General features: G+C 34.1%; 4 protein-coding genes and 1 long non-coding RNA gene across 5 annotated transcripts; 4 read left to right on the top strand and 1 right to left on the bottom strand.

Moving 5' to 3' along the window:
- Positions 1–33514: 33514 nt before the first annotated feature.
- On the top strand, positions 33515–76180 carry LOC133329862 (prolyl 4-hydroxylase subunit alpha-1). Its single transcript, XM_061538324.1, has 8 exons — positions 33515–33717; positions 57109–57417; positions 57488–57675; positions 70761–70930; positions 71028–71510; positions 75671–75736; positions 75814–75979; positions 76055–76180. Exons 1-8 carry the CDS (start codon positions 33515–33517, stop codon positions 76138–76140), a joined length of 1671 nt encoding a protein of 556 aa, XP_061394308.1. The 3' UTR covers positions 76141–76180.
- On the top strand, positions 51648–53751 carry LOC133329864 (uncharacterized). Its single transcript, XM_061538325.1, has 4 exons — positions 51648–51991; positions 52085–52176; positions 52252–53336; positions 53403–53751. The coding sequence occupies exons 1-4, from the start codon at positions 51648–51650 to the stop codon at positions 53736–53738; spliced, it is 1857 nt and encodes a 618-aa protein (XP_061394309.1). The 3' UTR covers positions 53739–53751.
- A 3908-nt stretch (positions 76181–80088) lies between the features above and the next one.
- On the top strand, positions 80089–80480 carry LOC133329861 (uncharacterized). The gene is made up of 3 exons (XR_009754327.1): positions 80089–80188; positions 80244–80309; positions 80388–80480. It is a non-coding gene; the product is annotated as an uncharacterized LOC133329861 (long non-coding RNA).
- A 4373-nt stretch (positions 80481–84853) lies between these two features.
- On the top strand, positions 84854–99596 carry LOC133329872 (prolyl 4-hydroxylase subunit alpha-1). Its single transcript, XM_061538333.1, has 7 exons — positions 84854–85080; positions 90965–91119; positions 95740–95884; positions 98318–99065; positions 99150–99206; positions 99285–99450; positions 99520–99596. Exons 1-7 carry the CDS (start codon positions 84854–84856, stop codon positions 99594–99596), a joined length of 1575 nt encoding a protein of 524 aa, XP_061394317.1.
- Positions 99597–110485: 10889 nt separating this feature from the next.
- LOC133329871 (prolyl 4-hydroxylase subunit alpha-2-like) lies at positions 110486–142909 on the bottom strand. The gene is made up of 14 exons (XM_061538332.1): positions 142888–142909; positions 142527–142681; positions 140517–140667; positions 140113–140420; positions 139870–140035; positions 129050–129278; positions 118629–118783; positions 114611–114767; positions 114285–114469; positions 114056–114216; positions 111007–111462; positions 110891–110947; positions 110666–110831; positions 110486–110589 (listed from the first exon to the last, which is right to left on the bottom strand). The coding sequence occupies exons 1-14, from the start codon at positions 142907–142909 to the stop codon at positions 110486–110488; spliced, it is 2472 nt and encodes an 823-aa protein (XP_061394316.1).
- Positions 142910–144179: the final 1270 nt, after the last annotated feature.

The raw sequence follows: 144179 nt of genomic DNA, 5'->3' as shown, positions 1-144179 counted from the left end.
CCACAGTATACAACAGCCAAAGTTGAACTTGTGCATCATAAGGGTAGTATAACTATAATTGTAGTTTGTTCTATACCTTATTTATGTAAGCGTATTATCGGTGGAGTTCATACATGCATAAGTACTTGTATTTATGTGGGTTCCTCCTATTTTAACCTGTCTCAGTGCTCTTCATCGAGTGTTGTTGTGGCCCAGTAAAATTACTTTGAACAGATTAGAGTGCTTAATGCAGGCTCCATATGGCTGAATATTTTGTGCATGGAATTATGAAGTAAGACCAAGAGGTAATGATTAATAGAAACACTTTGGGCGCATTAGTATTACGACGTGAGAGGTGAAATATTTGGACGAAACGAAAGCATTTGCCAAAGATTTTTCAATAATCTTCTTGATTATTGAAAAATCTTTGATCGAAAGTTAGATGTTCGAAGGCGATCAGATACCGCTCTAGTTCTAATTATATGTGATGCCAGCTAGCAAGTGGGGGTAGCTACTTTAATTGCTCTTTCAGTAGCTTCCCGGGAAACCAAAGCTCCGGTGGTAATATGATTGCAAAGCTGAAACTTAAATAAATTGACGTAAGGACACCACCAGGAGTGGAGCCAGCAGTTTAATTTGACTCAATACAGGAAAACTTACAAGGTCCAAACGTAGGTGTGTAAGACAGATTGATATCTCTTTCTCGAAAATTTATCATTCTACGAACTTCGCTCTTTGAAATGAAAACAGAAGCGGCATTTGCCCTGCGAATTAACTTACGGACGAGACTTCCTTTAGTCATATGGTCAAAAATCCGAATGCATGTCCTGTCTCTTCTCTGCTCAACATATATCTAACGAAATTTCCCACTCCTCCATCACTGAAAAGTCAATCTAAATCGTGGGATTTGTGTCGAAGACTGACGTATTCCTACATTATTTACTTACACTCTTGGTTCGAGACAGAACATTTGTTCCATAAGTTGAGTTTAAAACCAGATTTCCAAGCTCGTCGGTATTGTGCCCAACTTTTCCAATTTGAAAGACCATGTTTCGATATGATGATACTCATGTCGGTACCGTGGTATATAAAATTGTTTACTACCTCAAAGCAGTTGTTCCGAGACTACTGGACGTCTTGCGGGTTGATACCATCAGCTTGGTCTTCTCGCCATTTACTGGCAGTCCCACTTCAAAATTGGCTGTTATCACTCACAATGTGCGTCGATGACATCGGCGTAAGCGGGTAACATGTGTTGTTTAGTGTACAGAGTGTCATTTCTGTTCGCCTTTGCATCTCGTATTATCTTTTCCAGTAGGATGTTTAAAAGGTCACACGACAAACAGTCAACTTCTCTAAATCCTCGTTAGGTATTGAAGGGCTCCGAATGGTACTTTCCGACTTAAACTGCTGACCTTGTGTCAGTTAAAGTTATCGTTAGGTATTGAAGGGCCCGAGAGGTACTTTCCGACTTTAACTGCTGACCTTGTGGCAGTTAAAGTTATCCTGCATTTTGCAGGAATGTCGAACGCAGACATGGCTTTAAACACCATTGAGCGAATATTCCTTCCAAGCTTAGATCAGTTCGAAAATAGAGACTATGGGTAAATTCAGTGTACTATAATGGTACATCCCTCACAAAATGCTGAAGATGGGAACAATTATTCGACTTGATCTAAACTTAGTATTTTTACGAAACCAAATATGGAGAATATATCTGATATCCAATTGTGAAGATGGTCCTTTCGATCTTTCTGAAACCTCCACAACTAAGGACCAACATTTTCAAAAATTATAAAATTGTTATGAAGTGCATTGAGTAACTGACATAAGGTCTGACGATGCCCATATCGACCCACTGCTTCTGGCACATCCACCTACATTTAAATAACAGTCACAATTTCAGATATTTGGAATCTGAGAATATTGAGAATATTGAAATAAATTTAATACACCATATGGTAATTTGACAAAATTTAAACTTGAGAAAAGGCATCTTTGGGGAAAGGTATTAATAGTTACACTTGAGTGTTTAATTGGTTTGGTGTAGAATGTCAATGAAGATCTCAATTTGATTTATTACTTTTTTGGTTGACCAATTAAAATTAAAATTTATTGCAATTTAATGGACCGCATTACGTCCAATGATTTATTTCAGTACTCGAGCATTTTCCCGCCATTAATACTTTGGCATCTTATATCTATGGTAATTAAGCTCTCTTCATTTTTTTTTTCAAAATTCTAGACCAAATCTACTTTGAACACCTCTCTCTTCTTGTGGTAATCTGAGTCATCTTAAATTAGAGAAAGGAATAGATGTTAATAGTTACACTTTAAATGAAGTCTCTGAACCCATTCTCTGATTTATACCTGGTGATAACATCTTCACTATTGTCTTTAAATGCTTTTGGGTCGATTGACAATAAAGATCTCAATTTGATTGATTTATTACTTGCCCTTTTTTTGATGAACTGTTAAATATTTAAATTGATTTCAATTAAAATTCAAACACTAAAGAGGTGCAATAAATGTCTATCATGACAAAAAGGTGTGTGTGTGACTTTTATTTCATTCATAAAACAAATCGTAATTAGTTTTTTGCTGTTCTTCTTTCCTTACTTTTATTGTTTTACTTTTTTGTGTAATGTCTGCCTTAAATATATTTTTATTTAAATTTATGTTGTGTTCTAGTCACTTCCATCATCATCAGCAGCAGCCTTTTTGACGGTTGTCGTCATCATCCCAGCTTAGAATAAAAAATTATATGGGATGTTTGTTGTTTGTTGGTGTCGATGATGGAGGCTGTGATAATCTCTGAATTGTCTTAAACAGAACACACACACGCACTCACTCGTTCACTAACCCACATACAATTGATCTGAATAAAATGACTTGTTGGGTTTATTGTTCTCAAACGATTTAAACTATGATTTCTTATCGCATTTAATGAACTCTGTTTATTGTTGTTGTTGTTCTTCCAAGCCTTATTTTCTCCTTTTTTCCAATTCCTATTAAATTCACCCATTTCATTATATTGTTGTTGGCGTTGTGTGTATTCTATTTTTAACCTAGACTGTATTGTTTGCTTTATGGTCACGTAGCCAGTCAGCCAGCCATTGAGCAGTTCATTGAATACGTCTCATGTGACAAGTGCAGTGGAAGCGAAGAAGGCCTAAAAGGAGGAATAGGCGTTAGTTACTGAGCGTGTTGTATGCGTGCAATGTCTCGGTGAAATACGAGCTCGCCGAGCATAGCAGTTAATGTCAATTGCAACAATGCAACAAGAACAATGTTTAGAATGGGTTTTTTTATTTATGTAATGGGTATGGGAATTTTCTTTTTATTTTTCGTTTTTTTGTTATCAACTAAAAGGGATTTAAAAACCATTTTAAGAAGGACCATATTTAAAGTGAATAAGGATAATACAAGACAAGTATCTATCTTCTTACCGAGAGATGATGAAAAGTGCCCTTTTAGAGGTACTGAAGTTTAAAAATAGATCTAATACACACAAAATATTTGCATAGAGACTAAAAGAAAGTACAGAATCACTTCGAACCACTATTATCCTGAAAAAAGTCAGGTTCATGACAAAATTCGAATAAAAAAAATTATTTATACCAAACTTTAATGTGGGATTTATATCAAAACTTGGAACTATGTAGACAATTTTCCGCACAAATTTTTCCGCACAATGTGGCGCCAGCTATATTGATTATTTTCTATCTTTATGTCAGACTTCCAGAATTTTTTATACCACATGCGGCTTAAGCTTTAAAAATTAAAATAAAATCAAATTAGAGCGAATTCCTTTGAAAAACATGTAAAAAACCGAATAATAAAAATGTAATGGTACGACATGGGGCTACCCCAAAAAGAGGACCCATATTGATCATTTATACCCTGCAACTTATAAAGACTACTTTTTTTTTAAACAAAATTACCGAGGATTCGAACAGCGCTTTTAAGTTCTAGGAATATGTAAATATTCACCATAGACCCTAATAGGAGCTTGGTCTACCGGTAATTCATCGTCTCACTGAATCAGTCTAAATATATGCGCCCGCAGTTATTGATATGATATTTTATATGAAGTTCGGATTCCGACGAAAGACCACACCTTCGGCAATGATCGCTTAATATTTGGTTGGAGAAAAAGAAATTCATTATTTTAATATGAACTATAGGACTTTATTTAAAATGCTTCGGAATGATCAAATATGCACCGTTTTCTTGCCATTTTAAAGCTAACTTTATAATGCCTCTCTCATAGAAGTCCTGCTCTCTATTTGCAAAAAAACTCTATTAGTCGATTTTAACAATGCTCCCTAGGTACCAAGCCCGGACTGTATGGCGGATGCATTAGAACTTCCCAACCAAGCTCCCGATGTTTCTGGCTAGTCACTGTAGATGTGTGTGGCCTAGCGTTGTCCTAGTGGAACACGACAGTTCTTCTGTTGACCTTTTCTGGTCAATCGTAAATGTTGATTTTCAGCAGGGTGCGAAGAATTATTAAAATACGCTCTTTCTAAGAAATGCTCACGGGAGAGAATTCGAATGTTTTCAATTTATGGCGAATGATAAAGTTATAATGAATGAACAAGCATTTGCAATCTCTCGCGAATGTTCGTATTGTACGAAAAATTCACGAACGAAAAAATTTCGCTGCAAGCGTTGTCGATTCTTTCTTTCGCGAGCATGTTTTGCTGAAGAACATTCTTTTGAAAAACTCAAAAAACAAATGTTCGCGAATGCTCGAGCACTGTTAAAAACAACAACAAACAATATATCATATAGAAGTAAACACACAAACAACGAAAGAATGTGTGTAGCAGAAAGTGTGTGGAATAACAAAACACATGTCCAACAATTTTTGAGTTCACGAACGTTTGTTGTTGCCGTTTGGAGCATTCGCAAGAATTTGGGAATGTTTGTTTTCATTCGTGAGAGAATGTCAGAAAGAATTTCAACCAAACGAAACGAACGAACGTTGTTGTGTGTTCTCACTCGTTGGTTTTGTGTTTGCGAACATTCTTTGGCGAATGTCGTTTGGTAAAGAATTTATCGCCATAAATTCATTCGTAAAATGAGCACAAAACGAAAATAATGTATTTTGAATTATTCGCAAGCGAATTTTTCGCGCCCTGATTTTTAGCTTCTGGGCGATGTTACTACTGCTAACATGCCGGTCAACTTCGATCATTTCTCCGATTTTATCGAAATTTTCGACGACGACCTACCTGAGTGAGGTGCATCCTTAACATCAAAAATTCCTGAACGGAATCTACGAAACCAAAATTGCACATAATTGGCTGTTTCAGTATCGGAACCATAAACACCATTCACAATTTTATCCGCTTGGCTTACATTTTCGCTTTTGTCACCCTTCCAACGAGCATAAATCTGAAATTGTTTGATCGATACTTTACGATAAATCTATCAGTACGGCCATCTGATTTCAAAACTTTGCACAACCAACTATTTTAACTATGACTGTATAATGTTCTAATTACTGTCCACTACTTCTAGTAGTGGACAACACAAAGATTCGACATTTTGAAAATTTTTAAATCTCATATGGAGCAAAGAGAGTGTCTTATTTAATCGAAACTTTGCATGTCGTAATATTTTTGCAATACTTAGATTATGTCCGAAGATGTAATCCGTAGGTCTACCCCTTTTAGTACCTCACCCACAAGGTCAACATTTTTAAATTTGTTAATCAAACGAATTGATAGTCCGATTTTATCCAAACTTTACAAATCGAAATATTTTTCCAAACCTACCTTAAATTTGGAGATCTCTTCTGCTACTTCCACACATATAGTCAACCATTTCATAAAAACATATACCTAATATAAAGCGAATAATAAATTCCGTATAAATCCACAAACCATAGGCTGAGGGTACATATCTGTCGGAAACACCGACTGACACTTTTATACTTCTTTTTTATTTCTATCTATTTTTAATTTTACTAATGTATATTTCAATATTTACATACTACATACGTAGATAAGCAAAAATCATTTTCAATGCAAAATGTTATTGCATTTGCAATTTTTTTATATGTTTGCTTGTTGTATGCATATTGGTGTCATATTAATCAAGTGCTGCCTGTACTGAGTATCTGTGTTATTTTTTTATCCCCTTTGGTTTGTGCGACTGTGTTTAATAGTCATTTTTCCTGTTGTTTGTTTTGTTTAGTTCTTTCGTCAACATATTAAGTCATCGAAAAGAAAAAAAGAGAGAGAGACACACATGTGCTGCACAAGAAATAAAATAAGGCAAAATAGAAAAGAAAGTAAGAGAGGTTAGAAGAGAGAGAAAGATAAAAATAATCATCCCCTAAAAATGTAATGGTAGCATCATATGGGAAAAAGAATGTCAGAAATACTTGTAGATAAAGATACAGAAAATGAGATGCCATATTTTTTTGTTATGGGTTCTAATTGGAATACATGTGAATTTCAATTGATGAAAATTTGTAACGGAAATTCCAATGCAAGGGGTAGTTTTTTTCTAGTTGGAATAAAATATGATGTCTTAAAAGATCTTAGGATTGTTTTTGGATCTTTATATTATTATTTTAATATAGGCTTATATTTTGTTCATTTCGGGTTTCTCAAAAGATAAATAACCTCCGGTCAGAACTTTTTCAGTGTAAGTTAATGATTTGACATTATCGCGCCTATATAAGGCATTGGCCGGATTTAAGGTATATTAACTCTGGTCCTGGCTTCATTTTTCAAACGATGTGACTGTAATTTGGCAGTACGGGTTCTCAGAGGATCAAATACCTATTTACATTGTCCCATAAAAAGACTTAGATATGTTTCAGGCGCTTTGAACATCCTAACTTCATTTTCCAAACGAAATGGGAACTCCACGTAACTCCTCCCACCAATACATAGAACTATGATAATTTATAATTTTATTCGTTTTTAGACTTTAGGATGGTCCTAGGCGCTATTTTGCAACTACTGTGGCTGCAATGTAGCCTCTCGGGTTTTTGGATTGACAATCAGGGGTTTTCAAAGGACCAACCATTTTATGTAAAATACTTCAAATAGGATGGATGTCTATATGAAGGTCATGTATCTCCACTCATTAGAATAGTACCTGCCACCGAAAAGACATTCAAAAAATATATATTTTTTCAAATTTGTAACTTCGAGTATTTTTAAAAAATCCATTCTTTAACAAATTTGCTAACACCACAATATGTATGGGTTTTCATTTTGAGGGTAGTGCAATTATCTAATTTATCTAGTTATCATGAAATAACCTTGACTTTTTTCAACTTATATAACCACCTCATTAAAAACTGTTTTTTTTTGACAAATTCATATTTTATCTATCCCCCCATTTCAAAAAGTCTCCACGAATCTAAAAACTTTTATTTTCAAATCAATTGCAATTAAAATAGCATCCATATTAAACTCTAATCACATCCCCACAAGTTTTGGCAATGTTTTGTTTGTTTGTCTGTCTGTTTTCATCTCTCGCTATCTTCGAGGTGTTATTTGAACAGAGAGTCAACCAAAGATCTTGATATGAACAGTCAACCTGTTAGTTTTTTTTTCTTTGTAAAAAAACGTGCAACTAACAGTGTTTCCCTAATGACATACTGACTGACTGCCTGGCATACCGGCTTTGCTGCTGCCCGTTTACATATTCATCATGAAAAAAATTTGCTGAAATTACCACACGACTCTGATGCCGATGGTCATTATCACGTCTCTCTGACTATAAATAGTTATGGAAAAAAATTACTAAAATTGTTAATAGTAAATACAAAACAATTGTTAAGTTTTTGTTGTTCATTTCTTTGAAATGAAAAAAAACGCTATTGTAAATGAACATCACCTTTTGAAGATGAGCATCGCACGGATGCAATTGTAAATTACCTTGAATATTTTTTTGCTTGTCTGTTTGTTTGCTGGTAATGTAATGAACATAAATTAAATTTATACTAGTTTGTACATTGGGATATATCGTTAAATGTTAATATATATACACATGATAGTCCTTAAAAAATATTAAAGAAAATCTAGACTTTAATCGTCCAATATTTAAAAGAAATATACTACTATAAAAATAAATTTCAAAAATAATTGGTAAGAAATCTATGGCTTTGTTAGCCCATCAAAAATTATTTTTAAAAATTCTAGGGCTCTAAGATACCCTTAAAAGTAATATAGGTCTCTGATAGCCCCTTCAAAATAATCTAGGGCTTTGATAGCCCCTTAAAAATAATCTAAGGCTCTGATAGTCCCTTAAAAATAATATAGAGCTTTGATAGCCCCTTAAAAATAATCTAGGGCCCTGATAGCCCCTTAAAAATAATCTAGGGCTTTGATAGATCTTTAAAAATAATCTAGGGCTCTGATGGCCCATTAAAAATAATCTAAGGCTCTGATGTCCCTAAAAAATATAGGGCTTTGATAGCCCCTTAATAATAATCTAGGGCTCTGATAGCCCCTTAACAATAATCTAAGGCTCTGATAGTCCCTTAAAAATAATATAGGCCTTTGATAACTCCTTAAAAATAATCTATGGCTCTGATATCCCCTTAAAAATAATCTTAAGCTCTGATATCCCCTTAAAAATAATCTTAAGCTCTGATATCCCCTTAAAAATAATATAGGGCTTTGATAGCTCCTTAAAAATAATCTAGAGCCCTGATAGCCCCTTAAAAATAATCTTGGCATCTGATATCCCCCTAAAAATAATCTAGGGCTTTGATAGGCCCTTAAAAATAATCTAGGGCTCTTATGGCCCCTTAAAAATAATCTTGGGCTCTGATATTCCCCTAAAAATAATATAGAGCTTTGATAGTCCCTTAAAAATAATCTAGGGCCCTGATAGCCCCTTAAAAATAATCTAAGGCTCTGATGTCCCCCTAAAAATAATCTAGGGCTTTGATAGCTCTTTAAAAATTATCTAGGGCTCTGATGGCCCCTTAAAAATAATCTAAGGCTCTGATGTCCCTAAAAAATATAGGGCTTTGATAGCCCCTTAAAAATAATCTAGGGCTCTGGTAGCCCCTTACAAATAATCTAGGGCTCTGATAGCCCCTTAAAAATAATCTAGGGCTCTGATAGCCCCTTAAAAATAATTTAAGGCTCTGATGTCCCTTAAAAAATAATATAGGGCTCTGATAGCCCCTTAAAATAATCTTGGGCTCTGATATCCCCCTAAAAATAATTTTGGGCTCTGATAGCCCCTTAAAAATAATATAGGGATTTGATATCCCCTGTTAAATAATGTAGGACTCTGATATCCCCTTACAAATAATCTAGGGCTCTGATAGTCCCTTCCGAAAAATATTATTAAAAAATCCAAAAATATTTCCTTAAAAAATATTTGTAATGTTTTGAAAACGTCATCATATTATTAAAAGAATCTATGATATGACCTATTATACACCCAGCCATAATATGTACTTAGGTATGTATGTATATATTTCAACAAATTTGTTTTTGTACATATGTATAAGCAACTGGTTTTCCTTATAACAAAGGTGGGCAACAGACACTTTAACGAGAGATTGTAATCAATAAATAATAATATTGAATACAAAACAACAACTTTGATCGATTATCAGCCGCAACAATCTTAAACTTTTTCCTCATCTTGATGATGTACCCTATATTTGGCTTTATTCGGAATATTCAATAAAGGCAACATTTTGTAGGCATTTGTGGATAGATGTCAAGTTTTACTTTCATTGTTTTCAAAACTCCAAATAGGAAATGGAAACTTATGAGATGGTTATTAAAGGAATGGGAGGAGAAGACAGATTGCTGGTCGAGGAGGTTAATGGATTAGATGAACTTTCCGGAAAAAAACTCAGAATCCTATCTATCCTCCTATGAATTCCTCCGAATTTTGATAACCATTTCTGGTATTCAAATTTTCTTCTTGTCCCACAAATTCCTTGTGAACCTGTTTATTTGCCAAATTAATTCCCACCCCTTCAGTTTTAATTTATATGAATAAAATAAAATATGATGATGACAATCTGAAAGATTTACCGGTTTATGTTTTTTTTGGCACATACACTGATAGTTACTAAGCCACGCTTGAGGCATTGGTCATCAACACCATAATCATGGTCATCATCATTATCATGTTCGCCAAACTTTATACCAATAATTATGTTTATAGCTAAGAGCTTCTCATCTTTCGGTGGTCGTGTCTTGTTCAAAGCCGGGTGGATCAAAACAAGCAGAAGGTTCAGCAAAAAATAAAATAAAAAGACACGCGATTTCGTTCAACGGCTGGGAATTTGTAGCAACCGGACGGGTAGATATCGTGTACAACGCATCTTTGTTGTCATCCACACCAAACAACAACTTGTTTGACGTTTCCAATTCAATTGTCACAAGTGAATGAAAGCCACATGGTGCTGTTGTTGTTGACCATCTCAATATATTGGCCTTCAAGTTAGGCGTAAAGTGCAAAAAACCAAAACAAAACACTTTCATTTCAAGTCAAGATAATTTGTCTACGGCAACTATTGCGAACATACGCGCTTATATGTACGTATGTTTGCTTTTTTGCTGTTTTCCAGATTTAATAAAAAAAACATAAATAAAATCCAATAATTATGTTGCTTATCCGTGTTATAAATTACTCTTAAAATTTTTGCCAAAATGTCACTTTATTTTGATTTGATGGTAAATGGAGTTGCGAGATTTTTTTTGCCGCTAATTGGATTACCGGATAAGCGGGTTGATATTAAAGCAAATTTTTATAGGACATAAATGATTTTAGGAATTTATGTTGTCAAACGTCTACTGAATAATTTAAAACAGGTCCAATATAAATGCTTTCCGAAAACAGCTTTTAAAATGTGATTCCGAAGTTTGGAACTTTTTTTCTACATCCCCTCTAAATTCTTCTCAGGAAATTATGATTTTATGAATAATTCTAGATGGATTCTGTATCTTCATTATTACACATTTTCTTTTCTACACAGGAAAAGATAATAATGATTATTTCAATAAATTCATTCATTAACTATATTTTCCATATTGTACATTCTTAAAATCACAAGAAAGTCGCAATTTTTACGAAAAATGTAAATATTTCATTAATATGAAAACTATTTTCATACTTCGCTCTACCTTTCCACTAATGCGCTCATTTCTTGCTCTCTCTCTCTTGATAAATACAAATGCATTCTTTCCAAGAAAAAAACGACCACCATTCATAGTTCGTATTTTATTTTGGTATCGTCCTCTGTCGCACCCCTCTTTTGTTAGCTGTTAGTTTTGCAACTTTTTGTTTGTTTACTGTTTCTCTTGTTTACAATCGCGGTATCTTTACTCACTCTACTGTGGCTAATTTTGCATTCTATTGTTTCTGTATTTCGGACACTTTTACCGACCTCTGCATTGGTGATACAAAATTCGCATATGTATTTTCCAAATTATTTCGATATAAATGCCAATACAATATAACTAATAAATGTTTATACGAACAACAAACTTAACCGAAAGTTTAACATTGTATAGGATTGTTAGTTTACCAAACTGAGAGTCTATAATTTGACATTCTGTGTTCTTAGAGGGTATAGAATTTATTTGCTGCAATTTTAAAATTGGGCCATGTTTTTACATAGATCCTAGGTGTATATTTCAACTGAAATTCCGGGTTATTGGTGGGTGCTAGTCGAATTTTCCAACCAGGCTAAGCAGATACATGTATGATAAAAATCTAATTAGAATGTTGGGCCATGTTTGGACATTGCTCGCCTCTTGCTGAAGGGTATAACATGTTCGGACCGGTCAAAGGTAAATAAGTTTTCACTTCTCTTATTCAAGAATTACAGTTGGTTCACCTTTGGAATAGAAGAAAATCTTCCTTTAACTAAATAAAATCGAGTTAGGAAACAGTGGTAATAAAAAATATCAGAAATATCCTCTTCTATAAAGAAGGAAATGAAAAACGAACTCTACAGGACACACCTCTAATACCCATTAGATATTATTAAAAAGAAAACATACATTATGGACAACTATGTTAAAACTCGTGCTTACAACTTTCATATCCATTGGCCCTTTGCTAATATGGCTTAAGACTGCGAGGATCCTTGGAAATTTATATTTAAATGCTTCTGATTTAAACCTTCAGGATCCTTAAAATTCTTCAGAAAAGCATCCTTCGAATACATATTCAAAAAATTATGTCAAAAAATCCACGCTTAAGGCCCTGATAGTCCTAGATTTTTTTTAATCCACGCCAATGGCTCTGTAAGTACCTTGATTTTTTTTTAATACACGATTATTGATCCTTAATTTTTTTAAATCCACGATGGTGGATCCTTGACAAATATTCTCTAAGAAATCCACGCTTACAGATCCTTAATAAAATAAACCACGTTTTTGAATCTGATAGTTTTAGAAATAATATTCTTTAAAAAATCCACGCTTATAACTCCCATAGTTCTTGAAAAATATTTTTCCAAAAAATCTATGCTTACAACTCAGATAGTCCTTTGAGCATCATTAAAAAAGTCGGCATTTATGTCTCTGATAGTCCTTCAAAATTATTATTTGAATAATCCAAACTTATATCTCTGATAGTCCCTGAAAAATAATATTTATAAAAATCCACGCTCATAGCTTAAACGCTTTAGCTCTGATAGTTAAAAAAATATATAATTTTTTAAACAAATTCACGCTTATAGCTTTGATAATCTTTGAACAATATTTTTTAGAAGATCCACGCTTTTAGCTCTGATAGTCCGTAAAAAATATACCTTAAAAATCCACGCATATGACTCTGATAGTCCTTGAAAATATACCATAACAATTCATGCTTATGGCACTGATAGTCCTTGAAAAATATTTTATAAAAAATCTACGCTTATAGCTCTGATAGTCTTTCACAAAATATCTTTCAAAACCCACGCATATGTCACTTAATGTTCCTGCAAAAATATTCTTTAAAAATCCACGCTTTTAGCTCTGATAGTCCTAAAAAGGTATTCTTTAAAAAATTCTCGCATAAAGCTCTGATGGTCCTTAAAAAATCGGATAATTCTTAAAAAAATATATATTTAGAAAATCCACGCATATGTTTCTAAAAATGTTTCTAAAAAATCCACTCTGATCTGATAGTCCTTGAAAAAATAATTTTTAAAAATCCACACGTATTGCTCTAATAGTCCTTGAAAAAATATTATTAAAAATCACGCTTATAACTCTGATAGTCCTCAAAAAATATTCTTAAAAAATCCCTCCTATAGTGCTGATAGTCCTTGAAAAATATTCTTAAAAAATTCACATAATAATCATTGAAAATATTCTTGAAAAAAATATGTATATTAAAAATCGACCTTTTTGACTCTGATAGTCCTTCTAAAACAGTCTTTCAACAATCCAAGCTTATCCACGTTTGTAGATCTTATAGTCCATAAAAAAGTTCATAAAAAAATCACCTTGAAAAACACTTTTTTAAAAAACTCCAAAATTATGGCGCTGAAAGGTCTTTAAAAATTTACACTTAAGGCCCTGATAGTCCTTCAAAAATATTTTTGAATAATTCAAGCTAATCGCTCTCGTAATACTTCATAATATATTCTTTAAGCTCCGAAAGGCTATCGGAATAAATAAACTTTAAAAAATCCACACGTATGCCACTGATAGTCCTCAAAAGAATTTTGTTAAAAAATCCACGCATATGACTCTGATATTATCATAAAAATCTTCTTATTTAAATTATATTACTTCTGCTTTATATCTACTCCACCTAAAATACCTAATTACCTCTTATTTGTGGAAAATAATTTAATTACATTTAACTAGAAGTAATTTATGTTGCAAAGTGCAAATCTGCAACTGTGCTAATCATTTGCCAAACCTATGCTTGTTTGCTTGTTGTTGTTGCTGCTGTTTCTTCAAGAGCTATTCAAGTAAAACGTTGACATTTAAAGATCACTAAAAAATAAACCTGAAAGAAACAACGCTTCAAGGGGTAGAGACAAAAATAACCTTTGCGGTGCTTGCACCCAGCTGTTTAACTTAAGCGGCTTAAACATGTTGTCGTTTGGTTTTCTTTTGTTTTGTGTCACAGTTGGGTTTTGTCTTTTAAATATTATATGTCATTTTTGATAATTAATATTTTTTATTTTGTATTTTAAATATAATTTGTTAGCTGTAGCGTAACTAATGGGTCATTATTGTTTGCATGTTAAAAAATGCAAACAAATATAAAAATAATTATGAGAAAAATGAAGATGAGTATTAACATAAATAATGTCATTTGCTTTTAAAATTAACAAAAAACTAATGAATAAAATATTTAATTAAATAGTTAATAATTTGTGAAAATGTGTCATTAGTGTCAATTGTTTGCAGTGAATAGAGCAATTCATTTGATTAATTTAATAAATTATTGTGTAAAAGTGTTAATTTTAAAATATAAGCGGATTTTTTCTTTCAAGAGTCACTATGGGATATATGGATATTTATTATCGGAAAATCAGAATCGGACAATTAAAATAATAAATAATTGCCATAACTACTTGAACTCAGAATTTTCCACATGTGGACTTAGTCACTTTGCCCAAGTTATGTTTGTAAATTCTGCGGAATTGTTTTATTCTTTCCTTTAAATTGAATGATTTCTGCAACGTTTGTGGCATCCACATACATATGTATATAGTTTTTGGTACTTGGCTTCCTTGTTATTGTTTTTTGTTTTTCGTTTGACACATATCTCACTGTTGACATTTAACAATAGTTAACAGCATGCTAATGTTAACCTTTCATTACCGATAAATATGAATATTTTTACATTTGATTGGTTGACTGTTGCATCAACAACAGAAGTGGCTGTTGCTGCTGCAGAAGCAGCTGGTAGCTACAAAAACGAAATAAACAAAACTTATTTTTTTCTATCTCCTAGTTAAAGTCTGTACTATGATGACATACGGCAAAGGTATTGTGGGTATGCATGTGTCTTTAAAAAATACATTTGAGGTACATGAAATATTTACAAAAAAAAAAAAAAAAAAAAAAACAAAAAAACACAATATTAAATTATTCTTTAACTTATGGTTATGACATGACAATAACAATATGTTAAATATATTTTTAAACTTATATTTATATTTTAGAACCTACTGAAATTCCAAAGTCTGACTCTAGGGCAACCGTAAGGGTATCTCCATAGCCTTAAGCGTCTCTATAGACAGCCTTAACGGCGTCTGTATAGACAACCTTAAAGCATCTCTATAGACAGCCTTAACACTAGATTGCCGAAGGCAGTCATTTTGACCGTTTTTCAATTTCAAGTATAAAAACAATTGTGTATATTATGACCCAGCTTTTTAAAATTTTGTGATTTTTTGTACCACATAGAACTACGTTTATTAATCATAGTAGCTGCTTCCTCCCCTCTTTCATTCCCCGTATTCACATGTGCTATACCTATATTGCCTAAAAGCGGTCATTTTGACCTTTTGTGAAATATTAAATAATCAAACTACTTTTATTATTGTATAAAGTAAATTTCTTATATGACCAGATCAGTACAACAACATCGAAACCCGTTTGCTACTCTAGAAACACAAACGAACATACAAATCGGGAAAAATAAATTTTATATTTGCAGTCGATTTCACTCTTCGAGTAAAGACTTCCTCTTTTTCGAACATTTTGTCCGCGCTCTTATTTTTCAAAAGGGGAAACTCGTGAGCCCTACCACCGAAAACAAATAATAACAACTTTTTATATGATTGTAAATAATGTGAAAAATGATAAAAATTAAGTTTAAAAAAATTTCTTTACATAATAAAAATTCTTTCAGAATGAAGTCATTTTGACCGCTTTTCGGCAATATAGGTATATACAGAATTCCAGTCTTTCTAGTGTTAAAGGCGTCTCTATAGACAGCCTTAAAGGCGTCTCTATATAGACAGCCTTAAAGGCGTCTCTATATAGACAGCCTTAAAAGCGTCTCTATATAGACAGCCTTAAAGGCGTCTCTATATAGACAGCGTCTCTATATAGACAGCCTTAAAGGCGTCTCTATATAGACAGCCTTAAAGGCGTCTCTATATAGACAGCCTTAAAGGCGTCTCTATATAGACAGCCTTAAAGGCGTCTCTATAGACAGCATCAAAAGGCGTCTCTACAGACAGTCTCAAAAGTCGTCTCTATTGAAAAAAACCCACGCCTTGAGCTTTATAGCTAAGTTATTGGTTTAATATATATTCGCATACTAATTTTTAATTCTGACCCAAAATTTGTATAGCCTTTTTAAATAAAATTTGCATATGTTTTGTATTTCCCCCTCAGATTACGTTTTTCAAGGCTAACGTAAAAGTTTCCCTTAATTTTCGATTTTTGCAATTAGTTTTAATTATTTGTTGACGTTTCGACTAATTTAAAATGAATTTTGCTGCGATAAACAGCGAAAACAAAATTACGTTAAACCTTTTAAACGTTATTTTAATTACACGTGTTGGCCTCACCCAATGTTAAAAATCGAATTATAGTAGATGTGTTTAATAGAGATATTAATAATATTGGATTTGGAAAATTATTTAAATATTGAAGGTTGGGCTATTATTGTATGGAAAAGTTATTTTGTATTGATTTCTAATGTCTCTGCTTACTTTAGATTTTCTATTGAAAAAGGTGTTTAATAGTCAATGACCCTTTGAATTTCTTACCAATACAGCAATGGTTTTGTATCTGTTATTTTCCAAATATCGTTAAATGTCATCGTGAATCTATTGTCTTAAAACGGTGTTTGATGAAGTAACAAAAGAAAAAAACAAAACTGTTTTTTTATTCGCCAAATTTCATGATTGCGAAAACGATAGAAAAATACGTTTGATTTCTTGGGATGATAAGAATTTTAGTATGGTTCTACGGAAGCTTATTCGGAATTATCAGGATCCAAATAATTATATCATCAAATGTGTAAAAGCCTTTCAATTATATTTTTATATTTCAGTAGTAGTTTTTTATAGAAGACATAAAACTCGAAACCATGAAGTTAGTAGTACCATTACATCGTGCCATGCCAAACTGTGCGGGCCTTTAATAATTGAGGAACAACAAACTAACATTTAATTGGCCATTGCATGGTGGCTGTCTGTCTGTATATCTACTTGTATTCTTCCTTCTTCCCTTTTCATGATTATGATATTTTTTTTTTTTTCGAAGAAATCCATCCAACCGATTCACATTATATAATAGCAGACCGAGACTATATACATGCTAACTTGCTGTAATGAATTATTTTCTATGTGTTTTAATTGAAGCCATTTTAGTTTTAGAAGATATCAAAAAGTGTTACACAAAAAAAAAATAATAATAATAATAACTAAATTCAAGAGCCAATTTATAAAGTAATAATGTAGGAAAAAATATGTAATATAGCATAACTGAAGTCATTACTGGTATAATTAAAAACCAGGGTTTATTTATCAAATATGAAGATATTTGGATTCTAAGGCGTTGTTTAAAAAAATACATTTTAGGGTTATTATATGAGTCGTTTGTTTTAAAAGTAGCTTATGTCTATTTTATGTTCTGATACAAATCATGTTTTTCTGTCATGGGACAGGTAGCAACATTTTTTAAAGAAATCAAACCCAAGTCATTAGATATCTCAATAGAAGAAAAAATGGACTTAAACCACTTTCAAAAATAAACGACTCAAATATCAGTGGATTTTGTTCTTCTTTTGTGTTTCAAATATTTTTTGAGGACTTTGCTGGAGGCTTGGCTTTTTTATACCCGTATTATGACTTTGTGCATATGTTTGTAACAGGCAAAGGGAAAGGAGATAGAGACATGGTTCCTTTTGAGAATATGCATAGAATTACTTTCTAAGTCGATTTATGCATGTCTGTTTGTCCATGTTAAATTGTAAACAAAGTACAGGTCGCATTTATGATCCGAATTGGATGAAATTTGGCACAGCTCGTCTATTTGGCCCAATAGACGAGCCCTATTGAAATTGGGAAAAATCGTTTCAGTTTAAGATATAGCTCCCATATATATATTCGTCCGATTTAATGTGAATGGTGCACCAAAGTCACTATATATTATTCGATTTGCACAAAATTTGGCGTAGCGTACTGAATTAAGTGCAAAATGATGTGTGTGAAGTTTCCTGAAAATCGGTTCAGATTTAGATATAACTCCCATATATATTTTCGTCCGATTTAATGTAAATGGTGCACCAATATCCCTATATATCTTTCGATTTGCACGAAATTTAGCACAGCGTAAAGAATTAGGTCTAGAATGATGTGTGGTCAGTTTCGTGAAAATCGGTTCAGATTTAAGGTAAATGGTGTACCAAAGTCCCTTAATATCATTCGGTTTGCACAAAATTTAGTACAGCGTAATGAACTAGGTCTAGAATGGTGTGTGTTAACATTTCTCATATCGTTGAAATCGGTTCAGATTTAGATATAGCTTCTATATCTGACCAAATGAAAAATTTAGTATAGGTTGCAGAGTGATATGTTTATAGATCCAATTTCATTTAACTGGTCCTTTAAAAATGCGACGTCTGACTTTACTGCTTTCCTTACTGGTTTATTATATGTCGTTGCTTTGATTCATTTTCAAACTACGATTTTTCCAAACCAGAAATCCATAGTTTGACGTAACCCCCATATAAGGTATTTTTCATCGCATATTAGGTTGGGGAAAAAGAAATCCATTATTTTTATATGAACTATAGGACTTTATTTAACATGCTTCTGAATGTCCGATTTGGTCCAAATATTCGCCTTTTTTGCCATTTTCAAGGTGGTTCTGCTCTCTATTTGCAAAAAACACTAGTAGTTGAGGATCCACCCTAGACACCAATTTTTATCATTAAAGACATTTTGCAATGCAAAAAAATATGATAATCGCTTGGTACCAAGCCTGGACAGTATGGCGGATGCAGTAAAACTTCCCAAACAAGCTCCCGAAGTTTCAGGCGACTCACTGTAGATGTGTGTGGCATAGTTGTCCTGGTGTGGCCTAGCGTTGTCCTCTCCTGTTGGCCAATACTGGCCGTTTCAGGTAAATTTCTATCTTCAAACCGTCCAGTTGTTGACAGTATAGATTAGAATTTTGCGTTTGGCCAACTGATAATAAGTAATCACCGTTTGAGTTGCTTCACCACTCTTTGACCACGATTGTTTTCTCACATGGTTATCGTATGCGATCTATTACTCATCTCCAGCCATCATCCGTTTATGTAATGGGCCTATCTCATGCCGTTTGGCCAAGGCTTCGCAGATGGAAATTCGATCCATCCTATATATTCTGTTAATTGGGTTGGCGCACAAACATCGAGCTTATTTAGCTTTGGGTAAATGGTTTAAAACAGTTTTATGGTCGATTTTTAGCTTCTGGACGATGCTACGACTGCTAATATGCCGGTCAACTTCAATCATTTCTCCGATTTTATCGACATTTTTATAATAAATTTCTTTTCCCCCAACCTAATATTTTCAATGGGAGTTTTATTGTATACGGTATCATATGACCAACCTTTCCTATAACATTCGTATACTATTATTATTTTTGACTATTATTGCAAGTTTTCAATACTACATTTTCAAGTGTCATTCTTTGAGGTTTTCCAAGTGATAACCGATTGTTTTGTATTCCATATTCTCATTCATTCATGTGTGGACTATTCAAATGGACTATTTTTTTATTGTTTGTTGTTGAGTTGCAGTCAGTCAATTGAACTAGAATTTCACTTCGTGAGCTGTGAACGATTGAGTGAGCGAGCGAAGCTTAGTCAGCATAATTATTGTTTTATTTATGTAGTTCTGTTATGGTTTTTTATTGTTGCTGTTTTTATTTTTTGTGAAGTTTTCGATTACATATATTCTGTGGTTCCCAACAAACCAAAAAAAAAAAAAAAAAAAAACAGAAAACTTGATCTGTTTATAGACAAGCAAACAACTACTGCGGTTTGTTGCCGATTGCCTGTTTGTTGTTGTTGTCCAGACTGGAGAGTTTGTTAAGTGTTTTGTTTTTGTTGGTTATGGCTGGCTCATCATTCATAATAATGGCCATAACGCCATCATCAGCACCGTTACCAGCCCAAACTTCTATCTATGGCTCGATGCGGATATATTGTCTACGTAATATAAACCGAAAATTAAAAATAAAAATTAAAAACAAAAATCTAACGTTAAAATAACCACAACAATACCTAGGAACAATGCAGTAGCCATGCGTAATAAAGGTGCCAACTCGAATGACGTTTTCAGTTAGTTTTATGCTATTCAATGATTTTGAGTGTTATATGAGCAAGCGTTTTATTTTAGCAAGCGGCAAACAAACACATGCAGTCATACAAAAATTTAAAGCTATTATGATATTTTTGAAGTGTAATTATAATTTCATCTAACATGCAATATAACACACTTTTCGCTTTTTTGTTGTGTCTGTTTTTCGTTAGCAACAGACAATGCGGCTACTTGCACACCAGTTACCTAGCTCCTCTCTTTACCTTTCTCGTTATGTCTATATATGCTATTCATTTAGCGAGTCCATTGTGTTGCCAATAATATGTTGCAGCAGTAGGTTGTTGGCAATACTGCACATCAGCCGTTTGCCACTCGCTATTCACTAAAAATCACTAAAACGCCGATCATCATCATCGGAGTGCATTGCAATATCAGCACTATTATGACCTGTGCCACTTCATCACCATCACGCTCATCAACAACAACATCTCTGAGTGCGATCATTTAACATTATTTATGCAATAAATTTACTTACTGTTGCAGTATATTTTTATTTGGTTGATTGAGTGTGTGTGCTATATGACACGTAGCGAACGACGATTACACAGGACTACAGTATTTTTTTAAGGTCCACCATAAAGTGAAATTTGCCATAAAAAAATACGCTCAAACCAATTTTTCTACTTCGTTTGACATACCTCAAAAAATATAAGTTTTGAACGTTATATCATCATCTTTTTTGTCGACCAAAATCCTTGATTGCTAAGGCTTGTGGCTAATTGATACGACATGTTCATTTAATGTGCATCATCGAAATATTGGAAATATTGCACCAAATCCGTTTTAGACAGTTTATAGTCGATTAAGAAATATCCACCCGCCTGTCTGGCAACTGGTGCGCACAATAACTCTCGAAGGGAATAATCAATAATAATCCAAACTTAACTTAATATTTCTTCGGAAATTATTTCATGTTCGAAGATGGATGATCCACTTGTCCTGGTAACACTCCCACAAAATGGTCAAAATTGTAAAAAAACAATTTTATAATATCATGCGATAGAAGTTTCCGCTTTGAACCAAACATTGTACAATCTATTATTTTACCAAGCCTAGATCGCGTTCGAAAATTGTACGTATTTGCCCACTCCTTCTGGTACCTTCTCCTCAAAGGGTCAACATTTTTCAATATTTATAAATTCAATATCGGCAAATGGAATAACCGATTTGAATCAAACTTTGCACAACCTCTGATCTGTACCAAGCCTAGATTAAGTCCGAATATGGGACCCATTGGTCGAATTCTTCTATATGCTGAGGGTATATATTTGCTGGCAATACTGGCTGATATATGCATATACTTGTTTTTCTTGAAGTACGATCAATTTCACGTTTTGATCGGCCAAAAAAGCGCTCGTTTCTTAATTTATCGAATTATACCGAAGAAACTGGCAAGCATATTCTTCGAAGTGTTTCTTTCGAAGAAAGTTGTCTTCTTCGAGCATGGAAATCGGCCTTTAAAAACATTGGATGACAGGGTAGATTCTGAATAATGGAAAAGTGGTCCACAGACTTTACAACATATCTCATGGGCTAATGGCACACACTCTTGGCTAGCAAGGAGACTTGTCTGAGAATTATTATTGAAGAATCGGGGACTGAAATTTAACATAGCCTGTCATTTCACAGGGCAATCCTTTAGTCGGAATTTCGACCTAGAAGTGAAGCCGTGGGTTAAATAGACCCACATGAAGGGAGTCCCAAATGAAGATAAAACAAGTAAAAATGTTGTTTAGTTCGACCGGGGCAAAGTTTTTATATCCTCCACCATGAGGTGGGCATCCAAAATAGGGTCTTTCCGGAGAAAACGAAATACCAAATTACAGCCAATTCCAAAGAAAAATACCGAAAACCGTTATAAGGGGACTAGTTCGAAAGACGGATCAATATAAATAATTTTTAGTAGGTAGTTTTTGCTATACATTTAGAAACCAACTACCAAATTACAACCAATTCGGGTTAAAAACGAGTCCAACATCCCCAAAATGCGAATATTGGAGGTACACTTACATGCTATACTAAAACGTGGACCGATATACCCCATTTGAAATATCAAAACCCTAGAAGTACTATCTATGTCTATGCAAAATTTCAGATTTGTATCTAAATTATTGCGATCTCTATCGTGATTTCAACAAAACGTGGACCGATATACCCCCTTTGCAATGTCAAACATCCCAGAAATACTATCATTGTCTACGCAAAATTTGAGAGATCCATCTAAATTATTGTTATTTTAACAGACGACATAAATGCGGGGAAGGAAACTCACCCCGGTTCCATTACACTGCCCGACCGTTTATAGTCATATTAATGAACCTAGAAGCAATTTCTAATCGAAATTGGTATTCGCGGAAAATTGCCAAAGCTTCCATATGAAGGTTACTTCTCATTCTATGTATTTTCATGGTAATGGGCACATTTCAACCGAAGTGGCTGGGAATAATCCTTTTTTGAAATAGACTCAATTTAAAAGCATTTACCGATCTTAAGTATTTTGAATGCCTACCTGGTGGAACTTAATGCTATTCTATGTTGTTTAATTTTTAAATATCTGATTGACTTCTTATTTCCTAAATGTTTTTTGAGAAGGTCTATTGGTGAAATAGATGGCCAAGTAGTCCTCTTAAAGCAGACCAATTAGTTTTCTTATAGGAAACAAAATGGTCTTCTCGTGATAACTCAATTATCATTTTAATAGCAATCCGATAGGTTGATAATAAAACCAGGAGGTCTTCTTAAAGATTAAGAGAATCCGTTTCATGTAAGACCATTAGCACATTTCATTGCTGACCAATAAGTCTCATCGAATTCCAATTGGTCTTCTAATAATATATCGATGAGTCTTTTCATGAAAGGTAAATGGGTATAATCAAAGGACAAACAATAGTTTTTCTAATAAAAGGTCTTCTTATGGAAGACCAGAGGGTTTACTGATAAAAGACCATAGAATATTAGGTCTTCTTATATAAAACGAGCAGGTGGTCTTCCTATAGATAACCATAATGTCTTCTTATAGAATACCTGTACAAATTTTTATCCACAAGGGCTTCTTATAGGAAATTATAGGGCCTTTACATAGAGGATATGCAGATCTTCTAGTAGACAAGTGGAATTTCTTTGAACAAGGTCAGTAGAAGACCTTATATGGTCTAGTATAGTAGGTCTTCTTATAGAAGACAAAAAAATTTATAATTGAAGGCCAAAAGTTTATTTACAGAAGATCAATAAGTTTTCTTATGGAGCACCAATAATTTTTCTTATTGAAGAGCCGAAGGTCTTCGGAGTATAGTTCTTCTTCTTGTAGAAGATCCATCGGCGTTCTTACAGAATGCTAGTAGGTCTTCCTAAATATGATCGGAAATCTTATAGAATACCAATAGGTCTTTCTTTTAGAAAAACAGCAAATTTTATAGAGGACCCACTGGTAACCTATTAGAATATTTAATGTTCTTTCTTGAGCATTCACATTAGTTTTTTGAGGATGTTTATTTCACCCATTCCTCCTAGAACAGTGTAGTTTTTGCATCTTACAATTTTTGCAATTGTTGTTATTTTTGTTGCAATTACTTTTGTTATTGTAACACTGCATCGACTTGGCATTTGCATTTTTATGGAAATCAATCAATAATCTTCAGCTTTATTATTTTTTGTGATATTACAATTTAAAATCCATCAATTGAAGTATTGATCCATCTATCCATTCAGTCATCCAGACAGCCATCTGTTGAAATGTGTACTCGTATATAAAAATAATTGTTTGCCGGATACATTTAATTTGCAAAACCGATGACTCTATCGATACTTTTTTTGTTGTATATGCAGATTGATTTAATAAATTGATTTGCCTCTTAGGGGGGGACTCGAAATGTGGTTTTGTTCAGCTACATTTATAAGCAGGAAAAATTAAGTGTAACTATAATTATTTGTGGTATTGGGGAATTGTATAAAAGCAAATGTTTTTCTTTGTTGTCTTTTAATTATAGGGATCGAAGGGTTAGGAAATACATTTAATTAAAAGGAACTGACGAATAATAAATTTAACAATAAAAAAATAAAATTTGCAATAATGTTAAGGGAAATTTGAAGGTATGTTTTTAATTTTTCCAAAAGCAAACCCCGGTTCTATGTCTCTGTTTTCTCTATAGACAACCTGCAGGTTTTTATTTAGCCATCAAATTTTATAATTGCTTTTAAAATTGTATGTATGTTGTTAATGCATTGTTTCTTTAGAAATCTGACATATTACCTCACTCACATTAAATTCAGAATGAAAGTGAAATTGAATCCAGCAAACTTGTTCATTAATTAGATCGTTCTGAGAAATATCGGAACCCAAAATTAGCAGCTTCTTATGGGCCATAAAATATTCAAGAAAACAATAAATAAATGCTATAGCCGGATACCACCGACCATGTGATACCCTATATAACTGCAACTGGATACATATGAGTAATACATAGGGATAAAAAATGGCATGTAAATACACACATGACATAAGTCAATTAGAGACCACATCAAAATCTCGCTTCATTTACCTGCTGAATTTTGACCGATTATTATTAAAACATACTTTGTTATTTATTGTGAATATCACCAATTTAAGCTGAATGGACCATTATTGTGGCCAGTAGAAAAACCCTATGAATATGTAATCATAAACGATTGTAGGTTTAATTTTTGGTCTGAAATCGAACTCCATTCAAAAGTGCATGTACCAAATCCATTTGAGACAATTTAAATACAATTTTTCGGTCCTCTTCTCCACAAAATGGTCAACAATTTGGAGTATACAATGCCAAAGAAACTTTGGACAACCTAACATTTTAAGATGCGAACGGAATATACGATTTGATCAAAACTATGCATATATCGTAATATTTGTCGAAGTACGAAGATAGGAACCAAGTTCGAAGATTGCAATATCAAGTGAAGCTATTTGATTCATTCATTTTACATCGCAATATCTTTACCAAATCTATATTGAATCAAAAGATTGGGTCTATAGGATAACTTTCCTGGTACCTCCCCACAGATGTTCAAATCATTGATAAACCAGTAAGGAAAGTGGGTATATTGTACAGATGTATTCTTACAATTGTATGCAACATATGATGAATTTAATTTCATTCGTGCAGATATAGAGTCGTCTGCGTACCAAGGGACAAATTTATGGAAAACGATTTATTGCAAAATTGATACACGCTATACGGTACGTCGCACAGTTCAAAATTTAATTTCAACCAGACACCCGTTCAAAATATACATGGAAGCTATGGCTGCATCTGCACCAATTTCAACAAAACCCAATAACGTCATTCAAGTCTCAATTTGATACGTTGTGCAAAATTTCATGATAATCGGACAAATATTAGGAGTTTGGTGCAGCATTTATGTAATATCGGACGAAATCGGAGGAGCTATATCTTAATCTAAACGGATCTTCACTAAACTTAGCACGCATCTTTCTAGACTCAATTCAGTACGATATGCCAAATTTCGTGCAAATCGAAGAATATATGGGGTCTTTTGTGTACCATTTACCTTAAATCGGACGAAAATATATATGGGAGCTATTTCTAAATCTGAACCTATTTTCACGAAATTTAATACACATATTTCGGGACTTAATTCATTATGCTATGCCAAATTGCGTGGAAATCGAAGTATATATAGGGAATTTGGTGCATTATTCATCTAAAATCGGACGAAAATATATATGGGAGCTATATCTAAATCTGAAACGATTTTCAAGAAATTTTACACACATCATTCTAGACTCAGTTCAGTACGCTATGCCAAATTTCGTGCAAATATAGGGACTTTGGTACACCATTTACATTAAATCGAACGAAAATATATATGGGAGCTATATCTAAATCTGGACCGATTTTCCCAATTTCAAAGGGGTTCGTCCTTGGGCCAAATAGACAAGCTGTGCCAAATTTCATCCAATTCGGATCATAAATGCGATCTGTACGTTGTTTACAATTTAACATGGACAGACAGACGGACGGACGGACATGCATAAATCGACTTAAAAAGTGATTCTATGCATATTCTCAAAAGGAACCATGTGTCTATCTCGTTTCCTTTTGTCCGTTACAAACATATGCACAAATACATAATACCCTGTACCACAGTGTGGTGAAGGGTATAAAAACATTATATTATAGTAAGGTTTACACATGATGGACATATAGATATTTACACTCACCATAGAATTGTGTAACTATGCTATATATTCTTCCATCATCTCTTGGAAAATTAAAAAAAAGATCCACCTAGGCAGAGGATCCGTAGACCCGAGAAACCCAAAATAATATATAAAAGTCAGAATAAGTGCACACATGTCGGCAATATATAGATATCTTAGAATAAACATTTGAGTAATTAATATCTGTATATTTGTGTATGTGCCCAGAAAACTTGCCTCTGCAATTATAACATATTGTTAATGATAATTAATATTAATTTACATGTTTAAACTATTTTTACTAATAATTGTTTTTTTGTATTTATATTTTCAGCGAAATATTTAAATCCCAATTAAAATAGGTATGTATTTTTGTTTATAAAAATATTTTATATATAAAATAAAAACAATTTACTTGGTCTCAAAAAGTTTTTGGTTTCACGTTATATATTTTGATACATATTTATTTTAAATTTTTTAAAAAATTCTAAAAATCCCTAAAATGTTTCATTGAAATATATTATTCCCTATTCACAAAAAATCTAATATTCAATCAGTGAAATTGAATTTATTTCTATTTTAGATGATATTTACACGTTTGAATAATTAATTAGGGCAATAAAAAATTTAAACTAGTTAATAGGCAAAATCATAAAAAAGGCAAACTGGTAATAAGAACTATAAAACTCTATGAGCTGTTTTCGTACATTTTTTAATTTAATTATATTGATATACATATCATTTTTTGTTATGTTAGGCAAACTATGTGTTCTAATGATGACGTCAATTGAATTCTATAAACACGAGCATTATTTTTTTTCTTTCTTTTGTATAAATATTGTGACACGTTTTCATTAAAAAACATAACATATTATATTCTTAAATGCATAAAGAAAAAATAATAAATTAATTGCCCAAGTTGCTGTTGTGGAATACAAGTCTTATTTTCATTAAAAAAAAAATCTTCCAATCGAGCATTATCTTGATATTGAGGAAATTAAATAGTCGACGTGGTTTGATCTGAAAAGTGAGATAACAATTCGATGTCCATCATGAAGTTTTGCCATAGCTTCCCCAGATATAATGCACGGCACATTGTCTTAAAAATTATCTCTTTATTTTCTTCCGAATGATGGCGCTGTCCGCGATAACACATTTAACACATTTATGGACGTGAGTGCTATAGCATCCATTTATATGCTGAAGCTTAATGATGGGAATCCATTTGCGTCCGTCAATGTGTTAAGGATCGATATATCGAATTTTGAATACCAAACATCCTAGTAGTATACATATGTTCAAACTCCGAAAATTTTTAATAACTATTGCAAGCTCTATAATGATTTCAACCAACATACAGATGTACATGACAGGATGTCACATTATACTCTAAATGGGGTATCCTGAAAATTTTTCGAAGTTGTGCAACTATAAAACTTTATGGTTTTAATTCTAGTTGGGCCATCTATATGTCAAGTCGTGTCTAGATCGATTCAGCTGGTCGAGATATGACGATCGGTATACTTAAAGGAACAATATTTCGCGGCGTTACAAAATATTGGGGCTGCACAAAGCTATAATACCCTGACAACATAGTTGTGTAGGGTATAATAATAAATAATATTTGTTGTTAAATTTTTCAATATTTCATTTGCCATCACCTAGCTATTTATTTCATTCATTTGTCCATATAAAAAAAACATTTTACCCATTATACAAATTTGTATTGCAAATTATTGAGAATGATATTCAAATAACGAATACATTGTTTATTAATTATAACGGTGATTAAAAATACATTTACATTTGTAGTGGCATATACATACATAAGGCTTTTGCATAAATACATACATAATATAACTGAACTGAGATGTTGTATTAAATAAATTTATTTTTTATTGTTAATCAAAATAAAGAAATGCAAATAAACGAGATGACATGTACGGTAATAAAAAACAAATATTTTAATAATTTGTATAAAAAAATCATTTGGTTATATAAAATTATTTTTTTTTTAATAATCTTTTAAAGAATGTTGTATAGAAAATGACACATTTTCCCTATTTATATTTAAATTTTTGTTTCGGAACACTGTTGTTGCCCACATTTAACCTTTAATATGGTCATTCATATGCAAATCAGGAATAAAATGCGCCCAGATGATTCTGTTCTGGTTGTTTTGTTGGTATTGTTATTGTTTTGTAGGGCAAGTTAACAGAACTTTTGCCAAATAAAAAATCCAACAATTCACATTGAAATGTGAATTTTATGCAAAAGAAAAAACAAAAAAAGAATAATCCGTTGGAATAAAAAAGAAAAACAACCAAAAAGCCACGATTACTCACATGTTGCACAATGCTCTTTTTTTTCGTTTCTAAAAAAAATTTAATATGTCTATTTGTGTGCGTCTCTTCGTATGCCTATTGTTTTGTTAATTTTATTGCAAAATAATCATGGTTTTTGGTTTGAAAATTTGTACCGTAGGTTTAACAACAAATTACAGATAGCTTTAATGGTTAGCGTGTTAGAGATTGTTTTGTTTTCTTTTAAAATCGCTCGTCACCAGTGAGCTTGCATAAATTTTTCGGACGCCCTGAACGAATTGTAACTGTCAGTTCTATTGTGCGAAATTAATCGCTTGTGTTTAAAGTTCATTGAACTGATCGTAGAAACCAAATAAAGTTAAATCTTTATATTTGCCTATTAGAGCGTGTGTTTTTAGTTTTAGATTTCAAAGAATGATTGGAGAGTTCGATAAATAGATTATTTAACATTTTTTATTGGGCTAAAGTAAATTAGTAAATCATTTTAGAAAAGCTATTACATTTACGAGACTACTATTCTTTAGAAAGGTGCGCCGTGTTTACGTCAAAGCGAAATGTGATAGCATTCTTCGAAATGTTATAATATATGTAGATGCGAATATTTATATTAATTTATTTTATGTTACATTTTAGATTTTAGATTCCTCGCCTTTAGAAATAAATTATGTAATCAAAATCCAAACATGTTTACAATAAGAGGAGTTTGACGTACATTATATTAGGTTTTGGGAAAAAGAAATCAATTTTTTTGGTGTAAAAGATTTAAAACAGTTATAGTCGATTTTTAGCTCCTGGGTGTTACGACTGTTAACATGCCGGTCAACTTAGATCATTTCCCCGATTTTATCGACATTTTCGACGAGCGGCCTACCTGTGCGAGGTGTATCTTTAACATTAACAATTCCTGAACGGAATCTACGAAATCAAAATTGCACATAATTGGCTGTTACAGTATCGGAACTTGGCTTGCATTTTCGCCTTTGTCTTTGTTCACTCAATTTTAATACCCTGTAACTCATAACTAAATGCCCCATGATCGATACTTAACGAGAAATCTATTAGCCAATTGCCGAAAAAATAATGGATTTCTTTTTTCCCCATCCTAATATTTGCCGAACTGATAGAGTAAGAACTCTTAAATTTGGAATAAGGATCACAAATGTACAATTTTTTTTTTGGGAATTCGAACTATAAATATCCGAAAAGTACTAACATATACTAAATTTGTTACAATTTCGTAGTATTGCATATCAAGGTTGAGAAGTAGGATCAATATAAGGAGATGTTTTTTGAAGTGTGAACTCATGTATACGAAAAGTACTAAGCAGTACTTAATTTGGTACAATGGAATTGGGAGGAACGGATGGAGCTGGAATCCTGAAATTTTAAATTAACATTACCGCCGGTAATTTGTACTTAGGTGTACGAAAAGTACTAAATTGAATTACAATATTGGTGACCCAGAGCTGGAACCCTTAAATTTGGTATTTAAGTTACTGCTGGAGTGTAGAATTGGATGTAGTTTTGGAAATATGTACTTATCGGTAGGTGTAGATATGTAAAAAGTTTGAATATTCGTGCTTATACTAAATGGTACCAAATTTGGTACAATTTGGATTTGGTGAACCGGACGGTCTGGAATCCAGAAATTTATTTTCTATTGGATTGTATGATTTATGTAGTAATCGAAATTTGTACCTATGTGTACTAAATTGGATACAATTTGGATTTAGTTGATGTGATAGAGCTATAATTCGGAAATTTGGAATTTATATTACGGTTGGAGCATATGATTGCGGTATGTAGGAAGTTTTGAAAATTCGTACTTATGGGTACTAAATGGTACTAAATATATGTTATTTATGATCGATACTAAAGAGATCCTCATAGGAATCTGATCTATAACATATATATACTCTCGCTTCCAACAAATTGTTATTCCCGCTATATGAAATCGAGAACAAATTTTGAGATTTTTGATATGAATTTGACAAAGAAACATTTCTACTCAATAATAATCCCAAATAAAATATAGGGATGTACGAAGGGCGGTGCCGAGTCCAGGGACTCTACTGGAATGATTTTTTACAATAAGATTATGATTAAAAAAGAGAATATGTCAAGTCGAACCAAGGAAGAGAGGACAAGGGGTTTACGAAGGGGGTAAGCGTTCCCGGGACCCTTCCGAAATGATATTTTAAGAATACAAATACAGTGCAAAGGATTTTGCATAAATATTTGGGCCGTAAGACTTATTAAGAACTGAAGTCGGTCGATCATCTACAACATCGTGCCTTTGCAGATTCGGTCCTAGAGGCTCATTTTCATTTTGTTGGCTAAATTGTCGTATCTGGGAGCTCGAAAAATCCTAGAGTTATTGTTGAGAAACCCTCTTTATCCTCATCGTGTGTCTATTTGTATTTTCGGTTCGTGTTATCTCACGAGAGGTAGTCACAATTCCCCATCGTGATTTTGGGATTTAAAACCTTGCGAAGTCATACTTCGAAGCCTCATGAATAATAAGCGTCAATTCAAGACCTCAAAGATGGAAAAGTGTGTGGTCATGTTGGCCATTTCGATGTTATTGTTATACCCTTCACCACACCGTGGTACAGGGAATTATGTCTTCGTGCATATGTTTGTAACAGGCAAAAGGAAACGAGATAGACACATGGCTCCTGTTGAGAATATGCATAAAATCACTTTCTGAGTCGATTTACGCATGTCCGTCTGTCCGTCCGTCCATGTATTTTTGTGAACAAAGTACAGGTCGCATTTATGATCAGATTTGGACGAAATTTGGCCCAAGGACGAACCCTATTGAAATTGAGCAAATCGGTTCAGATTTAGATATAGCTCCCATATATATTTTCGTCTGATTTAATGTAAATGGTCCACCAAGTCCCTATATATCTTTCGATTTGCACTAAATTTGGCACAGCGTAATGAATAAAGTCTAGAATGATGTGTGTTAAGTTTCGGGGAAATCGGTTCAGATTTAGATATAGCTCCGATATATATGTTCGTCCCATTTAATGTGAATGGTGCACCAAAGTCCCTATATATCTCCCGATTTGCAAGAAATTTGGCACAGCGTAATGAATTAGGTCTACAATGATGTGTGTTAAGTTTTCTGAAAATCGGTTCAGATTTAGATATAGCTCTCATATATATTTTTGTCCGATTTAATGTAAATGGTCCACCAAAGTCCCTATATATCTTTCGATTTGCACGGAATTTGGCACAGTGTAATGAATTAGGTCTAAAATCATGTGTGTTAAGTTAGATATAATTTAGTATCGGTTTCAGAATGACATGTTGTTTGATCCAATTTCATTTTACTGGTCCTTTAAAAATGCGACGTCTGTTAGGATTCATCTGTTGAATATACCCAACGTGGTGAAGGGTATCATATAGTCGGCCCCGTCCGACTTTACTACTTTCCTTACTGGTTTTTTATTAATAATGGGCATTATCAAAAATTACATTTTTCGTTGTAAAATTAAAAAAGCCACTCTTATTGGAAAACCCCATGTCTCAGGAAGTGAGGATTCTTTTCTAAAGAATGTTATATTTAGGTACTTCTATACAAATGAAGTTCTTTATACCATTATTTTCTATATAGAAAAATAGTCCTCATCGAAATAACAGCAAGTTTTAAACCTAGTGCGAAAAATTATGAAAAAGCTACCCTTAAACTCCTTTTCGGTTTTCTCCCAGCTCCTCTTTCTTACCCGGGAAAAATTCTGGATCTGGAAATATGAAAATTTGGCAGTTCAGCTTGGGTTAATTTGACCCGCTAATCAATATCAAAAATTAGTTAGTCAGATCCCCCACTCCTGCTTATAATTGTGTCCTTTAGAGCGACTTGAAAAAACTCATAAAAACAAAGATTTAAGTTCATTTTATCCCCTAAATATAGTCTGATTACTACCGAAAATTATAAGTGTTCTCTTTGCCCATAATTGTAACCATTGGATGCAAATTTTTGAATTTGACCCGCTAAATATTGGCCGATTCTTGTGAAAAGTGTCATGCTCATACCTTGGCTAGCCCATTCTTCGTATAAAAGTTCGTGATGCTTGAGTCATAATTGTGGCCTCCAGAGCGACCAGAAAAACCGATAAAAACTAAGTTTTTGGTCCCCTTAATATTAATCAAAAACAACAACGGACTTACAGGCAAAATTGCGTGACGATTGGTCCATAATTGTGGTCTGTACTGTGTTTACAAATTATATTGCACACGCATGTCTACATCGACGCAGTTAGTTGAGATATGACGATCGGTATACCTAAGTGTGGGTCTGGGACCAATATTTCACGGCGTTAAAAACTCTTGGAACCAAAGCTTATTACAGCTTTGGTTCCAACATAACATAATTGTGTATGATATTATTAGTCCTCTGGTCTCCAGGATTTTTTTTTAAAGGAGTAACCATTAGGCCCTGATGCTCTGAGGATTTTTTCTAACGAAATAAAATAAGTCCTATTGCATTTAATGTTACTATCTGTTGGAAAAAGGCAAATGTAGTCCTCAACACCTTCTAATAATAGAAAAATTTATTCCTCAACATTTGAGAAAATTGTTTAATTAAATTTATATATAAAAAATTAAAAAAAATAATCTTTTTTATTTATTTTTTTCAGATAATTATCTCGGGACTTCTATAGGAAATTTCTTACAAAATTATTAACACAATACAACAACAAAATGCTGCAACAACGAAAACAAATCTCCCTACTGCAACTGCTAATGGGGCTATATTTTGTGATATGTTCCATACAACTATGTCGAAGCGAGGTCTACACATCCCTGGCCGACATGGAGGAGCTATTAGAGACTGAAACTGTATTAATAAGTAATTTAGAGGGTTTTATTAAGGTCGAACAAGAGAAGCTGGATTATTTGAAAACGTAAGTACAAAATAAAATTGATCAATAAATGAATATATTTTTTTATATTTTAAGAAATTATGTAAGATTGTAATTTAAATTCCATTCCCTCACTAAAAATTAAAATACGCATATGTATGTTCATGTTTATATAATAAAAAACATATCGATTTCAAGATAATTACCTAGCCTATCAAATTTCATATGAATGCAATTAAACTGTTCATTATTGGTATTTTCAAAGTGCGCCAAATTACCCTACATACATATGTATGTAGAGTATGAGTGCTGCAACACCATTCCAATAACATTGGCATTCGCCAATTTGTAATTACAGAACGGAGTTCCTTTTTGTATTACATTCTACATTTTTTGGGGGACGATAACACCCCTTTTTCCTAGTTTCCATTCGATTTTGACAGCTGTGTTCATAGGAAACCACAACAAAACAAAACGACAATACATCCTATCTAAAGGACAAAAGGTGTTCAAATAGAAACTATAGCCATCATAGCACGTGTTCCACACAATTTCCACGTGTAACGTGGATTGAACAATCGTTAGACGTAAAGGTAAATGTGTGAGTGTGTGTGTGTGTGCCGGTCAGGATGCCCATCGTCTACCTAATGATATCGACAGCGATAATTATTATCAGTTGTTTTGTAATATCCGTTTATAATTATCTATGGGGATCGATCGACATATGGCATGTGTTTGGGTTTGGTTTTTATACCGATAACCTGTTGTTGTAAGGGAAGTGATACAAAAACAAAAAATAAATTTTGTATACTAAAAGGACTACAAAGAAAAATTGAAGTCCTTGAAGGTATTTTGAATCAGGTGTTGGTGATGGGACATACTCAAAATTTGTAAAATAAGAAACTTATAAAATGTTTTTAAATAACAATTAACAATAGCCTACACCATGAGACATTCAAGGTACCTAAAATCGATTGGGACTTTTATTTAAGGGTTATGTCATGGATATATGGGAACTATACCCAAGCTTAATGAAATTGGAAAAGAACCGAAATCTGCATAATAGTTTTACATGTTATTTCAAACAAGTTAAAACAATGTTAAGTTGGTCCCTTTCGAACTTTTTATATCCTCCACCATAAGGAGAAAACGCATGTTATGATAGGAACTTGAATATACCGAAAAAGACATATCTAATATTGCGATCTCTATCGTTATATAAACAGATGGACACGAATAAATCGAAATAGAATTATATTCTGATCAGGAATTTATGGGGTCTCCGGTGCTGCAAACGGATTGACAAATTTAATATACACTCCACCTTTAGAGGGTATAAATATAAAAATCTGGTTCCAGGGGTAGTGACAGGGATATATCTACATCAGTTATCTTAAAAATGGTTATAATTATCACCGGAACATTTCACGCAGAATGGATCTGGACAAAAAAACAGGCATGATTCTTTTCATGATAATCGATCAATATTTAGCAGGTCAAATGGATCCAAAAAATACAATATGGTGTATAAATTTACCCCAGAAGGGCAGAAATGAGAATTTGTGACAGAATATGGTGACTGAATATCCAAGAGGAGTTGTTGACCTCTAAATTGATACCAAATATATTGTTGTATGTTCTCAGAAGTGGGAGCTCTTTGAAATTTTACTCGAATTTCTGATTATGTTCAAGGACCTATAATTTTCGGTGATGATCAGATGGTATTAAGGAAATGAAATGGACCTAAAATCTTATTTTTTGTCGCTTTAGACCTCAATTATAAGCCGAACATCACAAATTTTCTACGTGAAAGGGAATCTGACAACTAATTAGTATGGATGTTCCGATAATGATCAGTCAATATTTAGCAGGTCATATGAGCCACGACAATTGGGTGTTAAACAACAAAATTTGTATCTTATCCGGAAAGCATGATTCGGAAAAGAGGGTGCAAATATTGCCTAGGCTCGGAATATAGATCCGCCGAAAGATAGAGAGAGACTATACTGCTCCGCTCACTGCCTTCAAAGTGGATTTATTTTTTTTTTTACAATAGAAAACATACTTTACTCAATTCATAAACTAGTAATCACAGCAATAATCACGATTAAATTATAATAGCCCTGGTTTTTAAATAGACGATGCAATCTTGTGGTTGTGTATGCAACACAACACGAGTTAGTATGTTAAATTGTTCTCATAGACTTCCTAAAAATATGATTTATGAATATGCACTTAAAAGACTGCCTAAAAATATGCCTTAAAAATCTACGCTTATAACTCTGATAGACCTCCTTAAAAGTCCGATAAATCAATAAAAGTATGCTTTACAAATGAACAATAAGACCTCTGATATACCATCTAAAAATATGCCTTCAGAATTCGCGCTTAAAAGTATGACAGACCTTCCAAAACTATGACACTGCTAGTCCTTCTGAAAATATTCTTTACAAATCCACGCCTAGGCTTAAGACTCTGATAACCCCCTTAAAAGATTATTTAAAAATCCACGACTATAGCTGTGATCTATCAAAAATCTCAAAAATATTCGCTTATGACTCCGATAGACCTCCTAAAAATCCACACTCATAACTTTGATAACCCTGCTAAAAATATTATTTAAAATTCAACTTCATTTCTCTGGATAGTCCTTCTGAAAAAAATCTTTAAAAATCCACGCCTATGACTGTGATAGTCCCTCTGAAATATTCTTTAATAATTCACGCCTATGGTTGTGATAGTTCTTCTGTAAATATTCTTTAAAAATCTGTGAATATGGCAGTGATAGTCCTTCTGAAATTTGTCTTTAAAAATCCAATTCTATTGGTCTGATAGTCCTTAAAAATATTCTTTAAAAATCCCCGCCTATTATTGTGAAAATAGATAATGCATAATTGTTAAACCTCCACACTTATGACTCTGATAGTCCTTCTGAAAATATTCTTTAAAAAACCACGCCTATAGTTGTGATAGTCCTTCTAAAAATATTCTTTTAAAATCCACGCCTATCAGTGATATAGTACTTCAAAAGATATTCTTTACACATCCATCATCATTTGTCTGGATTGTCCTTCTAAAAATATTATTTAAAAATCCAAATCTATTGGTCTGATAGTCTTTCAAAAATATTCTTTAAAAGTTCCCGCCTATTTCGGTGATAGTCCTTAAAAATATACTTTAAAAATTCACGCTTATGGCTGTGATAGTCCTTCTAAAAATATTCTTTAAAAATCTACATCTATGGCCCTGATAATCCTTCAAAAGCATTTTTTCTTTAAAAATAATTTTTTCTTGATATGCCGGTATTTAGTCATGCCTCTTATTCATATTTACTATTTGATTACAATTAAAAACATCTTTAAGGCGATATAAATTTCTTATATTTCATTATAACACACATGGATTAATATAGCCCAGACAACAGAGAAATGTAAAGAGCAAAGAACAATTCCCTAATACGATTTTGCTTAAAATGTCAACAAAATAAAATTATTAATCATAGAAATCATATATCAAAGGATCAACTAAAAACCAGGGGCATTGTATTGTCGCTGCTGCTGTTCTGTCATTGTCTGCAAATTATCTCCAGCACATGTCAAATGTGGCCAAAATGATGTGATGTGTTTTCAGCTTTAGGCTTGATGCACGTAAGACAGACAGACGGCTTAAAAACAGAAAAAGCGACATATCTTAGGGTCCTATTCGAAATTGTAGCAATTCAGCATACAAATGCCACTCATGGCATCATCTTCATCTCTTTTCCGTTTTACACCTTTTCCTGTTGGAAATGAAATACAAAAAAAGAGAAAAGCAAGGTAAGGCAAGGAATATGGAACCAGGTATTTATTATTCTCCAGGACAACAACAGCACACACATCTGAATGACAGACAAACTGCCACAACAATTAAGACAATTAAATGAAACAAATGTTGTTGGCCCGTATGGCGGCGCTTATAGGCAGGCAGGCTGGTTGTGTGACGAGGACGATGATGCCGGTTTACTACGCTGTTGTTGTTTTTGCATGGATGCCAATACAAATTTGCTGGCATGTGGCACGAGCCATACATTATAACCACTACCATTACCACCACCACACAGAAAACACTGTAGACAATATCAGCAGCATCAACAACAACGTCATCAGGCAACGGACCGCCAACATTTGATGTCAGGAAGAGCCGTCATGGAGAAAGGAAACAAATGTAGGCTGTTCCACATACTCCAAAAACCCCTGGGTGTACCTTTTGTTCCATTGAGAGAGCGGGAGAGAAAAGGAATATGAGGGAGAGTATGCGAGAGAGTAAAATAAGTAAGGAATTCAATATAAATTTCAAACAGCTGACAGCTGTTTAGTTGGATCCTGTCGGTTTTCTGTTGGTCCTTTTCGTTGTTGTTGTTATTATTGTCTCAAGGATGTTGCACTTTAAAGGAGCATCGGTACACAACAGCCAACACAATTTCAAAAAAGCAGTTAGGAAATAAAAATAATTTAAATCTTTATTAAGAGATCCTTTGTTTCGCAAAGGAGGGTGGAATGATAATGGTGGTGTATGGGGGTGAAAGAACATTCATTGAAGGAACACCGAAGTCGACTCAACCGTAGAAGAGTCCTTCTAAAACTATTCTTTAGAAATCCCCGAATATGGCTGGCATAGTTCTTCTGAAAATATTCTTTAAAAATCCCCGAATATGGCTGGGATAGTTCTTCTGAAAATATTCTTTAAAAATATGACTCGGATAGTCTTTCAGAAAATTTTCTTTAAAAATATGACACGGATAGTCCTTCAGAAAATATTCTTTAAAAATCCACGCCTATGACTCGGATAGTCCTTCTGAAAATATTCTTTAAAAATCCACTCCTATGACTTGGATAGTCTTTCAGAAAATATTCCTTAAAAATCCACGCCTATGGCGCTGATAGTCCTTCAGAAAATATTCTTTAAAAATCCACGCCTATGACTCGGATAGTCCTTCTGAAAATATTCTTTAAAAATCCCCGAATATGGCTGGCATAGTTCTTCTGAAAATATTCTTCAAAAATCCACGCCTATGACTCAGATAGTCCTTCAGAAAATATTCTTTAAAAATCCACTCCTATGACTTGGATAGTCTTTCAGAAAATATTCCTTAAAAATCCACGCCTATGGCGCTGATAGTCTTTCAGAAAATATTTTTTAAACATCCACGCCTATGACTCAGATAGTCCTTCAGAAAATATTCTTTAAAAATTCACGCCTATGTCAGTGATTGTCCTTCTGAAAATATCATTAAAAATCCACGCTTATGTCAGTGATTGTCCTTCTTAAAATATTCTTTAAAAATCCACGCCTATGTCAGTGATTGTCCTTTTGAAAATATTTTTGTCAGTAATAGTCCTTCTTAAAATATTCTTTAAAAATCCACGCCTTTGACTCTAATAGTCCGTCTAAAAATATTCTTTAAAAATCCACGCCTTTGACTCTAATAGTCCGTCTAAAAATATTCTTTAAAAATTCACGCCTATGACTCTGATAGTCCTTCAGAAAATATTCTTTAAAAATCCACGCCTATGACTCAGATAGTCCTTCAGAAAATATTTGTTAAAAATCCACGCCTATGACTCGGATAGTCCTTCTACAAATATTCTTTCCCCAGAAATGAACATACCCACTTCCTTAAAAATAAAATTTATTTTTTTCTTGATATGCTGGTATTTATTTTATTGTTGTTGTAGCTTTGAAGGATCCTCATTTAATACGGCATTTCATAAAAGATGTTTATTTTAGTTTTTAGTAAAGAAATAGAAGGATCATAATCAACAAATGGAATGCGCTCCAACATTTCCATCACAACATTTGTACAATTTCCAATAGTTGTTGCTGTTGTTGTTTTGTCTGTTTCCTACCACATCCGTTGCCTGTGTGTCCTTCGTAGCAAAGGATATTCATTGTGTGTTATGAGTGCATTTGAGTTTCTGTTTTTTAGTTTGGTTTTTTTATTCGTATCTTTGGATTTGATGATGGTTCATCATGATGATACTAGTTGTATCATTGAGCCTTGTGCTGCCTCATCATCATCATCATTGGTTTCATACGAAAGTTGTTTATAGTTGTATATCCTGTTTCCTTTTATTGTTTGAAATTTGTTCGGGGAGAGAGAGGTAGGGGAAAACTGAAGATGTTTAGATGTTCTTTCTTTTTGGGTTTCAACAAGTTATTTTTGTTGTCATTCGGGTGTATTAAGGTGGGGAGGAGAATAAGAATCTAAAAAATAATTTCCTACTATTTTTCCTTATGTTGTTTTTTTGCTTTAATGGAACTGTGGACCCATGTTCTAATGGAGGCTTAAATTGGGAGTCATTACATAAATAAAAGATGGTTTTATCCTTACGGAACAATGATCTGATAATAACACGTTTTGCTTTTTATTTAGATATAGATATATTTTTCCTTCACCTTAAAGAAATGTCGTTCATATTAATTTTCCATATTCATATATATTTTTTCTTCATATTTTTTTATATGAATTATAGTAAAAACTAAAAAATATCGTTCATAGTTTTTTTTTTAAATCCCCATTTTCTATTTTTACCCTGTCTAATATCTCCAAGTTTTTATCATCACTTCTTTGCTTCTCTTCTGATAAAACATGAACAATATTTTAATTGTTGAAATAAAGCAGGAATACATACTTTGCTGAAATGAAAATAAGGAGCGAAGAAGAAAAACAAGACATGATATCCTTGAACACCTTTTCAATAGGAAACAACAAAACAAGTTTTATGACTTTTTTTGGAAAACACACGCTCCATTTTTTATTATTTTAAAGAACGTGTATTCAAATCCAACATATGTTGCTCAATAAAGATAAATATTTTTGTACGTATGTTTGTAGCTATGATAATGAAGTATTTTCTGAATATTTTCGTTTATCGGTCATATAATTTGTTTTTAATCAGCGTTCGAAAATAAACATTATGGTACCGTTCCATAGTGTTCTGTACCGTACCAAGGTGGATAGGTACACTAAAATAACGTACTGTACCGGTACACAAACACTAAAAATATTTTTAGCGTTACTGTTCCGGAGCACAACGAAAATCTTAGCGTACCTGCTGCGGTACACTAAAAAATCGTAGTGTACCGACAGCGGTACACTAAAAAATCGTAGTGTACCGACAGCGGTACACTAAAAATCGTAGTGTACCGACTGCGGTACATTAAAAATCGTTGTGTTCCTCTGGACGGAACACTAAAAATGTTAGTGTTCCGCTTATCGGAACACTAAAAATCTTAGTGTTCCACTTGCCGGAACACTAAAAATCGTAGTGTTCCGGCAGTGGTACACCAAAAATCGTAGTGTTCCACTGGTCGGAACAATACAAATCGTAGCGTAACAATACAAATCGTAAGTTTACTTGCAATTAAAAAAGTGAAAATGTCCATTTGAAATAGGTATTTTGGCCTGTTTTTGTGACAAAATTATACAGCTTAGGATAAAATTTTCATTAATTTACACAACGAACATATTTTCCATAATATTGGGAGATCTCCTTGTAAAATTCTAGTACGAAAATTTTTTTCTTAAAACAATTATACCTGTATCCATCTATGATTCATACTTTTAGGAAATTTTAGCAAAAATATTCAAAATTTGGTGATTGTCACACAATCAACATAATTATTACCTGCTTATTCATTAAAAGAAGTGTACAAATTACGCGGGTATGAAAAAAATATTTTTATGATTTTGGGATAAATGTTACAAAACCACATATTCTTTATGATTTTTGCACAGGTAGTCTTATGCAATACATTTTTCCGATCAGCGCAATCGATTATCAGCGAAAATGTAATCCAATGGAATTTTCAGTTGCGAGTTGGCATCAGATTGAATTTTCACTCGACGACCTTTTTTAGTTATAAAATATTTATTATTTAAAACTGTAGATGCTAATAAAATATTACTAATTTTTAATAAAATATAAACAAATACAAATTTAACAAGTTTTCTATTTATTAAATCTATTGAAAAAAATATATAAATTTTATTCATACAAAAAATAAAATATAATTAATACATCTTTTTGTGTTCCGACAAATGGAACACTACGATTTTAAGTGTTCCGCCAAGTGGAACACTACGATTTTTAGTGTTCCGCCAAATGGAACACTACGATTTTTAGTGTTCCGGCCAGTGGAACACTACGATTTTTAGTGTTCCGGCAAGTGGAACACTACGATTTTTAGTGTTCCGACCGCGGTACGCTACGGTTTTTTAGTGTTCCGACAGCGGTACACTACGATTTTTAGTGCTCCGACCGCGGTACACTACGAATTTCGTTGTGCTCCGGAACAGTAACACTAAAATATTTTTTAATGTTTGTGTACCGGAACACTAACGCTAAAATTTTTTTAGTGTTTGTGTTCCTGGTACGGTACACTACGATAGTGTACCGTTTTTTTGCGAACACTGTTTTTAATAATATCAACAGTTATTGTTGGGATAACTATTTTATTTTTTTTTTTTCTAATTGTCCTCGAAAGAATATTTTAAAACATCCACGCTTGTAGTTCTTTGCCAAATATTTCTTAAAAAAATACGGTTTTTATTATGAAAGTCCTTCAGAAAATATTCCGCTTGAGACGGGGATAGTCCTGAGAACGCGTTTCTTAAAATTCAAGCTTATACAGAGATATTTGATGGTCTTTACAAAAATATATTCTTAAAAAATTCACGCTTATATCTATGATAGTTCTTGAGAAAATAGTTTCCAAAAATTTTCACTTAAAGCTGTGGAAAATATTCTTCAAAAAGAATATCATAGCCACGCTTATGAAGATAATGGAAAAAATATTCTTAAAAAATCTCTGCCTACATTCGATTCTTTAAAAATCCACGCTTAAAGCGTGAGCAAATATTTGTTTAAAAATCTATCCCTGAGAATATATTCTTAAAAATTCAACGATTAACAATGGTCTTTAACAATCTACTCTTAACAATGGGATAGTCACTGAGAAAATATTCTTTAAAAATCCACGCTTATAGCTATGATAGCCATTACACGCTTATAGCTATGATAGCCACTGAGAAAATATTTTTTAAAAATCCACGCTTATAGCTATGGTAGCCACTGACAAAATATTCTTTAAAATACCACGCTTATAGCTATGATAGCCACTGAGAAAATATTCTTTAAAAATCCACGCTTATAGCTCTGAAGGACATTGAAAAAATATTCTTTTAAAATCCACGCTTATAGCAATGAAGGACCTTGAGAAAATATTCTTTAAAAAGTCACGCTTATAGCAATGAATGACCTTGGAAAAATTATCTTCAAAAAAACTACCCTTATAGCTATGAAGACCTTGAAAAAATATTCTTTAAAAATCCACGATTTATCGATGCTCCTTGAATCCTCGCCAAAGCTGTGATAGCCTGCGAGAAAATATTCTTTAAAAAACATGTTTTTTCGAAAGTACTTGAGCCAAAGTTATCACCTTGAGAATATATTTTTAAAAATTCGATAGACCTTGAGAATAATTTGTTTTGAAATCCACTCTTATATATTCTATGGTCCATGAGCTGTGATGATACTTAGAAGACATTTTTTTAAATGCACGGTTATTGGTCCGTTGGTCCTTAAAAATATTATTTAATAGTTTACCTGATAGTTTGGATGGTCCTTAAAAATGTTCTTTTAAAATGGATGGTTATAGCTTCGGTGGTTCTTGAGAAGACATTCTTCAATGGTCCTTGACAAAAATTGCCCTACAGTCCTTGAAAATTATTTTTAAGAAATCCTCGCTTATGAATCAGACTGTTTAAAAAAAAAATATTTATTAGAAATCCACGCTTATGGCTTCGACAGTTGTTCAAAAAATATTATACAAAAATAATCGTATGGCTCTTATCAACAAATATAATACATCAGAGAGCTGAAATGGCCACGAGACTCTAATTTTCTGCCTCAGAATCTGGGCAATATTTTTACATATATGCCCCTTTTTTAGATGAGAGGTCAACAGCTCCCCTTTTTGGCATATGTTCCGAATCATTTTTTTTTTTCAAGGTGGCATATTTTCCGAATCATGTTTCCCGGAATGAACATTTATCACCACAAAAAACTATAGCTGTCGTCCTTGGCCATAACCGGAACTGCACGTACAATTTCATAGCGTCCATTTTGTACACAAAACTCAAATATTAACCGACTATCATAAAAAGAGCCACACATGTTTCTTAGTAAGTTCTCTTCTTGTAAAATTTCGTATTGTTCGGGTCATAATTGTAGCCTCAAGAGCATTCAGATCCCCTAAATATTAAAGTCTTGCTTTATGAGTTGATAACCGTTCAACAATCAAATTTATGCTATAACCCTGAAGGTTATTAAAAAATCTAAGCATGAAATTCATTAAACAATTTTTAAATCCCACCATCAGACCATCAGGATATTTTTAATCCAAACTTGTTGCTCCTTAGAAATTTAATAATTAAACAGATTTATTTTAATTTAAATATATTAAAATATAAATTAAAAAATCATTTCTGACCTCTAAATAGACATACCCAGTTTTCTTTATTTCCCACGTTGTGCCCTCCATTTCCCTCCGTATTACCCCTACAATTAATTGTTTTTTCATTATCTAATCCAAATAGACGACTAGACATGTCTTGAAAATTTCCTTAACTAAAATGTGGTTGTTTTATTTGTTGTTTCTATAATTTCTCCCCCACAGAAAATCAATGCCATTTAAAACATATCAATTGTCCTCTTGGGATCCCCTTAACAAATATGCATGTATATCGTCTGACAGCATCACCACTACGTGATTTATTTATTTACATCGATTTTATTTGAGACAAAAAATTCATTGAAATCTTCCCACACCCCATTCCACCAAGCATAGTTCTTCACCAAAAATCTCTGGTGGCTATTGTGACAATTAAATATTGTACTATGCTACTCTCCCCCTCATTCATAGCTTCTATGAACAGCTTCTGTATTTTTGGCTACTGCCTTTTCGATAAATCGAATAAAATGAAATTTCATTTGAAATCGAATACCATTGACACATTTCTCTCTCTGTATTGAATGACAAACAGATTTTATTTTGAGGTGGCTGATGTTGTTCTTGTTGGTATTTAGGGGGTGTTGGAGTATTTGTTTAAATGTTTGAATTTTCGTAGTAAAATTTTTACTAAATTATTGTGGGAAATTTGAATTTTCCTGTGTGATTTTGTGGAAATTTGACCATGATGCTTTTCATTTATCACCACACATGGGCGTAACTTGTCGCCGTTAGGGAATGGGGGGTTGATGGTTTTAATATTTCATTCAAAGTTGAAACATGATATAAATTTTAAATTATTTTAAAAACAAAACGAAAAAAAAATAAAAATCCAATCTTAGACTTCTGTTAGTCCTAAAAAAAAATAATTTTTAAAAATCTAGGATTTTTGCTCTTACAGTTCTTAAAATAATTTATTTAAAAAATCCACAATTTTTTGGCTGTTGTAGTTCTTGAAAAAATTATTTAAAAAATCCAACTTTATGGAATTTGTAGTCCTTGAAGTAAAGACATAAATTTCCGCTTATGGTAGTCTGAGAAAAATATTTTTAAAACATCTACTCTTACTGGTCTTTTGGTCCTAGAAAAAAGATCACGCTTCTGGCCCTCGAAGTCCGTGGAGAAATAAATTTAACAAACCCACGCTTATGACCCTCATAGCCCTTGGAGAAATATATTTAAAAAATCCACGCTTATGGCCCTCGAAGTCCTTGGAGAAATATATTTAAAAAATCCACGCTTATGGCCCTCGAAGTCCTTGGAGAAATATATTTAAAAATCCACGCTTATGGCCTTCGAAGTCCTTGGAGAAATATATGTAAAAAATCCACGCTTATGGCCCTCGAAGTCCTTGGAGAAATATATTTAAAAAATCCACGCTTATGGCCCTCGAAGTCCTTGGAGAAATATATTTAAAAAATCCACGCTTATGGCCCTCGAAGTCCTTGGAGAAATATATTTAAAAAAAATCACGCTTATGGCCCTCGAAGTCCTTGGAGAAATATATTTAAAAAATCCACGCTTAGGGCCCTCGAAATCCTTGGAGAAATATATTTAAAAAATCCACGCTTAGGACCCTCGAAGACCTTGGAGAAATATATTTAAAAAAATCCACGCTTATGGCCCTCAAAGTCCAAGTATTCCTTGAAAAAATATGTTTAATAAATCCAAGCTTATGCTTCTTGCAAATCAGAAACATATGATTTAAAATCCACATCTATTGCCTTATAGTCCTGTTAAAGTAATCAAAATTTGGAAAAATATGCGCATACAAATCTACGCTCATTGCCTGATAGTCAGTCGAATACCTTCGTTTCCTTTCAACTTTACAAAATCAAGCTGTTTATTTACAATTGACCCACATTCTTACATATTCCAGTCACCATAATTTTCTGTTCACCTCCATATCCACGCCAAATATAATAATCAATAATAAGGATCAGCATCAAACTTCATTAAGGATTTAAAAATCCAGACACACCAAACACTATTTTATTTTACGTATTTACCTAACACTAGGTGTGGGGGTTTAAACACGAATATCCTATTCAATACTGAAAAAACACACTCATATTCCACCTCCTCCTCTTCCGGGATTTCCAACAAAGCAAAAATATTACCATTAGCAAAAGGGTGTTTTATATTTCCGAAAAAATCGATTGATATCAAAATATATAGAGAAAAAAGTAACGGTCGTTTCGCCCATGGTGTCCTTAAATTGACACACAACTACAATGGCAGAGAGAGAAGGGGGAAATTGTTATTTTTCATTATCAAAGAAGGAACAGCAGCACACCAATATCTGTTGTTTGTTTAAGTATAAAATAATTTTGGTTATGAACACACAACAGCAACAACAACAAAGCCATGCCATAGGAAAAGTAAAATTTTTTTAATAAAAGCCGGCTGCGTTTGCGTTTTTGTTGAACAGCCACGCATAATTCCGAATTCATCCCTCATTTGGCTGATAATGGTGCTGCTACCATTTACCATGTGTGTGTGTGTCTCTCTTGTGTTTGCTGTGCGTAGTGTTGTGGCTGTTTGTCACAGCTAGAGTGTACTCACTTTTTGTGTTATTTGTTCGTTCGATCACTTTGGCGCATATAACACGAGTCAATAAGTTTACATATGAATATGCACATTGGGATGGGGGGAAAAATTGTGGGTAAAATAAAAAATAGAAATATTAAAAAATCTACCTATATAGACCAGAGAGTCATTGAGAAAATATATTTATAAATCCACGTATATAGACCTGAGAGTCCTTGAAAAAATATATTTAAAAATATATTTGGATTAAATAAATTTATAAATATATTTGGATTAAATAAATTTATAAATATGTATATTTAATCCACGCTTATGGTCTGAGAGTCCTTGAAAAAATATATTTATAAATCCACGTATGTAGACCTGAGAGTCCTTGAAAAAATATATTTATAAATCTACGTATGTAGACCTGAGAGTCCTTGAAAAAATGTATTTAAAAATCCACGCTTATGACCTGAGAGTCAAAAAATCCAAGCCTCATGAGACCTAGAGAAAAAAATATTTAAATATATCACGAATTCCATGTCACGCACTGTTACAGCGTGCGAAATATAATCGTTTGTTTAGTTAAGAAAAATTTGTTTCCGAAATTTCTTTCGCAATTTTTATTAAATAGTTTTACGCCTTTTACAATACCTGCTAATTTGTTTATGAATATGTTTGTAAATGTCGGAGATATTAAGAAAAAATTAGCGTACGCACGCGCTACAAAATTTTCCCTTTAAAAATTGGATATCAGTTTCGATATGAAATTTCTGCGAATTGGCTGGAGATAAAATTGCGGATTTTTTTTACAGCTATAATGGGTTATTCAAGATTATATTGACATTCAATTTTTTTGAGAAAAAAATTTCTAAGATATACTTTTTTAACTTTGAACACCGTCACGCACATGTTACACTCGTAACGCACTGTTACACACACATGTACTAAAAAAATTAAATTCAAAACAGAATGTTTTAAAAATGCTAGTTCTTATACCCCACACAACCATGTTGTCAGGATATTATAGCTTTGTGTGGCCCCAAGAACTTTGGTAAATCATTATGCAGTTATGGACGACATTTTTGCCTGTAAATTCGGTTCTAAAGCAACTTGTTGAGGAAGAATGTAACATGTGCGTGACGGATACAAATTTGTTCGATGGAGATAGAAGACAAACTTTGTTTTATTTGAATTTGTCATCTCAAGATCCACACATAACAGCATTATCAAAAAAAAATTCTCATATTAGAGTCTGTATAGAAACATATGCTAATTTTGTCACGCACGCGTTACATATTTTCTTACACTATTTAACTGCACTTACCACGGGATTCTCTTGGTATATGTATAGGTTTATATATATGTAATTCTTAGTAAGATAATACTTTATTTGAATTTAATATTTATTATTGATATTGTTTTAGCTAACAGCGTTCACACTTACGACAACTGACACTCTAAAACTAATAAAAATATGCCCAAGTTACTCTCCACGCGAAAATGGTACAACGAAAAGAAAAACTACGGTTATTTTTCAAAATTCAACTAAAAATATATTGTCCGGATTGCAAAGAATATTTCCTATATAATTTCATATCTCTCTTAACGAATTGATTTTTCACCTGTGTGGTTGACCTTTTTGTGGAATTCGTGATATATATATATATATATATATATTTAAAAAAAGCACCCCAGTAGGCCTGAGAGTCCTTGCAAAAAATATATTTAAAAAATCCACGCCAATGGTCCTGAGAGTCCTTGAAAAATATATATAAAAAAATCCACGCCAATGGTTCTGAGAGTCCTTGAAAAAATATATTTAAAAAAAATCCACGGCTATGGCCCTGAGAGTCCTTGAAAAATATTCTTTAAAAAATGAACGCCTATAGTTCGGAGAGTCCTTGAAAAATATTCTTTAAAAAAATCCACGCCTATAGTTTGGAGAGTCCTAAAAAATTATTCTTAAAAAATATTCTTGAAAAAGCAACGCCTTTGGTCCTGAGAGTCCTTTAAAACATATATTTAAAATGTTCACGCCTATGTCCCTGAGAGTCCTTGAAAAAATATATTTAAAAAATACAAGCCTATAGCACTGAGAGTCCTTGAAAACATATATTTAAAAAATACACGCCTATGACAAATAATTATTTTAAAATTCACGCCTACGGCTCTAAGAGTCCTTGAAAACATATATTTAAAAATACACGCCTATGACAAATAATTATTTTAAAATTCACGCCTACGGCTCTAAGAGTCCTTGAAAAATAATTATTTGAAAATTCACGCCTAAGGCTCTAAGAGTTCTTGAAAAATAATTATTTGAAAATTCACGCCTAAGGCTCTAAGAGTCCTTGAACAAATATGTCTAAAAAATCCACGCCTAGACGCATGTCCTTGAACAAATATGTTTAAAAAATCCACGCCTAGACGCATGTCCTTGAACAAATATGTTTAAAAAATCCACGCCTAGACGCATGTCCTTGAATAAATATGTTTAAAAAATCCACGCCTAGACGCATGTCCTTGAACAAATACGTTTAAAAAATTCTACGGCCAGACGCATGTCCTTGAATAAATATTTTTAAAAAAATCTACGCCTTATGTGGATGCTTGAAAAAAAATATTTTTAAAAATCAATGCCATATGTGGAGCATATTTTTTTTTAATCTACGCTTTTTGGCCCTTTGAAAAATATTTTTAAAAAATGTAGGTCTTATATGGTCCCTTGACGATTAAATTTATACTTAAACAAGTAAAAAAGTGTCAGTCGGCGTTGTCGGCAGATATATACCCTCACCCTATGGTTTGCGGAAGTCTTCGGAGTTACACATAATGTTGATAAATAAAATTAAATAAAAATTTTAAATAAAATTTACAGGTACCAGAGGAGAGGGCAGACGGGTCCCAACTTCGGACTCGATCTAAGCTTCTTAAAGATAACGGATTGTGCAAAGTTGGGTTCAAATCGGACATTCCAGTAGCTTGATATTGGATTTATAAATATTGACAATTTTGATCCTCTGTGGTGAAGTTACAGGAAGGAGTGGACCAATGGGTCCCATCTTCCTACTTCATCTAAGCTTGTTAAAGATAATTGGTTGTACAAAGTTCCGCTAAAATCGAATAATCCTTTTACGGGAGCACGGAGGATGAGGCAGAACGTTCCAATCCAACTGCAATAATTTGTGTCTCACGACCATAGGTGAATCTTTCAAATCCATAAGCGAAATAAAAACGCACACAGATAAATATTTTCCAAGTAAGACTCAATAATTTTGGAAAGAGATCTTAATGGGGCTTCCTGAGAGATGGAAGAATGTTATAGAACAGAACGGTTCATATATAACACAATAAATCAACCTCAAAAAAAGGGAAGAAACTTATGGGACAACCTAAAAAATTCACGATTAATGCAGATCGTTAACAAACATGTTTTAAATCAGCACTTGTTGTGGATCCTTGAAAATACTTTTTAACAATTCCAAATTTAAGGTAGGTCCCTGATTTTTTTTAATTCACAATTTATGTAGATTTTTTTTTCAAAAAAATACACGTCCTTAAAGAAATATTTTCTTGAAGGCCTTTAAAAACTTTTTTTAAAAAGTCAACGTTCCAGACCCATTTAAATTTTTTTCATAATAAATAATTATTTGTCACCACTGTGCCTCCACACCACATTTCCTCAGCTCAACATACCAAAATTGAGTTGGTTGAGCTATCCCCTTTTGCAACTGTTTGGTTTGCTTCCTTTAATACGTTTATTATCGTGCAGCAGGAGCAGATGTTTCCTTAAAAACGGAACGCGCCAACCTTATTGTACACGTGTACTTAGTGTTGGTTGTGTGTATGTGTAGCCAATTGCGCATGTGTGTTGGTTAGTTGGTCGGCTGGCGTACACACAACCATAAATTGGGATATCTGTCTTAGGAAATTTTGTTCTGTTTAGGGGAGCGTTTCAACCAAGCTGCTCTGAGCTATGTGCACTTGGAATTATTATGTGCCATGATGTTGATATACATCAATGAAAAAAATTTAACGTATTTTTTGTTGTTCATTACCTTTTTGGTGGTATGTCATAGCTGTTCTTGCTGTTTTAGTTACCCCCGTGTCAGTCTGTTATGCTTCGCTGCTTTGGCTGCAAAGCAACTGAGCCTCGAAACTGCAGTAGTTTAAGTCAGTCTTCAAGAATCGTTCGGAGTGGAAAGTTGTCCTTTCTTTCATTCTTTCGTTATTAAGAGAGAAATTGTTTAAATTGAAGAGAGGAACAATTTTAAAGAAAAAAGGATAATTGTTAACAAATTTTAATTGTTATTTGAAAATTAAAAATTGGATTTGAAAATTATTTAAAAAAAATATTAAAATCGATAATACTTACGATCGATGATCGAGTGAAAAAAGTGTAAAAACATGATCGTGAACCTGAAATAGAAAATAAAGAAAAAATTAATTATTTAGGAATTAAAAACAATGTTTATAAATAATAATACATCCAAAAAACAATTAAACAAATTAAGAAGAAAATAATTCATAAATCGTTCCTTAATGATTGAAAATCTACAAATACAAACTTCCTAAGCCTTCAGAGTTTTTGAACGGAATTTCGGCGGAAAAAAGTTTCTGAAAGTGCAGAGAGATCTTCAAAAAATATTTTCATCCAATTTTGACAAAAAAATAAAAAAAATCAAAACCTGCATTTGAAATAAGAAAAATATTCGGCTCGGAGTCTCAATGTGGAATTAATATAATACAACTTCTGGAAGGAGATCTAGAGGACCCTACATTTAATAATTAAAAAAATCAAACTGCACTAAGAAAACGCGTTAAACTATCCACCACCTTCATGCCCCATTCCTGCTAAAAAACGACGAAAATAAAACTCATCCACCATGTCGACCAAGCACAACTATACCAATCCGGCTTTCTGTCAGAATAGTGAATTCTATCCGGTACCATCGGCCACAGCGGAACGCACGGCCAATAAGGAAAATGTAGAGTCAATTTACAATCGTAGCTTACAGATAAATTTTAATGCTAATGCGACACGGTATGATGCACGCGATAGTGCGGGACCCTTGCGTATGCAGCGAAGCATGTCAACAAGATCGGTGGCTATAAAGAAAACGAAAACAAGCGAAGTAACGACACCAACTATACACCAGCAATTGCATCGGCAGCAGCAACAACATTATGAAAGACAGCAGCACCACCAGCAACAACAACAATATCAACAAACACCGCCACCACCACCACAACAACACCAGCAGCTGCAACAAAAAACTTTACGTCCGGCTAACTTAAATCGTACAGCTGAACCCTTCGAAATGCGTTCAGGTTCAGGGCGTTATGCTTTAGTGCCCGTCGAAGAATTATCCGCAGACATGAATAATCGTTATGCCATAGTTCCAGGGCCACCAGCCACCACCATGCACAGCAACAACAACACCGGCAACCACATGACGAATGGCAATCAGCCATCACCATTGGTTACCACGCGACGTTATGCCAAATCGCAGGATGATTTGGATCGTTATAGCTCGCAGATCCAATTGGATCAGGATGAGCCCCATTCCTTTCATGAAGATCCCACAGGAGGTGGTGCTGGGCCCTATGCCAGTTTGCCTCCTGTCCTGGAGACGGGAAAATTACATCCCAAGCGTCGTATTTCCTTACAAAATCGTCAAAGTTCTCAACAAAATCTGCAGGCACCAAAAATCAAACATGCCTTCTCAAGTGATTTCGGCAGCAAGACATTCCTAATTGTGGATAAAAATTCCAATCAACGTTATCAAATGGTACCCACAGCGGAGGATGAAGAGCTCGTGGATGATAATCAGGAGATCATACAAATGCATAATGGCAAGGCCCATCGTTATGCAGTTATTCCAGCCGAAGATGATGATGATGAATATGAGAATAACAATGAAGAAGAAACCTGCCTCAGTAATCCCGATTTAAATCAAAGTCAAAATTTCCTACCCTTGGGCTATGAGACCACACGTACACCCATGAGGACATCCACACCCCAGAAGGGCATGTCAATGGGAAATTTGGCCTCCTACCCAAGTACTCCGTTGAAAAATCCTCAGGCCACAAAAATGTTACATGAATTGCTTTCGACGCCAAGGAAAACTCCTGTGCAAAATAGCCGATCAAATACACCGCGTAATATGTATGCCTCACAACGCGAGCTAAGGATACAATATGCCCAACAGGGACAACAGATAAATTTCTCATCATCCGGAGGACAATCTTCTCAGAATCAGGGACCTCCGTTATTGCCACGTAAAAATTCCCATCTTTCACCACAGCGATTGCATTATGAAACGGTCAAGCCTGTGGTTACACCACCCCATCAGAATGATCGCACCATGGCCGTAATACAACCACGAGTGGCTGGGACCACATATCCTCAAATTGAGGAGGAGGATTGTAGCAGTATTCAAGGTAAGGCGGGCAACAATCAATCATACCCCCAAAAAATTGTTAGTGCCACCATTACCTTGGCCATCGTTTCGCTGATGTTGGTTCTGGGTAGTTCCATGAATTCGGCCCTGATTGTCTATATGATAGCCCATGTAAGTTTGAAAAAAAATTCTTCAAAAATTGGACTCGTTATTAAATTTTTTCTCTTCTCCTTACAGTTGGGTCGTTCATTTTACCTACAATTCAGTTTGGTGGCTGCCATCAGCGGTGTCGGATTGGGATTCCTTGGCTTTCGTTCAAGGCACTGTGAATGGCTCCCCAATCGCAGTTATACTTCGGGCTATATTTTGGTAACAGTATTTTGTCTACTAAAATGTTGTTGCCTTTTGGTAATACTGGTATTGGACCCATTTCCCGGATTACCTCTACATGATGTTACCACCGGTATTATTTTGGGTCTATCCACATTTACTATGTTTTTTATAGGTTTGGGTGTGATTGGTACACTGTGGTGTTATCGTCCACCACCAGATAATCGAGTTAATGTTGTTTAAGAAAATAATTTTTTATAAATAATATTTATGTAAATTAATTTTTATTTTTTGTTGTAATTATATTTAATTTTTTTCATTTTTTTCCATTTCACATATTTATTCCAAACACATGCATACACACACAAAACGGCTAAAATACCAAAAAATTCAAATGTTTTTTTTTAGATAAACTATAGTTAATGTTCGCCACTCCAAACGATTCCATTTACTAGAGGCTGTAAATAATGTAGTATACCAAAATATAAAAATATACTTTATATATAAAAATATTATATTTATTAAATTAGGAATGTTATATTAAAATTAAAATTTAGCATATAATTGTTGTATATTTTTTCTCATTGAAACTGAGATATCAAGGGTTGTAGTATTATGAAAATTATTTTAAGGAAGAATATTTAAAAATAATATAAGTAATTGAAGTTTTTATATAAGTATTGTTATAAGATAATATTATGTTAAGAATGAACATTATGTATAAGCACAATAAATATTTTTTAATATGAATTTGTTTATTTTTGTATTTTTAACACAAGTTTAATCTTCCGCGATATTATTTGAAGAAAAAGTTTTTGATTAACAATAGGAGTCTAAGATAGTCCCATAAGTTATAATACAGCATTGCGAAAATAGGAAATTTGCATCAAAACCAAATCGACTCATCCAACATTGTTGGTTCACAGGAAGGTCTAGATGAAAATAAAATAAACTTTATGGACGAGAAAAATAGCAACGATTGGAGCAAAATGAACTATATGAAGATAATATCTGATCTAGTAATATCTGATACCGATCGTTCCGAAAATGAACCATGTAGTTCAAATTTGAATGAAAAATTAAATTTTGGCATTCAATTTAATGAAAACAACTTCGACTGGACATCGCTCAGAATAGGGATAAGTAAATTGACTTTCGACTAATCGATCAATGGACTTTTTGTAATGAAAAGTCTAAAAGTCGACTTTTCTAGATAGTCTTACAATTTTCTTCATAAATACGTGGTTTATTATCATATAGCCAAATTTGCCCCAAAATTACGCATTCCAAAATGTTATTTTATCTTTTTGCAGCAATTCATATAAAATCAGCGAAATTTGTACTTTCCAGGTCATTAAGAAGGTCGCTCTTTTTTGTTCAGCTCTCATGAGTGAACTAAGTTTAGGTCAATACAAACGTTGTGATTGAACAAACTATGTAATAGTTCGGGTAGCTGAAACATAACAAACGATCTTTTAAGAACGACTTTGACTGAACTAGTTTATTTGCTCTTTCAACTGAATCGTTCATCTGAACTAGTTCGTTCGCGAACTATACATCTTTAGGACAGAACTCTAACTATCTGCAGATTTATAATCCTATTATGGACAATATATTTCTATATTTCCACTTCCTTTTCCTCTTCCCCAAACTGAATACACCAAAGATAGAAGAAATGTCGAAACATGAGCTATTGGATATATCGAAAAGTGCGTTTCAGAAATGTTTGGAGGATGTTTTGATCAGACCTATGTCCATTCTAATTGGACATGGTTTCATATACTGGGTACGCCCCGTTTCAGGTATTTTGAAGTTTATAGCCGCACATTATTTTTGATGTGCGGGAATACAAATAAGTAATTTCACATTTGACTCGGTCAAATAGTCTATGGTTTTAAGCCGATATGTTAGAGCTCTCATTGTCATGATACGCAATACAAAGTCTTTGCTAACAGAGGCTTCGAATTACTCATCCACACTGAGACTTCGGTTTATTGTTCCACCCAGATTGTTCGGCATACTGTCGTATAAAGAGACATTGTCCTACTGTACTAACAATACGATTCAACTCACTGTTCCCCACAGAGTCGTCGGCTTTATGTTTTCCACAGATTCTTCGTCTTACTGAAAAACTTCTGACTTTTTCGCTGACTTTTTCACACAGAGACTTTCTTTTTTCGTATCAGCACTTATTTTTGATGTATTGTATTTAGTATTTATATCGAAATAATTTGGAAAATACATATGCGAATTTTGTAACACCAATGCAGAGGTCAGTATGAGCGTCTGAAATAAAGAAACAATGAAATGCAAAAGTGTTCACAATCGAGATAGTAGAAAGTCAAATAAAGGGTAGTAAAAAACAATCACCGAGTAAGAGAAGAGGCGGAGAACTATACCAAAACAAAGAGAGAGATAGAGCACAAATATTGTTAAGGTAGAGGAAGTAGGAAATAGTTGTGATATTAATGAAATGTTTATTTTATGAAATCTATTTTTAAGCACCACGATGCTATTTTTTTCAAAATTTCAATACAAGTGACAGAAATGTCCTATGAAACTTCTATCTCGCTGTATGTCACTTGCATTAGCTGTTTTGAAATCTCATTTCGAACAATGGTCGTCCTCTACCCTGAATTACAGTGCATGTAAAATGTGTTATTACGTTTGCAGCACCTCTATATATTCATCGAGGACCCCATAAAGTATACATTTTTTTGTTCATAATTCTCTATGTCTAGTAACCCATACACGTTTGTCTATCTGTTGAACTCGTGATAGAGTTCGCAATATTTAGGTTATGGCTTTGCAATTTTGCGCAGATATTTCCATTGCACTTACGGTGTTTGGTATTGGAGTTCACCAGCAGTAATAGCGGTACCCTAATATACCATTTTCGGCATTTTGAAGTTTTTTTCGAAGAGGGTGAAATTTGGTATTTGGGGCTTTTGGATGAACATTTTTGCATACAATTTCAGATATAGATAATTGTTTAGACAAAGCTATAAACATACCGCCCCATTTCCGGTTATATGGAGGATAAAAAAATAATTGCAGATAATTTTTGATATGTTCTGACATAGCGCCCATACAAAAACCCCCAATACAGTGGATAATTTCAAGGTTTTCGCCGCACTTTTCCACCGGAGTGGGTGTAATTTCGCAAGTCGGGTTTTAGAGTGTGATAAACATATTTGCAGACAGTTCTTAAATTAGGCTCATATTCGATATTTTGAAGACTTTGTCATTCCGCTTTGGTAGAAATTTGTTGATATAGATCCAATTAAACCTTTTTAATTTCATGGTTCCTGGTGGTTTAAAAACGTCTTCCTGCATATTACAGTTCTTAGTTTTCATTTCATGTGTCAATAATTTTTCAGAGTATAGTCAAGTGGCTAGCAGGCAATTTACAAATACCGATTTACGGATTTTTTGAAAACATTTCACTTGCTGGAGTGTAAAAAAATTTCGACCTGGTCATACTTAGCGATGTTTTTATTGTTTTAATTTTAATAAAAGTCTTTCTTTATAAAATGTTGGTGTTTGTTTTGTTTGCATGTTTATAAAAATGTCCAGAAAATTTAATTATAATCTCTCTCTTTCTCATTTACAGAAAGATGCAAGAATACCAAAGAGAACATGCCGAGGCTGCCATGGATGTTTCGGCATATGTATCGAATCCTATCAATGCATATTTATTAACAAAACGTCTAACGACCGATTGGAAACAAGTAGAAAACTTAATGGCCCATGATGTGGGTGCAGAATTCCTTAGTAACATATCCAATTATCGCAGCATTCTGAAATTCCCCTCAGAAGAAGATTTAAATGGAGCTGCTGTGGCATTAATGCGTCTGCAAGACACCTATAATTTGGATACATCAAGTTTGGCTCGGGGTGAATTGAATGGAGTGCAATATAGGTAAGAAATGAAGATTATTTAAATAATTTAATTTATATTAAATGTGTGATTTTATTTTCTTTTATTTTAGTACTGAAATGTCCTCCGACGATTGTTTCGAATTGGGTCGCCAGTCATATGTGAATCATGATTATTATCATACTGTCTTGTGGATGAATGAGGCCATGACCCGTATGTCATATGAGCCACGTAACCGTTCATTGGCTTTCTCCAAAGCTGATATTTTGGAATATTTGGCCTTCTCGACTTACAAACAAGGTAAGTGAAAGTTCATATGCAACTTAGTCTCTTGACATTGCCTATGAAGTCTGAGGCACCTTGAAATTTAATTGAATTTGTTACTGTTTATGTGGTATGTTTTTATTGAATTACAACCACTATGTCACAATGTAATTTTTATTATATTGCAGTACCTTTTATAAGTAACACATTTCCTTATACAATATAGTAAAATGAATATTTCTTACTCTTCTACGTTCTGCATAAAAACACGCATCTGGGTTTTCACGCTCTCTCTCTCTCCTCGCCTCCTTTCAACTATAATCTGCTTGACATGAATAATGTTATCGTTTGTGTTACATTGCAATGTCATTCATTCTCGTCGTCGTCGTTCGCATTTGCCCAAGAGGGCCAGAGCGAGCAAATGTCGGAAAAAAGGGTTTATGGTGCGACATAATTAAATTTGGTACACATTCAATGTCACATTTTTCACAATTTAATCACTTATCGTAAACAAGGTCTGATAAATCATTATACGAAAAAAATGTGGAAAGATAGAGCTTGTTACTTACATACTTAAGGATTGTAGCTAAAGTGATAGTAGCTAGGTGTTAACTAAGCTAGTAAGGTGACATTGAAAAGTGATGATTCAATAACAAGGTAGATAAACTGATTTTGTATGAATATTGGGAAGGTGTAAGTACTAGTAAGGTACTTAGTTTTCCTTAGAATTTTTTATCGGTATAGCAAGTCAGCAAAAAAAAAAAAATAACAAGTAAAAAATAGTTTTTATAACATCTACCAAGTGGTTTGTGCATTAAAAATTCTTTAAATACGTCAGGACCTTTATATCGGACTTTGTTGTTCCATTTCATCTAAATTACAGGCACTGATGTTGAAAAACTTATAATTAAAAGGGGGATAGAAAATAAGTTATTTATTCACTAAGAATCCTAAATTATAGCCCCTTCGATGAGAAAATTAGATTAAAACCTTGATTATATCGAACCTTTATGTGGAGGTTATATCAAACCTACTAAGTTTGGATAAGCTTGAACTTTACCAAAGGAACCACACTCCTCTCAGTGAAGTGGCAGAAGACATCTCTCCTACCGCCATCAAATTCTGCACAATGAAGTACTTGGAGTTTGGTGATTTAGTCAACAGTGACAACGCCCAACCACACGCACACACATCAAAAATGTACATGAATGGGAAGGAGTAGATACCTTAACATAACCCAAAGCTGTATACCGTAAACGTGCATTATAAAATTAAAAAAAAAACAGCCTTGAATACTGTTTCTCTCTGTATCCAATGGAAAAACACACACATCAATAAAAATTTATATGTTGCATTTAGGATGGGTTCTGGCTAAGGAAGACCCCGATTGTTTTGGGTAATGGTCTGTTATTATTTTGGGGGTGAGGTGGACCAAAAACTTTATTATGGCCTTCGCCACACTGTGGTACAGGGTATTATGTCTTTGTGCATATGTTTGTAACAGGCAAAAGGAATCGAGATAGATATATGGGTCATTTTGAGAATATGAATCGATTTATGCATGCCCGTCCATGTATTTTTGTGAACAAAGTGCAGGTCGCATTTATGATCCGATTTGGATGAAATTTAGCACAGGTCACTTATTTGACCCAAAGATGAACCCTATTGAACTTGAAGAAAATCGGTTCAGATTTAGATATATCGGCCATATATAGTTTCATCCAATACTGGCCCGATTGAGACAAACTTTTGCAATTCGTTATTAATTAGTTACAGATGGATTTATGCGAATTATTGTTGGAATAGGTTCAGATTTAGATATAAGTTCCATATATAGTTTCGTCCGATTTTATGTAAATAGAACACCATACTGCCAATATTTGTCCGATTGAGACAAAATTTTGCACAGTATTAAGTCCAGTACGTAGGTTTCGATTCAGGTTTAGATATAGCTCCCACATGTAACTTCGACCGATTTTATGAAAATGGGACACCACACTACCAATGTTTGTCTGATTGGGTATTGATGATACTACAGGTTGATATTCGTGAAGTTTTGTTGAAATAGGTTCAGATTTAGATACAGATCCCATATATATTTTCGTTCGATTTTATGTAAACGGTGCACCGAGGAGGCTATTTTCTATATTCATGAAATTTATAATTTGCTGTTATAATCGGTTCAGATGTAGATATAGATATATTTTAGTCCGATCTTATGCAAATGGTGCAAATGAAGGAGCCTTTACATAAAATTGAAGTCGATTCAGGTCTAGATATGCTTTCCATGCTTAACTCTAGTAAAAACGATCAGATTTTTCTGAATTTTCTTCTAGTGGTAGGTATTTTTACCCTAATCATGGGGATATCTTTTTTCTTGGGGGACGTACGCGGTTACCCGGTTATTTGACCCGGAAGTTCGGGTACCCGTACCCGGTTATTCCCGGTTCTACGGATCCGTTTAAAAAATGGGTATCATTTTAAAGCTTAAAAATACCTTTCCATTGAAGATACAGTCAAAAAACTGGGTTTTGAGCCTCGATTTTTTGAATAACTCCTTAAATGTCGAACTTGGGTCCATAATGGACCCTCTCCAATCGTGTCTCAAACGAGCGACGAAAAGTTGCCCTTCACAATAACAAGGAAATTCTGCCGCATAGCCGGTGTTGGTATCTGTCCATAGAAGTAAGTCTTAAATACCCGGCCGAAGTCCAGCCTCCCACAAAACTATTATTTAAGGGAACCCCTCCCATTCTCGATTTTAATTATTCAAGATTTTCAATGGGCTGGTATATCAATACCAATGCTTGTTAAGGTTTGTAACTTTGCACATATATATTTGAAGATTTAAAAGATAAGAAAAATAATGTACAAACAAATTTTGTTATTGCTTTGTTGTTGTTTTTTATAATTAAAGAAAAGTCCTCATTTTTGATGACGGTCATGATAACATCGGTCATGGAACATCGGAATCCGAAAATTCCAACGGTGTTAGAAAGAGTACATGTCTGGCTCTCGTATGAACTAGGATTATTGATCTCGCTCTAAAATTAACAAAATGGCGGACCTTTGAAAAAATATTTTTGGAAAATCGCCGATTTTTAACCAAAAACAAGCTAAAAATAAGGAAGATCTTCACCGATTGGCTTTGTCCTAGTTCATACAATAGCTATACACTCACAGAGAAACCTGTAAAAAATTGGAATCGATTGGGTTATTAGTTTTTGAGTTATCGTGCCCCCCATTCACAAATGAGAAAAACGCGTTTAAAGTTTGAGAAGCCCTTTAGTCGTCACTTGATCCTGTCACAATAAATCGGCTATATCTTCAAGAGTTCATGAGATTTTCAATTGAAATTTTGTAGGGACATTCTTGAATTAGTGTAGATTCGAATTAAATCATAAAAATTTTTGACCCCAAGAATGTGGGGGGTCCCCTTAAGAGGAGATTCTGTCGCGTACACGGTGTTGGTATCTGTTCATAGGAGAAAGTCTTAAATCCCCGGCCGAAGGCCAAATGAGTGTCTGTCGCGTAGACGGTGTCTGTCTGCACTCTTGTACGTACCCAAAGTGGTGAAGGGTATCATATAGTCGGCCCCGTCCGAGTTTTGAACTTACCTTACTGGTTTTTGTGTGTTTTTCTGGTCGTTCTAGAGGCTACAACTATGCCCCAAACACCAAGAAATTGTACACCAAGAAGGGAATCGGGCCAATGAATAAGTCAATTATGATGCTGTATGGATGTATGTGGGACTTATACATAAATATTTAAATGTGCCTTTGTGTTATGATATTGTTTAGTATTACTATTACCTCACTAAAGGGCGGAAATTTCGCGGTGATCACTTTGACATTTTCCGTGATGTAGAGATGATATTTAGAGGGTGTAATGAACCGAAAACTTTATTTTTGTCAGATTTTCTAGACGCTCTAGAGGCCATTATTATATGAAGAACATAACATATTTTACACGGTAAAGAGGATCTGACCAAATATTTAAAACGGCCAAATTTTTATTTTATGACGTAAATATTCACCTCGCGATTTAAAAAATATTCCAGGGTTAGAAAGTGGAGCTGTTTACCTATAATCGGTCAAGAGAGTGCAAATATAGCGAAATATTGCCCAGGCTCAAAATATAGAACCGCAGAAAGTGTGAGTTCCGTGGTATTTGTGTAGGGTATCATAAGATCGGTTATACTGCTCCGCCCGGTTATACCGTTCCGCTCACTGGTTTTTTTCACGTATATTTTTTTAGTAAATAATTCGACGAATCCGATTTCCATGCGAGGATGAAAAATCACATCTTGTGTTAATTGAAGTCAGGTTCAATAAACTAAGGACGAAAAGGAGTTAAAAAGACAAAATATTCTACAAAAAATTTCCTCATTCGATTTTTCTGAGGAAATGTAATCTCAAAAATACATTAGCTAGAAATTAAGATATGATTCTATCTCTTTACATAAAATAGGGTCGTCTGGAAAAAATTATCATGGCGATTGTTTCCTTCTGGTATACTCGCCAAGGTCTTTCATCCCCAATAGGCCTTTTTCCACCTCTAGACCATGACCTCGATTTTGCCACACTTTTCATCCAAATTTACTTCAAAATTAATATTTCTGCTTAATTAATATAGGCATACCTCTCGGTATAGACCCATTTTTCAGATATTCTTTTTCCTACTTAAATCAACTTTAAATGTTTATAAGAAAACGACATACGTATCACTCCTTTCTTCCTTCATTACATTAAGTAAATTACATCAAGTAATTAAAAACAATAAACCTTTATAACATTCATTCATCATATATGTATGTAAAACCTCTTAAGATATGTTCTCGTGACACCATCACCAATAAGAATAATTGTAATATGAACTTCTCGATGTACCTGAACTATGGCAATAACAAAGTCCTTACTTGTTATTGTTTTTACTCTATAAACTGAAAACCATTAAATGGTATTTTACCATGAAATACCACCTCGCTCTTACCATCGTTTATGCATTACAACTACAATAACAACGACAACTTCAGCAACATTACATTGCTATTCCAACGAAAACAACAGCAACATTACACTGCAATTTAAAGTGAAATTTTTAACCGATATTTTAACATAAAATGTTTGCCACAAAAACTTAACATCCTCCTCCTCTTCCTTGTGTAAGAAGATGCTGTTGACAGTACAGGGAATGGTTGCGGTTAGTTGGTGGCCGATGGATGGATGGTAGTGCGTAAGGCGTATGGCGAATGTAAGTCATATTGCCGTGGGCAAGGACGTTGTCGTAGTTTTCTTAAGCAATTCTATTAAAGGGAAACCAAATGTTTTTGTTTAAAGAATTAAAGTTTCGCCCAAGTGCGGAGGAAACTTATTTTTCAAGACAGACAAAACTTAGTTGGAAGAATAAGCAAAGATGGCAGGCAGAGGGAAACCTAAAGACATTCGATGAAAGTGAACAGCAACCGAGCCACCCACCCACATAACTATGAACAACAACAAGAAGAACAAGAAAAATCTGCATTCGCTCTAGAAACTTGGATTTTATTTGCCATATCAAGTGTTCGTAATTCATTCGTTCGCTCGGTTGCCAGTTCGCTTCGTTATATCCTATGCACACAAGTAAAACATCTGTACATAAACATATACACATACATATATATCTGTACATATATCCCTGGGAATTTATGCTGCAACCAGGACAACAGAAATATCAATGCCTACGCAATGAATGCACCCACTCTGTAGTAGCATTGGCGTAGATGACAATTTTTGACCAGGATAATTTAATTTTAAGTAAGTTTCACTTTTTTGTTGTTTGGTGACCATATCAATCATGAACTGAAAATAAAATCATAATATTTGAGGGGGAATGTACAGAGTGGAACGCAATTTATTTTGGCATATTTGCACGTCAGTGTTTAACCGAAATTTGATGTAACAAAAATATCTCCATTATTATAATATGCTATGTTTTGGGAAATTCGTCCTGTGGGTAGTTATATTTGTATACACAAATACATCTAAATTTATTACATACTCACACATATACCTTTATGCATACTAGTGGAGAAAATTAAACCCTGTTTAAGTGCCCAGATTTTCTGGAAAGAAAAGTTTTGTGTTTAAACGAAAATAAAAATTCCTGTGTAGTTGTTTCAAGGACTTCGAATATTAAGTTCAGCGTTTTTTTGGAAAAAATTAAGTGTTGCCGAGAATAGCGAACGGAGATCAAGCAACCACTATAAAAAAAACTTCTTGTAAAGTTCTTCAAGGAATTTTAAAAACATTTTTGTTACTAATTATGAATTTACATTAAGTTGTGTGTTAAATAATTACTAAAAATTGCTCTACCATAAATAATGATTTCTCCTTATTAAAAATGTATAAGAAGATTCTTTTTCAAAGGAATAAAATTGTTGAAACAATCAATTGGTTTGATTTACGGACACTATCTTTAATATATTTTATTGAAGAGTAAACGGTGTTCGTATAGAACACCAAAGGGACTTCTTATAGAAGACCAAAATAACACCTATATGAAAGCCATAGGCTTTTCTATAGAAAATCAAAATATTATTTTAAATCCACGCCTGTTGCAGTCTGTGAAAAAATGTTTTCTGAAATCTCCGCCTTTATCAGCCCTTGAAAAATATTCTTTTGAAATCCATGCCTTTTTTAGGCCCTCGAACAAATATTTTTTAAAAATCTTTATAACTATTGGCCCTTTTTTTCAGGAACTCCACACCCATTTTGGCACTTTTAAAAAATCCACACCAATATTGGGCATTGAAAAAATATACTTTTAAAAATCAGTGTAGAGTGAAATTTTAGGCATAGCTTCCATAGAACAGTATCCCTAGGTTTTTTATATTTTTAAGGACTTACCTACATTTAACGGCGGAACTCTTTAATTTGGAAATTTGGGGCTTTAACACTAGTTTAAGGTGTGAGCCAATTAGATATTAGGTTTGGGACAAAGAAATCGATTATGAAAATGTCAATAAAATCGGAGAAATGATCGAAGTTGACCGGCATGTTAGCAGTCGTAACATCGCCCAGCAGCTAAAAATCGAGCATACAACTGTTTAATACCATTTACACAAAGCTGGATTCAAAACAGAAGTTTGGTTGCCACACCAATTAACCAGGGACCGTAACGGTTATAACTTATATCAAATCAGGTAAAAAATAACTGTTATTATGTGACCTAAATAAAAAAAATCCACTTTAATTATTTATTTTTTAACGGAAAAAATAAACGTTGATTTTTAACTGTTAAAAATGATTTTTATTTTTTCCGTCAAAAATAAAAGTCTTTTGGGATTTTTATTTTTTCCGTCAAAAATAACAGTCTTTTTGGGACTTTTATTTTTTCCGTCAAAAATAAAAGTCTTTTTGTGATTTTTATTTTTTCCGTCAGAAAATAAAAGTCTTTTTGGGATTTTATTAATGGATCTAAATTTAATTTTTTAAACCCTATGGGAAGATACCAGAAAGAGTGGTAGATTGGGTAAAAATATTACTTTAGTGCGAAGTTGGGGTCAAATCGGATATTAAATGAGCTTTGCATTAGGTGTACATTTTCACAAAAGGTTCAACATTTATTGGAGAGGTAGGTACTACAGTGAGTGGGTTTATACTAGAAGAAGTGGTCTGAAGTTATCTATCTTCGAACTTGATTTACGCTTGGATGAAATATTAAGATGAGCAAAGTTTGGATTAAATGGCAAAATGGTATTCCTGCCAAGAAAAAACATCACTAGCACCAATCATTGTTCGGCTGTGTTTTGTTTTATTATCGTCCTCCCTCTCTCCCATCATTCTCATTTTTTTACGATAACGAATGTATTCCTGCCAAGAAAAACCACCACTAGCACCATTCATTGTTCGGCTGTGTTTTGTTTTATTATCGTCCTCCCTCTCTCCCATCATCCTCGATTATGGCTAGTTTTGCATTCCATTGTTTCTTTATTTCAGACACTCTTAGCGTCCTCTGTATTCGTGTTACAAAATTCGCATATGAATTTTCCAAATTATTTCGAGATAAATGCCAAATACAATATATCAAACAAGTGTTGATACGAACAACAAATCAGCCTGAATTATTTCCAGTTGAAATATTTCCTTATAGAGAATTGGCCTCATACATTCCGATCACTCTTATTCTTATTTCGGCAATAGTCCCCATCCGATATTTTGACGTTTCTTTTAATGTTTGCCTCAGATCATTTCCAGCTAATTGCTTGTCTTCGGCTGACACTCTTGTTCTATAAAATTAATTTGTCCCGAAATATAAGGATTTTTCCTTTAGTATGTCTAAAGGTATTGTTATAGAAAAAATATTTTCCCAGTTTTGATGATTTTTTTAAGAAAGTGCCATAAGCATTTTTCTGTAAATAGGTCCTTTGTTCAGATTTTTTTTTACATAAAAATACTTGTTCACAGTTCACATAATGTAGATCTGTCTCTAGTTCTAAGGGGACATATAAAAAGAGTTTTTTCGTACATCATTTGCCGTAAGTCGTAAGACTATTTTTTTGATAGATATATCAGATATCAGCCTTGAGACTTTTGAAATAGCAGAAATATGCCCACAGTTCCTGAGAACTTTTATATAAGTAAAACATCTGTACACAGTTCTGAGGATCTGCAGGTGGACTTTCATCATCTAATTGATGTTTTTTTTCACATTAAAATAGACGATATTCTATAAATGGAAATCCTTCTACTTATCTTCTATAAAATAAAGTCATTCCGCTCGACTTCTATAAACAAAAAACTTCTGCAGATCTTTTATAGACAGTAAAGGTTTCTTTTGTGTTTTATTAGTCTTCCATAGATTTAAGACTACATAAACCTTTTAAAGATAAGGGGACTTCTTCTTGGGGAAGCACATCCACATGTACTTTATAGATAAAAAATGGCTACATGTCTTCTATAAAGAGAAGAACTTACACATCTTGGAAAATTGCCTTCCACAGGTCACCTGCAAATGTCTTTTATAGGCAGACTGTCATCAAGTGTTCTGTAGTCTGAAGGCCTTCTAAAGCATTTAATAGACAGGCTATCCTCAGGAATGCCTTCTGCTATTATTATATATATACCATTTACAGTTCATCTATAGAAAATATCTCTCACATGTCTTATATTCACACAATATGTCTTTATCGAAACAAATTGTTTATGTTCGGTTTTTCCATTAATATAATACCTTGTGCAGGTTGCCTTCTAAAATAATTTATAAATGCCTATATTTAGATCTTTTATTTCCTAAAACACTGTCACTTAAATATTTTTCCAAGAATTGAAAAATTTTTTGCTTATGTATTTTTCATTTTGTATTTTATGCAATTTTATCCTCTTTCACACAACGACAAGCAAAACAAAAAAATTGGGTCATTGCCAAAATAACAACATCACTCCAATGACTGCCTGTGTTTCCACTCTAGCCAGTCATTTTTGTAACATCATCAGGACCAACGTGACCATTGATGTGTTAGTTCTCTATTTTTTTGGGTCAATTCGCAACAGATTTTATTTACTGGAAACTTTAGTTTTCTATTTTATGCAATATCCAGTGTTTTTACCCAAGTTATATTTCATCATGTTTTCAGTTTTTGTTTTGGTCGAGAACAACACCCACAATTTGTCGTTATAGTTGTCTGAAATATATCATCATGGATGGTATATAAATGTCGAACTTTTGACTTTTTTTCTGTCGTTGGTTTTAATTTAAATTGTTAGTTTTTTGTGTGCGAGTAGAACTCATGTTTTTTTAAGGATTCTTTAGATTGTGTTATTTGTTGTTTTGGTGTTTCCCTGGGAATAATATTTTTCTTTGTGGTTCTTGTGTCCATTTCAAATGGACATCACCATCATCAGTTGGTGGTTTTTATTGTTTGTTTAAGAGAAGGCACCACACATTTTGTGGCCAATTATTTAAGTATCTCTCTCTGCCAATTGGGGCGGAAAGTAGCCATTGTGAGGATTGGTCTTGGGTAAATTGCTTATGGGGAGCAATACATCACAATAGAAATGAAAAAATATGAATTTATTTATTATTTTAATTAAATGACAATTTTTGAGTCACTCATAAGATTAACAGAAGAATTTCGAAAGAAGAATGGACTATTTAGACCGAACTTTCATTTATGGAACATATTTTGCATACAAAAACCTTCTACAGGTCTTCAATAAATAGGCTAGTCCATATATAGAAGATCTCCCACAGAAAGATTTTCTACAAACGGAAGACATTCTACAGACCAGAAGACTATCTACATCTATAGATAGAATATTCTATACAGTGGTCTCCAATAGACCTCTCAGTGGTCTCCTTTGTACAGAAGACTTTCCACTGGTCTTCAATGGGTAAATCACCTCCCACATGAATTTCATAGATAGAAAACCTTACAAAAAATATCCCACAGATCTTTCGGAGTAATCCGAACTTCTACACGTCTTCTATGGGTAGAATACTTCCACAGTGCTTTCCACAAGTTGTCTAAAGATAAGATCTTCCACGGATTCTATGTATGGAGAACCACATACCCATGTCTTTATTGGTTGAAAAATATTTACATGCCATCTATAGAGAGAAGAACTTCCACATTTTGTAAATGACCTTCCACAGGTCTCCCGCAAACAGAAGACATTGCACAGGCTTTATATAGACAGACTATCCTCATGTTTTCTGCAGACTGGAGGCCTTCTTCAGGTCTTCTGAAGAAGACTGAAGGCCTTCATAGAAGGCGTCTAAGACATTTAATATACAGACAAACTCAGATCTGTCTTTCGTAGAGCATCTTCCCTGTAGACTGAAGTCCTCTAAAAATATTCTTTAAAAATCGGCTTATTGGTCGGGATAGTTCTTCGAAGAATATTCTTTAAAAATCTACGCACATGACTCTGATAGTCTTTCTAAAAATATTCTTTAAAAATCAACACTTATTAGTCGGGATAGTTCTTCAAAAATACACCTTATAAATACACGCCTTCGGGCAGGATAATCCTTCTAATAAAATTTTTTAAACATCCACGCATTCGGGCTGAACAGCCCTCTTAAAAATATTGTTTAAAAATACTCTCTTCAAATATTCTTTAAAATTCCACGTTTATAGATCGGGATAGTTCTTAAAAATATTCTCCAAAAATCTTGTTCCGGATAGTCCTTCTAAAAATATTCTACACTAATGCACGCTTAATTGTCGGGGTAGTTTTTAAAAAAAAATATATATATTTTTTTTTAAATCCACGCGTATAGGCCGGGATAGTCCTTCTGAAAACATTCTTCAAAAATCATGTTCCGGATAGTCCTTCTAAAAATATTCCTTAAAAATCCTCGCGTTTTGTTCCGAATATTCCTTCCAAAAATATTCTTAAAAAGTCAATCTTTAATGTTCACTGAAATATTCAAACGAAATCCCAGCTTATTGTCCTCTTCGTAGAAATTCGGAAAACGATTCCCCGAAAACTTCAGACGAACCAATTAAATCGTACTACTCAATCTCGACGTCAAAACAGCGCCACCCAGATGAAAATAGAAATACTAAATAAGCAAGGACCACAACCTTTGCTTAAAATTAAAGTATGCGTTTTTACTAGGCAACGATAGATGGCAGCTCATCAACAAATGTAAAATTGGAATAGGATGAGATAGCGCCACCCACAATCTATGCTCAAAATTCAAGAAGGCATTGTCCTAGACAACAATAGATGGAAGTCCATCAACAAATATAAAATAGGAATAGCAGGAGATAACACCACTTAAAGGAAAATGACATCACTAAATAAGCAAGGACCCCAACTCTTGCTTAAAATTTAGGTGCGTTATTTCTAGACAACAATGGGTGGTAGACCTGGGGCATTCTATAGCAGATCAATCATAAACATAAAGACAGTGATTAATGAAACTAACGCAATTATTAATAGAATAAGATGACGATGATATGGGGAAGACCTATGCTAACAAGTAGTAAAAAAATCAAATGGTACTTCATCGCTAAAAACTTAAGTGAATTAATGCATCTCGATAGATGATAATCAACGTCAAAGTTGTAAAAATTAAAGCACAAAAATGTTTTCGATTTAATTCCATTATTTGGCCATGTCACTATAAACGACAAAACAAAGAAGATCCTCAACGGGAAGATAACAATTCTCCAATGATCTTATATATATATATATATATATATATATATAAAATATTTCAACACTTCTTTTTCATGGGGAACAACTTTCCTACATGAAAATCCATTAGCCTGACAACAAAATAAATATCCTCTAATATATCTCCATCTTCTCCTCAATTTAAATCTTCCTGATGGAAATTTGCTTAATGGGGTTTTATATTTCACCATCATTCTGTCAGATAATAACATTATCGGAACAATATTTCAAATCTGTGGCCAAATTGCAATTGCTGAAGTCTCTGGGTGATAAAACATATTAATTATTTTCATTGTCAAATGTGTAGCGCCCGTGTCGTTGTTGTTGCTGTCCACAATGGATCGACGACTTTCATCTGACTTGCAAAAGACATTTTCATGTTGTTGTTGTCGTTTGTCGTTCGAACTATCTAATTGGATGTGCATCAAACAGGAGTCCCAGTGCTAATGGCTCACTCGTTTGGGGAGGTGCAGTGGGGGGTCTCACTTCAATTTCATTGAATGACCTTCCAGCAAGGATTTTATAGAGTTGTTGGCAGTAGTAGTAGTACTAGTGATATAAATTAAATATTCAGGAGCATTTGTATGCACCGAAGACGACCGTCGACCAGAGAGAGCATTTCCCAACAAATAACCAACTGACAAAGTGAATAGCGAACATTTGCATTTGGGGGTAAGGGGCACATGGTTGTCACCCATCTATCTACTTATGTATGGAATGCAAAGCGTGTGTATCCATTTGTTGTTGTATACCCTCTGGCATACAGAGATCCTTGTGGAAAAAAATAAATATCCTTTCACATTTATGCTGTTGTTTTTTATATATACAAATGTTATATGCATTTGTTCTATATATTTGTCTTCTTATGTATTTATTAAAGTTGTGTTTTTTTCGTTTTCCTTTTTCTTCTTTTTTGCATTCTCAACTTCTGTCTGATGCTGCAAATTGCAGGCGATGTGGAAAGCGCTCTATCTATGACAAATGAATTGTTGCAACTGCTACCCACGCATGAACGTGCCAATGGCAATAAAGTTTACTATGAAAAGGAGCTGAAAGAGCTATCTGCCAAGAAAAAGGTCAAAGGTGATGACGGCAGTGATGAAACACCCAAATCGGATTTGGTAAGTTAAAAAATAAAACTGGCTAACAACGAAAAAACACACACAGACAATTTTTTAAAATGAAAACTCACCTCCATTCCCCACTTCTTACTTACAGCCCATTGCCAAGGCCGAACCATCAATATACGACTACACTGAACGCAAAGCCTATGAGCTGCTGTGCCAAGGCAAACTGAAGCCCACACCAGATCAGTTGAGACCATTGCGTTGCCGTTATGTTGACAATAATGTGCCCTTCTTGAAAATAGGTCCCATGAAATTGGAAGAAGCCTCAAAGGATCCCTATATTGTCATCTATCATGACGCTATGTTTGATTCGGAAATTGAATTAATTAAGAAAATGGCTAGACCACGTTTCCGTAGAGCTACCGTGCAAAATGCCATTACTGGAGAATTGGAAACCGCTAATTATCGTATTAGTAAATCGGCTTGGTTGCGTACCGAAGAATCTCCCGTTATTGCTAATATTGTTCAGCGTACCGAAGATATGACCGGATTGGATATGTTATCCGCTGAGGAGTTGCAAGTTGTTAACTATGGCATCGGTGGTCATTATGAACCACATTTCGATTTTGCAAGAGTAAGTATTTAGAAAAATTACATTATCAGAGTGGCAATCAGTTATCCTCCAACTATCCAGGAACTTTTTATAATATATGATATGAAAAAAGCTTTAAAATTGGCTCCATTTCTGCGACCAAATTTCAATTTAATTTCATTTTTGCCAGTATTATTTCGTGATTCAAGATTAGGATATAATCGTTGGACCTTAGTGTTACAAGGATTCGAATTTGACCATTTTTGACGTTGTCGTGCTATAGGCTCTTTTAAAAGTTGTCAATGAAAATAATTCGATGTGGGTCCCATACTAAAGAGTCTATAAATTCAATAATTGAGAGGAGTAAATTGATGGAAACAGGGTTCATTTATTTCGACTGAAAATAATGTACCTACTTAGCTGACTCGAAGCAGCACATTGGTTCCATAAGCCGAACTTAGAAAATATTTCTAGGCGCGTCGATCTTGTGCGCAGTTTTTCCAATTTGAAAGACCATGCTTTTGTCGTCCTTCACTTGATCTTTCCATCGAATTCGTGGCCTTCCCCTTCTGCGTGAACCATCTGTGAACTTTTATATGCCTTTTGAGCTGGAGCATCCTCTTGCATTCGCTCAACATGGTCTAACCACGGTAGTCGCTGCAGCTCGATACGACTATTATTCACCGCGGACGCAGATCGGCCGTAGATCTTTCGGAGAATTTTTCTCTCCTCATCTGCTTGCGCAAGTATACATGCTTCTGATCCATACACCAGCACAGGTAATAACACCGTCTTGTAGAGTGTGAGTTTGGTCTGGCGGGAGGTGGCCTTTGTTTCTAAACAGTTTTCTGAGACCAGTTTTAGTTTTATTTCTGGTGTTACCGAGGTATATAACATTTTTGCCTACCTCGAAGCTGTAGTATTCAAGTTCCACAATTGGTTCGAGTCTATTAGATATGTCTTGCGCGTTGATATCATCAGCTTGGTCTTCTCGCCATTTACTGCCAGACCAGCTTTGGCAGACTCCGCAATTTGTTAAAATGTGGCTATTACCGCTCTCAATGTTCGATCCATTATATCGATGTCATCGGCGTAGGCGAGTAACATGTGTTGTTTGATGTACAGAGTGGCATTTCTATCCGGCATAGCCGCATTAATTTTGCAGGAATGCCGAACGCAGACATGACTTTTAATATCTCTGAACGGATAGGGCTGTCGAATGCGGGTTTATAGTCTACGAATAGGTGGAATGTATCGATGTGTTTTCGTGGGTCTTTTCCAAGATCTGGCGCAGAGTGAAAATCCTGTCAATAGTATATTTGATATGCCTGAAGCTGCATTGGTATGCGGCCAATAATGTCATTGTCCATTGGCAGACTTATTCCTCTATATCTTATTTTCTTTTTTGGTGCACGGGACACAGGATGCTGAGGTTCCAATCATTGGACAAGCATTCCTCTAGACAAATTTTACTAATCATCTGGTGCATGCCCCTGACCAGCATCTGACCACCGGTATTGAATAGATCGGCTAATCACCCACCGCGACCTGCTGCTTTATTATTCTTCAGCCGACTGATTAATATTCTAACCTCATCTTGGCTAGGTGGTATACACTCTATATCGTCATCTCTTACTGGCTCTGGGGTATCTTCTTAACCGCCACTACTTGATACCAGATGCTTCGCAAAATGCTCCTTCCAGATCCTTAACACGCTATCCGCTCACGTTATTCTTCCTTTTTCTTTTTTTTCTGAAAATACGTTTCTACTTTTCTGCCGATAATTCTCTCTGACATTACTTGTTGCTACTGTCTGCACGGTTTTTCACAACAGTAGCATATTACGACACTGCTGATCGTACCATGGGTTTCTTGATAATGGTCTTTGGTACCCAAATGTTGATTTTGCTTCAGTTTTTAGGTAGTGGGCAATTGTGTTTCTATATTATTATTATCGGGACAAGGAGTGTTTTCGTCAGCAGGTTGGTAAGTTGAGCGGAGTTGGCTTCTGCAACTTGTTGTGTCTGCAGCTTTTCGACGTCAAGTTTCCGCGTTGTGATAGATCGCACCTTTGCTACATTAAGACGAGAGCGAACCTTGGTTACTACAAGGTAGTGGTCTGAATCGATATACGCTCCTCGGATCGATCGAACGTCTAAAACACTCTATGAATGCCTTCCGTCTATCATAACATGATCGATTTGATTTCTCGTTGTTCGATCAGGAGAAATCCAGGTGGCCTTGTGTATATCGAGATGCTTGAATCTGGTGCTGCTAACTACCATGTTTTTTACTGCCTCGAAGTCAATCAACCATATGTCGTTGTCAAATGTTTCTTCATGGAGGCTGAATTTTCCGACGATGGGGCCAGTGATATTTTCCCTTCCCAGTTTTGCATTAAAATTTCCTAGCAGTATTTTAATGTCATGGCCAGGGCAACGGTCATATGCTGTTTTAGGCGCTCGTAAAATATGTCTTTGGTCTGTTCATCTTTATCTTCGGTCGGAGCATAGGCGCAAATGAGACTGATGTAGAAGAACTTTGCTTTTATACGGATTATAGCAATATGCTCATCTACTGGGGTGAATCTGGAGACGAGGTCTTTTATTCTCCTGTTAACCATAAATCCGCAGCCAAATTCATGTCTCGTTTCATGCTATTATACAGGGCGTAATCGTCTGATTTACTTACGCCTGTCCCTTTCCATTGTATTTCCTGTAAGGCAATAATATCGGCTTTGTACTTCTTGAGTATATCCGCCAAAGTGAACACTGCGCCTGTTCTGTACAACGTGCGCACATTCCAAGTGCAGATTCGCAGATCGTGGTCCTTTATACGTTTGAGGGGGTCGTCAACATTAGGGGGGTTTGGTTTTCTTTTTCTTAGCTTTTTCATAGTAGGTTGGGTTTTCCGAGAGTGGGCAACTAACCCGACGCCTCAACCCACTTTTTATAGTTCTTATGGGTGAACTCGCGGCACATATTAGCTCACTATTTCATCGGGTGATGAGAATAGCTCCCCAGGTGGCACCGCGGGGAGGTCAGTGTCCACAATTGAGATGAAAGAGGGACCAAAATAAGCCTGGACTTCGCCATGTTAAAGCCAATCAGAGCCGTTGCTTGGTATCTATCATCCCCTACGCCACCCCTGAGTACGTCCACCAAAACGAGAACTGCGCCAGTTCTGTACAACGTGCGCATATTCCAAGTGATCCTTTCTGTGGGAAAATGCAGCTAAACCCTTCAAAGTCAAGAAAATGGAGCGGGAGTCATACCAAAACGAAAACCTAAATTGATCATTTTTTTTGTAAAAAGATTTGACCCCTGAAAGAGAGAACCCAAATCCGTACCGAAATTTTCAAAATACCGAATAATGAGGGACACCAAATTTTTTTTTCCTCTCTCTCGGTTGACAAAAACAAATTGATTCTTCCGAAGAATAAAACCAGCACAACTATTCGTTGTTGGGCTGTGTTTTGTTTTGGTAACGACCTCCTCTCTCCCCTCAATTGGTGATTGTTAGTTTTGTAACCGTTTTTTGACTACTGTTTATCTTGCTAACAATCGTCATCTCTCCAATCACTCGATTGTGGTTTGTGTTGCATTCCATTGTTTCCTTATATCAGACACTACTACCGACCTCTCCATTGGTCTTATAAAATTCGCATACGCATTTTCCAAATTATTTCGATAAAAGTGCTAAATTCAATTTGTAAAACAAGTGAACAAGTGGGTTGACTAACAAGCCGAATGTTTACAATAACATTTTCCCAATTTTTACGAATCAGTCCAAATACATTTCAGATCTATTTGATAATACTATTGATTTGTGTTCAAGTTTTGTTCCTCTAACTCAAAAATTTGACCCACGGCGACAAATCACAATTTTGGGTACTTGATGGACTTTCATTCCAAAATATTAAAAAAAATATACGATAACACTGAATTACAAAATCTATCTTAAATTGTGGAAATGTAATATTGATTTAGCATTTTATTCTGATGTCGAATTTTACCCAGATGCACATACATTCGATGTGTGTGTCGTAAAAAATCAATACAAATAGCTTTAAATATATATGTCGCAGTTGGACATTTCATGCGTATCAATATTCGTTGTATTACTTTTACACACTGCATTACATAGTACACACATTTATACTAACATTCACTTATTCCTTTTTTCCATTAATTTTTTTGCAGCGTGAAGAAGTACGTGCCTTCCAGGGTTTGAATACTGGTAATCGCATTGCCACAGTATTATTCTATGTGAGTATGAAAATATTTAAAAAAAAATGTTAAAAAATAAAAAAAATTAACATTTTATTTTCTTCTATTCTTTACAGATGAGCGATGTTGAGCAGGGTGGTGCCACCGTATTCACAGCCATCAATACCGCCTTGTGGCCCAAAAAGGGAACAGCAGCTTTCTGGTATAATTTGCATCGTTCCGGCGATGGTGATTATCGTACACGACATGCAGCTTGTCCTGTATTGACTGGATCGAAGTGGGGTAGGTTTTCAATTCATAATTGGAATTTTATTTGGATATTTTTTGATATTAATTTGTTTGTATTTTTTCTTTTAGTTTCCAACAAATGGATCCACGAAGCCCGCCAAGAATTCAGACGCCCCTGTGATTTGGAACCTGATCATGGCGAATTTGCCATATAGTGCAATTCCTCATATTGTTTAATTTTAAATATATTTTAAAAAAATATTGAAACGACTTTTCCATTTGCATTCGCCTGCTATAGATTATATCAATAATTTTTTATCTAATTATACTCGCCTGTCTTTTTAAAGAGCATTTATTATAACTGCGTTTTTTGTATGTGAAACTTATTTTTTAAAACTCCAACAACAATCCTATGTGCTTAATGTCAATTTCTTTAAGAAAACATAAAACCATAACTTCATTTTATGTTTTCTTGAATAAACAATTTAAAACTGCTTGTGCAATTCGAAAACTTTGAATCTCGTTGTAAAACAAAATTTCCATAAACATTATTTTCTTCCATTTCATTCTCTATTTCCCACCTCTCTTTCTCTACCACCAATTTTTTTTATCTCTCAATCGCCATTTACTTGTGCAATTTTTTCTTTAGTTTTTTTTTCCTTAGGTATAAATAATGTATAAACATTTTTCTGACAAAAAAAATAAAATATTTGAGATGTGAAAAAATACCAAATATCCAAGTGAACGAATTACAATAAATAAATTAGAAAAAAAGTTATATTACTAATAATTTTTCCACCCAAAATTGCAGTACAGACATACATACTTAATAGCGAACATGTTTGTCTTCAATATTTTTTTCTGTCATTAGCAATAAAACAAATATATATAAAATGTATTGTAAATTTACATGTTTTAAGATAGATGATAATAAAAATTTTGAAAAATATCCGTGTATTTTTTATTAATTTTTAAGGTGCGAAGGGGATTTAAGGGAACCCCACCCATTCTCGATTTCAATTTTTCAAGATCTTCAATGGACTGGTAAATCAATGCCAATGCTTGTTAAGGTTTGTAACTTTGCACATCTATATTTGAAGATTTAAAAGAGAAGAAAAATAATTTACAAACAAATTTTGTAATTGTTTTGTTGTTGTTTTTTGTAATTAAACAAAAGTCCTTATTTTTGATGGCGGGCATGATAACTCCTCACTGGAACATCGCAATCCGAATATTCCAATGGTGTTAGAAAGAGTACATGTCTGGCTCTTGTATGATTATTGACTTCGCTCTAAAATTAACAAAATGGCGGACCATTAAAAAAATATTTTTGGAAAATCGCCGATTTTTGACCAAAAACCCAGTTTAAAAAATAAGGAAGATCTTCAGCGATTGGCTTTATCCTAGTTCATACGATAGCTATATATTCACAGAGAATCGTCCCAAAATTTGGAATCGATCGGATCATTACTTTTTGAGTTATCGTGCACGCCATTCGCAAGAGAGAAAAACGCGTTTAAAGTTTGAGAAGCCCGTCACTTGATGCTGACACAATAAATCGGCTATATTTTCAAGAGTTCTTCAGATTTTCACTTGAAATTTTGTAGGGACATTCTTGAATTAGAGTAGATACGAATTAAATAAAAAAAATTGACCCCGAGAATGGGTGGTCCCCTTTATTTTTTTACAAAGCCATAAGGCGTGGATTTTTATAGCCTTCACCACACTGTGGTCCAGGGTATTATGTCTTTGTGCATAGCATATGTTTATGATAGGCAAAAGGAATCGAGATATGAATAAGGTCCTGACTGATGTCTGCGAAGTTTTGTTAAAATCAGTTCAGATTTAGATATAGCTCCCATATATAGTTTCGTCCGATTTTCTGGTGAATGATACACCAAACTCCCAATATTTGCCGATTGGGACAACATTTTGCACAGAGTTCTGATCGAAGTGGGCTAGGTTCTAATTTAGGTCCAGACAGATGTCTGCTAAGTTTATTTAAAATCTGTTCAGATTTAGATATAGCAGCTCCCATATATATAATCGTCCGATTTTATGTGAATGATGCACCAAACTCCCAATATTTGTCCGATTGACACAAAATTTTGCACAGAGATCTGAATTAGGTCCAGACTGATGTCTGCGAAGTTTTTTTAAAAACGGGTCAGATTTAGATATAGCTCCCATATATAGTTTCGTCCGATTTTTTGGTGAATGACACAAACTCCCAATATTTGTCCGATTGGGGCAAAATTTAGCACAGAGTACTGATTTAGGTCCAGACTAATGTCTGCGAAGATTAGTTAAAATCGGTTCCGATTTAGATATAGCTCCCATATATAGATTCGTCCGATTTTTTGCGAATGATACACCAAACTCCCAATATTTGTCCGTTTGGCACAAAATTTTGTACAGAGTACTGAATTAGGTCCAGACTAATGTATGCGAAGTTTTGTTGAAATCGATTCAGATTTAGATATATATCTCCCATATATAGATTCGTCCGATTTTTTGCGAATGATACACCAAACTCCCAATATTTGTCCGTTTGGCACAAAATTTTGCACAGAGTACTGATTTAGGTCCAGACTAATGTATGCGAAGTTTAGTTAAAATCAGTTCCGGTTTAGACATAGCTACCATATATATAGTTTCGTCCGATTTGCACAAAATTTTTTTTTTTTTTGAAATCGATTCAGATTTAGATATAGCTACCATATATATTTTCGTCCGATTTTATGTAAATGATGCACCAAACTCCCAATATTTTTCCGATTGGGACAAAATTTTGCACAGAGTACTGATTTAGGACCAGACTGATGTCTGCAAAGTTTTGTTTTTTAAATCGGTTCAGATTTAGATATAGCTCCTATATATAGTTCCGTCCGATTTTTTGGTGAATGATACACCAAACTCCCAATATTTGTCTGATTGAGTAAAATTTTGCATAGCGAATTCTATTGAGAAAAGATGATACGTGATAAGGTTTTTTGAAATCGGTTCAGATTTTTTATATAGGTCTTATATAGTTTCGTTCGATTTTATGTAAATGGTGGTTACACGAAATTTGGCAAAGGGTATTAAATTGAATATAGTGATTACAAAAAACAAATGGTGTATGCAACGGTTAATCAATTAGGTCCATGTATTTATATATAGCTACCATACATAATTTGACTCGATTTCATACAAATGGTACCCCAAAGAATCCAAGTCTGGCCGTTTGACATGCAATTTTTCATTGATTTTAGAGTGGTATGTGTATGGGGTTTTTCAATTGGTTCAAATATTTATCTAGATAGCACATTTAATTTCGCCCGATTCCATCTCAATGGTCCTCCAACGATTCTATGACCGTTCTATCTACAGCATATTGTAGATATTAACATGGCCAAAGTGGTGAAGGGTATCATATAGTCGGCCCCGTCCTACTTTTGAACCTTCCTTACTGGTTAAAATAATATATTTTTTTAAACGAATATTTTTCCACAAAGCCATAAGGCGTGGATTTTTTAAAAGAATATTTTTCCACAAAGCCATAAGGCGTGGATTTTTTAAAAGAATATTTTTCCACAAAGCCATAAGGCGTGGATTTTTTAAAAGAATATTTTTCCACAAAGCCATAAGGCGTGGATTTTTTAAAAGAATATTTTTCCACAAAGCCATAAGGCGTGGATTTTTTAAAAGAATATTTTTCCACAAAGCCATAAGGCGTGGATTTTTTAAAAGAATATTTTTCCACAAAGCCATAAGGCGTGGATTTTTTAAAAGAATATTTGTCCTACAAATTATCTACAATTATTAGCCATAGTATAATATTCTAAACGCTTTAATATTTTTCAAAATTAACAATTCTCATATTATCTCTCCCATTAAAACTTTATTAATATGATACTTATCATTTGAAAATCACATCGATTTATATCAAGTGGGCATTATAAAAAGAGACAAAATATATTCCCTGGTTTCACATTCTGCTAATACCCTTCTACTAATAATCACAACAATAACAACATTTTATCGTACAAATGCACTTCAGAAGTTCAAAGTGGTCTTTGTTGGTTACATCTGTGGGTACTATAAAAGCGGGAATATTTTTTTTCATTCCGACACAGTTGTTACCAGTCACAAATCAAACAAATCTTGGAGAGAAACAAATTAGCAATGCGTTTCTTAGTCACCTGTGTTCTCTTGGCATTGGCTCTTTGCAGCGCCGTGGAGTGTCATGAGGATATTTTTAAACGACTAGCTGAGGATATTGTAAGTATAGACATTTTGAATAAACATGTTCATTTTTAATACATGAATTTTGTAGAAACATGTCGCCGACAAATTTGCCCATGATGTGAAACATGGTTTCCATGATTTTGGCGATGATGTGGTAACTTTTTTTATTCTGCTATTTATTTATTTCATTTTATGAAATATTATCGTAAATGATGATGATGATTTACTTTAGAAACATGTTGCTGACGAATTTGGTCATGATGTCAAAGATGCGGTCCATGATACTGAAGATGCCCTGAAGAAATTTGGTGATGATGTTGATAAACTGGTAAAGGATTTCCGTCATGATGTTGCCACTGCTTGGGTCAAAGCTAAACCCTATCTGAAGGAGGCCTATGTCATTGTTGGTGGTGTTACCAAAACCTTGGCAGAGATTGCTGAAATCGCTGAATTATTTATGTTATTTGATTTGGTTTAAAATAAAAACAAAATATTTGTAATAAACGTAATTAAGCATACCCTATTTATTTATTTTTTTTTTCGTTTAAAATTCTACGATCTTAAAACCCTTATTTTTAAAATAAATTTGAACATTTCTGAAGATATTATCTACAAATTGCACATCGTGATATTTTTACCAAACCTAGACCAAGTACAACCAGTAAGGAAAGTAGTAAAGTCGCATTGGGCTGACTATATGATACCCTTCAACAATTTGGGTATGTTCTACATATCGCTCATTTGCTGCAAGACAGGCATAACTCAAAAAATGTGATTTTCGAGTTAATGATGCACGATTGTTCGCTATAATAGACGGCATGTTATGTAAAAAAGGCATATGAATATCTCTTACACACTCTAATTGAGAAGCTGTAGAAGTTCCTCAGTCCCATATAAAGTGTGAATAAATTGAAAACATAAAACGCGTTTTCTGCAAAATCGCTTTTTACACACTGCGATACAGGGTATTACGTCTTTGTGCATATGTTTGTAACAGGCAAAAGGAAGCGAGATAGACACATGGTTCCTTTTGAGAATATGTATAGAATCACTTTCTGAGTCGATTTATGCATGTCCGTCCGTCTGTAGACGTTAAATTGTAAACAAAGTACAGGTCGCATTTATGATTTGAATTGAATGAAATTTGGCATAGATCATTTATTTGGCCCAAGGACGAACCCTATTGAAATTGGTGATCGGTTCAGATTTATATATAGCTCCCATATATATTTTCATCCGATATAGGCACCAGAGTCCCTATATATCTCTCGATTTGCACGAAATTTGGCACAGAGTACAGAATTAGGTCCAGAACGATGTGTATTAAGTTTTGTGAAAATCGGTTCAGTTTTAGATAAAGCTCTCAAATATAGTTTTGTTCGATTTTATGTAAATGGTGCACCAAAGTCCCTATATCTCTCGATTTGTAGAAATTTGACATAGAGTAGTGAATTAAGCCTAGAACTATGTGTGTTAAGTTTCGAGAAAATCGTCCGCTTTTAGGTAAATCGTGCAACAAAGTCCCAATATATCTTTCGATTTCACGAAATTTGCATGGCGTACTAAATTAAGTGTAGAATGATGAATGATGATGAACCTGAAATTCGGTTCATATCTTTCGATTTCTACCATATTTGGCATAGCGTACTAAATTGAGTCTGGAATGAGGTGTGTTATGTTTCGAGAATATCGGTTCAGATTTAGATATGGGTCCCACATATATATTTTAGTCCGATTTTAGGTAAATGGTGCACCAAACTCCTAATGTTTGTCCGATTAACACGACGGTTTGCACAACGTACCATAATATTTCGAACGGATGTCTGATTGAGATTATATTTTTAACAGTGCGGCATACTGAATCTATAAATCGAATTCCTTAAATCTGATTGAAATTAAATTTAGCATAGGTTGACATGACATGAAATTGTTAGGATACACATATACAATATACATATAGTGGTGAAGGGTATCATATAGTCGACCAAGTCCGACTTTACTAATTTCCTTACTGGTTTGAGCTATGCCTGTCTTGCAGCAAATGAGCGATATGTATCCTAACATTCTAGTATCAATTTGATACAAACACTAAATAGATCTACTGCGGTGACAAGTGACGCCTAAGGTTATGCTACGTTTTTTTAAACTTTAGTTTTATGTCGTACCGAATATTTTTTATGTATTCGGGCGAACACCAGGCAGTTCAAATATAAATGATACTTATTCAAACGGTCTATTATAAAATCAAAGCCGAAATAAATTTTAATATGGAATATCGGATCGGTTATAATCCTGTTAATATATATATATATATATTGGTTGGGAAAAAATCCATTATTTTTAGATGAACTATGAGACTTTATTTACCATGCTTCGGAATGGTTGATTTGGACAAATATGCACCGTTTTGTTGCATGAGAAGTCCTGCTCTCTATTTGCAAAAAACTCTAGTAGTCGATTTTCACAAGCCTCCCGAGATACCAATTTTTTCATCATAAAAGAAATTTTGCAATGCAAGAAAATTTATGATAATCACTTGGTGCCAAGTCCGGACTGTATGGCGGATACATAAAAAATTCCCAACGAAGCCCTCGAAGTTTCTGGCGAGTCACTGTAGATGTGTGTACCCTAGCGTTGTTCTAGTGGAACACGACACCTCTTTTGTTGGCCGATTCGGGCCGTTTCTGTCAATTGCTATCTTCAAACGGTCCAGTTGCTGACAGTAGAGATCAGAATTTAGCATTTGGCCATATGGAAGCAACGCATAATAATCCCCTTCCAGTCTTTCTGGCCGTTAGTCCTGGTTTGACCACCGTTTGAGGTGCTTCACTGCTCTTTGATCACGATCGTTTTCGCTTAGGGTTATATTATGTGATCCATTTCTCATCTCCAGTCACCATCCTATTAAGAAATGGTTCTATCTCATTCCGTTTGACCATGGCTTCGCAGATGGAAACTCGATCCATCCTATTGTTGTTCCTGTTATTTGGTGTGGCGCCCAAACATCTATCTTCTTTTTTAATCCAGCTTTGTGTAAAACTGGGCAATATTACGACTGCTAACATGCCGGTCTACTTCGATAATTTCTCCGATTTTATCGACCGGCCTAATGTATTTCTTTTTCCCCAACCTAATATATGAATACGTAGACACCTGTAAATGTTTACAACTCCCATATCCGAATACACACAACAATATAATTGGTATTAATTTAAAGACCAACCACTTCTCGTGGATATACTATCAACTTCTCGGATCTATGCCCTTCAGGAGGAAAAATATACGCCACAGAATACAAATTTTTACAATTTTCACACAAAAATCAGGGTCCATTTGACCCGCTAAAATATTGCCCGATATTTATCAAAACATATTTGGGACATAATTGCGGCCTCTGGAGCGATCATTAAAAACCGACAAAAATTAAGTATTTGGTCGATTTCATCCCCTAAATATTAAAGGGCGCTTTTCCAAAAATATAGCGATATAGGGGTCTTCTTTGGCCATAACCTGACCTACATTCAAATAAAATCGTATTTACATATTATAATGTGCAGACGGACGGGTGGACACACACGTCTAGATTGATTTATCTAGTAGAGATATGATGATCGGTATTCTTACCAACATAGTTGTGTAGGGTATAAAACTAATATTTTATTTCATAGCAATATTTAATATTAATATTAGACACAATCTTTGGTTTATGTATTATTGGTATAAAACTATGGCACGTCTTAATTAAAATTTAAAAACGTGCTGAAAATCCCTAAAGTACCAAATAAACGGCGATGCGTTTATATGGGGTCTATTCCGAAATTTAAGTTAATATTGATAGCTTTCGATACGAAGATTTCCCACCGAATGAGAATTCAAAATACTAAATTACAGCCAATTTGGTTGGAAAACAAAATTGCCAAAAACAAAATTAGGGTACCGAAATTTTCGGAATCGACTCGGAAAGTGATTCCATGTATATTCTACGGGTCTATCTTGCTTCTTTGTACCACGGATTGGTGTAGGTTTTTAATGTTGAAACTAATTATTGAATTTAATAATGTGTTATTAAATACAATCATGAAATTTTGGTACAAATGTCAAGGAGAGACTTTCTCCACAAATTGCCTCTATTTTATTTTCCTCCAATTTAAACATGACACAAAATTAATGACAGAAAAAAATAAAGACGTGTCAAAAGAACACACTTTCAGACAGCAACTTTAGAATTAATGTTATTTGAACAGCTTGAATTTCGTTTACTCGAAAGTAAACATGACACACAGAAGCGACAGCAGCCACACGATTACCTACCACCTATCAAAGGAAGCGTACAAATAGTTTCTTCTTTTATGTTCTCCTCCCCACAAACACTCTTGGCAATTCACTTTCAATGGTAGTGCTCGATAAGACAAATTTTTCGAATTTCAGTTACCCAAATAGCAGCACACATTCAACATCACATCATCAGCCTGAACAAGAAAACATCATCATCGGCCAAACCATCTTTGGTATCATTCGAAGAGCTAACAACTATTTAGCCAAAAGACGAGTAGAAGTAGTAGTTGGCTGGCTCAAATAACATCAATACCAAATCCAACGACCTTTTAACCAATAGCGTTTAAACATCGACACCAACACAGGACCCATAATCTAGTTTAGAATTATTATTGGCACTCCTCAGTGTTGGTATCTCTCAGCATGACATCAAATAGGATATATTGTCGTCGTCGTTGTCGTCCTTTTGTATCGTATGTGGCTCTATCGGTTTTCCTGATGCTATTGTTGCCATCAAATCTGCCGGTACATGGAGAATTCTATTCATCCATCGATAGTTTAAAACGTTTGGATAGCATTGAGTCATCGTTGTTGTTAAGTTTCCGGAAGTACTCAGAAGGACTGGAGGATTACATATCCATTATACGAAGGTAAGTGCTGGTGAGAGAGGCATTTATTTCTGTGATTAGCAATAAGAATGATGGACGACAATAATGTGTGTGAGGGTGGGTGTGTGTATGTGTGGGAAAAGCCTAAAACACTTAGTGGAAAATTTGAATTGGGGAATTAAGTGGCTGGTGAAAAATTTTGAACAGTAGAAAGGACATTAGTGACCAATACATTAAAAGAAAAATTAAATTTTGCACATTTTTCAAGTCATTAAAAATCTTCATTAAATTTTAATAAGAAAGCTATAAGGCGTTGATTTTTTAAACGAATATTTTTGTGGGCATAATTCTACAAACCGATTTATGTTAACCATTATGTGCACCAAATACAAACTTCAGCAATTTTTAATGGCGATTTTTCCTAAAATCTGTAAGATCCAAAAAGTGGGCCGATACTGATAACGCATGGTAGAGTTTACTGTATTTTAGATTGCAAAGTTATATGAGGCTATGCCTAAAGGGGGACCAATATTGATTACATAGTATAGGAAATAGTGAATATTTGGGGATATCATTATTATATATTATATGCCTAATTAATGACCGGTATATGCCAATTTTGAACCCAATATTTTAATTGTTTATCTCAATTCTTTCCTTCAGGAGGTATCACTATATTGAGGAGATGCCTAAATTTATCACAATATCTTTAAAAGGCGGAATGCTTACAACAGATGGCTAGATAGTCTTTGTAGGGTAAAAATTGACTATTCCCCGTAACGACTACCCAACCCCAACACACAGAACATCAGATAACTATTTTAATATAAACCAGTAAGGAAAGTAGTATAGTCGGACTGGGCCGACTATATGATACCCTTCACCGCTTTGGGAATATTCTACATATGTATCCTAACAGACGTCGCCTTTTCAAAGGGACATTAAATTTGAATTTGAACGAACTTAAATATGCGATCTTTATCTATAAGTAAACTGACTAACATCAATTGCATCACACGCCATTCGGCAACCTATTCTAAATTTTGTAAATAGATTTATAGCAAACTTTACACACGCTCTTTGGTATGCTTCAGTGTTTAAAATGTTTCAACCAGCCACCCATAGATTATTTGGTGTAAAGTCAATATGAATAGGCCGAAATTATATATGGGAGCTAATCAGAACCGATTTCAAAAAAACTTCTAGATATTAATTTTTATTAATTTCTGTAGGTTTTGTCAATCGGCCTAGGTATGGGCCTTTAGTGTACCATTTACTTAAAATCGGACAAAAATATATATAGAAGGTATATGTAAATCTTAACCAATTTCAAGAAAACTTGGCACACGAAAGGTTATAGTAACAGTACATTGTACAAAATTGTGTGCCGATCGGCCAATCTTTTGGTCTTTAGTGCACAATTTAAATTAAATCGGTCGAAAATATATATTGAAGCTATATCTAAATCTGAACCGATTTTCACGAAACTTAGCACGCATCATTCTGGGCCAAATTCAGTACCCTATGCCAAATTTCGTGCAAATCGAAAGATATATAGGGTCGTTGGACCCTAATTTACCTTAAATCGGGCAAAAATATATATTGGAGCTATATATAAATCTGACCCGATTTTCTCGAAACTTGGCACACATCATTCTTGGCACACAATTTCGTGCAAATCGAAAGATATATAGGGACTTTGGTGAACCATTTATCTTAAATCGGACGAAAATGTATATGGGAGCTATATCTAAATCTGAACCGATTTTTCCCATTTTTAATAGAGTTCGTCCTTGGGCCAATTAAGTGACCTGTGCCAAATTTCATCCAAATCGGATCATAAATGCGACCTGTATTTTGTTAACAAAAATACATGGACGGACGGACAGACGAACATGCATAAATCGACTCAGAAAGTGATTCTATGCATATTTTTAAAAGGAACCATGGGTCTATCTCGATTATTTTTGCCTGTTACAAACATATGCACAAAGACATAATACCCTGTACCACACAGTGGTGAAGGGTATAAAAAGGGGGTTATATGGGGACTACCCCTAAAAAGGGGGTGAATATTAATAATTTTAAGTGGGGAGATTTGTTACCATATACGACTACAAAATTCCAAATTTCAGCGAATTTGGTTGAAAAACGTGCACAAGAACCTCAAAATATCGAAAATTTGGGGTACCCTTATATGGGGGCTACCCGAAAAAATGGACCAATATTTATAATTTATAGTGGAGAGATTTGCTACCCAATAAGAACTAAAATTACTGAATTACAGCCAATTCGGTGAAAAAATTCGGTCAAAACACCCCAAAAACTGGGAATTGGGAGGTACCCTTATATGGGGACTACCAGAAAAAGTGGACCTATATTTATAATTTTTAGTGGGGAAATTTAGTACCCAATAAGAACCCAATGTACCAAATTTCAGCGAATTCGGTTGAAAACCCTAAAATACCGAAAATTAGGGGGCACCCTTATATGGGGGCTACCCGAAAAAAATTGACCTATATAGAGGTTTGCTACCCTATAAGAACTCAAAGTACCGAATTTCAGCGAATTCGGTGGAAAAATGCGACCAAACCCCCCAAAATACCGCAAAATTGGGGGTACCATTATAGGCTATCCGAAAATATGGACCCATATTTATAATTTTTAGTGGAGAGATTTGCTACCCAATAAGAACTCAATGTACCAAATTCAGTTGAAAAACATGTTTCAAGAACCTCAAATTACCGAAATTTGGGGCGTACCCTTATATGGGAGCTATGCCTAAAAGTGGACCGATAAAGCCCATCTTCAAACTTGACCTGCCTGCAAAATTTTGGCGATCTATCTCAATTCGTTTAGACGCTAGAGTGATTACAACAGACAGACGGGCGGACGGACGGACATGGCTATATCGTCACAGAATTTTACGCTGATCAGGAATATATATACTCTATAGGGTCGGAAATGATTATTTCGATGAGTTACAAATGGAAATGCAAAATTAATATGCGCTCCATACTATGGTGGATGGTATAAAAAACATTATCAAGAATTATAAGGCGTGGATTTAAACAAAATTTAACAAGAATTATAAGGCGTAGTTTTTATACCCTACACAAATATATCGTCAGGGTATTATAGCTTTGTGCAGCCCCAAGAGTTTGTAACGCCGCGAAATATTGGTCCTAGAACCACCTTTAAGTATACCGATCGTCATATCTCGACTAGCTGAGTCGATCTAGACATGTGTGTCCGTCCGTCTGTCCATTATAATTTGTAAACACGATACAGGCCACAATTATGGACCAATCTTCACGAAATTTTGTGTGTAGGGTGGGTTCTGGTCAATGAAGACCCCTATTGTTTTTGGTAAAGATCGGTTAATATTTAGAGAATGAAATGGACCAAATACAAGATTTTTGTCGGTTTTCTGATCGCTCCAGAGGCCGCAATTATGGCCCGAACATCGTGAAATTTTACATAGAGAAGGGGACAAAGAAAAGGCATGCCTGTTTTGATAAAGATCGGTCAATATTTAGCGGGTCAAATGGACCCTGACTTTTGTGTGAAAAATGACAAAATTTGGATTCTACGGCGTATATATTTACTCCTAAACCCGAGATGTTGATAGTATATTCAAGATGAGTGGCTGACCTTTAAATTGATACAAATTATATTGTCGTATGTTCTCGGATGTGGTAGTTACACTTAAATATTTACAGGTGCTTACGTATTTAGATATTATATAGTAACCCTTACGACACTGGAGGGCGGAAATATAACGCTGATCGATTTGACATTTTCCATGTGGTTCCAGTTATGGTCAAGGATAGCGCTTGTAATTTTCGGTGATTATCAGATAATAATTTTGGGATGAAGTGGACAGAAACCATAATTTGTTTGCAATTTTTCGAAGCGATATATAGGCCACAGTTATAAGCCGATTATCACCATACAACCCACGCTGAAGTCAATCTGGACAAGTAATAAGAAGGGCTGTAATGAATATTAGTAATATTCGGAAAATATGTCAGTGTATGGAAGATGTGCTATTGACCTCTAATCGGACAAGAGGGTGCAAATGTCACGTAATATTTCCAGGCTCGGAATAAAGTTCTTTAGAAAATTAGAACTCCGTCGTAGTTGTGTAGGGTATCGTATGGTCGGCCCCGTCCGACTATACTGCTCCGCTCACTGGTTTTAAATTATTATCGAAGCTATAAGTAATGGAGTTTTTAACTAATTATCAAAGCCATACATTTAACCCCAGTTTTTAAGCCGTTTCAGTTTCAATTTTACTCTCTTAGATGGTTTTTGAAAAGTCATATAAACCTAAAATATAAACCTCAATATATAAACCTAAAATCTTACTGTTATTATACCCTCCACCATAATATGGAGGGTATATTAATTTTGTTTTTCCGTTTGTAACTCATCGAAATAATCATTTCCGACCCTATAAAGTATATATATTCTTGATCAGCGTAAATTTCTATGACGATCTAGCCATGTCCGTTTGTCCGTCTGTCTGTCTGTTGTAATCACTCTAGCGTCTAAACGAATTGAGATAGATCGCCAAAATTTTGCATAGAGTCGTCTTTTATCTGCAGGCAGGTCAAGTTCGAAGATCGGCTTTATCGGTCCACGTTTAGGCATAGCTCTTATATAAGGGTATCCCCCATATTTTCGGTATTTTGGGGTTCTTGAGCGCGTTTTTCAACCGAATTCGCTGAAATTTGGTACATTGGGTTCTTATTGGGTACTCAATGTCTCCACAAAAAATTATAAATATAGGTCCACTTTTTCTGGTAGCCCCCATAAAACGGTACCTCCTAATTTTCAGTATTTTGGGTGTTTTGAACGTATTTTTCCGCTGAATTAGTTCTTAGTAGGTACCAAATCTCTCCACAAAAAATTATGAATATAGGTCCATTTTTTTCGGATAGCCCCCATATAAGGGTACCCCCCAAATGTCGGTATTTTGGGGCTCTTGAGCGCGTTTTTCAACCGATTTCGCTGAAATTTGGTACATTTGGTTCCTATTGGGTGCCAAATATCTCCACCGAAAATTATAAATATAGGTCCAATTTTTCTGGTAGCCCCCATATAAGGGTACCCCTAATTTTCGCTATTTTGAGGATCTTGAGCACGTTTTTCAACCGAATTCGCTGAAATTTGGTATTTTGTAGTTGTAATAACAAATTTTTCTACAAAAAATTTTTATTTATATTTATATGGGGTAGTCCCCATATAACCTCTTTTTTATATTAAAATAGTTATGCAATTTGTTCCGCGTTTTGGGTTTGGTTCTAAGACTCTGTTGTAACTATATCACCTGTGGAGGAATCGGGATAACCGTATTTAAACCTAGCCCCTGTGTGGGAGGTACCAGAAGGAGTGGACCGATATTCCCCATCTTCGAATTTGAACTAAGTTAGGAAGAAATAATAAGGCTGAGGGTATAATTATCCATTAAAAATTTCTGAAATTTGTATTATAGTTTACCTAGAAATGTCGGTATAGGTCCACTTTTTGATATGTTCCCTATATTTTCATTTCTAGTACCTGTCAGTATATCTATGGTGGAGGGTATCCAAAGTTCGGCCCGGCCGAACTTAACGCTTATTCACTTGTTTCTCATTCGTATTTTCCTTATCCCTTTGTTCTTTGCTTCTTCTTATATTTTTCAAATTAATTTTCATTTAAGAAACCTGTTGTTTTCCTAATGAACAACTGTTCTATATTATGACCTTTCATAATTTACTATGTTTTTTTTCTAATTTCGTTTTTCATTCTATTTCTCTTGTATTCTATTTTTGTCCTTGGCGCTTTTAATTTTCATTCAACGGGACTCCATTTGGCTTTTTCACTGGCTAACTAACTGCTTGTTGTTGTCGTCGTTGCTCCTGTTGTTCGACAAACTTAGATTTATGGAACGTATTAAATTTCAACATGAAAAAGCTGAGCAGGATCTGGAAGATTATTTAGGAAATCCCATCAATGCTTTTACATTAATTGAACGTGTGGTCAGAGATTGGAAGGATGTTGCCGATTTGTTGAGATTCAACGATGTTTCAGAGGGTATGTATGACAATAGTTGTATTCCATTGAAAGTTTATAAAAATCGAGAAAAATAGAAGATTCACAAATTAAAGCTATAAGATGTGTGAGTGGAAAATTATAATGTGAAAAATTGGAGAAATTTTGATAATGGGCGTTTGGGTGTTTTTATTAAACAAAGGAACACACCTAATAAAGAAAATATATATCTAAGCTAAAAATAAGTTTTGGATGTACGTACATAAATCAACCCCCAATAAACATGTGAGTTATTCCATTAATACCATACATACTGATACAGAAATTGGTGTTGTCGTCCTCGTCGTTGGACGAATGACATAGCTAGCTGAATGTTCATTCAGTGTATTGTCCTATTGTCCCAAAGCAGCCACCAGTTATAATAACACTGTGATACAAAACAAAACAAAAATTTTTTTCAAGGGTTCTAATGTACCAATTCCGTTTAGTTGGAGTCCCTGGACCACGAATATACCTTTGGTTTTTCTGGGTCACTTCGAAAATTAGTTTTATAACGGTAAATGTAGAGAAAAACGTGGTTTCATAGATTTTCACTTTGAAACGCGTATAACTTCTTTTCTTTCTAACGGATTTATATCATTCTTTTTTTCATTCGAAGAGTAGAATTTTTTCTTTCATACAAGGTATATATTTGGTAAATCGGTTGAGGATTGCCTGAGTTACAGTGGTTGAAATGTGAAAAAATACGCATAAAATGACAAAATTTATTTTTCTTCGGACTGTACGAAGAAATTATGACATCAAGCCGTATAAGTTTTATTATATTACGGGGAAGACAATTAAATAAGCTTTCGAAAATGCGAAAAATTAAAAAAATTGGTTAAAAAATGGACGACTTATACACATTTTTGTATTGATTCTATGCATATTCTCTAAAGGAAATATGCGTCTATCTCATTTTCTTTTGTCTGTTACAAACATAATGTGGAAACGAGGAAACGAGATAGACGCATATTTCCTTTAGAGAATATGCATAGAATCAATACAAAAATGTGTATAAGTCGTCCATTTTTTAACCGATTTTTTTCATTTTTCGCATTTTCGAAAGCTTATTTAATTGTCTTCCCCGTAATATGATAAAACTTATACGGCTTGATGTCATAATTTCTTCGTACAGTTCGAAGAAAACTAAATTTTGTCATTTTATGCGTATTTTTTCACATTTCAACCACTGTAACTCAGGCAATCCTCAACCGATTTACCAAATATATACATTGTTTGAAAGAAAAAATTCTACTCTTCGAAAGAAAAAAATAATAATATAAATCCGTTAGAAAGATAATAAGTTATACGCTTTTCAAAGTGAAAATCTATGAAACCACGTTTTTCTCTACATTTACCGTTATAAAACTAATTTTCGAAGTGACCCAGAAAAACCAAAGGTATATTCGTGGTCCAGGGACTCCAACTAAACGGAATTGGTACATTAGAACCCCTGAAAAATGTTCGTGTCGCACAGTGTAATGAATACTTGAAAACAATACCTGTTGCCAGTATGTGCACATACATCACATACATCTATAGATATAGGTAACTTTATGTAAATGGTGGTATTAAATGAACAAACTTTCATTCAAATAATGGGTTGGGTATACAAAGGGTCTAAAAATAACTAGACATCATAAATGGCGTTGAAAAGTTTCGAATAACGGATTGGTACTTATAATCTTTTCTAGATCCTATGCTAATTTTCTTCTAGGGTACCATGATACAAACCATGACACAAACGACTCAGAAATAGGGTTTTCACATCCATTCTTAAAAATAGCTGAGACTTTGTGTTACATTACAATTTTCGTAGATCTATGTCAAGTCATAATTTGTGTACCATCGGCCTTATAAGGGTCAAATACTTTGCTATGTTAAAATGTTCCTCAACTAAAACTTGATGTTAGACCTCAAGTTTCTATGGACCAAAATCTGTTTCACATAATTTAGAATCGGTTTGCGAATGTCCGTCTAGATGGCTGACTAATGCTAACATATGAATATGATTATGTTCATATGATTTCACATGAAGATAATGGATTATTCAATTTGATTCATGACATATGTAGATTGAGTGCTTCTATTGGCTATATAGGTTCATCACTTCAACTTTATATGGGGACTATATATATAGAGGCTAAAACCTTTAAAATACCGAAAATAGGGTGCTCAAATTATATGGTAACGATAAGCCAATATTGATAATTTTTGGTAGGCAGATTTTACATCCCAGAAGAACCCGACAAATCATATTAGAACCAATTCTATTAAAAAAACCTGTCCCAATTATTGAGAAATCTATTATTTTTGGTAAGGAGATTTTCTACTTAATAAGAATTGAAAATATAAATATGCAGAAAATTTGGTTGAAAAAACTAACTTCTGAAAATATCGAACTTCCGATGTAGCGAAGCTTATGGACTACCCTAAAACGTATACCAATATTTTCTAAAGTGAAATTCCAAAATATTAAGTTATTGCTGATTATGCCCAAATGATACCCTAAAGCATTGGCCCGACATTCCGAAGCATGTTAAATGAAGTTCTATAGTTCATATAAAAATAATGGATTTCGTTTCCCCCAACCTAATATATATACATATATTATTTATAGGGCCTAATGTGAATATTTCAAGGATTTAAGTGTAGAAATGATAAACCAAGCAGTTGACAAGAAATGCAGCAAGCAGTGAATGGAGCAATATAATCGGACGGGGCCGACCATTTAATACCCTAAACAACCACCACTGAGCTCTAAGTGTCTAAACAGTTACTTCCAAAGATTCAAATTTTGTTATTTTACACGAAAAAATTGCTGTTTATTTTAACCCGCTAAATATTGACCGTTCATTAACATGACGGACATTTAAGTTAGTTGGTCAGATCGCCTTTCCCCATGGAAAATTGATGATGTCCGAATTGTTGTTATGTGGTCTAGAGCCCTTTAGGAGTGAATATATACGCCATAGAATAACAATTTTGTAATTTTTGACACAATATTATGGGTCCATTTGAGCCGCTAAATATTGACAGATCTTCATCAAAATAGTCATGCTTATTCTATGGTAAGACCTCTTTCTCTGTGTAAAATTTCGATGTTCGTTTCGATGTTGATCATAGTACACAGACGGACACACATGTCTAGATCGACTCAGCTAGTCGAGATATGACGATCGGTATTTTAAAAGGTGGGACTAGGAGCAATATTTAGAGGCGTTATAAACTCTTGGCCACACAAAGCTATAATGCGCTTACAATATATTTGTGTAGGGTATAATAATTTGTGCCAACTTAACGATCAACCACTCCTTTAGGATATATTGTAAACTTCACTGGTCAAAGTCAAAGTCCGTGAGGAGCAAATATATACGGCATAGAATGCAAACTTTGCCGTTTTCACACAAAAGCCTGGGTCCGATGAAAAGATCCATGCTTGTTGCTTGATCAGTTCCCTTTTTTCGTGTAAAATTTCGTAATGTTCGGGTCATAATTGCGTCCTTTATAGCCATTTAATTCTATAAATATTAACCGGTATAATCAGCTGTTATATGACTCAAGGAGAAACCTTTTGGAAATTGGTAGAAATCTGTTCAGATTTATAGCTACCCTATATATTTGTATCAGATTCCACGAAGGTAGACCAAATACGACGAACATGAACATCTCGCAGGAGGTCATTGAGGCTATAATGATGAGTTTCAAGAGTTTGGAAGAACGACATTTTCATTTTGTTAAAATCGGTCCAGATTTAAATATCGCTCCCATATATACTCCGATTTTATGTGCAATATAATCCCTGCGTGAATAGTGTATATAAATTTTGCTTTAAATGTTTTGTATGTAATTGTACTATACATTTTCCTCCGAGAGGAAATCGGCAGTATGTAATTGTACTATACAGTTTCCTCCGAGAGGAAATCGGCAGTTTTGTTCGATTTTTATTTAAGGGTCCATGGATGATACTTTTTCGGTCCGATCGAGAGGATTATGTGCACATATAACCAGAATCATTACAGAGGAACATTTGTAATGCCGTATCTTGTGTATAATATAATCGGCATCGTCCACATCTTCTCATTTCCTCATTGTGTTGGTTATAAAAAGTTCAGACCTGGCGAACATAGAGACATTCCATGGCGAACATAGAGACATTGCATGTTAGTAAAATTCGAGCAAAAAAACACCTCGTTTAATGTCACAAATACCATATATCCGGCCAGGTGCTATATCAAGAAGTGTGTGTCAGAAGCGTTTCGAGAATTCTGATGGGTTACTTTAAAGGCGCCGAAATAGTTATTGATGACTTAATAAACGGTTTATTTCTTTGATCGCACCTCGTATATGAAAAATGTTCCTCTAATTGTACTGGTCCGTTGTTAATGATATAAGATGTTAACTCCATGTTAACGGAGTCCTTGCGCAACCTTTCAGAACCAACACGAAATGTATAATCATTTTTAATTTAGTTTATATTTATCTATTCTACAATTTTATTACCACTCAACCCTTATATCCATATATGTATCTAAAATAGAAAAATATGTTTGTTACCCATTCATCATATAACTTTGTTATTCACGTTCTCATTTTTTTCGTTTCGTCGTCTATTTTTAGAACTAATGGACTCGTTGACCCAATTAAGAAAAAAATCACCATTGCCGGATGAAAATGAACTAAGGGGAGCCATACTTGGTTTAGCCAGGTTGCAGGATATCTATGATATCGATCCAGAGGATATGGCCAATGGCAAGGGTTACGGGTGAGTTAGTTGGTTATGACGGTGATGATGATGATGAGATGTGGTGGTTTAATTTAAAATTAAATTCAACAAAAAATTTCAATGAAGCGAAAACCGAGTGTATAACAACAACAGTTACATTTTTCGTTAGTCATATAAATAAATGTGAAAGTAGATTGGAGGAGAAAAATATATAATGGATTGTGAATGTGATGGATATGACATAAGGGCAATATTGTGGTAGACAAATATGTTTCAAAATTAGTATGAACTTTATTACAAAATATTTAAAAAATCTGTAATTCAGTTTTTTTTATTTAGATAAATTAATACATTTAAATTTTTACCACTTTAGTAATTCGTAAGACGTTTCCAATAACGATTCCCGGGCTGTGTCGTTAATGGAAAATTTTCAATAGAATTTTGCATTAATTCTAAACTTAGTCAGAATGCTCTTAAGAATATTATTTTCCAATTATATAACATTCGTAGAAGATCTTCAGAAGGCATTCAGGAATTCGTACAGTATATAGCAGGGCTGCACGAAGTTTTCCGAGAAAAAAATCTTCTAAACGTATGCCGAAAACAGAAAAGTGTCCGAAGTCTATAAGGAAAAATTTTTGGTAAACGATCTTTAGAATTTTATTGAAGATCCACATAAGGTCCACTGTTTATAGGAGATATTCAGGCTTGTGTTATTACAGAATACCTTTAGGATGTATATTTTATATAGAAGGCTGTCTATAGATCTACTATTCTCGAGGTCTGATGATTATAGAATATCATCAGATTATTCATCATATTGAAGAACAATTAGAAGGTAAATTGTCAATGTCCTTCAATGTTCTTCAATCTAAGATATTGAGAGGATATTTAAAAGATTATTGTTTAGTTGGGTTCTTGGAGGGCGAAAAACAAATTTTCAAAAGAAAACAGCAAGGAGCCATTGTGCACTAATTCGTCCTAATCAGACAAACTTTAGTTATAAAAAAATATGAAAGGTATATCTAAACCTGAAACGCCTTCAATCCAATACGCTAGACAATATTTCATGAAAAGCGAACAGACATAGGCTCCTCCATTCGCACCATTTGCATAAGATCGGACAAAAATATATGAGGGATCTGTACCGATTTCAACAACAAAATATCGTGAAAATAGAACATTGTGCACAAATTCCAAATCGGATCATAAATGAGTACAGGTCGCACAAAAATACATGGACGGACGGATGGACAGACGGACATGCATAAATCGACTCAGAAAGTGATTCTATGCATATTCTCAAAAAAACCATGGGTCTATCTCGATTCCTTTTGCCTGTTACAAACATATGCACAAAGACATAATACCCTGTACCACAGTGTGGTGAAGGGTATAAACATCGGAAAAGCTACATGTTTAGACCACCAAATAAAGATCCCACCCATTTTAAAGGATTTAGTTTCATTGGCAAAATATTCTCAGTATAGGTTCATATGTTGACATAACTCTAATATAAAGGGCCAGCACCCATTTTCAATTTTATGAAAGTTTTAACCGACCTTTCCCAACGAAGTGGCTGTAAAGACATCTTCGCAGACAATTTTTGATGAAGTTCCCAGTAATGAGATATTTCTCATATAAGGGTCCCGTAATATTTTCGGTATTTTGTAGGTTTTAATCTCATTTTCCCAACGAAGTGTCTGTAATTTGACTTCCGGGTTCTCGTAGGATAAAAACATATCTTTGCCAAAAATCGATATAGGTCATGTTTTTACATACCGCCATATAAAGGTCCCGTTCTATTTTCTGTATTTTGAAGTTTTTAGCCGCATTTTCCCAAGAAGTGGGTGTAAATTAGCATTCCAAGTTCTTTGAGTGGGAAAAATATATTCGCAAACAATTTTGGACCTAGCTTTGACATAGCTCAAATATAAAGGCCCCGCACCATATTCGACATTTTGAAGGGTCATTTCCCCACCGAAGTGACTGTAATTTTGCATTCTGGGTTCTTGGAGTCTGAAAAACATCTTAATCTTATATGCAGAAAAATGTCCATATAGATCCACTTGCCCCCAAATAAAGGGCCTTATTTTCTGTCCGAATTGGCAGTAAGTTGATATTGTCCCGCCTCATTTTGTAAGCATTATCAAAAAAAAAAAAAAAAAATTGTGTACTGAACATTTTTGACACAGGTCCAAGTTTCGGCATAGCCTTATGAAAAAAGTAAAGCCCGGGTTAAATTTTAGGGCCATGTTAGGGCATATTCCTGTTATAAGGGTTCGGTTCCCTATTTTGAAGATTTATTTGCATTTGCTCATCGAAGTGGAACTTCTCTTTTAATATAGGTCCATATTTTTTTATATCATGCATTCGAAGTTCGTACCTTATTTTCAAAGTTCGCCTTGGCCGAACTTGACGCAATTTTTTATTGTTTTACTTCTATTTTATATCCTCATTTTTTCTTTCCAGTCAACCGCTCAACTGGAGGGAATGCCTCGAAATAGCGACAACACTAATGGATGAATTCCGCATGGATTTAGCCGTAAATTGGCTTCAACAAGCCGATAGAAAATTACAGAACAGCAATGATTCCGCAGATATTAAAGATTACTTTGCGACACAAATTAAAGAACATTTGGCCAGAGTACACCATTCGATGGGCGACAAAGAAAAAGCTCAACAGCACTTAAATGCCATTTCGAAAAATGCGGACACTAAATTGACAATGAAAATGTTAAACCGATTAACGTATGACAAAGAAAAATACACACCCTTCAAGGAGAGTGATCGTCATCAAAATTATGCCAGATTGTGTCAGGGAAAATCTAAGAATATTACAAAACTAAGCTGTTACTTAGATTCGAAAATACATCCATATTTTGTTCTTAATCCATTACAAGTTGAACCGTTGCTCATGGAACCGTATATACGCCTCTATCATAATCTACTTAATGATGAACAAGTTACAAAATTATTCGATCATGCTAAGCAGCGATTTTTCCGATCTGAAGTTATAAAGGCACCTGGAGAAAATGAAGTCACCGAAAAACGTGTAAGTCAGCAAACATGGGTGGCTCCACGAGAAACTCCCATCTCGGCTTATATGTATCGTTTAGTTGGTCTTATTACCGGCTTTAATATGACCAATGTGGAACAAATGCAGGTTGCGAATTATGGTATTGGAGGCCTGTATGTACCGCATTATGATTACATGAATGTAAGTTGGGAATAATTATTAAATTAAATATTTTTTTTTTGAACAGTCGAACAGTTAATTTTTTTTATTGAGTTACCTCTATAGAACACTGAACTTGTTGCTGGCCTTTATGGCGATAGAATTACAACCAGTATGTTTTATGTAAGTAAAATATAACTTAATATTTTTTGTAAGTAAAATAAACCTTAATATTAAAACATCCTCCTTTATTCACATTAGCTCTCTGATGTCACCCAAGGTGGTTATACCATTTTTCCTGAATTGGATGTATATTTGAAACCCGTAAAAGGTGCCATGGTGATGTGGCCCAATCTACACAGATCTGTCGACCCAGATCCAAGAACATTACATGGGGGATGTCCTGTCCTGAAGGGTACCAAACGAAGTATGTTTTCATTTTAGTGATGGTTAAGATTGTATTTTATTAATTTCATTGTTATGTTTTCTTTTACAGTTGCTAACATATGGTCCCATTCCGGGTTTCAGGATATAGCAAGACCCTGTGGCTTGACAAACGATGCAATTTTGTAAAAATCTATGTAAATAAGAAATTAATTCAAATAAATATAATATTTTTAGATATAAATAAAAATATTGTTTTATAACCTCGTTCCTTTTTCGAAGTCTTTGCCATATTCACATTATGTAATCATAGAGAAGGCACACGAGTTTTTGGGAAATTTTACTAAGAGGTATGAGTAGTTCATATGGCAGACCTCGGACAAGTGGCACGAATGTATAATTGATTGCAAATCGAACCATAAATAGTACCCTTTTGAACAATTGTAAAAATTAATAAGAAATGTGGTCCATTGAAATATAAAGAGAAAATAAAATACAAAATTACAGATACTCAGTTTGAAAAAGAATATACCGAATATTAAGCTGGACCATTGTATGGGGCTAAAAAATCACATCGACCTACGTTGAAAAATATGTCAAATACGGCTAAAAGCATCAAAGCATCATCACTTCAGTGGGAAATTGCAGCTAAGGTCATAACGAATGTCGGGGTGGAATGTTAATGTGGAGTCTATGCAAAAACATGGTTCTCCATTGAAAATTTTCTGCTGACATATTTATGTATATTTATTTATAGCATCAAAAGTAAGCATACCTCTGAACTAATATATAGTTTCTATGCATATCTTAAATAAATTGGTTCATAAACGTGTGTATTATACTCAGTCTGTATTACACATTCAATCTTAAATGACCAGGATTTAAAAAATTAATTCAAATCAAGAATTTTCGACTAATAATCATTTTGTCAGTTTGAAAAAAAAAACATTTCAATTAGATTTTTTTTTTTGTTTTTAGGTTTCAAAATTTTTACGTCGGTAAAAATATTGGTTCGGTAAAAATATAAAGTTGTGATGTATTATTTTTGAAACCCTTTTTTGGCAATAAAACAAAGATACAAAATTTCAAGCTAGCAAGGATTATGCAGCAGGGATCTTTGTGATATTAATCGGAGCGAGAAAGGGATTCAAACCATATTATTGGCAAACTGGTTGTTATGTAAAGGTGGTAATGGGAATGAAGGGTACTGCAGTAGGTTTTGCAGAAGGGTAACTTCCATCAAATGGTAGGTTCTTTAAAAAAAAAACATTGCATTTATGTGGACTACCCTATGTTAATACTTAAGTAGGGGCAGCGAAGCGCCACTGGTTCAGCTAGTAAAATATATTTATCACCTTCGATAGTCTGGGATGCAAAATATCAAACCATGGACCTATTTCCAAAAACCCGTGCAAAAATATTTTCAGCCAACTAGAACTTGGAAACAAATTAAACCAATTTGTTGGAAATATGCGGCATAAACCTTCAACATACTAAAAATAGAGCGAGCAATTGTATGGGGACTATGTAAAAACTTGAATAGTTTTTAATTCAACAGGAATTCAGGATGACAAAATTGCAGCCACAGCTATTGGAAAATGCGGTAAATTTTAAAAAATAACTATAATATTGTGGGCCTGTATATTGGGTCTATGTCAAACCATGGGCCTCTATTGGAAATCTTGTGCAACTTCCAAAATATGGAAATCCAAAGGAGGAGGAGGAGGCAAAATAGGCGGATATGTCTAAACATGGTCTTATATTTATTATATTGGGCACAGATTTATTATTTATTTATAGGGAAAGGGGCGGGATTTTGTATGGGATCTATGTCAAAACATGGACCTATATTGATAGTTTTCTGCATAGATGTACGCCAGACCTTGAAACCCGAGTTCATAGTCTGGGAAAATCGCCATATGTCATTGTGCGATGAATTTATTCTGGTAACTTCAAAACTTACGACGAAAAAGCTCTATGCGGCTATAGCAAATTCATTTACAGATGACATGTCTGCAATCGAATCGAACGAGTTATATTTTTGTAAAACATGCCGTCCGTTTATCTCGAGCCATTATGCGTCTATTATGTCCATATTTTCTTGAACTGTAATCCGAACACGACAGACGAAATTTGTTTCTTTTAAAAAATATACCTCGTAAACTGTTAGCTTTCTAAAATACAAGGACAAGAAATCGATATACGCATTTTTTAGACCTTTTCACTTTTTCCGAACATTGTTCTGAAAACCTACAGATACTAAAATATTTCTAATAAATTGTAAATTATAAAAAAAGACGACAGATTTGTCCGAAATGTTACCGAAATATGGATTCTATACGTTTTTGTGATTGCTACGAAATCTTAAATAATATATAAATCCCTTATATATCTTTATTCGACTTGAATTTAGTTTTATTCAAGTCGGTCCCGTTTTTGATATAGTTCCGACAAATCATTCCAATTGATATGATCTTAATATTTAACTTCTTCTGCTGCATTTCAATGGTTAACCTAAAATGCTACGCCTATATACATTATTGCAGGTTAAAAAACGTACGTACTATCAGACCCAGCTTAATCATTTTTAAGAGAAGTTAGTAAAATCGTGTTTATGAGTCTGTCAATTACTTTCTATTGCTTAGTGTTGCTTTATTAACTTTTTAGAACATAGAAAATCAAAATTAAACACAGAAATAACTTAACATGTGACTCCTTTTTCAATTGTTGGTATAAAAGGCTTAAGAGTGCCTTTCATATACCACCAACTTTCGGGCTTTCATTGTGAGCTATATTGCATGCTACATACCAAACAGAATCATAAACAAGTGGTTAATCGAATTTTGCACTGTTCTACGTTTTACAATTGGTTAAAAAAGAGTGGATGGAATCGCAGATTCATTCTCGTAGTGCACTACATTGCATTACTAGATTCTCTATTCAAATTCATTTGTATGTCCTTCAAAATAAAAAAAATTAATTTCGTAAATTAGAAACAATAACAAGATTCCTAAACTCTGTTACTCAACATTTATTATTCGCAGAAAACAATTTTCTTTTTTCACAAATTCATTACATCCATCCTTGCTACACATACAAATCAAAATAAACATCAAGTTACTAACTTACCAACATCCGTTGTAAATTTAAGAGATTAGTTTCCAATAAGAGTTCAACAACAGAACGAAAGAGATCGAGCGACGAACGACAACCAAAACAAAACAGAAAAAAAAACGACACAAAGAAATGAACATGCACTCCACGAAAGAAACACGAGCGAATGAAATTCATATTTGCACTTTTCACTCGGCACAACTGATATTGGAGAGCAGCCGGGAAAAAACAACAACGATGTCCCCAACGACAAGCAAATTGCTAATAACTTTAGCGAACACCATTTGTGACCCGGAAAAAAATACATTTATAAATAAAACATTTAAACACTTCTTTAAACACACGTAATATTTTATTCAAGGATTTGTTAAAAACCATTATAAAACCGCACAAACGAATATTTCCTAATTTAATTGAAAGAAAACGCGTAACACGACACGACCAACGAGAACACACAACCGACACGAAGAAATGCAAAAATAAACTGAGCTCGAGCTAGAATAGTGTTGCCAGAAGTGACTACTGAATAGATAAATTTGCACTCTTGTGATGGCAATTACAGCGGTGATATTCCGTATGTTGTTTATACGAAACCTTCTTAGAACTGAGAGGCTAAAAAAACTTTAAAATTTAAGCAATATTTTGTTTTTGTGTTAAAGTGTGGCTAGCCAAATAAATAAGTAAATTTTGTATTTCCTAATATTTACCTGTAATTTCAAGCATTTAAAAAATATGAACAAAAATTTATTGAAAAGTACATATTATTATATATTATTGTAGAATCTTCGATAATTACCAAATACCTGGAAAAAGCTGTGCATTTGTTTAAATAGACAAAACAACCTATTGTCCCATTATTGCTGTCGGTAAAGAGACCCCATTTAATAAGAAGACTAATATGTACGCAATTACAAAATGATTTACAAATAATGTTCAATTGCTTTGTAAAAAAAACTGATGGTGGCATTTTTCGAAAACAACCATATTGGTTGTTCCGAACACGTGGAGGAAAAAAATAGACGAAATATCTTCTGGAGCTATGAAAAGAAAATAAGTTCCTTTTTCTGTAACGATTGCCGCAGAAGTGTAAGACGCCCAGGGAAAGAAATTTCATATATTTACAACAATGAAGTTAAACACAGTATTTTGCACAGTATTCTTACACCTTAATATAACATTTTCAAGTGTTTATTAAAACAAGAAACACAAACGTATGGTTACTTATTCAATACCATCGATCGATTCGGATACTTTACTATATTCTCGATATGTTTTCACACATTTTTAGCACAAGAAAAATGACGTATGGCAATAATTTGCTACCAGAAAGTATTGGGACACATTCATTTATGGGAACCACACATAAATCTTACGATGCATAAGGGCGTAAAGGAGCATTATATAACAAGACAAGAAGAACGTGATTTACATTAAAAAGATTTGACAAAGATTATTAATTTAAAATCGAGATGAGGTTAAACAATTCGAGATGTGCTTCAAAGCAAAATAAATTAGTATTGATTAGCGCGAAGGTTTAAGAGTTACATACAGTTTTTATTATACCTTTTTATGTAAGGTACACGGATATAAGAACATTTTATATAAGACGGGTCCCACCTTCGGAGTTGATGTGGGCTTGGTAAAGATAAAAGATTGTTCAAAGTTTGGTTCAAAGTGGACACTCCATTCGCCTGATATTGGATTTATAAATATTGAAAATGTTGTGACGTACCAGAGAATAGTGCAGACGGGTCTCAACTTCGGAGTTGATATAGGCTTGGTAAAGGTGATAGGTTGTGCAAGGTTTGTTTCAAATCAGACGTTCCATTCGCCTGATATTGGATTTATAACCAGTGAGCGGAGCAGTATAGTCGGACGGGGCCGACCATACGATACCCTACACAACTACCACGGAACTCAAACATTCTGTGGATTTTTATTCCGAGCCTGGGCAATATTTCGTAATAGTTTCACCCTTTTGCCCAATTAGAAATAAACAGCACCCCTTCCTTATAATGACATATATTCCAAATATTACTAATATTCAGTACAGCCCTTCTAATTACTTGTCCAGATTGCCTCCACGGTGGTTTGTTTTGTGATGTTCGACTTTCAATTGTGGTCTATAGATCGACTCGAAAAAACACAAAAAATTAAGTTTTTGGTCCAATTCATCCCAAAATTATTATCTGATCATCGCCGAAAATTATAGCAGTTGTTCTTGACCATACCAGGATCCTTATGGAAAATTTAAAAGCGATAAGTGCTATATTTCCGCCTTCTAGTGTGGTAATGCGTTAAAAAGTGGTTAATCGAATTTTGCATTGTTCTACGTTTTATAATTAGCTATAAAGAGGGGCAGAAATTTAAACGTCTTTATATTTGCCTGTTGAGTTTAAGTAAATCCCACTTTATTGTAACATTATCGAACACTACTGTGTTTTACTAGCTTTTCTATTCAAATTTATTTGTATTTCCTTCAAACTAAAAAATGTAATTTAATAAATTAGGAAAAAAATAACAAAATTCCCTAACACTGTTACTCGTAAATTAATACTCGCAGAAAGGTAATTTCCTTTTGTTTCACAAATTCATTACATCTATACTTGCTACGCATACAAATCAAAATAAACATCAAGTTACAAAGTTACCATCATCCGTTGTAAAATTTAAGAGATTAGTTTCCAATAAGAGTACAACGACAGAACGGAAGAGATCGAGCGACGAATGACAACCAAAACAAAACCGAAAAAAACGACACAAGAAACGAACATGCACTCCACGAAAGAAACACGAACGAACGAAATAATTCTTTGCACTTTTCACTTGGATTCACTGAGGTTGGAGAGCAGCCGAAAAAACAACAACGATGTCCTCAACGACGAGAATACTGCCAATACTTTAGCAAGCACCATTTGTGGCCCGGAAAAAATACATTTATAAATGAAACACTTAAACACTTCATTAAACACACGTAATATTTTATTTAAGGAATTGTTAAAAACAATTATAACACCGCACAAATGAATATTTCCGAAAGCAAACGCGTAACACGACACCAGCAACGAGATCACACAACCGGCACAAAGATATGCAAAAATAAACTGAGCTCGAGCTAGAATAGTGTTGCCAGTATTGACAAATAAATAGATAAATTTGCACTCTTGTGATGGCAATTACAATGGTGATACATATTCAGTATATTGTTTATACGGATCCTAATAAAACTTTTATATTACCAAAAAAACGAAAAAATGAATATTGTCTTTTGTGTCACTTTTGTATTAACGTCCTAAGAGTGGGTGGCCAAATACATGTGGTATAATAAATGACAATTAATTGATTCACGAGTGGAGGAAATCATTGAAAAATCTTCCATCATAGCCAATCCATGAAAAGTTCGGTGGGTTTGTCCAAAAGGCATTGAAATCAAAACAAAACTGAAGAAACACTCGGTTGGCCTTTAAAGACAATAACAATCGATAGTTTTATTGTTGCTTTCGGTAAAGATACCCAAGTTCAATTATTTCAGAATAAAAAGTCTATAATGCCATTCTTCGACAACAATCATAAAGGTTGGTCCGGACATGTTCAGGGAAAATTAGACGAAATATCTTCTGGAGCAAGGAAATGATAGGCTCCTATTTAAGTAATATTTAAAAAAAAAATGCAGCTAACCACACATACTTGAAGTGTTTACAAAAACCATAAACACAAACATTTGGTTGATAATTCAATACCATCGCTTCTTCGGATATTTTCTTTATTTTCTATATGTATTCCACGCTCTATGTTTTCACAATTTTTTCTAACAGGAAAAATGTCGTTTGGCAATCATTTGCTACCAGAAAAAGTATTCGTACAAAAGTGTGAAAAGCAGCATAATACACTCGTTTTGATTTACCTGCCTTGTATATAGCTACACATTCACACTCAAATATTTCGTTTGAGCGCGCAATTGATACCTGCACATTTTCACATTTGTACTTACTTAAAATTATTGTATTTAGCAGCACATGAATTATAAAACAGTTGTTATTTTTTACACATCGTCGAAAACGACAGAAAAGGACTATTGTTTTTAATGCAAAAAATAGCCTTCCTTAATCACGTATTTCAGAAAATTTAACATTGTGGCATTTTTATGCAGTTATTTAATTTGCGAGCGCGTTGAGCCTGGTAAGAGATTTGCGATATCTGCACTTTTGACTCTGCACACAAATAATTGCAAATGTTGTTTGCCCATCAAGTCAAAACTACTGTATAAAAAAGGAGAAGTTGGTTTGCGCTACCGGGTGGCGAATTCAAGGCTTAGTCTTCTCTTGCTGTCAAAATTTTAATCGCGAAATACCAGAACAGGATAAAAACTTAAAATACCTTTCAAATTTTATAATATCGCATGATATTATAAAATTAATTTGTAGCACAATTTTATGGGGTAGAAGGAAGGAGTGGACCGATATTCCCTATCTTCAAACTAAGAAGAAATATTACGATTGGATGAAATCGGTTACTTCCTTCGAATGGTATCGTGCGCACCGGCCAGACAGACGAACGGACATTTTTAAATCGACTCCAATTGGCTGAAACGATTTGGTACAAAGATAAGGCAAATTTTTACTGTTCCAAAGTATATAACCCAATTAGCCATAAGGCTGTGGGTGTAAAAGAATGTCAATTTCAAGGCAATTTTAGTTGCCTTAAGACCGACTAGACAAATTATATGCATCTTCATTGATCTACGTCTTTTTAGAGTTATTTAATATACCATTAAATGCAAGATTTGTTATTTATAAAAAAGTCAATTTGATCCGCTAAATATTGAAGGATCAAAACACTCATATTTACTGTTGGTCTGATCCCCTTCTGTGTGTAAAATATTGTGATGTTCGGTTCATTGTGTGACCTCTACCGACCACAAAATAGACAAAAATAAATTTTGGTCCATTAAATCCTTTAAATATAGGGACCTTATTTGTCCAGAACCTGACATAAATGCAAAATGTCGTCAAGATTGGCTCATAACTGTGGCCTTTATCAATTATAATGGAGATATGTCTAAATCGACTTATTTACGCGAGATATGGCCATTGATATACTAACAGTTGCATCTAGAACATTACAACCACACACCGTCAACATAATTATTTAGGGTATTACTTCAATTTTTTACAGTCTACCACAAATATACATTTTATATTAATTGTTGCCTAAGGCAAGCGAAAACATTACATTAGATTCCCCTTTCCTACTATTATCGTCCTTGGTTGGAGCGCGAATTTTTGAATTGAAATTTTCAATTTTCATTCATTGACTGGAATTCAGAAATGCCAATTCACATTGATGTAAACATAGCCTTCTCTATGATCCGTATAAACAACCAACTGAATATCACCATTGTAATTGTCATCACAAGAGTGCAAATTTATCTATTCATTTGTCACTACTGGCAACACTTGTCTAGTTCGAGCTCAGATTCTTTTTGCATTTATTCGTGCCGGTTGTGTGTTCTCGTTGCTCGTGTTGTGTTACGCGTTTTCTTTTAATTAATTTAGGAAATATTCGTTTGTGTGGTGTTATAAATATTTTAAACAAAGCCTCGAATAAATTATTAAGTGTGTTGAATAAAAGATTTAAGTGTTTTATTTATAAATATTTTTTTGTCTCCAATCTCAGTTGTACCAAGTGAAAAAAAAATCGTTTGTGTTTCGCTGTTTCGTTTTTTCTGTTTTGTTTTGATTATCGTCCGTCGTTCGTTCTCTTCCGTTTTGCTGTTTAACTCTTATTAGAAACGTATCTCTTAAATTTTACCACGGCTGTTGGTAAGTTAGTAACTTGATATATGTTTATTTTAATTTGTATGAGCATGGAGGTGTATTGAATTTGTGAAGATAGAAATTGATCAGCGCTATTAGTAGTAAATTATGAGAAACAGAGTTTATTTATTCTCCAATGAAATTATTATTGGTTGAATTGAATGATCAATTAATAGTAAAACTAGTAATGTGTAGAACTTTCTCTTAAAAAATGACAAAATGGTGGTGATTATCACTCCAACTCAAAAGTCAGCTATACAGATTGAAAAGCTGCATGCGTCTAATGTGGACCACCTCCACATCATAGAAAATGTTTAAAATATGAGAACGACTCCCTTATATATTAGGTTTGGGAAAAAGAAATCCATTATTTTTTCGGCAGATGGCTATACTGATAGATTTCTCGTAAAGTATTGATCACAAATTTCGGATTTGTGCTCGTTGGAAGGGTGACATTTCGCAGTGAACCTGTTTTTTATTTGGTGCATTCAGTTGTGAGTTACAGGGTGTTAAAAATGGTAGTGAACAAAGAGAGCTTATCTTTGGCAAAGGTGAAAATGCAAGCCAAGCGGCAAAAATTATGCATGGTGTTTATGGTTCCGATACTGTAACATCCAATTATGTGCATGATCATCGAAAATGTCGATAAAATCGGAGAAATAAAAATCGACCATAAAACGGTTTTAAAACAATTACAATTGACCAGAAACGGCCTGAATTGTCCAAAATTTATTTAATGATAAAAAATATGTATCTAGGGAGGATTGTGAAAATCGACTGCTAGAGTTGTTTTTTTTTTTTTGCAAATTGAGAGTAGGACTTCTATGAGAGAGGCATTGTGAAGTTACTTTTCAAATGGCAACAAACAAATCGGTGCATATTTGGCCCAAATCGGACATTCCGAAGCATGTTAAATAAAGTCCTATATTTCATATAAAAATAATGGATTTATTTTTCCCCAACCTAATATTTTTTGATAAAGTATATTCTGTACTACTTGAACAATCGATTTGATATAATAAATGCCAATATTAATCGATATTTTCTCACATACTGCAATAATATTTCGGCCTTCTTTAATAAAGAATCGTCCCTTTGGGTTAATACCCGTTTTTTGAGATTTAATTTAAAATATCTATTTATTTTAAGAATTATTTATTGTTTTCTACGAATTCTGGCAAATTCTGGTACATTTGGATCGTTATTTTCTATAATAAGGGTGATTTTCCGAATGTTAGGTGTACTGTACAAATTGTTGCCAATTTTGATAGATTTTACAGACTTTTTAAAAAATACACAATGTTTTTTTTATGTGGCCACTTCAAAGTCGATGTTTTTTCATAAAAACTGCGGACACTACCACAAGCCAAATTCACTCGTACTTGGTATAACTCCAGCACTCGACGACATATGCCGATGAAAATTAAAATACTTATGTATACGGCAACAAAAAGTGAATGAATATTACTTTTCTAACCTGGTGATTAGAATGAAACTTAAAATTGTTAGTAATTTGAAGATAATCATCAAATAATTCTTATATAAAGCTCATAAATATGAGTTTTCCAAAAATTTTGAATTTTAGAACCTGGTGGCCGTTCATAAACATAAAAGTTGATAAACATAAAAGTTAAGCCGATAATATAAAAATAGTCGAAACATTGCATTTAACATTTTGCTCCATTATTTCGGGTAGCCCCCTAATTTTTTTGATATTTCGAGCGAGTTTTTAAACCAAATTGCCTGTTCAAATTTAAATTTATGCCATGGTTAAAACAACGGGAATATAATTTGGTGAAATACTCCGGGTTGTTGGAGGCATTTTATTTGATTTTCATATTTCTATCCTAGTAGGTGGTATCCTAGTGATTATGGTAGAAAATTATGAATATATGTTAATGTTTTCACTTAGCCCTCGTAAAAATTTCACGCTCTATTTTCGATATTTTTCAGGATTTAACCGCATCTTCCCACTAAAGTTATCTTTATTTCGTAGGCCGGTTCGGCCGTATCAATTGATATAGTTCATTGAATTAATAAAACATCCGCTACTACAGCTATTACATCCCTATAAAATAAAATCTTCCACGAGAATATATACTTTTTAAGATTATATTTTACTATAAATAAATAATACTTTTATTGTGGTTATTCTTCAAAATCTTTATAAATTAATGATACTTCATGATTTGTTGTGAGATCACAAGGTTTCGTTAGGAACTGATCACGTTCTCTGACCCAAATGTTGGCAACTAGAAAGAAAAAAATAAAAAAAAAACACATATATAACACTATTTCACATCAACTACAAGTTTTTCGTTTACTTACTCCATTTGGAACCTTTCAACACCGGGCATGCACCATGATTCGAGCGATAATCCTCATGACCTGAGGCATGTAAATTATACCAGAACAGCAATGAGCCTTTGCGAGGCTTTACCAAAAGTTTGAGGAAAGTGAAACCTGTGCCACCACCTTCCTCGACATCAGAAAGCTGGAAGTAGATGAAATATTAATTGAAATTGATATAAATATAAGCTGGGTTATACCTACATAAAACATGGCCGTTGAAATGCGATTGCCATCCTCTGGAGTAAACCAAGAAGATTCCTGTGAGAATTAACAAATTTTATGTTTTCTTTTTAAAATTTAATTATTTTATTATTTACCGTGAAAAAATCAAAATGTGGCCCGTAGTGACCACCCAAACCGTAATTGACAATTTGCATATCTTCAGCATTGCTGTAATCCAAACCCGATATGTCGCTGACATGTTGCAACATATTTTCCAATACTTTATGTTTATAATATTTAAGCCATGCTGTGTGACTTGTTCTCGTCTCAGAGACTTCATGTTCATCCGTATTTAAATTAAATACTTTTGATCTATCCATATGAGGTTTTGCAATATTTTTAATAGTTTTAATTTGTTGATCGCTGAGTACGTCGTAAACTTGTATGACATATGGATCGAGCGACAGTTGTTCTACCTTGTATGGTTGTAGCAGGCGATATGGATGATTGTTGGTAAAATATTTACAAAAGAGATTTTTTCTCTCTGGGTTGTAGATGTTGTCAAATTCACCACGACACACTGCTTCGAATGATTTAAATTCTTTGGTTTTCTGAAAAGAACATAGTTAGTTAGTTATTATAGAATGTGTGGTACTAAATAATTATCGAAGTAAACAAAATACATGTATTCATATTAAACAATGTTTGATACATAACACCAAAACAAATTTTTCAACATAATCAGGTGTAATTTAGAATTTTGGATTCTCTTGGGCTGTCAGATCTGCCTACGATCTGCCCCATATTAGGTATTTTGATGGTTTTGGGTTAATTTACCAAAATTTCGGTATTTTGGGAGCTTCAGCGAAATTAGCTGTACTTTTATATTTTTGAGTCTTATTGAGAGAAAAATATTGCCCCAAGTTTCGGGGTAACTCATATATATGTACACCCATTATTCGGCATTTGGAGGGTTCTGGAAGGCTGATTTATAAACAAATTTGTGCGGTTTAGTGTCTATAATTCGATATATCTGATTCCTGTTGAACAAAAATAAATCAAAATGGCGATTATTTGAAAAAATATTTTTGAAAAATCGCCGATTTTTGACCAAAAAACAATTTAAAAAAGGGGAAGATCTTCACCGATTGGCTTTATCCTAGTTCATACCGCCACTCGCAAAAGAGAAAAATGCGTTTAAAGTTTGAGAAGCCCTTTAGCCGTCACTTGATGCTGACACAATAAATCGGCTATATTTTCAAGAGGTCTTGAGGTTTTCACTTGAAAATTTGTAGGGACATTCTTGAATAAGTGTAGAATCGAATTTAATCAAAAAAAAATTTTGACCCCGAGAATGGGGGGGGGGGTCCCCTTAAGTTTTCCAACTAGAGTGTCTGTAATTTGGAGCACGAAACACCATAACGTGGTGAAGGGTATAAAATGTTTAGTCCGGCCGAATCTAATGTTCCGACGTTTTTACTCGCTTTTCGTCTAGTTACGACGCCTAATCTCCCAGAAAAGATAATTTCTTACCATACTTATATCTGTTATTACAACATAATTGTGAAGGGTATAAAATGAGGACACATAGGCTCAAACCTCCGCCTTTTTGACCGACCAAACCGTTGAGTTGATGGCTCATTCGCCACATAGTCCTGACTTGACACACAATGACTCTTTTTTTATTCCCGCACATCAAGAAAACAAGTAAAAACATCGTTCAGTTCGAACGGACTGGATATTTTGGAGCCTCCAACAAGAGATGGATATTCATAATATCTACATCGATCTGGTCTATGGGGGACTATGTCATGGTGAATTATTTGTTGAATTAAAATATGCTATAGACATTAAACTACAGCCATTTGGTTAAAAAAGGCTAAAACTCTTAAAATTCCGAAATTTTGGTAGGTACTATTATATGGGTCTATCCTAAAAAATTCAAACATTTTGACTAGAAAATTTGCTACCCAACATGAACTCCACAGTTCTCTCACTTTTGTTGTTGGGTATCTCTTCATCAACACTTCTTGGGGCTTCAGTTTGATTTTCTCGCATATGAAGGTAATACTTAGTACTAGCTTTCTAAGCGCTTCTATGCTAGCACCTCTCTGAATTCAGAGCTATATATATCAATGAGGATCTTACAGATGGTACCCCCAATTCGCTGCATTTTTATGGGTTTTGATCGCATTTTTCGACCGAACTGGCTGCAATTCAGTACATTGAGTTTTTATCGGGTAGCAAATCTCTCCACTAAAAATTATAAATATAGGTCAATTTTTTCGGGTAGCGCCATATAAGGTTAAAATCCAATTTTGGAGTTCTAAAGCGCGTTTTCAACCGAATTTGCTTAAATTTGGTATATTGGGTTCTTATTGGGTATTAAATTTCTCTTCGACCGAATTGTCTGTAATTTAGTGCTTTGAACTCTAATTGTGTAGCAAATTTTCGGTATTTTGGGGTTCTTAAAGTCGTTTTTTCAACTGAATTCGCTGTAATTTGGTATTTTTTGTCGTATATGGTAACAAATCTCCATCCCAAAAATTACTAATTTTCGACCCTTTCAGGGGTCTGATTTCTTTCGTTGGGTTGTCCCCATATAGGTGTATTTTCCATAGTATGGGCGATATTCGTTACTCGAAATTGCCAGTTTTTATCCTACAAATTATGGAATTCTAAGACGATAAAAAAAATTATTTATATTCGCCACCTTTTTGGGGTAGTCCCCATATAACCCCCCTTTTTTATATTAAAATAGTTATCTAATTTGTTCCGCGTTTTGGGTTTGGTTCTAAGAGTCTGTCGTAACCATTTAACCTGCGGAGGATATCGAGATAAAGTTAGAACGTAAGGTTCGATAATGAACTATACATGAACTATAACCCGCATTTAGGCCTAGCACCTGTGTGGGAGGTATCAGAGGGAGTGGACCGATAGTCCACATTTTCGAACCTGAACTAACTTTGGAAGAATAATAAGATAGGCACAGGTTGGATGAAATCAACATTTTCTGGAACATGGTTCACATTATGGTTTTGGTATTTTCCCTACATTTTCATTTCAACCACCTTTTAGTATATCTATGGTGGAGGGTATCCAAAGTTCGACCCGGCCGAACTTAACGCTTTTTCACTTGTTTAATCTCAAATTTAGAAAATCTTCTTTGTTAATTTTAACCAAAAATGTAAATATTTTACTTACATAATACAAATTTTCTACAACAGGTTCATTGGAAAGATTATTATCACTAGCAACAGTTTTCATTTCATTTTCCAATTGCAATTTCTTTTCCAGAGCATGTTCACGTTGAGGATTTCGTTCCAATATATAATCCAATAGATCCAAGGCTGATTCATATTCACCTATAAAAAATGCCCACACAAAAATTTCAACATTACATTACAAGCCTTCGTATAATAAGATATCTTACCCATTGTACGATAATATTCCACTAAATTTTCCATAAAATCCAGCAGACCATCATTTTCGGTTAGTATCGTATCGGCTTGTAATATTTTTGTGGTCTGTTTAAACCATGGTATGGTGTGATTATAATCTCGCATAGCATATAGATATTCACCAACCGCATAACAATCTTGCCATGTCATGGAAGAGCTGTTGTTTTTGTAATGAATTTCATTACATATCAAAATAAATACCAAAAGAAAAAATAATAATAATGTTCATTAAACACATGTTCGCAAATGATTTTCTGTATGTGGGTGTGTGTGTCTGTTTGTATTATGTTTTACATACCCATATTTATTTCCATTTAATATACCACTGGCCACTTGTTCTACATCCAATCTATATGTCTCCTGCAGGCGTACCAATGCCCTTGTTGATCCGGCCATATCAGTTTGTGTGGGAAAACTTAGATTCTGCTTAAGTGTCTCAAAGTTATCGAGAAAGTCTAACAAAAACCAAAAGAAAAAAATGACAATGTTACGGATGAAATATGATGATGTTGATAAGAAAAATGATGTTTGTATAGGGAATGCACAGTGGGATGAGGGGGAACAAATATCTACAATCGGGTGGGATCTTTAGATAGGGGCTATGACTAAAAGGGACTTATATAAACAAATTTCGGCAAAAATGTTCTCACCCACCATATATCAGCATTAAAAAAGCCGCCACTTTGGTAGGAAATTGTGGCCAAGACCTCAAAAATGTCGAAAAAAGAGCGGAGATATGTCTAAACCTAGACCGGCGCTAACATAGAATTTTATTCCTCGTGAATCTTGAAATGCCAAGTCGCACCCACTTCGGTAGAACAATAGGGCTGAAACTTTTCAAAACACTGATAATGGGATGATACCTTAATAAGGAGGCATTGTCAAAACATGGGTCTATAAAGATGAAAAGTTCGATTATAAATATACTGTCATTTCAGTGAGAAATTGCAACAAAATCTTAAAAATACCGAAAACGGGTCGGGACCTTTATTAGGGACCTATGCCAAAACTGGGTCTTACATCGAACATTTTTGCAAAGACGTTTAACCCTCCAAAAACACGAAATAGAAAACATAAAATGGGGTTGGACCCTTATATGGGAGCTAGGTTCAAACATGGACCAATTAGAAATACCAAAAATGTAGCTGGATCTTTATATGTGGTCTGTTTAATAAAATAGGTCCGGAATGCCGAATTAATTGTGGTCAACACATTAAAAAAATAATAAGGGGCGGGACCTTCATTTTTAAGTCAAAACATGAACCTATTTCAATAATTTTCTGCAAATATATTTTCCACCCTGTCGGAATCCGGAATATCAAATTATAGCCACTTCTGTGGGAGGACCTTCAATCTACCGAAAATTTGTCAGCCTCCAAAAATGAGAAATATTGTAATTTCCAGAATACTTATTTCGATATAAGGCTCCAGAATTTCTGACATAAATATACAACCTTCGATAGAAAATAATATGGGGCGGGCCTTAATGGCTATGTCAAAACATGAACCTATGTTAATAATTTTTTGCAAATATATTTTCCACCCTGTCGGAATCCGGAATGCGAAATTATAGCCACTTCTGTGGGAAGACCTTCAACCTACCGAAATGGGTCATCCTCCAAAAATGAGAAATATTGTAATTTCCAGAATACTTATTTCGATATAAGGCTCCAGAATTTCTGATATAAACACGTGATCTTCGATTGACTTTCTATAAGACGGAAGACTATTTAAAGGTCTTCTATAAAAATAAGGATTTTAAGAGGCTGCTAATGCAAAGAAGACCTTCTATAGTTTTCTGTAAATTTATGACCCTCCATAGGTATCCTAATCCTAAAATACCTTCTGCATGGTAATATAGGTCTTCTAGGACCTATAGGTCTTCTATATTTAGAAGACCTTCTATGCCTAGGACTTATATAGGTCTTCTATAGTAGTATACCTTATATATAAGTCTTCTATTCGTAAAAGACCATCTATATATAGGTCTTCTATACATAGTAGACCTTATATATAAGTCTTCTATATATAGAAAAACCTCTATAGGTCTTCTATTCGTAGAAGACCATCTATAGGTCTTGCATACATAAAAGACCTTCTATATGTCTTCTATACCTGAATTACCTTCTATAGGTATTCTATACATAGAAGACCTTCTATAAATATTTTATACATAGAAGATCTTCTATAGGTTTTCTATACATATAACTTTTATAGGTCTTCTTTACATAGAAGACCTTCTATTGATCTTCTACAAATAGAAAACCTTCTTTAGGTCTTCTATCCATTGAAGAAGAATAGAATTTAAGTCTTCTGTGCATACCTTTTTAACCTTTTAATGGCCTGTATATACATTCTATAGGTCTTCAGTACATAGAATGTCTTTGAAATGTCTTTCGTACACAGTAGACTTGACGGAGGTCTTCCAAACATTGAAGTACTTCTATAGGCCTTTAATGCATAGATGACCTTCTTTAGGTCATAAGGACAAGAAAATGCCTTCAATACAGCTTCTTTAGGCCTACTACTATCATCTAATGAAATTGGAAATTGTTATTCAGTCTTTTATTTTTTTAATTTTTATTTAATTTAATTTTTATTTGTTTACTTCTATAGGTCATCTATACCTAGAAGACCTTCTATAGGTCTTCATTACATAGAATGTCTTCTATAGGTCTTCTATACATAGAAGGCCTTCTATAGGTCTTTTATACAAAGAAGACCTTCTATAGGTCTTCTTTACCTAGAAGACCTTCCATAGGTCTTCTATACATAGAAGACTTTCTATAGGTCTTCTATACGTAGAAGACCTTCTATAGGTATTTTATACGAAGCAGACCTTCTATAGGTCTTCTATACCTAAAACACCTTCTATAGGTCTTCTATACGTAGAAGACCTTCTATAGGTATTTTATACGAAGCAGACCTTCTATAGGTATTCTATACATAGAAGACCTTCTATATGTCTTCTTTACCTAGAAGACCTTCCATAGGTCTCCTATACATATAGAACCTTCTATAGGTCTCTTATACATACAAGATCTTCTATAGGTCTTCTATACATATAAGACCTTCTATAGGTCTTCTATATCTATAACTTTTATAGGTCTTCTTTACATAGAAGACCTTCTATTGATCTTCTACAAATAGAAAACCTTCTATAGGTCTTCTATCCATTGAAGAAGAATAGAATTTAAGTCTTCTGTGCATACCTTTTTAACCTTCTAATGGCCTGTATATACATTCTATAGGTCTTCTGTACATAGAGTGTCTTCGAAATGTCTTTTGTACACGGTAGACTTGACGGAGGTCTTCCAAACATTGAAGTACTTCTATAGGCCTTTAATGCATATATGACCTTCTTTAGGTCTTAAGGACAAAAAAATGCCTTCAATACAACTTCTTTAGACCTACTACTATCATCTGATGTAATTGGAAATTGTTATTTAGTCTTTTATTTTTTTTAATTTTTATTTAATTTAGTTTTTATTTTTTTAATTCTATAGGTCTTTTATACAAAGAAGACTTTCTATAGGTCTTCTTTACCTAGAAGACCTTCCATAGCTCTTCTATACATAGAAGACTTTCTATAGGTCTTCTATACATAGAAGACCTTCTATAGGTCTTCTATACCTATAACACCTTCTATAGGTCTTGCATACATAAAATACCTTCTATATGTCTTCTATACCTGAATTACCTTCTATAGGTATTCTATACATAGAAGACCTTCTATAGGTATTTTATACATAGAAGATCTTCTATAGGTCTTCTTTACCTAGAAGACCTTCCATAGGTCTTCTATACATATAGGACCTTCTATAGATCTTCCATACATAGAAGACCTTCTATAGGTCTTCTATACCTAAAATACCATCTATAGGTCTTCTATACCTAAAATACCATCTATAGGTCTTCTATATATAAAACACCATAGAAACCCTTCTATAGGTATTCTATACATAAAAGACCTTCCATAAGTCTTCTGTATTTAGAATACATAGTAGACTTTTCTGAGGTCTTCTGAAGACCGAAGTTCTTCTATACCCATATGACCTTCAATTGGCCTTTAATGCTCAAAATACCTTCAGTAGATCTTCTTTAGGCGAAATTAAAAATTTAATTTTTAAAAATTATGTAATCTCTTCCCACTGTGCCTATATTTTGCATGTACTAGCATCAAATTGAATGTACATTCTGTGTATGACAAAGTAGTATATGCTGTGGTTTAAAGAAAATATTCATTAAATTCTGTTTACAAGTAACCAACCTAACTGCCTACCTGGCATGTCCATGTCAACATACTACATACATACCTTGACGTGTTGTGTCCATTGCAATTGTCTCCTCAAATGTTGGCCAATCGGTAAAGAGACGTTTTATCAGACGATATGCATTTATTGGATTGCTGAGGTAACCCTCAAGATCTTTGGTAGCCATATTTTGTTCATGACGTATGATGTCCATTTCACTGAAAGAGACAAAAATTGTGATAAATATGACAAGACGATAAAATTAATTATTAACATTTCTATACAATTTATAAAACAAAACAAATTTAAGAAAAAGAAGAATAAGTAGTGTGAAAGTAGCGCATAAACTTAATTAATTCACAATTAATGAGGATTAGCACTAATTTTTCAACAGATATCTGATATCTAGTTTTTCAACTAATTTAAATTGTTGCAATGCAAGTTAGTGACAAACTTTGAAATGTCATAAATTGTTCACTAGTTCTGTTAACTTTTCAGGGCATTTTTTGGTTTTGAAGAACATGTTTGCATTTTTATTTGGTATATTTTTCTTGTTTAGAACAACGTGCTGTCTAGAGACCAGCCAAATATGTGAAGGGGTGTTATTGCTTTCTAATGCTATTTTTTTTTCGAAAACAGACACTTTAGTTGGAAAACTGAAACACGATTTTTTTTCACCGATATGCCAAATCATACCATCTCCCCTGAGAAAATTCGGTTAAAATTGTTTAATACCGAGAAGCGGAACTTTAGGTGGGTTTATATCAAAACTTTGAAGTATACATACACCGCATAAATTTTTATATAAGTCAGCCTTCCAGAACCCAGTAAAGCTCCATCGTTTGGAAAATGCGGCTGAACCTAGGGGCAATGTTAATAAATTTGGGGCAGGGACATTTTCTGCTCAATGAGGATCTCAACTATTATATTGCTCTCAAATTGGTTGAAATACGTGCATACGTAAAAGGTGCATCAATATTGATAATTTTTAGCAAGTTCAATACCACAACCCAAAATAAGAAATTATAACCACCCAACCATGACCATCAAAATACCGAATTTTGGGGGTACTGTTACATGGATGCTACCCCGAAACATAAACCAATATTGATAATTTTTCCTAGCCAGATCTGATCGCCAAAATGAATTCAAAATACCAATTTACAGCTTATTCTTTTGAAAAGTCTAAAAACAATTAACCTATTTGGAATATTTTCTGTTAAGAAAATTGTTGTTTACCAGGAATCAGGCGAGCCAAATTACAGCCACTGGTAATATACCCTACACAACTATGTTGTCAGTGTATTATAGCTTTTTGCAGCCCCATGAGTTTGTAACGCCGCGAAATATTGGTGCTAGCCCCACCTTTAAGTGTACCGATCGACATATTTCGTCTAGCTGAGTCAATCTAGACATATGTGTCCGTCGCCACAATTATGATCCGAGCATCACGAAATGTCACACCCGGAAGGGAATCTGGCCAATGAATAAGTATGACTGTTTTGAAGAAAATCGGTCAAAATTTAGCGGGTCAAATGGACCTAGACTTTTGTGTCAAAAATTATAATGTTTTTATTCTGGGCCGTATATATTTACTCCTGAAGGACATATACCCGAGAACTTGAAAATATATCCAAGAGGAGTGGTTGAACTTTAAATTGATGCCATTTACGGTGTTGTATGTACTCGGAAACGTAAATATTTAAAGGTAAATATGTGTTATGATATTGTTTAGTATTACCATTACCCCACTAAAGGGCGGAAATGTCGTACTGATTGCTTTGAAATTTTACACGAAGTTCCGGTTATGGTCAAGACCTTGCCAATAATTTTCGGTGATGTTGAGATGAGATCTAGGGTTTGCAATGAACCGATAACTTTATTCCTGTCAGTTTTTCTAGTCGCTCTATAGAACATCACATATGTAACACGGTGAAAGGGATCTGACCAAATACTTAGGATGTCTTTTATATAATCATCGGTCAATAGTTCGAGAGTCGAATCAATTTTTATTTCATGGATTATATATTAACCTCGGGAAAACAAGATTTTGAAAATATGCCTGGGTTAGAAAGTGAAGCTGTTGACCTAAAAAAGTTAGATTTTCATGATAGTTGTGTGGGGTATCTTATGATTGACCCCGTCCTACTATACTGCTCCGCTCACTGTTTCATATTAGCTTAATTTCAAATCATAGATCTGCATCGAGTATCTTCTGATTTGGGCCACCGTTTTGCATTTTAAGGGGACCCCCCCATTCTCGGGGTCAAAATGTTGTTGATATTATTCGAATCTACACTAATTGATGAATGTCCCTACAAAATTTCAAGTGAAAATCTCAAGAACTCTTGAAGATATAGCCGATTTATTGTGTAAGCATGAAGTGACGGCTAAAGGGCTTCTCAAACTTTAAACGCGTTTTTCTCTAAACATTTTTTTGTGAATGGCGGGCACGATAACTCAAAAACTAATAACCCAATCGATTTCAAATTTTTACACGTTTCTCTGTGAGTGTATAGCTATCGTATGAACTAGGATAAAGCCAATCGGTGACCCCATTCTCGGGGTCAAAATGTTGTTGATATAATTCGAATCTACACTAATTGATGAATGTCCCTACAAAATTTCAAGTGAAAATCTCAAGAACTCTTGAAGATATAGCCGATTTATTGTGTAAGCATGAAGTGACGGCTAAAGGGCTTCTCAAACTTTAAACGCGTTTTTCTCTAAACATTTTTTTGTGAATGGCGGGCACGATAACTCAAAAACTAATAACCCAATCGATTTCAAATTTTTACACGTTTCTCTGTGAGTATATAGCTATCGTATGAACTAGGATAAAGCCAATCGGTGAAGATCTTCCTTATTTTTTAACTTAGTTTTTGGTAAAAAAATCGCCGATTTTCCACAAATATTTTTTCAAAGGTCCACCATTTTGTTAATTTTAGATCGAAGTCAATAATCCTAGTTCATACGAGAGCTAGACATGTACTCTTTCTAACACCGTTGGAATTTTCGGATTTCGATGTTCCAGTGAGGAGTTATCATGCCCGCCATCAAAAATAAGGACTTTTCTTTAATTACAAAAAACAACAACAAAACAACAACAAACATTTTTTGTAAATTATTTTTCTTCTCTTTTAAATCTTCAATTATATACGTGCAAAGTTACAAACCTTAACAAGCATTGGTATTCATTTACCAGCCCATTGAAAATCTTGAAAAATTAAAATCGAGAATGGGTGGGGTTCCCTTAAAGGTAACTTCGTAATGCCTCTCTCATTGAAGTCCTACTCTCTATTTGCAAAAACTCGATTTTAACCAATTTTTTTATCATAAAAGAAATTTTGCAATGCAAGAAAAAAGATGATAATCGCCAAGTGCGGACTGTATGGCGGATGCATTGAAACTTCCCTACCAATGTCCCGAAGTTTCTGGCGAGTCACTGTAGATGTGTGTGGCCTAGCGTTGTCCTGTTGGCCAATTCTGATCGTTTCTGATCAATTGCTATCTTCAAACGGCCCAGTTGTTGACAGTAGAGATCAGAATTTATCGTTTAGTCATATGAAAGCAACTAAAAATTAATAATCCCCTTCCAGTCCCAGCAAAGGCATAGCAGAACCTTCCTGGCCGTTAGTCCTGGTTTTGCACCCATTTGAGGTGTTTCACCTTTGGCCACGATCGTTTTCTCACAGGGTTATTGAATGTGATCCATTTCTCATGTCCAGTCACCATCCGTTTAAGGAATGGGTCTATCTCAATCCAAGGATCCAAAATTTCAAGAGATAAACATTTTAAAGCATTAATATTTTTCCAGCAACCTAAAACCGGTCCTAAAAACATGGTTCTAGGATTTTCATAATACCTTCAATAGGTCGGGATTGTTTTATATGAGCTATTGTGATTTTTATTTGGTTTTCTTTAGGTTTTTTTATTCTATGAAAATTCAAAAATTTAAATTGGAAAATATAACCTATGTCGCAGTATGAACCTATATTGAAATATTTTAGTATTAGAAGTGTAGACTTCATACTGGGCTTAATGAGAACCCAATTTTAGAGTAATTTATATTAAAAATTTAGTTAGAACTATTAAAATTTATTTAGGAAGCTTAAAATGACATTTACATAACAAATTTTTATCGTGTTAACCCACATTATGAGGATTTATTTGGAATTTATTCAAAGGAATTAACAATGTAAACCCATTGGATTAACGAAATCCGGTTCAATGTAAATTTACTATAAGAAAGATATTTATTCCTTATTTTTCTAAGATGTTAAACGAGCCATGTAATCCTCTGAGTATACAAAGCGTTCAATTATTACGTTTTTATTACCAAACAGAAGAAGATTGTTTTTATATTTTTTATTTTTTTCAGTGTACTTTAGTCATGCACTTCTTTATCAATTGGCCCATGTTGTATTGTCCTAAGAACCGATCTTCCAATATGTAAGGGTTGTTCGCAGTTATAAAATATATGAATTGTCATAATCATAATTGAAGTGGTGGTAACTTTCACGCAACAAATATTACAATCAATTGATACATCCCTCCTGCGGTGTTGCAACGACAAATCATATTGATGACAATAAATCATATTTTAACTACCCCTCATAAAAAGGTCATATTAATGCATATCGGAATTGTTCAATTAATTGCATGTGCTTATTGTTCATTTGAATTATGGATTGTAGTGTCGGACATGGTGACCTCATTGTTAGCCTTTTCATCTTAGCTTCTCAACTTTTTTCACACGTTTCAGTGTGAACTGCAAATTGATTTGTATTTTTTTCTGTTCGTGCGAATTGCAAGCAATAGACCACCAACTGTGTTGCAAGCAAATACCTTGAGGGAAAACTATTTTTGTTTGCGAAGTGTTGTTCTTTTTTTTTAATAATTGCATTCATAATAATAATGGTTATAATAAGGATTTTAATATTATTGGTGTTGGAAATTAAAGGAAACATGGATGACTGCAAATGTCATATATTTTTTGTATTCCATGGAATGTAAGAAAAATATCAACGTGACGTTTTTTTTTTTTTGCAAAAGTAGTATTTTTATAGAAATGCATGAAATATTCCACTATGTTTATAAAAACATAAAGTCCCATGCATTTCATGGGTTAATAACAATTGGTTAAATTAAATTTCAAAATATAAAAGTAGACTGTCTTATTGTGGATTGTATACTCTTAAACCACAATAACATATTTTATATTTATGGGTATATTATTCAGACTCATCTTCCAATGTCTGTTCTTTTAATAATTGTTGTCTGGAATATAAACAAAAATTCACAATAAAATGATCCAGATTTGTATTCCAATCATTACTGTCAATTAAAAATTTTGATTTGTTTTGTTATCTTTCCAAAAACCGGAATATTGCTAATGAAAATAATCCGTTAACAAAAATTGTTTTAATTAGAATAAATTGTTTATATCGAATTTCATAGATATGATTTGATTATAAAAACGAGTGTCATAATATTACACTGCGGAACAAAAGACATTCTTTTAGGCTCCAAAAATGGAATGAATTTACCCCAATTGGGATAAATACTAAATCGATCTAGCTGCAATTAATATTTTCGATTTTCATTATACAACAGGTCTTCCTATGACATATTTTCGTTGCATGTATCGATATACCTCCCATATTACATTTCAAAAGGACAATGAAAACATATGAAAAACGATTGTGTGAATTAATATTAAATAGCGATTTTGGAAATTCGTAACATATGTGTACGAACATTTATTAATGTATATTAACGATACCAAATGTAGTAGATCTACGACGATGTTGATTTAAAAAATTTGGAGATTGGGCTTTAATTTGGCATTCCGAGTTCTTGTATAAAGAAAATACATACTGTATACAAAATTCATATTCGTATACCCACTAGAAATGAAGAATTTACGAATTATTCAATACAAATTCAAAATTTATATTATCGATGACAAAAACCGTATTCGTAAAGAAGACTCATATTATGATAAGACCTCCAACATAGCGAAAAATACGTGAGCTAATATAATATGACATAAAAATACCTAATAGTGGGCCTACCTTATATGGGTTATAATAAAATTGAGATCAATTTTATTATAGCCATACCAAATTACAGCCAATTCGGTTGGAAAAGGTGTCCAAAATCCTTAAAATGCAGAACATTGGGGGTAATGTTATATGGGGGATACACCAAAATGTGGACCGATATATCCCATTTGCAATATCAAACACGAGTACTAGCAATGTTTGTGCAAAATTTCAGAGCTCTATCTTAAATATTCCGATATCTATCGTTATTTCAACAGAAAGACAGACTGACGGTAATTCGTAAATCGACAAGGATTTTATTCTGATCAAGAATATGTATACTTTGTGGGGTTTCCGGTGAATATTTCGAGGTGTTGTAAATGGAATGACAAATTTAGTATACACTTCTGGTGCAGGGTATAATAAAGATATTACGCATTCTAATAAATTTATTATTTGGTTGAATATCCCTTTTGTCTTATGACCGCAATTAGATACCTAGGCATTGATTCGATTAATTTGGGGGTTATTTTTTAGATTTGGAACAAGTAAAAGTCAATGGGAGCTAAATCAGGAGAATAAGGTGGGTGGTCAAGCAACTCGTACTTTCATTCGTTGATTTTAGCCATTGTTAAAATACTCTTGTGAGCTGGTACGTTGTCTTGATGAAATTTTATTTTTTTTGTGTTTTTTCTCGAATTTGATTTAATTGATCCAAAAGGTTGCAATAGTACTCTTAATTTATTGTTTTACCCTTTTGCAGATAGTCAATCAATGAAATACCTTTGAAGTCCCAAAAAAACCGTTGCCTTAAACTTAACAGCATATTGAATTATTTTCGTCTTCTTTGGGGTACTTCCTCCAGCTTCAGTCCATTGTTTGGACTGTTCTTTTGTCTCTGGAGTATAGTGGTGGATCCATGTCTCATCAACAGTTATGAAACGACGCTTAAGCCCATTTTATTTCGCTTAAAGCTATCCAAACAAGCTTGTGAAATATTCATTCTTATGCGTTTTTGATCGACTGTTAACAAATGCGGCACCCATCTTGCTGAATGCTTTTTCATCTGTAGTTCTTTATGCTAATTTAAATGGACTCGATCATTTGAGATGCCCATGGTATTAGCATTTTCACGCACCTTTATTCGTCGATCATTTACAATTGTTACAATTTCTGTTGTTGTTGCTGCTTTTTGACGTCCACTACGTGGTGCATCTGCAACCCAATTTTTTACTGTTGCATATGAAGGAGCACTTTCATCTAACACATTCACCAAATCATTATGAATTTCTTGTCCCTATAAACTTTTTTTATGTACATATTTAATGACAGCACACATTTCTAATTTTTTCATCGCAAAAAAATTGCAGATGCGTCTTTTTTGAACACCTGTTTCTATATTAAGGTGTGGCCAGATCAAAACAAAATTTAACACTTGTTTATAACATAAATGGAAGTTTCCAAAACACGAAACTTTTTTTCTCTTTATACCGCGCTTTTTGTGACAGGCTAAGAGGTTTCCGAACTGCTCTCGTAATTCAATATACAAACTATTTAAAAAAAGGTTTTTTATCTTTTAAGCTTCAAAATTTTGCAAAAATATTACAACAATCTAACATATTTTGTGTTGCAAATGGGATATATGGGTCCACGTTTCATGTTTCACATTAAAAATCGTAGCTGCTATTCCAACCCAAAAGGGCTTTCATTTGGCATCCCGAGTTCTTGGAAATTAAAATGACTCCAGAAAATATGCAACATACAGTGGCGTGCAGAGTCGAGTGAATGTTTGTACATTGAACACCTTTTACGTCATTAAAATAAAAGTAAACCAGTGAGCGGAGAGGTATAGTCGGACTGGGCCGACCATATGATACCCCACACAAATGCCACCGATCTCTAAGTTTCAGCGGAATATATTCGGACCGATTTGGTGTCAATAACTCCTTCAATGCGATTTTTTCGAATCATGTTTCCCGCAGTAAATATTGACTCCATGAAATTTATTTTTTTTAACGCAAAAAAACTTTTGACCTTCATCATTCAAGACAGCTATTCGAATTAGTCAGATCACCGTCCCATCTAGGGCGACTAGAAACCCAGGCACAAATTATTTTCGTGACGATTGGTCCATAACTGAGGTCTGTATCGTGTTTACAAACGCACACACATGTCTAAATCGACTCAGCTAGTCGAGATATGACGATCGATATGATATTTCGGGGTGTTGCAAACTATTGCGGCCACACAAGGGTATAAAAAGAAAATTTAATTTTTCTTGTTGTATTTTGTTAAGTATTTATAAAATTAAAATTTTTTAATTAATTTAAATTAAAAAATTAAATCTTCAATTTCAAAAAAATAAAGAGAACAAAATCAACACTCTTTTGAAAAAAATTTGCAGATTTTATTTGTAAATATGTTTGTAACAGGCAAAAGGAATCGAGATAGACCCATGACTCCTTTTGAGAATATGCATAGAATCACTTTCTGAGTCGATTTACGCATGTCCGTCTGTCCATCCATGTATTTTTGTGAACAAAGTACAGGTCGCATTTATGATCCGATTTGAATGAAATTTGGCACATATCACTTTTTTGGCTCAAAGACGAATCCTATTGAAATTGGAGAAAATCGGTTCAGATTTAGATACAGCTCCCATATATAGTTTCGTCCGATTTTAGGTAAATGGTGCACCATTTACTGTCAATATTAGTCCGATTGTGACAAAAGTTTGCACAGAGGACTGAATTAGGCACAGATTGTTGTGTGCCAATTTTTGATGAAATCGGTTCAGATTTAGGTATAGGTCCCATATATAGTTTCGTCCGATTTTAGGTAAATGGGGCACCAAACTCCCAATATTTATCCGCTTGAGACAAAATTTTGCACAGAGTACTGAATTAGGTCTAGATTGATACATGCCAAGTTTTTTGAAATCGGTTCAGATTTAGATATAGCTCCCATATATAGTTTGGTCCGATTTTAGGTAAATGGTGCACCAAACTCCCAATATTTGTCCGATTTTGCACAGAGTACTGAATTAGGTATAGATTGATACATGCCAAGTTTTTTTTGAAATCGATTCAGATTTAGATATAGCTCCCATATACGCATGTCCGTCCGTCCGTCTGTCCGTCCATGTTTTTTTTTGAACAAAGTACAGGTCGCATTTATGATCCGATTTGAATGAAATTTGGCACATGTCACTTTTTTGGCTCAAAGACGAATCCTATTGAGAATCGGTACAGATTTAGATATAGCTCCCATATATATATTTTTAAAAAGTATCCAAATTACAAATATTCACTCGCTCCGGCTCGCCACAGTTGGTCAATGATTTTACACATCCCTCATATGCCCCTTCTGCGTATTTTGATATTCCAAAGCTCATTTTCAAACAGAAGTGGTTATAATTTGGCATCCCCGTGATGTGGGCAGAAAAGGTATAATTTTAGATAATGTTTTTACATACCATCCAGATAAAGGTTTCATTGAAAAACTTAGATCATTATGCTTGACTCGAAAGAGTATAAATAACTCACTTAAAAAAGGTATCGTATTTAGTATTTAAAATTGGAGTAGCATTCCGACAGAAAATGTTCAAGGTAGGTTAATGTCTTAATACCAAGTTTAGTAATTGTTAATTTCCTCCTCATGGTAAAAGTGCAAAAATTCGGCCTGCCCAAAGTTAAGTTTTCTATTCCATAAGTTGTGCCCTGAACTGCGAAGCAGAATTATTTTACTGTAGTTCACATATTTTGAAGGATATTGATTATATATTTAATATTTCGACATAGAACAAATGTTTGTTATAGGCCGTTATTCTATCTAAGTTATTACAAATTGATAGTATCACTATATGTCAATGTTTCAACACAGTCCCTATGTATAGTTTCTATCCGTTATAAGGTCAAATACATTCTTTTACTAGGGGATTGTAATTTTGTATTTAGACTATTCCGAGGTTTCGCAGAAATATATGGACCATTTTTAGATGACTCCAATGTAATGGTCCCACCAAAGCGTTTTTTTCAACCTGGTCAATGCTTGCTCGAAGGATAACAATTTAAAACATTTATTTTTTAATTCATATCAACATATTTAATTTTATGCAACAATTTAAAAACTTTCCATCAAACTTCACACAATTAAAACAAATAGGGAATTAAAGGATCCCCTAAATTGACCCACAAATTTACCAACTACAATAGTAAATTTCAACAAAATTATTTTGTAAATATAAATACATTTTTCATATTTGTTCGAAAACCACAAAACAAAAGGTCAAATTAGTAATAATTGATGTCGTTCTAAACAGACTCGTTGTTGTTGTTGTTGCTATTTACATTAACATCAATCAACCGTAACCACTCTGTAAACATGCGAACATCCGGAGCTATGTAACTATGACAACCGCCTCCTTTCCCCACCTACCTTTGCAGCATTTCAATGTGTAGGCTTAGCGCATCAATGTAATTTTGCATTTCCGCTGTAAGTTGTAGTTCCGTTTTGAATAAATCCTCCATCCCCGCGATGGAGGTATAATAGTCTTTCGCGTGGCCATAATGCCACAGCAGTGTGGCACTAATTAAAAATGGAATAAATAATTTATTTAAATTTCCTAGCATCACAATTTTCACTTTGTGGCGATTTTTTTGTTTCTCTGGTGTAATAAATCACAATTATAATTTGATTCTTTGGAAAAAAATCTTCCCGCTATTTTCCTTATTTTCTTTCGGATTGTGGCGATCCAATCTCGTCGACGTTCGAAAGTCAACTAATTTTGTTGTTAAGTTTTAATAATTTTAAATTTCAACTTGTTTAATAAAAAAACAATTAATGAATTCTTCATACATCTGCAGCTCTTCACTTGAATTGTGAGTATTTTGAGTCGATCCAGCTTGATTCGATTTGATTTGCAAAGTCATTTCCATTTGACCACTTCTTCTAAGACGGTTGATAGTCTATTTGAATTTCACCAAAGCATGAGCGTTGTGTGTGTATGTTTTTATTTGCCGGGTAAGCGTTTATTTTCTCAAGCTGGATGGTAGTTGTTGTTGTGCTATGTACGCACACCGCAATGAAACTAGTTTTTTGTTGTTTTTTTATTTTATATTTTTTTAAGTTTCCTGAGGTATTGTTCTTTATACAATAGTGCTCACATTATCAGAAAGATATGCTTTAAATACTTCAAATCAAAATCTCTATAAATTTTGACAACTTTATGGTTTGAAGACTGAGTCATGGCTGATTTTTCATCCGAACCCGCATCAGAATGTGAACAACTTTTGTTTTAGCATATATATTTTTAAAACACATGTCTTAACATTTTTATACCCTACACAACTATGTTGTCAGGGTATTATAGCTTTGTGCAGCCCCAAGAGTTTGTAACGCAGCGAAATATTGGTCCTAGACCCACCTTTAAGTATACCGATCGTCATATCTCGACTTGCTGAGTCGATCTAGACATGTGTGTCCATCCGTCCGTCCGTCTGTCCATTATATTTTGTAAACACGATACAGGCCACAGTTATGGACCAATCTTCACGAAATTTTGCATGTAGGATGGGTTCCGCCCAATGAAGACCCCTATTGTTTTTGATAAAGATTTGTTAATATCTAGGGGATGAAATGGACCAAAAACTTAATTTTTGTCGGTTTTTCTGGTCGCTCCAGAGGCCGCAATTATGTCCCAAACATCGCGAATTTTTACATAGAGAAGGGGATCGGGCCAAAGAATAAGCATGCCTGTTTTCATAAGGATCGGTCAATATTTAGCGGGTCAAATGGACCCCGACTTTTGTGTGAAAAATTACAAAATTTGTATTCTATAGCGTATAGATTCACACCTGAAGGACATAGACCCGAAAAGTGTTTAGTATATCCAAGGGCAGTGGTTGGCCTTTAAATTGATACCAATTATATGGTCGTATGTACTCAGATGTGGGAGTTACACTTAAACATTTACAGATGCTTATGTATTCAGATATTATTTAGTAACCCTTTACCACACTAGAGGGCTGAAATATAGCGCTGATCGCTTTAAAATGTTCCATGAAGTTCCAGTTATGGTCAAGGATAACGCCTATAATTTTCGGTGACGATCAGGTTATATTGTGATGAAGTGGACCGAAAACTTTTTTTTGTTGTTTTTTCGAGTCGATCTATAGGCTCCAATGGGAATAAGAAGATCACAACACAAGGGATGGGAATCTGGACAAGTAATTAGAAGGGCTGTACTGAACATTAGTAATAATTGTCGGCCTCTAGTTGGTCCAGATGGTTCAAATATCGTGAAATATTGCCCAAGCCCAGAATATAAATCCACAGAAAGTTAGTTTTTCGTGGATGTTGTGTAGGGTATCATATGGTCGGCCCCGTCCGACTATACTGCTCCGCTCACTAGTTTATATCTTCACCCTTGCTACTGTAGTAGTATAATATATTAAATTTATAGATGTTGTAAATTTAATTTATGGCCTTTCAATATGATAATGTTTCAATTGGACAATGAACTTTCATTAATAATTGTATCACTTTCAAATGTCATCGATTATTTGATAACTGGCACACAAAAAAAAAAAAATACATTCACTTTCTCTCAAAAATGCAGCCGGGTAATATTGCAATCCATGTGTGAATACATATACAATTTTGGTTCGATTAACAGATGATTATTATGTTTTACGTTATAAAAAGATTGGAAATGAATTGCATTTTATAATTGGTATTATTATAATCATAACACTTGCAATAATAGCCAGAACCTTTCGTAGTCCTTGATATCTAATTGAAATTGAATAAATCAATGTTTCGAATTTTATTCGTGATCAAATTGATCTATATAGTATGATAGGATTGTTTTTAATATCAATCAGTGTTAAGAAAAACAAATAATCATATGCAATATTTAGCCACACGTAACTTCAATATTTGCCTGCTTGCCATTTAAAGATAATTTATGATTTCAACATGATTGAATTTTATAACTTAATACATATGCATATATTTATATATGTATGTTTGTATTTTTATTATGAATTTTGTTTAAGCTACTTAATTATGTTAATTAGTACGAGTTTTTAGCACATGCATATAAAATGACAATATGTCTGACATCCATGACAAGTATTGTGAGAAGTGGTATTTTTTTATTGTTTAGAATAAAGTTGGGTAGTAGTTTTTGTTGCTAATAATGCGGCCCTACGTCAACATATGACATTTATTGTGCTGATCAACATGTATCCGGGAATTGATAATATTTTTGTACACTGGAGCGCCTACTTGCGTCGAAACGAATCAATAACGAATGCATTTTTTAATCAATCAATGCTAAATCGGGTACTAAAAGTGCTAAATATTGTAATACAATGCAGCTCGAGTCGATTTAAATTGAAATTGCAACGCCGTTAACTGAATTTACCAGTTTTCGAAGCGGAAAAACTAAACCTATCAGAATCGAGAAGACAAAAAATTTTGGAGCAGCTGGGTAGGATAAAAATTCCAAAGCTGAAATCTGCCTCCCGCAAATAATTTTTTAGAGTGTTGAGGTAATGAGATATACTTTCAGACGAAAGTGACAGTTCCACAGGCATAGGTTTAAAGTGGAAAAGGACGATGACAACATATGAATATCGATTTCTTTTTGTAGAATATTTGAATGTCTAAAAATCTCGTCTTATGGTATTTAGTTTACGGCTTAATAAAATAAGGACGCAAGAGAGGCACAATACACGAGAAAGCCATAACTAAAAAAATTAACCTTTTACAAATTTGTCCTTCTGGGTTATTAATATACTCGCCGAGGGCTTTTATCCTCATAATAAACTGTCAACCCCAGTTTTTCGGTCTTTTGTCCCAATTCACATCCGAATAGATTGTAGTTTGGTATATTGGGGTACTCATTGTGTAGCAAATTTTCCTACCAAAAATTATTAATATTTGACCACTTTTGAGGTTTGCCTGTATAAAACGTTATCCTCCAAATCTTCGGATTTGATCTAGGCTTGGTAAAGAGAATACCTGATATTTATAAATATTGGACATTTTTACCTTTTGTGTGGGAGGTACCAGAAGGTGTGGACCAATGGGTCCCATAGCAAATTTTCCTACCAAAAATTATATATATTGACCACTTTTTAGGTTTGTCTATATATATCGTTTAATTAATTCTTTGCACAATTTTCACCATTTCGTGGGGGAGGTAACAGAAGGAGTGGTCCGATATTCCAAATCTTCGAACTTGAATCGTGTTTGGAAAAAAATATTACGATATGCGGAGTTTGGATGAAATCGGCTACTCCCTTTGAGAGTTATCGTGTTCATCAGCCGGCCAGAAAGACGGACTGATGGAAATTTGTAAATCGACTCCAAATTCTCTGTATCGGATTTGGTCCAAAGAAATATGGCGTCTAAACCCAATATTTTGATGAGTCGATTATTGAACTACTTTTTTTAATATTTATGGTTTCATGGTTTCCTGGAGTGAATATTTATCCCATATTATTCAAATGTTTTACACACAAAATAAATGGTTCATTCGCCCCGAACCCATTCCCTGTGTATCATATATGATTTCGTTCTCTAAAGCAACTAGAAACTAGTCGGCCGTTAAATATTATCTGATCATAAAATTATAGACCGGAACTTAATGTAAAATTTCAAAGCTATAATATTTCTATTCTCTATTATTGGTAATACTATACCAGTGAGGAGAGTAGTATAGTCACACAAGGTCGACCATATAAGACCCTACACAACTACAATGAGCTCTAAATTTTTGCGGATCTACATTCCGAGCGTTGGTAATATTTCGATATGTTCACTCTCTTGATCCTGGAGCAACCAGAAAAACAGACAAACATAAAGTTGTTGGTCCATTTTATCACCCAAATATTGACCCACCATTACCAAAAACAATTGTAGTCTTCTTTGGCAAGAACCCGTCCTACATGCAAAATTTCGTGGCGATTGGTCCATGACGTAACGAGATATGACTGATGGTGGATTTAGGACCAATATTTCGAGGTGTTACGAACTGTTGGGCTACACAACGCTATAATACCCTTACAAAATAGTTGTGTATGGTATACGAATTTAAAATGTAATTGTAAATATTTCCGAATAACTCCCACATTCATCCGAATAACTCCCACATTCATTTTATCCCATAATTATTAATCGATCTTTACCAATAATAAACCTGATCTTATTTGGCCAGAACCGATCCTAAAAGCATAAAGGTGGCTTTAGGACCAGTATTTTGGGGCGGTATACACCGTTGGGGCCACACAAATATAACACAATAATCTTAAGCATAGTTATGAAGGGTATACAAACCGGCTAGAAAATAGTCGGCCCTTAAATAGTATCTGCTCATAACCGAATATAATATTACCATCTTCTCCGGTCTATGTCCGAGTGAATATATGCGCCATAGATAGCAAATTTTGTCATTCTCACACAAAAGTCTGTATCCATTTGGCCAGCTACATATTGACCGATCTTCACCAAAACAGTCATGCTTATTCTGTATCTAATTCCCATTCCTCATGTAAAATTTCGCATCGTTTTGGTTATAATTTTAGCCCCTACAACGACCTGACAGATATAAAGTTGCTGGTCCATTTCATCGCATAAATATTAATCGAAATTTACAAAAAACCGAACCAATTCTAAATGTAAAAAACTTGGCCCTAGGACCAATATTTCGCGCAAAGGTTTGTACCCTTTGGGGCCAAATAAATCAATAATCTTACTATATAGTTGTGCAGGGTATACAAACCTAACCTCAAGTTTAGATTTAAAACCAGTGAGCGGAGCAGTATAGTCGGACGGGGCCGACCATATGATACACAACTACCACGAAAAGTAAACTTTCTGCGGTTCTATATTCTGAGCCTGGGCAATATTTCGTGATATTTGCACACTTTTTACCGATTATAGATCTTGAATATACACCTATCATCATCTAAACAGCCGATCTAAGTATTTGGTGAGATTCCCTTCACCTTGTAAAATATGTGATGTTCTGCATATAATAATTGCCTCTAGACTAGAATTAGAAAATCTGACCAAAATTACAGTTTTCGGTTCATTGCACCCCTGAATGAAATCTCAACGTAACCGCAAACTATAGGCATCGCCCTTGGCCATAATCGGAACTTCATGTACAATTTCAAGGCGATCAGCGCGACATTTCCGTTCTCTAATGGGTTAATATTAATACTATGCACATAGTCACCTTGACCTAATTACGTATAACTCCCACATCAGAGTACTTACAACCATATAATTGGTATCAATTTGAACGTCAGCCACTCCTCTTGGATATACTATCAACATCTCGGGTCTTTGTCCGTTAGGAGTAAATATATACGCTATAGAATACAAATTTTGTAATTTTTCACACAAAAGTCAGAGTCCATTTGACCCGCTAAATATTGACGTTTGGGCCATAATTGCGACCTCTGGAGCGATCAGAAAATCAGACAAAAATAAAGTTTTTGGTCCATTTCATCCCCTAAATATTAACGGATCTTTACCAAAAACAATAAGGGTCTTCATTGGCCAGAACCCATCCTACATGCAAAATGTCGTGAAGATTGGTCCATAACTGTGGCCTGTATCGTGTTTACAAATTATAATGGACAGACGGACGGACACACATGTCTAGATCGACTCACCTAGTCGAGATATGACGATCGGTATACTTAAAGGTGGGTCTAGGACCAATATTTCGGGGCGTTACAAACTCTTGGGGCTGCACAAAGCTATAATACATTGACAACATAGTTGTGTAGGGTATAAGAAGTTTAGATTAAAAAATTGTATGTCCTTTTGGGTTTTAGCATACTCGCCAAGGGCTTTCATCCCCAAATGACATGTATTTATTATTTGATGGGTAGTTCTTACCTTATACTCAAATTACGTTTACGTTTTTTTCACTGTACAATTATTTAGCATTGATATTAAATATTATGAAAATAAGTCTCTTGTACGGTATTACTTCCTTGTTTACCATGAACTTTAATCTCCTTAGAAAAGCGGAGAATACATCGTCGTCTATACCAACTGTAATGTTAATTGACAACGTCAATTAAATAATACTAAGAAGTATAATAATAAATGTAAATTTATTGACTTTGAAATAAATTTTGTCGGCAGCGATATTATTATCCCCTTGACATTTTGACGATGCGATACACCAACGCAATATCCAAACGGACGAAGAAGATGATGTAGCGTTTTGATAGTAGCTGTTTTGTTGTAAACGTTATCGTCTTAACGTTTGCCACTAATTGATGGTTAACGTCACTTTGGACAGTCTGTGTAATAAATATCTGTTGCCTTTTCTGATGTCTGGGGTTTATGTTTCAATATTTGTTTTGTTGTTTTATTATTATTATTGGTAAAGTAAAAAAGTCTTAACTACAAGTTTGTCTTAAATGTTAAATATTAATAAACTAATGTTTGATGGTAATCAACAATGTTGACATAGTGGTACTCTCCAGCTAGGTTACACTTTTTTTAGGATTCTCTTACAAAGGTAGTGGCAGCTGTAAATGAGAAAGAAGATGACATAAAAATTGTTTGGATTAGTAATTGAAAAATTAAAAAAAGGAAAAAATAGAAAAAATATTTGAAAAAGGTGCTGTAGTAACATTTTTTTGATAAAGTCATTAAATACATAGTGATGTGTGGCCAAAATTAATATGCAAAGAGGAACATATTGGGTCTTTTACTGGAATATATAATTTTTTAACCCAGTCCAAGGCGTAGAGTTTGTTAATAAATTTTACCCCTGTCCAAGGCGATTTTTTAAATATATGTTTAAACACCTTCACAAGGCGTAGATTTTTTAAATAATATTTTTAAAGACCTACACAAGGCGTAGATTTTTTAAATAATATTTTTAAAGACCTACACAAGGCGTAGATTTTTTAATTTTTTTAACACCTACCCAGGGTGTGGATCTTTTAAATAATTTATTAAAGGACCTACACAGGGTGTAGATTTTTTAAAGACCTATTCAGGGTGTATATTTTTTAATGACTTTTTTAAAGACCCATCTGGGGCGTAATTTTTTTAAAGCCCTGTACAAGGCCTAGGTTTGGCCTAGGGGATGATAGATACCAAGCAACGGCTCTGATTGGCTTTAACATGGTGAAGCCCAGGCTTATCTTGACCTCTCTTTCATCTCAATTGTGGACACTGACGTCCCCACGCTGTCACCTGGTGTAGCTATTTTCATCACCCGATGCTAATATGTGCCGCGATTTCACCCATAAGAACTATAAAAAAATGGGTTTAGGCGTCGGGTTAGTTGCCCACACTCGGAAAGCCCCTCCTACAACGAAAAACCAAAGAAAAAGAAAACCAAACCCCTAATGTTGACGACCCCCGCAAACGTATAAAGCATCACGATCTGCGAAACTGCACTTGGAATGTGCGCACGTTGTACAGAACAGGCACAGTTTTCGCTTTGGTGGATGTACTCAAGAAGTACAAAGCCGATATTATTGCCTTACAGGAAATGCGATGGAAAGGGACAGGCGTAAGTAAATCAGACGATTACGCACTGTATTACAGATGTCATGAAACGAGACATGAATTTGGCTGCGGGAGAATAAAAGACTACGTCTTCACTTTTACTCCAGTAGATGAGCGAATTGCTGTCATTTGCGCCCATGCTCCGACCGAAGATAAAGATGTACAGACCAAAGACATTTTACGATCGCCTAGAAACAGCATATGACCGTTGCCCTGGCCATGACATTAAAATTCTGCTAGGAGATTTTAATGCGAAATCGGAAGGGAAAATATCTTTGGCCCCACCGTCGGAAAATTCAGCCTTCATGAAGAAACATCCGACAACGGCATGAGGTTGATTGACTTCGCGGCAGCAAAGCATCTCGATATACACAAGGCTACATGGATCTCTCCCGAAGGCATTCATCCAGTGTTTTAGAGGCCCGATCGATCCGAGGAGTGAATATCGATTCGGCCCACTACCTTGTAGCCAAGGTTCGCACTCGTCATAATGTTGCAGCAAAGGTGCGATCTAACAAAAACTCGACGTGGAAAAGCTGCAAACACAATAGGTAGCCGAGGCCTATTCCGCTCAACTTACCCACCTTCGAAAGCACTTCTTGCCCCGATAATAGTATAGAAGCACAATGACAAAGAATTACCCACTCGCTACAAACTGCAGCAAAAGCAGCACTTGGGTACCAAAAACCACCACCAAGAAATCCGTGGTACGATCAGGAGTGTCGTAATGCTAATGAAAAACGCAGCATATAGCGCAACCCTGCAGACAGTAGCACCACGTAATCTAATAGAGAATTATCGGTAACAAAGGAGAGAGGAGAAACGTGTTTTCAGAAAAAAGAAGAAGGAACAAGAAAAACGTGAGCAAATCGAGATTTACAGGAGTCAAATGAAGTCCGGAAATTTTACCAAAGAGTAAAACACCAAACCGAAGGTTTTGGTGCGGGCACATCCTCCTGTGGAGATGAAGAAGGAATCTTGGTGACAGATACAGACAGCGTGTTGAGTATCTGGAAGGAGCATTTTGAAAAGCTTCTGGTATCAAATAGTGGCTGTGAAGAAGATACCCCAGAACCAATAAGAGATGATGAGGTCATAAAAGCAATTAATCGGCTCAAGGACAATAAACTATAAACTCTTCAAGACTGGTGGTCAGGAGCATGCACCAGCTGATTACTACAATTTGGCTAGAGGAATGCATGCCCAATGATTGGAACCTTAGAATCGTGGGTCCCGTGCACAAAAAAGGAGACAAGACGATATGTGCCAACTATAGAGGAATTAGCCTTCTTCCCATCGCATATAAAGTGCTATCCAATGTGCTGTGTGAACGATTGAAGCCAATGGTTAATGACATTATTGGACCATACCAACCTTCAGACCTGGTAAATCCGCCATTGACCAGATTTTCACTCTGCGCCAAATACTGGAAAAGGCCCACGAAAAACATCCTGCCCACGTTTTTAACATCCTGCTGGAAAAGGTCAAACGAGACATCGATATAATGGGTGGAACATTGCGAGCGGTAACAGCCACCTTTGAACAAATTGAGAAGGAGTCTGCCAACGTGGGTCTGACAGTAAACGGCGATAAGACCAAGCTATCAATGCGGACTAACTGTGGAACTTGAGAACTACAGTTTCGGGGTAGTTAAAGACTTTATATACCTTGGTACCGCCATAAATAAAATGAATGACATCAGTTTTGAAATTCCGAGAGGTTGATTGGCCAACCGATGCTACTATAGTCTAAGTAACCAGTTTAGAAACAATGCCACCTCCCGCCAGACCAAACTCACACTTTACAAGACGCTGATATTACCCGTGCTGTTATATGGATATACAAGCAGATGAGGCAGCTCTTGGAGTGTTTGAAAGAAAAATTCTCCGAAAGATCTACGTGCCGATCTGCGTCGACAATGAATGTCGGCGTCGAATGAACAATGATCCTTACAATTTATACGCGGACATCGACATAGTCAGTCGTATTGAGCTGCAACGACTATGGTGGCTAGGCCATGTTGTGCGAATGAATGTGAATGCCCCAGCTCATAAGGCATATAAAAGCGAGCCTACTGATGGTTAACGCAGAAGGGGAAGGCCAAGAATTAGATGGAAAGACCAAGTAGAAAACAACATCTTGGAACGTGGTCTTTCAAATTGGAGGAGATGCGTACAAGTCCGACGCGTTTTGAAATCTTTTTTAAGCTCGGCTTATGGAACAACCGTTCTCTAACAAGCTAGCTAAGTAATTAAGTACAAGGCCTAGAATTTATAAATTATTTTGGTAAAGCCTTGTACAAGGCGTAGAATTTATACATTTTTTAAAGCCCTGTACAAGGCGTACATTTAAAAAAAAATTAACGAGCATATTTTATAAAAAAAAATTAAAAAATTTTCAATACCACATTCGAAAACATTTCTGATTATGGTAACATCTAAGTCTCCATTTCAGAAACCGACGTTTTATTTAATTCGAATCTATACCGTTATAATATTTTTCCTTTCTGTGAAAATTTAATAAACTTTTGGGGATACAGCGAATTAATGGCAGAAGCGATATGCGAAGGGAGAGCTTTGTAAAATTGTTGTCTTGGTTTATAATTGGTATCAAAAACCAATGGATTTTTATTTCAGTCTATATCATATTCCCATTTTTTAAAATTACATCCATATTTTAACATTTATTTCAATACTTACTTATTTGTGAGCCTCCAATAACAGGACAGACGTAATATTTCGAACGATAATCCTCTGAGCCAAATTCGTTTAATGTTGTCCAATAAAGTAAGGCCCCTTTGGGTAAACTAACACTGAATTGGAGTTGAGGGAATATCACCGAGCCACCCATTTTTGGTTGTTGCAACTACAAAAAGAAAAATAACAACACAAATAAGACCCAAATACTGAAAATATTCTCTGCGTAACTTCTTCAATATTTACATTAAACATTACACCAGCTTGTCTTGTGGTAACTGACTTTGGCTTCGTCGTCGTTGCTGTCTTCTCCATTTCCATAATATTTTCGAAATTGTAAAAATCGAAACGCCAATTTTTGGCATTCAACGCAGCACGTTCATGACCAATGACTGAATGCAATTTTTCATTGAGTCGGTGCATTTTTTTCAGACCAATATTTGTCAACTGTAACATGCCATTGTCGTCGTCATCATCACCACCAATGGAATTGTCCTCCTCCTGTTTTTCAACCAAAAACTCCTTCAATTCATTCAATTGTTTGTCATTCACAGCTTAATGATAGATGACAATGAAAGGATCCACATTCAAAATTTCCACTTTCAGTGGTTGTAACAACAACCATTTTGAATTGTATGCAACCAGAGAACATTGAGGAATTTTGTTGTAGTTGTCGATGTTGTTGTCAGTTGATGTTTCCAGTTGGGCGGTATGGATTTGTTGCTGCTGTTGTTGGCTATTGGTTGCCTCCCGGCAAATTTCCTCAATCATCAATTCTTCGTCAGTTTTCTTGATTTGAATCTGTGTGAGTATGGGTGTTTGTGGAAAAGATACAAGATACAATGTGAGGGAGGGAGAACAAAGAACAATTGAATTAGAAAAGGAAATTGAAGATTTGATCGAAAATAATCTATGTTGAGATGATGTTGTTGACGATGCGGATGGATGTAAGAAAAGTTAAAATTTTGTTTTTGAAAGGTCGAGGGAGTATATATGTTACATTATTTGTATTAACTTTATTTTCAATTAAATTCGGATGGGTATTTTTTTTTGTAATTAGTTTTCAAGAATCCACTTAACCTTTTAAATATTGCTTCGTTTAGATAACTTTTTCAAGAAACCTATTTTTTATTTTATATTCTCTACCATAAGACGGAATGTATATTAAATTTGTGATTCCATATGACATGCCTCGCAACATTTGTTGGAAATCCAATAAAGTGTACGTCTGTCTCCTGAAATCATGATAGTGACCGCAATATTTAAGACTGATATTTTGCACAGACATCCGTACCAAAATATATTTATATTGATCCAAGTTTCAGGGTAGCCCCCATATAACGGTACTCCTGGATGGATTTTGGACAAGTTTTCCAACCGAATTGACTCTAATTTTGTATTTTGGTTTTTCATTGGCTGTCGAATCGCACTATCAAAAAATATCAATATTGATCTCCGTTTAATTATTGCCCCATATAACTGTAGCCCCACTCATAGGTGTTTTGAGATGTTCAATCATCTTTTTGATAGGTATTTTTCGATATGTTTAAGGTCCTATTATAACATGAGTATTCTCCCCCATTAATTTTATATATTCGATTGGCATCCTCATGGTAGAAGAAATCACGTGGTGGTGACATCTACCACATTTATGATGGATCTTTGAAATTTGGCTCATACATTGCTAATTCTACTAAGATGGTTGCCACTGAAACTGTCATAAATTGCATTAGATTTTGGTAAATTAAAATACCCACAGGCAGACTGTTCCCCCAATGATCGAAAAAAATCCTTAAGAAGGAACCCGAACATTTATATAATTAGTCGATGCAATAACAACAAAAAACCGAAGTTGCCATATTTAGCCATTACGGGTTCTTGGCGGTATTTTGAGAGCTTAGGGGTCTGTAAATGAATTTCTACCCAAGAACATTTCAATATAGTTCCACGTTTTTTGGTCTAGCCTAAAATTTAAACTTTAAAGATATCGGCACATCTTTAGGTGTATACCCTATATAAAGGTCCCTCCCATAACATTTTTTATTTTATATGATAATCGGTTGGTGCCAAGTCCGGATTGTATGGCGGATGCATTGAAATTTTCCAAAAAATAGGGGTACTTTTGTATGGGGACTACCAGAAAACGTGGACAGAGTGTTCCCCAAATGGAACACTCTGTGCAAATTACAGCCAATTTGATCATAAAATGTGTCTAATAGACAAACAATACCTTAAATCCGGAGGTTCGGTTATATGGGGGCTATATTAAAACTTGGACCCAGGGATTTCTATATTTGCTTTGACATAAGAAACATGTAAGCAAAATTTTGGCCGCCTATGTCAAGTGGTTCGGCAGTTAATGAGTTTATACCCAATTTTTGGGTAAATACTCGGGTATTTACCTAAGTCTTTAAAGTATCGTAAAACTATCCATTCTACATCGATTTGATAACAGAAACCCGGAAATAGGGTTAAGATTTTGTATTACCGATTCAATATAGTAAATAGTCAAAAAAAAATACCCGCAACTGAGTATTTAGCCACCCCTTGGGTTGTCAATATCGGCCCACGTTTTATAGTTTTGAGATTTTAGGGAAAATCTCCATGGTGGAGGGCATACTAAGTTCGTCACGTCTCTTTCATTTCGTTATTACATTTACCTTTTTCTCTGCTTTTTCATTTTGTTTTCCATTTAAATATTTTTTCGTCTTTTCCATATCGTCATTAATTAATTTTATAGCTTTTATAACACTTTTTTGCTTCGGGTTGAATTGTAACATTTCATCGGCTATTTTCAACGCTTTGTCTAAATTGCCTATAAAAAATAAAGAAAAGAAAAAAACATGAACAATATTAATTAAATTACACAAAAAATTTATGTTACAGAAGAATATTTTCACAAATTTAACAAGTAATAACAAACTTTATTTCTTGTTTATGATTGTGGTAGATTTATTTACGTTTTTATTGAAAACATTTACTATTACACACTAAAAAAATATCCTTTGAATAATCGCCTACCTGATTTATATTCCACATTCATCAGAGCTCCCAAAACTTCCAAACGTGCCTTTATTCTAAAATCATTTAAATTTTTAGCAGCAGAATCTGTGATGTCCGTTTCCGTAGAATTTTGTTGTTGCTGTTGCAAATTCTCCACAATAGGTATCTTCTCTAAGGCCGTTTCCATCCAATATTTCGCATTTGCGGGATAACCATTCTCATTTGACTTTAGACCAAGTTCTAAACAATCACTCCAGGACATTTCAGAACTATGGGAAGAAGAGTGTAAGTTAATGTGTGTGTGTGAGTGATGAGTAGTGAAGAAATTGCCAAGGTAATGAATAACATTAATGCCATCATTTGTGTTAATTTCCAATTTACAATTTCTTGGAAGCAATTTTAAATTAGTCGCCGTCTACTTACCCCATTTTAATGCCATTTACTTCACCCACTGACAATCGTTGTGGTTCTAATTTGAACATATCTTGAATACGCAGCAGAGCAAACAAAGCCGATTCGTAATCTTCATCGGTGGGGAAGGTGATTTCTTCATTTTGTGTAATGTTTTTGGTTAGCTCTGAAAGATAAATTAAAATAAGAAGAAATTAAAATTACTTGTTTATTGTATTGAACTCATTCGAAAGATAATTAATTGGAATTAATTAAGAATATGTCAAGAAAATAGACCTGCGGAGTTTTAAAATTCTATGAACATGAAGGGCAGAGTTTATTGGCTAAAGATAGACGTTGGATACAGAGGAATATTTATTATGTTATTTAATTTTATTCTATAATATAACCCTTAATTTTTTCTCGAGTTTTACAAAACATGTTTCCAGAAATGTCGATAATATAACTGAAAATGTTAAACAGCGACATGCAGGCTGTCGTAGGTGATGGGACTGCCATATATCCCTACCTAAAAACACTACCTAGTTTATTTTTTGCAGTGGTTGTAGTCCTTGCTTATTTAGGGATGGACGCTGCATTTTACAAATATGCATTTTACAAATATTTGAAAGATACAAAGGAATACCGTAGTTTAACTTACCTGCACAAACAGCACTTGCAATAGATTTCTGTACAGGAAAGTCAAAAGTGCAGATATCTTCAAGGGAATCTGATAAAATGTACTAAAGAACTGTATTTTACTAGCTAAATCCAAAGTGCTATGCTATGTGCAAGGCAGCCAAATAAAAACTACTGTAAGTGAAAATATTTATAAACCAGTGAGAGGAGCAGTATATACCCTACACCACCATATAGTACTCTACACAACTACCACGAAAATCTAAGTTTCTACGGTTCAA

The sequence above is a fragment of the Musca vetustissima genome, unplaced genomic scaffold (assembly GCF_032173495.1).
Source record: "Musca vetustissima isolate MV318-11 ecotype Yass unplaced genomic scaffold, APGP_CSIRO_Mvet_v1 utg5835, whole genome shotgun sequence".
NCBI lineage: Eukaryota > Metazoa > Arthropoda > Insecta > Diptera > Muscidae > Musca > Musca vetustissima.
The sequence above is the reverse complement of the archived record's forward strand: the minus strand, read 5'-3'. Positions and strand labels throughout refer to the sequence as shown.

Bases quoted from the DNA above. Each gene is read 5' to 3' on its own strand.
- LOC133329862 (XM_061538324.1), top strand. From the start codon at position 33,515: ATGCTGCAACAACGAAAACAAATCTCCCTACTGCAACTGCTAATGGGG. The intron at 33,718-57,108 runs GTAAGTACAAAA...TCTCATTTACAG, and splicing joins AAGCTGGATTATTTGAAAAC to AAAGATGCAAGAATACCAAA. The intron at 70,931-71,027 runs GTAAGTTAAAAA...TCTTACTTACAG, and splicing joins AAACACCCAAATCGGATTTG to CCCATTGCCAAGGCCGAACC.
- LOC133329864 (XM_061538325.1), top strand. From the start codon at position 51,648: ATGTCGACCAAGCACAACTATACCAATCCGGCTTTCTGTCAGAATAGT. The intron at 51,992-52,084 runs AACACCGCCACC...ACCCTTCGAAAT, and splicing joins CAACAACAACAATATCAACA to GCGTTCAGGTTCAGGGCGTT. The intron at 53,337-53,402 runs GTAAGTTTGAAA...TTCTCCTTACAG, and splicing joins TTGTCTATATGATAGCCCAT to TTGGGTCGTTCATTTTACCT.
- LOC133329872 (XM_061538333.1), top strand. From the start codon at position 84,854: ATGACATCAAATAGGATATATTGTCGTCGTCGTTGTCGTCCTTTTGTA. The intron at 95,885-98,317 runs GTGAGTTAGTTG...TTTTCTTTCCAG, and splicing joins GCCAATGGCAAGGGTTACGG to TCAACCGCTCAACTGGAGGG. The intron at 99,451-99,519 runs GTATGTTTTCAT...TTTCTTTTACAG, and splicing joins CCTGAAGGGTACCAAACGAA to TTGCTAACATATGGTCCCAT.
- LOC133329871 (XM_061538332.1), bottom strand. From the start codon at position 142,909: ATGAATGTGGAATATAAATCAG. The intron at 140,036-140,112 runs GTAAATATTGAA...TTCTTTTTGTAG, and splicing joins AAGCTGGTGTAATGTTTAAT to TTGCAACAACCAAAAATGGG. The intron at 114,768-118,628 runs GTATGTATGTAG...GGTTTTTGTTAG, and splicing joins AATGGACACAACACGTCAAG to ACTTTCTCGATAACTTTGAG.